The sequence below is a fragment of the Quercus robur genome, chromosome 9 (assembly GCF_932294415.1).
Source record: "Quercus robur chromosome 9, dhQueRobu3.1, whole genome shotgun sequence".
Lineage (NCBI taxonomy): Eukaryota > Viridiplantae > Streptophyta > Magnoliopsida > Fagales > Fagaceae > Quercus > Quercus robur.
The window spans coordinates 14,937,079-15,042,874 of record NC_065542.1 but is presented as its reverse complement, the minus strand read 5'-3'; the positions used below and the strand labels follow the sequence as shown (position 1 = coordinate 15,042,874).

The 105,796-nt window shown below is 36.3% G+C and overlaps 7 protein-coding genes and 1 long non-coding RNA gene across 8 annotated transcripts; 3 read left to right on the top strand and 5 right to left on the bottom strand.

Moving 5' to 3' along the window:
• Window positions 1–32,638: 32,638 nt before the first annotated feature.
• Window positions 32,639–33,931, top strand: LOC126700754 (receptor-like protein EIX1; the record flags this gene model as incomplete). Its single annotated transcript, XM_050398943.1, has 1 exon — window positions 32,639–33,931. A coding segment is annotated over exon 1 (1,269 nt), but the record flags the coding sequence as incomplete, so codon positions are not given.
• A 22-nt stretch (window positions 33,932–33,953) lies between these two features.
• On the top strand, window positions 33,954–37,220 carry LOC126699857 (receptor-like protein EIX2). The gene is made up of 2 exons (XM_050397831.1): window positions 33,954–35,997; window positions 36,816–37,220. The coding sequence occupies exons 1-2, from the start codon at window positions 34,118–34,120 to the stop codon at window positions 36,919–36,921; spliced, it is 1,986 nt and encodes a 661-aa protein (XP_050253788.1). The 5' UTR covers window positions 33,954–34,117; the 3' UTR covers window positions 36,922–37,220.
• A 3,034-nt stretch (window positions 37,221–40,254) lies between these two features.
• LOC126699635 (actin-depolymerizing factor 7) lies at window positions 40,255–42,457 on the bottom strand. The gene is made up of 3 exons (XM_050397577.1): window positions 42,217–42,457; window positions 41,010–41,269; window positions 40,255–40,679 (listed from the first exon to the last, which is right to left on the bottom strand). Exons 1-3 carry the CDS (start codon window positions 42,217–42,219, stop codon window positions 40,529–40,531), a joined length of 414 nt encoding a protein of 137 aa, XP_050253534.1. The 5' UTR covers window positions 42,220–42,457; the 3' UTR covers window positions 40,255–40,528.
• Window positions 42,458–43,567: 1,110 nt separating this feature from the next.
• LOC126699634 (uncharacterized) lies at window positions 43,568–47,701 on the bottom strand. Its single transcript, XM_050397576.1, has 5 exons — window positions 47,300–47,701; window positions 46,773–46,914; window positions 45,709–45,800; window positions 45,419–45,521; window positions 43,568–43,958 (listed from the first exon to the last, which is right to left on the bottom strand). Exons 1-5 carry the CDS (start codon window positions 47,603–47,605, stop codon window positions 43,753–43,755), a joined length of 849 nt encoding a protein of 282 aa, XP_050253533.1. The 5' UTR covers window positions 47,606–47,701; the 3' UTR covers window positions 43,568–43,752.
• Window positions 47,702–68,806: 21,105 nt separating this feature from the next.
• On the top strand, window positions 68,807–71,518 carry LOC126699480 (tubulin beta-1 chain). The gene is made up of 2 exons (XM_050397319.1): window positions 68,807–69,547; window positions 70,560–71,518. Exons 1-2 carry the CDS (start codon window positions 68,884–68,886, stop codon window positions 71,243–71,245), a joined length of 1,350 nt encoding a protein of 449 aa, XP_050253276.1. The 5' UTR covers window positions 68,807–68,883; the 3' UTR covers window positions 71,246–71,518.
• Window positions 71,519–72,122: 604 nt separating this feature from the next.
• LOC126699479 (probable CoA ligase CCL9) lies at window positions 72,123–77,262 on the bottom strand. Its single transcript, XM_050397318.1, has 4 exons — window positions 76,934–77,262; window positions 75,106–76,153; window positions 74,202–74,305; window positions 72,123–72,535 (listed from the first exon to the last, which is right to left on the bottom strand). The coding sequence occupies exons 1-4, from the start codon at window positions 77,132–77,134 to the stop codon at window positions 72,317–72,319; spliced, it is 1,572 nt and encodes a 523-aa protein (XP_050253275.1). The 5' UTR covers window positions 77,135–77,262; the 3' UTR covers window positions 72,123–72,316.
• Window positions 77,263–84,591: 7,329 nt separating this feature from the next.
• LOC126699739 (uncharacterized) lies at window positions 84,592–87,753 on the bottom strand. The gene is made up of 3 exons (XR_007646876.1): window positions 87,544–87,753; window positions 85,113–85,202; window positions 84,592–85,015 (listed from the first exon to the last, which is right to left on the bottom strand). It is a non-coding gene; the product is annotated as an uncharacterized LOC126699739 (long non-coding RNA).
• A 13,494-nt stretch (window positions 87,754–101,247) lies between these two features.
• On the bottom strand, window positions 101,248–103,303 carry LOC126698920 (uncharacterized). The gene is made up of 3 exons (XM_050396438.1): window positions 103,111–103,303; window positions 102,350–102,676; window positions 101,248–101,810 (listed from the first exon to the last, which is right to left on the bottom strand). Exons 1-3 carry the CDS (start codon window positions 103,184–103,186, stop codon window positions 101,626–101,628), a joined length of 588 nt encoding a protein of 195 aa, XP_050252395.1. The 5' UTR covers window positions 103,187–103,303; the 3' UTR covers window positions 101,248–101,625.
• Between the last annotated feature and the right edge of the window lie 2,493 nt (window positions 103,304–105,796).

Here is a 105,796-nt window from a genome sequence, read left to right as displayed (position 1 = left end):
TTAAAGCCATTGAAAAATAACAAAATACAATATAGCCTATCAATCTCCACCTATTGGTATTTTTTTAATCATAATATCTCACCTCGCAGATTCAAAGGTGTTTTTCTCGATCTCTTTATCCAGACTCCAGAGAAGTCACATTAAACTGATTTTAAGAAATTTCTTTGTTCTTAAAGGCCTAGAGTCACAAATATGATGTTGGAATTGGACCACAATATATGAGTTAGTAAAATTCAGGACTTAAGAGGTAGGCAGTTCCAAGCATCTAACCAAATTTTAGTTTTATTTCCCTACAGATCTCTGCATCTCAAAAATCATTCTCAAGCATCCCAGAAAAATTTCTGATGGTTTTCATGTCTCTAAATATTCATTTTATGGACACAATTCTTTTATGATTTGACATAGTTCATTGCCATTCTTGATTGAGTAGGAGTGCAAGAACGGTCAAATAACCCTTCAGCATTCATTTTTCCACTACTAAAAAAATCAACAATTGCTTTTGATTGCACTTAGACTTGCAAGTAGTGTTGCTAGTGGAATTATTTTTAGAGACACTGAAGGGACAATTGAAGAAAATAAGCTTTTGTTATGAGTGATAAGGTTGACATTTTACTTTGGATGCAGAAGACTATGTTCGAGTGTTGGTGAGCAAATTGCTTACTAAGTTGCTTCTGAGGGATAACAGCTCAACCACCCACCCAAACATTGAATCTGTAGCAATTGTTGAATGGATCTTCTTTGTGTTTTACAACCAACAGATTGTTGAAACTTGTTTCACATTTCTCAAATAGGTACTGGTTTCTATATTGAAAAGTTCTGACCTGTGTGAGAACACCTCAAAGACAATTGTTTTTTTATAGACTTTCAAAGTAAATCTTCCTAATTCTAGGATTAAGAAGATTTAACCTAAGCATTTCATCCCACTAAATTATAGAAACAACACTCATTTTCCAAACAAACTGGTTTTTCTCTTTTCCCTACGTTTATTTCACCGGAAAATGTTTTTTGGTGTTTGGTACTTTAGAAAACAAAGTTAAAAGAAATGGTTTTTGTAGTGAAAAACAAGAAATGGTTTCTTTAGTGAAAAACATTTTCCCCTATAAAGAGCTAATGAAAATGTTTTATTGAAACGTTAAGTACTCAACAAACTATCACAAATAAATTTCACACAATAAAAACTCTCCTAAAGTAAGCTCCACTATCTTTGCTCTCTCTCTCTGTCTCTCTCCACATGTGACCGTTGATTTGCCATTGCCTAACTGTTAATTAGAATATGTTATTGAATTCAAGGCACTTAAATTACTCCAAATAGAAATCCTCTCCTAGTTTGTTTTATTTAATAAAACTTTGTGAGTTTGTTCATAGAATTATTTAGTTTAATGATTTTGCTCCCAAATCCTCCTAATTTTTCAAGAAAACTTATTCATTGTTGTTGGATTTAGTTGAGCCCTTCTTGTTTTAAGAGATTACCTGCCAAGAGCTTTGTAACCCAATTCTTTGGCACCTCCGGGTACTTTTAATGTAACATTTAGAGTTCAAATCTACTCTTTTCTATTGTAACTATTAAATTATAAATAAATAAAATGATTAAGCAAATTAAAATCAATTTTAACCAAAAAAGCTGACGTAAATAAACATCAACAATACGTCAATACCTATGGGCTATGGTCCTATACTAGCTACTCCTTCACGTAACTGAACTTTCATACTCCACCATAAAATGATCCCATTATGAGCAAAGAAAACCTAGTGTATACGGTATGAATTCAAGGTGTGCAGTAAATGAAAATTGAATTCTTCACACAAATATTGTTTATTAGTCATAGATTATTGGGTACCTTTGCTTAACTCGATTGAATTTGAATGACTCTAGAAAAAACTAAACGGAGAAAAATGCTATTAAGGGTAAACATTAATGTGGAAGGGAGGAAAAAAAAAAAGGTACTAGAAAACAAAAAAAAAAAAAAAAAATTGTCTAAATTGAGAAGTTTTGCCCAACTTGAGGGAGACTTCAGAGACTTTGGCAGTTGGCACTCTATTTTGCATTGATGGAAATTGTTTTCTAAAAATCAATTTTAGAAAAATTAATTCATGTTCCTGTATTCCATTGCCGTCTTGAAAATGAGTCATTAATGTTTGTTGCAATTGAGTAATTCTAAATACTTATATGAACAAAATCTTTCATTCAAGGAAATAAACCCTAAATGGGAAAATAATTTTTTTTGGCAGCAATTTAGAGTCTCAAATTGGAAAATAGACCTCAAATTTGAAATTTACACTAAAAATTAAGTTGGAAAGTAATTAATTTGAGCAAAATAAATGTCATTTGGGAAAAATTAATTGTTAGCCAATGGTTGGTTAACTGACAAGCAACAACATTCAACAGTTGGTATCGAGAGGGAGAGCCAAAGAGAGGAGGCAAGAAGATAGAAATTACTATTGAAAGAGAGTTTTTAATAGTCTTGATTCACATATTGTAATAGTTTATTAACAAATGCCTTAAGAGCATTTGTTAACCGAATCATTTTAAATTACGTATAAAAAATGAGTTTATAAATCGAATAATAAATAACATTATAATAGTACGAAATTGACATGAGTTTTAAGAGCATAAAGAATATGTAATCTAACAAATAGATTTTTTTATGGGAAATACTATATTCACAACAAATCCTAAGTAGTACATCGTTATTGATTGTTATGGGTGGCTAAAAAGTAATTTAAGTTGTAGATGCAAATTAGAACTAATAACAACTTACCTCATATAATTTGTTGTGAAAATGTTGTGCACATAACACTTTTCTTTTTAAATTGTTAAATTATAAAAAGTTATTTGATAGTGTAACATTGCTTAAAAGTTAAAACAATATCAAACTGTTGCCCCTAGAGAAAATTTTGAATTTATACTTAGATTTCCCAAAATTCAGCTTTAATTTTTTTTTAGTTAAAAGATTCAGTTTTTTTTTTTTAAAGAAAAATTCAGTTTAAATTTGCATTATCAAATTATTTTTCATCTCACCAACTCCACTCACTTTGAAAAATTAGATGGGTTGTGTTCTGGCTGAGGCTGACTTTGCTGAAGAGTGATGCTCTTAACTTTGGAGGGGTTGTTATGCGTCTGAATCAGGGCCAAACTCAAAAGTCAAAATCCAAAACTCATTCATATTGGTTGCCAAATGTGAAAGAAAGCTTTAAAAAAGAACTCTGCTCTCTCCCCTATAAATTACCATGCAATTAGTATCATATATTGTCGTGAGCTAACCTTGCTGTTATTTACAACATAATCAGTTAGCATTATCATGAATACATTCATTGTGCTCTAACTTTACTCCAAATCTTGGATCTTTCACATAATAAGTTTTCTGGAAGCATACCAACATGTGTTAAAAATTTTAGTGCCATGGCCACTGAAAATAATTCAAATCACGACATGACTTTTAATCTCTCGGCAATTTTTTATGGTGAATATATCTCTCTTGAAATTGAATTGCTTGTGATAAAGGGGAAAGTTTCTGAGTATAGCACTATTCTCCAACTGGTAAAAAGTATGGATTTATCCAAGAACAATTTATCAAGAGAGATCCCCAAAGAAGTGACTAGTCTACAAAGATTACAATCATTGAATTTGTCATATAATCTCTTAAGCAGAAGTATTCCTGAGAACATAGGTTCTATGGGATCATTGGAGTCTATTGATTTTTCGGTGAATAAGCTTCAACAAATTTATTTTTCTCTAGTACTTTTATGAGTTTTCTATTATTCCATATTTGTAAGTATCATAAACCTTTCAAGTAACTTGTATGTATTAGTAGGTCTTACTGAATTGCATTTCTTTAACTTGTCTCAAATTCATTTGATGGGAAAGATACTAAAAAAAAAGGAGGGAACCTGATATTGTTGGAAGAGTCCTTAGTGCCACATAAAGTGGCACAAGACTTTTCCTTGTTGGAATTCTCTGATCTCTCAATAAAAAATCTTTTCAGTGAATGGCTCAAGTCCGCAGGTCTAGTTTGTCTTTTCTTGGTTACATGAACATTCATACAATATCAAGATCAGAGCAAGCAATTGGAGCAGAAGAAACACGGATCAACCTGCATAGCAGAAGTTCAAGAAGCCATATCTGAAGCTCTTGTCGTTTAGTAGTTGTATTAGTTTACATTAGCAATATACGACTTGTAGCTTAGTGTTTATTTTCATTCATTTGTAATCACACGTGAGTAGGTTAGTTACTTACACGTGAGATAGGTTGTTAGTTGGTTATTCTGTTTCTGTTCGCTTAGATCAGAGCTTATGCTCTGTTTCCGTTTCTAACTGATCTTGTAGATGTATATAAGGGCAGAAGGTAAGTTAATCAAATCAATTAGTTTTTCTCAATTCATTCTTTTCTCATATGGTATCAGAGCTCCTAGAAAGCCAGAAATTCTAGGGTTTTACAGATTTGGGAATTTCTCTTTCATCGTCCACCATTGTTGCTTTTCTCAAGCTTTCTCAAAGCTTTCTCAAAACCTTCTCAAGCTTCTTTTCTTCTCAAATTTTTTTTTCTTTCTTAATGGCTGCCACAACAGCTAACACTACCACTGAATCTTCATCTTCTTCACAAGATTCATATAATCCCAACGATCCTCTGTTCTTACATCCAGGAGAAAATCCAGGGGCTGCTCTTACTTCTCAGCCTCTGATTGGAGAAGAAAATTATTCTGCTTGGGCAAGATCAGTGAGGAAGTCTTTGATTGGTAAAAACAAGCTTGGTTTTATAGATGGTTCTATAACCATTTCTTCTCCACTCGTTAATTCACCAACTGCTGTTCAAGCATGGATTCGTGCTGATAATATAGTTGGTACTTGGATCATCAACTCAGTATCACCAAAACTTCAGGGTAGTATCATTTACAGAGATACTGCTTTTGAGATTTGGACTGAGCTTCGAGACACATTCAGTCAAGGAAATGGAACCAAGATTTTCAACATCCAGAAGCAAATTGCTGAGTTCCATCAGGGAGAACAGTCACTCACTGATTACTTCACTCAGCTTAAGGTTTTGTGGGATCAGCTTCAGAATCTTAGTCCATTCCCTCAGTGCACCTGTGGTAAATGCGTGTGCAATATTAATCAGAGGTTGAAGGATCTTCAAATCAAAGAAGCAACAATGAAGTTCCTCATGGGAGTCAATGATGTGTTTTCTCAAGTCAGAACACAGATTTTACTCATGGATCCATTGCCTTCTGCTAATAAGGCTCATTCCTTGTTCATCCAAGAGGAAATGCAAAGATCAGTTACTAATTCTGTTAGAGTTGAATCTACGGTTTTGGCTGCCAAAAGCTCAAGCACAAATCAAAGAGGAAAAGAAAGGCCATTGTGCACTCACTGTGGAAAGTTGGGACACACTGTGGAGAAATGTTATAAACTCCATGGTTTTCCACCTGGCTACAAATTCAAGAACAGAAATATGATGGCTAATCAGGTTTCAACTGTTGCAAATCAGTTTCAGGGACATAATCAGTTCCAGGGCCATCACTTAGCCTCTACTTCTGATCATAATCCTATTCCAAATCAGTTTCAAGGGCATGGCTTAGCTCCAACTACTGAGTATAATCAGTTTATCACTGCTCAAGCACCTGCATTCACTCCTGATCAATATCACCAGCTTTTGTCATTGATTGGAGCTCACCAAACTTCAACAGTTCAAGAGCCTCACAAGGTTAATGCTGTGTCATTACCATCCAATACAGTTGCAGGTATTGTTCCTTGCTCACCACATTCAGTATTTTCTGCTAAGGTTGTGAATAGAAAGGCCTTTGGTGTTGAAACTTGGGTTATAGATACTGGTGCTACAGATCACATAGTATGTTCCATGCATTTATTGACTTCTTTTACTGCAATTTCACATTCTGTGGTTGAATTACCCAATGGGGAGGCTGCACTTGTGACTCATGTTGGTACAATTAAGCTTTCATCTCACATTACCCTAACAAATGTCCTTTGTGTGCCTTCATTTTCTTTCAACTTGATATCTGTTAGTGCTTTAACTCAATCTCAACCCTTTTGTCTTGTATTTCTGTCCAACTATTGTTTTATACAGGCCCTTACCTGTTGGAACACGATTGGAATAGGCAGAATGCATGATGGTCTCTATCTGTTACAAGCTTCTAGTCTTTCTCAAGCCTCCAAGTCTCTTGATGCTTTCTTCTCAAGAATAAGTCTAGCTCTTTCACTGCTTTTTCTTCTTCTGTTTCTCATGCCAGCTTGTATTCTCTATGGCATTCTAGGCTAGGACATCCATCTGACATGAAAGTTCATGCTTTGAGTCATCTTTTTCCTTTCTTGCAACATTGTTGTACTAAAGACTGCATTGTATGCCCTTTGGCAAAGCAAAAGAGGCTACCCTTTCCTTTTGATAATAAAAGAGCTACTCATTCATTTGATCTTGTTCACATGGATGTTTGGGGACCCTTTTCTATTCCTACTACTGCTGGACATAAATACTTTCTTACTATTGTAGATGATGCATCAAGAGCCACTTGGGTTTTCCTCATGAAAAACAAATCTGAAGTTAGGCCTTTGATTGCTTCATTCTACAAAATGATCCATACTCAATTCCAAACCCCCATTAAGTCCATTAGAACTGATAATGCTCTAGAGTTTAACATGGTTGATTTTTACAACTCTAATGGCATTATTCATCAACAAAGCTGTGTATACACTCCACAACAGAATTCGGTTGTGGAGAGGAAACATCAGCACATCCTTGCAATTGCTAGGGCATTGCAAATTCAGTCCAACATTCCTCTTGTTTTCTGGGGAGATTGCATCCTCACAGCTGTCTATTTGATCAATAGACTTCCTACTCCTTTCCTGCAAAATAAGTCTCCTTATGAGGTCCTTTTCAATCATATCCCCTCTTACTCTCACCTCAGGACCTTTGGCTACCTTTGTTTTGCTACTAATGTCAATCCCCATAAACACAAGTTCACCCCTAGAGCTAGGAAGTCTGTCTTCTTAGGATACCCTTTCAATATCAAGGGTTACAAGCTGCTTGATCTTCAATCTCACTCTATTTTCATCTCTAGGGATGTCATTTTTCATGAAAAAGTGTTTCCTTTTACTTCACACACTCCCCTTCCTCCATCTGCCTTCATTCCTTTGCCTAGCCATCCTTCCATTCCTCATGCCTTACTTGATCCTAACCCACCTGTTACTGATTATTCCTTTGTTCAGATTCATCATGATCTTGATTCAGATGATCAAGTATTTCCTGATGTTTTTGATCATGTTGCTACTGATGTTCTTGATCATGATGCTTCTGTTACTCCAGCTGTGCTTCCTGATGCTCCTAGGAGGTCTACTAGGGTGCCTAAACCTCCTTCCTACCTTAAGGCTTATCATTGCAACCAAATTTCATCAACCATCATATCCAATCAATCCAACTCAGGCACTTCCCATCCTCTTTCTTCCTATCTTTCTTATGCCTCTTTATCTCCCACATACAAATCCTTTTGTTGCTCAATTTGTACCAACACAGAGCCTAAGTTTTTTTCACAAGCTGCATCTGATCCTAAGTGGCAAGATGCCATGGATGCTGAGATTGCTGCCTTGGAAGCCAATAATACTTGGACCATCACTCCTTTGCCTCATGGTAAACATCCTATAGGATGCAAATGGGTTTATAGGATTAAGTACAAGGCAGATGGGGCTATTGAAAGGTACAAAGCAAGGTTGGTTGCAAAGGGGTTTACTCAGAAAGAGGGCTTAGATTACCTTGAGACTTTCAGCCCTGTTGCCAAGATGGTTTCTGTGAAGTGTATTCTTGCAGTGGCTGCTGTGAAGGGCTGGTTCCTTAGCCAACTTGATGTAAATAATGCTTTTCTTCATGGTGACTTGCATGAAGAAGTCTACATGGCTCTTCCACCTGGTTTTCACAGCAAGGGGGAGCATGGAAACCAGCTTGTATGCAGATTAAATAAGTCACTTTATGGACTTAAACAGGCCTCCAGACAATGGTTTTCCAAGTTCTCTAACACATTGATTCAGCTTGGTTTTACTCAATCTAAAGCTGATTACTCACTCTTCACTAGGCAACAAGGAGATTCATTCATTGCTTTGTTAGTATATGTTGATGACATTCTCATAGCAAGCAATGATAAGGGGCAAGTTGATCAATTTAAGGTGATGTTGAATCAAAAATTCCAGCTGAAGGATTTGGGTGCTTTGAGATTTTTTCTTGGTTTGGAAGTAGCTAGGACAGACAAAGGCATTTCCCTATGTCAAAGGAAGTATGCTCTTGAGATTCTGGAGGATGCAGGGCTTCTTGGGTGCAAACCTGTAAAAGTTCCTATGGATCAAAGCTTGAGACTCAGCAAACATGATGGTTTGTTACTTGATGATCCAAGGCAATACAGAAGACTGGTTGGAAGGTTGCTGTACCTAACCATCACTAGACCTGACCTCACTTTTGCAGTCCACAAATTAAGCCAATTTATGGCTAAACCAAGAAAACCACATCTTGAAGCAGCACTTAAGGTTTTGCAGTACTTGAAGAATGAACCGGGTAAAGGCATTTTCTTCTCAGCAAATTCAGAGTTGCATGTAAAAGGTTTTACAGATTCTGACTGGGCTTCATGTCCAGATACCAGAAGATCTGTTACTGGATATTGCATATTCATTGGAGACTCATTAGTTTCCTGGAAATCAAAGAAACAATCCACTGTTTCCAGATCATCAGCAGAGGCAGAATATCGGGCTATGGCTGTTTCAACTTGTGAAATAGTCTGGATTCTTTATTTGCTAAAGGATCTTCAGGTTCATCACAGCAGAGAAGCCTTGTTATTCTGTGACAGTCAGGCAGCACTCCACATAGGTTCTAATCCTGTTTTCCATGAACGAACGAAGCACATAGAAATTGACTGCCATGTTGTAAGGAATAAAGTGTTGGAGAGAGTTATCAAACTTATCCATGTAAGAACTCAATCCCAATTAGCAGATTTGCTCACTAAGGCTTTAAGCCATAAACAGTTTTCAGAACTTTTATCCAAGATGGGACTCATCAACATTTATCAACCTACAGTCCATCTTGAGGGGGAGTATCAAGATCAGAGCAAGCAATTGGAGCAGAAGAAACACGGATCAACCTGCATAGCAGAAGTTCAAGAAGCCATATCTGAAGCTCTTGTCGTTTAGTAGTTGTATTAGTTTACATTAGCAATATACGACTTGTAGCTTAGTGTTTATTTTCATTCATTTGTAATCACACGTGAGTAGGTTAGTTACTTACACGTGAGATAGGTTGTTAGTGGGTTATTCTGTTTCTGTTAGCTTAGATCAGAGCTTATGCTCTGTTTCCGTTTCTAACTGATCTTGTAGATGTATATAAGGGCAGAAGGTAAGTTAATCAAATCAATTAGTTTTTCTCAATTCATTCTTTTCTCATATACAACAAGCTTTCTAAAACAATTCCATCAGGCACTCATTCATTTCTTCTTTTCAACTTCAGCGTGTCTCACACGCTTCTAGTCAGCCTTGCATTAAACCAAGAGCTGAGTTTGTGTGGCTTGAGAACTTTGACCAATCTGGACCCACGCGGTGTCATACACCCAACCCAACAGACACTCCACTGCAAATATGATTTAATTCATATTTAACTTTCTACCGAGAAGATTTTTTTTCAAAAATATGATATACTATACTAAAATGGAGCCATCCTTTTCAATTTTTTGTCTAGTTTCAGAAATATGATATAAGACTTCATTTTAAAAAGATTCGAGAACACAATGTTACTGAGGGAAACAGTGCACACTATGTGAACACAATTTTTTTTATACTGTACTAAAGTTCATTTTAACAGACTTTTTTATTTCTTTGACTTGGGAACTTACATCTAGACTTTCAGTACTTTCACCGAAACTTCACCACAACTGCAAAGAAAGAAAACCCAATGCATACGGTATTCCCATTAAAAATGAATGTTGATTTCTTTGCACAAACATTGAAGGTCAAGATTCTAGAGCCACACCGACATTAGCGTGGAAGGGAGAAACTGGTAATTTGAAACAATTTTTTTATTTTTATTTTTTTAAATCGGAAGGTTCTGCCCAGCTTATATAAGGGAGACTAAAGACTTTGGACCATAAAAAAAAAAAAAAATCAAAGTCTCCAAAACTTTCATTTTAATCTTTAGAGGTTGAAAGTCTTTGGATTATAAATTTGTAATTTTATTATTAAAAAAAGTAATAATTTGAATTAGCATCATTTGAACAATCCCAAATTCAGAATTATTATTTGGTATAATTGCAATTTGATTTTGATCACAATGGTGGCAGCGTAGCAACCCCATTATGATTAAGAGGTATTTGATCTAATTTGGGTTTTCAAATAAGAGACGCAAAATTTTGCTTATTTTTCTTTAAATTTTATGACTCTTTTACTTTAACTAAATATTATTAATATTTGAGTTTATAGGAGTTACATCCACTTTGTCAAATAATCTATCTATCTATATATATATATATATATATATATATATATATATATCCAAAGTTTAGAAAAAATTCAATTAAATTTTAATTGGATACTCAATTTTGCGCCACATGTCTCATTTAATTTTTAATTTTGTGTCAAGGTAATTATTGAGTGTAAAAAATGAAGAGTCCAAATCCAACTGGATTTCATTGGAGTCTAATTTTTTGCCATGTATCCATCTAAGTTTTTAATTTTTGTGGCAATTAAATTATTAGGTGCAAAAACTAAAGAGTTTAAAATCAATTAAATTCTAAATCATATATATATATATATATATAAAATGAGAAATTATTACATATTTTAGAAATATATGGTTTTAAAAAACTGTAAACTAATACCATTTTTAAATTTATAATTTGAACATCTTCTAAAAAATATGTATATATATAATTTAAACCATATAGTTGTGATTGTTTTTAATTGTACTTGTGCATATACACGAGGTTACATACTAGTTTAGGTAATTGAGAAGCATGAGAGAATTTGGTATGTTAAATTCCACAGAAATTTGGCATTGGTAGTGCCGAACTAGGGGCAAGAGAGAAGAAAGACTGACAGCAAATGCACTACTACCTTTCATATTATTATAACACCAATTGTCTCTGTTACATATTGCAAACCGAATGACTCCCTTTAAAAAATTATATATAGACAAGTTCTAAATCATCAATTAATCCGATCAAAATAAATAAACTATCAATTAAAGAATGCTCAAAGCGTCAAAATTTTGTTCAATTATTTTTAAGGACATTTCCCAAATAGCATGGAGGTGGCAATATAGAAAACAAGTCATCAAACAACTGTAAGGTTCCAAATAATGGCATTTGTTATAATTTTGACTAATCATAACAATAATTATAAATTATTTATATATATATTGTGGGGCCCGAGAATTTGTGGACCCGGCCCACTTCATAATAGGGCCAAAAATCCAAGCCAAGGAGAATAATTTCCGAGGACGCAAAGTAAAAATCCGGACAAGGCCCAAATATATGGCCGAGGACGATCTTATGCTCGGCACCTCACAAAACGCCTAAAGAAAAGGACAAACCCAGTACAGGGGCAGGACAAGGGAGAAAGCTGCCAACAACGTAGTACGGAACCCTGCATCTGACAGGCCCATACTCCAAACCATGCTATATAACTTTTCCAACCACCCCCAACCACTCTAAGTATGGATTGATAGGACAGGTCTATACCCTAGAAAGTGAAACTTACACGTGGACACTAAAAGGGAAGTGAACACTAGTATAAAAAGGAGAGAAAGCGAAGGGCAAAGGGATCCAGCACGAGGATAAAATCCTACAAAAGGGAGAAGGGGAAGAAGACTATGCTCATCGGATGCTATCCGAGGACTTAAATCTTACTACCCGCACCAATGGAAGGCTCAGCTAGTTAAGCCAAGTCCACCAATGTATAAACTTCCATAAAAACCACGACTAAACCGCTCACCTGTGACCAAGGTCTTGCCTTTCAAGCCTATTCTCTACAAATCATATAGTTAGGACCCTTTACTTACGAGCCCAATGTCTTTCTTGAGTCGTTTAATAATCGCGTCCCTACAATTGGCGCCGTCTGTGGGAAAGGCTTGCGCATTGGTACAGGTGGCGGTGGAGTCAAGCCTATGTCAAACAAGGGTCGGCGAAAGCTCCTTCATTCCCAGCAACACGCTGTTGTTGTTCCGACATAAATTTTCGCTAGGGGCTACGCCTCGCGGTGTCAATGGCACGCGCAGCTCTAGGGGCTTCCAACATCAAGCAAACGCCCCCCAACTTGGCCGAGGGGCTAATCTTCGAAAACAAGAAAAAATATAAGTTTTTGGACAGAACCAAGGCCTTATCTAGTCCTCAGACTCAAGCCTATGGGGAAACCAACTACTTAACAGAATAAATACAAGTTTTGGACAAAACCAAGGCCTTGTCTGGTCCTCGGAATCGAGACTATGGGGAAACCAACTACTTAAGAGAAAAAACACAAATTTTGGACAGAACCAAGGCCTTGTATGGTCCCCTATGGTCCTCGGACTCAAGCCTATGGGGAAACCAACTACATAACAAAATAAATACAAGTTTTGGACAGAACCAAGACCTTGTCTGGTCCTCGAACACGAGCCTATGGGGAAACCAACTACTTAAGAGAAAAAACACAAGTTTTGGATAGAACAAAGGCCTTGTATGGTCCTCGGACTCAAGCCTATGGGGAAACCAACTACTTAACAGAAAAAACACAAGTTCTGGACAGAACCAAGCCATTGTATGGTCCTCGGACTCAAGCCTATAGGGAAACCAACTACTTAAGAGAAAAAACACAAGTTTTAGACAGAACCAAGGCCTTGTATGGTTCTCGGACTCAAGCCTATGGGGAAACTAACTACTTAACAGAAAAAATACAAGTTTTGGACAGAACCAAGGCCTTGTATGGTCCTCAGACTCAAGCCTATGGGGAAACCAACTACTTAACAGAAAAAACACAAGTTTTGGACAGAACCAAGGCCTTGTATGGTCCTCGGACTCAAGCCTATGGGGAAACCAACTACTTAACAAAATAAATACAAGTTTTGGACAGAACCAAGGCCTTGTTTGGTCCTCGGACTTGAGCCTATGGGGAAACCAACTACTTAAGAGAAAAAACACAAGTTTTGGACAGAACTAATGCCATGTATGGTCCTCGGACTCGAGCCTATGGGGAAACCAACTACTTAACAGAAAAAACACAAGTTTTGGACAGAACCAAGGCCTGGTATGCTTCTCGAACTCAAGCCTATGGGGAAACCAATTACTTAACAGAAAAAATACAAGTTTTGGACAGAACCAATGCCTTGTCTGGTCCTCGGACTCGAGCCTATGGGGAAACCAACTACTTAACAGAATAAACACAAGTTTTGGACAGAACCAAGGCCTTGTCTGGTCCTTGGACTCAAGCCTATGGGGAAACCAACTACTTAACAGAATAAACACAAGTTTTGGACAGAACCAAGGCCTTGTCTGGTCATCGGACTCGAGCCTATGGGGAAACCAACTACTTAATAGAAAAAACACAAGTTTTGGATAGAACCAAGGCCTTGTATGATCTTCGGACTCAAGCCAATGGGGAAACCAACTACTTAACAGAAAAAACACAAGTTTTGGATAGAACCAAGGCCTTGTATGGTCCTCGGACATAAACCTATAGGGAAACCAACTACTTAACAGAAAAATATACAAGTTTTGGACAGAACCAAGGCCTTGTCTGGTCCTCGGACTCTAGCCTATGGGGAAACCAACTACTTAACAGAAAAAATACAAGTTTTGGACAGAACCAAGGCCTTGTCTGGTCCGAGTTTGGTCCTCGAACTTAAGCCTATGGGGAAACCAACTACTTAACAGAATAAATACAAGTTTTGGACAGAACCAAGGCCTTGTCTGGTCCTCGGACTCAAACCTATGGGGAAACCAACTACTTAACAGAATAAATACAAGTTTTGGACAGAACCAAGGCCTTGTCTGGTCCTCGAACTCGAGCCTATGGGGAAACCAAGGCCCATACCCCAGAAAGTGAAACTTACACGTGGACACTAAAAGGGAAGTGAACACTAGTATAAAAAGGAGAGAAAGCGAAGGGGAAAGGGATCCAGCAGGAGGATAAAATCCAACAAAAGGGAAAAGGGGAAGAAGACTATGCTCCTCGGATGCTGTCCGAGGACTTAAATCTTACTACCCGCACCAATGGAAGGCTTAGCTAGTTAAGCCAAGTCCACCAACGTATAAACTTCCATAAAAACCACGACTAAACCGCTCACCTGTGATCAAGGTCTTGCCTTTCAAGCCTACTCTCTACAAATCATATTGTTAGGGCCCTTTACTTACGACCCCAATGTCTTTCTTGGGTCGTTTAATAATCGCGTCCCTACATTTGGCGCTGTCTGTGGGAAAGGCTTGCGCGTTGGCATAGGTGGCGGTGGAGTCAAGCCTCTGTCAAACAAGGGTCGGCGAAAGCTCCTTCATTCCCAGCAGCACGCTGTTGTTGTTCTGACATAAATTTTCGCTAGGGGCTACGCCTCGCAGTGTCAATGGCACGCGCAGCTCTAGGGGCATCCAACATCAAGCTAACGCCCCCCACCTTGGTCGAGGGGTTAATCTTCGAAAGCAAGAAAAAATATAAGTTTTTGGACAGAACAAGGGCCTTGTATAGTCCTCAAACTCAAGCCTATGGGGAAGCCAACTACTTAACAGAATAAATACAAGTTTTGGACAAAACCAAGGCCTAGTCTGGTCCTCGGACTCAAGCCTATGGGGAAACCAACTACTTAACAGAATAAACACAAGTTTTGGACAGAACCAAGGCCTTGTCTGGTCCTCGGACTCTAGCCTATGGGGAAACCAACTACTTAACAGAAAAAATACAAGTTTTAGACAGAACCAAGGCCTTGTCTGGTCCGAGTTTGGTCCTCGAACTCAAGGCTATGGGCAAACCAACTACTTAACAGAATAAATACAAGTTTTGGACATAACCAAGGCTTTGTCCGGTCCTCGGACTCAAGCCTATGGGGAAATCAACTACTTAACAGAATAAATACAAGTTTTGGAAAGAACCAAGGCCTTGTCTGGTCCTCGGACTCGAGCCTATGGGGAAACCAACTACATAAGAGAAAAAACACAAATTTTGGACGGAACCAAGGCCTTGTATGGTCCTCGGGCTCAAGCCAATGGGGAAACCAACTACTTAACAGAAAAAACACAAGTTTTGGACAGAACCAAGGCCTTGTATGGTTCTTAGACTGAAGCCTATGGGGAAACCAACCACTTAACAGAAAAAATACAAGTTTTGGACAAAACCAAGGCCTCGTATTGTCCTCGGACTCAAGCCTATGGGGCAACCAACTACTTAACAGAAAGAACACAAGTTTTGGACAGAACCAAGGCCTTGTATGATTCTCAGACTTAAGCCTATTGGGAAACCAATTACTTAACAGAAAAAATACAAGTTTTCGACAGAACCAATGCCTTGTCTGGTCCTCGGACTCGAGCCTATGGGGAAACCAACTACTTAACAGAATAAACACAAGTTTTGGACAGAACCAAGGCCTTGTCTGGTCCTCGGACTCAAGCCTATGGGGCAACCAACTACTTAACAGAAAAAACACAAGTTTTAGACAGAACCAAGGCTTTGTATGGTCCTCGCACTCAAGCTTATGGGGAAACCAACTACTTAACAAAATAAATACAAGTTTTGGATAGAACCAAGGCCTTGTTTGGTCCTCGGACTCGAGCTTATGGGGAAACCAACTACTTAAGAGAAAAAACACAAGTTTTGGACAGAACCAAGGCCTTGTATGGTTCTTAGACTGAAGCCTATGGGGAAACCAACCACTTAACAGAAAAAATACAAGTTTTGGACAAAACCAAGGCCTCGTATGGTCCTCGGACTCAAGCCTATGGGGCAACCAACTACTTAACAGAAAAAACACAAGTTTTAGACAGAACCAAGGCTTTGTATGGTCCTCGCACTCAAGCTTATGGGGAAACCAACTACTTAACAAAATAAATACAAGTTTTGGATAGAACCAAGGCCTTGTTTGGTCCTCGGACTCGAGCTTATGGGGAAACCAACTACTTAAGAGAAAAAACACAAGTTTTGGACAGAACCAAGGCCTTGTATGGTTCTTAGACTGAAGCCTATGGGGAAACCAACCACTTAACAGAAAAAATACAAGTTTTGGACAAAACCAAGGCCTCGTATGGTCCTCGGACTCAAGCCTATGGGGCAACCAACTACTTAACAGAAAAAACACAAGTTTTAGACAGAACCAAGGCCTTGTATGGTTCTTAGACTGAAGCCTATGGGGAAACCAACCACTTAACAGAAAAAATACAAGTTTTGGACAAAACCAAGGCCTCGTATGGTCCTCGGACTCAAGCCTATGGGGCAACCAACTACTTAACAGAAAAAACACAAGTTTTGGACAGAACCAAGGCTTTGTATGGTCCTCGCACTCAAGCTTATGGGGAAACCAACTACTTAACAAAATAAATACAAGTTTTGGATAGAACCAAGGCCTTGTTTGGTCCTCGGACTCGAGCTTATGGGGAAACCGACTACTTAAGAGAAAAAACACAAGTTTTGGACAGAACTAAGGCCATGTATGGTCCTTGGACTCGAGCCTATGGGGAAACCAATTACTTAACAGAAAGAACACAAGTTTTGGACAGAACCAAGGCCTTGTATGATTCTCAGACTCAAGCCTATGGGGAAACCAATTACTTAACAGAAAAAATACAAGTTTTCGACAGAACCAATGCCTTGTCTGGTCCTCGGACTCGAGCCTATGGGGAAACCAACTACTTAACAGAATAAATACAAGTTTTGGACATAACCAAGGCTTTGTCCGGTCCTCGGACTCAAGCCTATGGGGAAATCAACTACTTAACAGAATAAATACAAGTTTTGGAAAGAACCAAGGCCTTGTCTGGTCCTCGGACTCGAGCCTATGGGGAAACCAACTACATAAGAGAAAAAAACACAAATTTTGGACGGAACCAAGGCCTTGTATGGTCCTCGGGCTCAAGCCAATGGGGAAACCAACTACTTAACAGAAAAAACACAAGTTTTGGGCAGAACCAAGGCCTTGTATGGTCCTCGGACTAAAGCCTATGGGGAAACCAACTACTTAAGAGAAAAAACACAAGTTTTGGACAGAACCAAGGCCTTGTATGGTTCTTAGACTGAAGCCTATGGGGAAACCAACCACTTAACAGAAAAAATACAAGTTTTGGACAAAACCAAGGCCTCGTATGGTCCTCGGACTCAAGCCTATGGGGCAACCAACTACTTAACAGAAAAAACACAAGTTTTAGACAGAACCAAGGCTTTGTATGGTCCTCGCACTCAAGCTTATGGGGAAACCAACTACTTAACAAAATAAATACAAGTTTTGGATAGAACCAAGGCCTTGTTTGGTCCTCGGACTCGAGCTTATGGGGAAACCAACTACTTAAGAGAAAAAACACAAGTTTTGGACAGAACTAAGGCCATGTATGGTCCTTGGACTCGAGCCTATGGGGAAACCAATTACTTAACAGAAAGAACACAAGTTTTGGACAGAACCAAGGCCTTGTATGATTCTCAGACTCAAGCCTATGGGGAAACCAATTACTTAACAGAAAAAATACAAGTTTTCGACAGAACCAATGCCTTGTCTGGTCCTCGGACTCGAGCCTATGGGGAAACCAACTACTTAACAAAATAAACACAAGTTTTGGACAGAACCAAGGCCTTGTCTGGTCCTCGGACTCAAGCCCATGGGGAAACGAACTACTTAACAGAATAAATACAAGTTTTGGACAGAACCAAGGCCTTGTCTGGTCCTCGGACTCAAGCCTATGGGGAAACCAACTACTTAACAGAATAAATACAAGTTTTGGACAGAACCAAGGCCTTGTATGGTCCTCGGACTCGAGCCTATGGGGAAACAAGGCCCATACCCCAGAAAGTGAAACTTACATGTGGACAGTAAAAGGGAAGTGAACACTAGTATATAAAGGAGAGAAAGCGAAGGGGAAAGGGATCCAGCAGGAGGATAAAATCCTACAAAAGGGAGAATGGGAAGAAGACTATGCTCTTCGGATGCTGTCCGAGGACTTAAATCTGACCACCCGCACCAATGGAAGGCTTAGCTAGTTAAGCCTAGTCCACCAATGTATAAACTTCCCTAAAAACCACGACTAAACCGCTCACCTGTGACCAATGTCTTGCCTTTCAAGCCTACTCTCTACAAATCATATTGTTAGGGCCCTTTACTTACGAGCCCAATGTCTTTCTTGGGTCGTTTAATAATCGCGTCCCTACAATTGGCGCCGTCTATGGGAAAGGCTTGCGCGTTGGCACAGGTCGCGGTGGGTCAAGCCTCTGTCAAACAAGGGTCGGCGAAAGCTCCTTCATTCCCAGCAGCACGCTGTTGTTGTTCCGACATAATTTTTCGCTAGGGGCTACGCCTCGCAGTGTCAATGGCACGCGCAGCTCTAGGGGCTTCCAACATCAAGCTAACGCCCCCCACCTTGGCCGAGGGGCTAATCTTCGAAAACAAGAAAAAATAATTTTTTGGAATGAACCAAGGCCTTGTCTAGTCCTCAGACTCAAGCCTATGGGGAAACCAACTACTTAACAGAATAAATACAAGTTTTGGACAAAACCAAGGCCTTGTCTGGTCATCGGACTCGAGCCTATGGGGAAACCAACTACTTAAGACAAAAAACACAAATTTCGGACAGAACCAAGGCCTTGTATGGTCCTCGAGCTCGAGCCTATGGGGAAACATACTAAACAACAGAAAAAACACAAGTTTTGGACAGAACTAAGGCCTTGTATGGTTCTCAGACTCCAGCCTATGGGGAAACCAACTACTTAAGAGAAAAAACACATGTTTTGGATAGAACCGAGGCCCTATATGGTCTTCGGACTCAAGCCTATGGGGAAACCAACTACTTAACAGAAAAGACACAAGTTTTGGACAGAACCAAGGTCTTGTATGGTCCTCGGACTCAAGCCTGTGGGAAAACCAACTACTTAACAGAAAAAATACAAGTTTTGGACAGAACCAAGGCCTTGTTTGGTCCGAGTTTGGTCCTCGAACTCAAGGCTATGGGCAAACCAACTACTTAACGGAATAAATACAAGTTTTGGACATAACCAAGGCTTTGTCCGGTCCTCGGACTCAAGCCTATGGGGAAATCAACTACTTAACAGAATAAATACAAGTTTTGGAAAGAACCAAGGCCTCGTCTGGTCCTCGGACTCGAGCCTATGGGGAAACCAACTACATAAGAGAAAAAACACAAATTTTGGACGGAACCAAGGCCTTGTATGGTCCTCGGGCTCAAGCCAATGGGGAAACCAACTACTTAACTGAAAAAACACAAGTTTTGGACAGAACCAAGGCCTTGTATGGTCCTCGGACTCAAGCCTATGAGGAAACCAACTACTTAAGAGAAAAAACACAAGTTTTGGACAGAACCAAGGCCTTGTATGGTTCTTAGACTGAAGCCTATGGGGAAACCAACCACTTAACAGAAAAAATACAGGTTTTGGACAAAACCAAGGCCTCGTATGGTCCTCGGACTCAAGCCTATGGGGCAACCAACTACTTAACAGAAAAAACACAAGTTTTGGACAGAACCAAGGCTTTGTATGGTCCTCGCACTCAAGCTTATGGGGAAACCAACTACTTAACAAAATAAATACAAGTTTTGGATAGAACCAAGGCCTTGTTTGGTCCTCGGACTCGAGCTTATGGGGAAACCAACTACTTAAGAGAAAAAACACAAGTTTTGGACAGAACTAAGGCCATGTATGGTCCTTGGACTCGAGCCTATGGGGAAACCAATTACTTAACAGAAAGAACACAAGTTTTGGACAGAACCAAGGCCTTGTATGATTCTCAGACTCAAGCCTATGGGGAAACCAATTACTTAACAGAAAAAATACAAGTTTTCGACAGAACCAATGCCTTGTCTGGTCCTCGGACTCGAGCCTATGGGGAAACCAACTACTTAACAGAATAAACACAAGTTTTGGACAGAACCAAGGCCTTGTCTGGTCCTCGGACTCAAGCCCATGGGGAAACGAACTACTTAACAGAATAAATACAAGTTTTGGACAGAACCAAGGCCTTGTCTGGTCCTCGGACTCAAGCCTATGGGGAAACCAACTACTTAACAGAATAAATACAAGTTTTGGACAGAACCAAGGCCTTGTATGGTCCTCGGACTCGAGCCTATGGGGAAACCAAGGCCCATACCCCAGAAAGTGAAACTTACATGTGGACAGTAAAAGGGAAGTGAACACTAGTATATAAAGGAGAGAAAGCGAAGGGGAAAGGGATCCAGCAGGAGGATAAAATCCTACAAAAGGGAGAATGGGAAGAAGACTATGCTCTTCGGATGCTATCCGTGGACTTAAATCTGACCACCCGCACCAATGGAAGGCTTAGCTAGTTAAGCCTAGTCCACCAATGTATAAACTTCCCTAAAAACCACGACTAAACCGCTCACCTGTGACCAATGTCTTGCCTTTCAAGCCTACTCTCTACAAATCATATTGTTAGGGCCCTTTACTTACGAGCCCAATGTCTTTCTTGGGTCGTTTAATAATCGCGTCCCTACAATTGGCGCCGTCTATGGGAAAGGCTTGCGCGTTGGCACAGGTCGCGGTGGAGTCAAGCCTCTGTCAAACAAGGGTCGGCGAAAGCTCCTTCATTCCCAGCAGCACGCTGTTGTTGTTCCGACATAATTTTTCGCTAGGGGCTACGCCTCGCAGTGTCAATGGCACGCGCAGCTCTAGGGGCTTCCAACATCAAGCTAACGCCCCCCACCTTGGCCGAGGGGCTAATCTTCGAAAACAAGAAAAAATAATTTTTTGGAATGAACCAAGGCCTTGTCTAGTCCTCAGACTCAAGCCTATGGGGAAACCAACTACTTAACAGAATAAATACAAGTTTTGGACAAAACTAAGGCCTTGTCTGGTCATCGGACTCGAGCCTATGGGGAAACCAACTACTTAAGACAAAAAACACAAATTTCGGACAGAACCAAGGCCTTGTATGGTCCTCGAGCTCGAGCCTATGGGGAAACAAACTAAACAACAGAAAAAACACAAGTTTTGGACAGAACTAAGGCCTTGTATGGTTCTCAGACTCCAGCCTATGGGGAAACCAACTACTTAAGAGAAAAAACACAAGTTTTGGATAGAACCGAGGCCCTATATGGTCTTCGGACTCAAGCCTATGGGGAAACCAACTACGTAACAGAAAAAACACAAGTTTTGGACAGAACCAAGGTCTTGTATGGTCCTCGGACTCAAGCCTCTGAGGAAACCAACTACTTAAGAGAAAAAACACAAGTTTTGGACAGAACCAAGGCCTTGTATGGTTCTTAGACTGAAGCCTATGGTGAAACCAACCACTTAACAGAAAAAATACAAGTTTTGGACATAACCAAGGCCCTGTCTGGTCCGAGTTTGGTCCTCGAACTCAAGGCTATGGGCAAACCAACTACTTAACAGAATAAATACAAGTTTTGGACATAACCAAGGCTTTGTCCGGTCCTCGGACTCAAGCCTATGGGGAAATCAACTACTTAACAGAATAAATACAAGTTTTGGAAAGAACCAAGGCCTTGTCTGGTCCTCGGACTCGAGCCTATGGGGAAACCAACTACATAAGAGAAAAAACACAAATTTTGGACGGAACCAAGGCCTTGTATGGTCCTCGGGCTCAAGCCAATGGGGAAACCAACTACTTAACAGAAAAAACCCAAGTTTTGGACAGAACCAAGGCCTTGTATGGTCCTCGGACTCAAGCCTATGGGGAAACCAACTACTTAAGAGAAAAAACACAAGTTTTGGACAGAACCAAGGCCTTGTATGGTTCTTAGACTGAAGCCTATGGGGAAACCAACCACTTAACAGAAAAAATACAAGTTTTGAATAGAACCAAGGCCTTGTTTGGTCCTCGGACTCGAGCTTATGGGGAAACCGACTACTTAAGAGAAAAAACACAAGTTTTGGACAGAACTAAGGCCATGTATGGTCCTTGGACTCGAGCCTATGGGGAAACCAATTACTTAACAGAAAGAACACAAGTTTTGGACAGAACCAAGGCCTTGTATGATTCTCAGACTCAAGCCTATGGGGAAACCAATTACTTAACAGAAAAAATACAAGTTTTCGACAGAACCAATGCCTTGTCTGGTCCTCGAACTCGAGCCTATGGGGAAACCAACTACTTAACAGAATAAACACAAGTTTTGGACAGAACCAAGGCCTTGTCTGGTCCTCGGACTCAAGCCTATGGGGAAACGAACTACTTAACAGAATAAATACAAGTTTTGGACAGAACCAAGGCCTTGTCTGGTCCTCGGACTCAAGCCTATGGGGAAACCAACTACTTAACAGAATAAATACAAGTTTTGGACAGAACCAAGGCCTTGTCTGGTCCTCGGACTCGAGCCTATGGGGAAACCAAGGCCCATACCCCAGAAAGTGAAACTTACATGTGGACACTAAAAGGGAAGTGAACACTAGTATATAAAGGAGAGAAAGCGAAGGGGAAAGGGATCCAGCAGGAGGATAAAATCCTACAAAAGGGAGAATGGGAAGAAGACTATGCTCTTCGGATGCTGTCCGAGGACTTAAATCTGACCACCCGCACCAATAGAAGGCTTAGCTAGTTAAGCCTAGTCCACCAATGTATAAACTTCCCTAAAAACCACGACTAAACCGCTCACCTGTGACCAATGTCTTGCCTTTCAAGCCTACTCTCTACAAATCATATTGTTAGGGCCCTTTACTTACGGGCCCAATGTCTTTCTTGGGTCGTTTAATAATCGCGTCCCTACAATTGGCGCCGTCTATGGGAAAGGCTTGCGCGTTGGCACAGGTCGCGGTGGAGTCAAGCCTCTGTCAAACAAGGGTCGGCGAAAGCTCCTTCATTCCCAGCAGCACGCTGTTGTTGTTCCGACATAAATTTTTGCTAGGGGCTACGCCACGCAGTGTCAATGGTATGCGCAGCTCTAAGGGCTTCCAATATCGAGATAACGCCCCCCACCTTGGCCGAGGGGCTAATCTTCGAAAACAAGAAAAAATATAAGTTTTTGGACAGAACCAAGGCCTTGTCTAGTCCTCAGACTCAAGCCTATGGGGAAACCAACTACTTAACAGAATAAATACAAGTTTTGGACAAAACCAAGGCCTTGTCTGGTCCTCGGACTCGAGCCTATGGGGAAACCAACTACTTAAGAGAAAAAACACAAATTTTGGACAAAACTAAGGCCTTGTATGGTCCTCAGACTCGAGCCTATGGGGAAACCAACTACTTAATAGAAAAAACACATGTTTTGGACAGAACCAAGGCCTTGTATGGTTCTCAAACTCAAGCCTATGGGGAAACCAACTACTTAAGAGAAAAAACACAAGTTTTGGATAGAACCAAGGTCTTGTATGTTCCTCGGACTCAAGCCTGTGGGGAAACCAACTACTTAACAGAAAAAACACAAGTTTTGGACAGAAACAAGGCCTTGTATGGTCCTCGGACTCAAGCCTATGGGGAAACCAACTACTTAAGCGAAAAAACACAAGTTTTGGACAGAATCAAGGCCTTGTATGGTTCTCAGACTGAAGCCTATGGGGAAACCAACCACTTAACAGAAAAAATACAAGTTTTGGACAGAACCAAGGCCTTGTATGGTCCTCGGACTCAAGCCTATGGGGAAACCAACTACTTAACAGAAAAAACACAAGTTTTGGACAGAACCAAGGCTTTGTATGGTCCTCGCACTCAAGCTTATGGGGAAACCAACTACTTAACAGAATAAATACAAGTTTTGGATAGAACCAAGGCCTTGTTTGGTCCTCGGACTCGAGCTTATGGGGAAACCAACTACTTAAGAGAAAAAACACAAGTTTTGGACAGAACTAAGGCCATGTATGGTCCTCGGACTCGAGCCTATGGGGAAACCAACTACTTAACAGAAAGAACACAAGTTTTGGACAGAACCAAGGCCTTGTATGATTCTCAGACTCAAGCCTATGGGGAAACCAATTACTTAACAGAAAAAATACAAGTTTTGGACAGAACCAATGCCTTGTCTGGTCCTCGGACTCGAGCCTATGGGGAAACCAACTACTTAACAGAATAAACACAAGTTTTGGACAGAACCAAGGCCTTGTCTGGTCCTCGGACTCAAGCCTATGGGGAAACCAACTACTTAACAGAATAAACACAAGTTTTAGACAGAACCAAGGCCTTGTCTGGTCCTCGGACTCGAGCCTATGGGGAACCAACTACTTAACAGAAAAAACACAAGTTTTGGACAGAACCAAGACCTTGTATGGTCTTCGGACTCAAGCCTATGGGGAAACCAACTACTTAACAGAAAAAACACAAGTTTTGGACAGAACCAAGACCTTGTATGGTCCTCGGACTCAAGCCTATGGGGAAACCAATTACTTAACAGAAAAAATACAAGTTTTGGACAGAACCAAGGCTTTGTCTAATCCTCGGACTCTGGCCTATGGGGAAACCAACTACTTAACAGAAAAAATACAAGTTCTGGATAGAACCAAGGCCTTGTCTGGTCCGAGTTTGGTCCTCGAACTCAAGCCTATGGGGAAACCAACTACTTAACAGAATAAGTACAAGTTTTGGACAGAACCAAGGCCTTGTCTGTTCCTCGGACTCAAGCCTATGGGGAAACCAATTACTTAACAGAATAAACTTGGACACAACCTTGACGTTATATGGCCCTTAGACTCTACCCCGGAGAGGAGTTACCCATTAATAGTTGGGTTAGTCCCTAGACTGAATGGAATCCCCAGTCTACCCTCGGATCCTCAATACCAGCGGAACTAATGCGATTGTGATAGGGCCAGGTGTTGTCAAAAACACGGCCAAAGTCCCTCATTACTCGGCATCCCTCTCGGATGGTTTATTTTGAGTTTATCATTCTCGGACGGTTGCCTCACACGCATTATTGAGCACTCAGATGTTATCTCGGTTAGTCTCATAAGTTTAATCTACTGTGAGTTAGCATTATTATACTTGATAATGTCGATAAGTTCAAATTAGTAGTTTTCTGTTTCAAGGTTTCCTGCTCTAAGTTTCATTAAAGGAAAATACACATGTAGTACCCCATTCACAAAGTAATTGCTGCAGAAAAGAAAAGTATTTAGAAGGAAACAGATTCATCTCTTATTAAGACAAAGAAATAGTACAACGCACAATTAAAGAGCTTGAATAAGCTTATACTGAAAACTGACTACATAAGCAAAAAGAAAAGATACAAGGAAATGAGGAAAAAACAGAAGAAGAGGCGCAGAGAAGAGAGATGTAGCAGTCCCAGAACGTTGTCTACGGAAACCATTCCTCAATACTTTTACATGCCCATAACTCAGGCAGCAAAAGAACCTAACATGGAGCTAGCACCTTTGAAGAAAAGGTGCGGGGAGTGGGGTGTTCGCCGGTGGCCACGTAAGAAGTTGGTAAGCCTTCATGTTAGCCACGCTTGCGATAGAGCAGATGGCGCTGATGGCGGAAAACCTTACTTCTGACGCACCAAGAATCTGATGCGACCAGTATCTGCTTCGGATTTTGACTGAAAGAGGTAGAGATATCATCCCCACCTTGTCAAAATGGGGGATTATCTTGAGCCTGTGTCTCCCCTGTCCAGATCGCACCACCTTGAGTCTTGGAAGGATCCAGTGCCTCTGGAGCAGGTGTAGTTCCTTCACCCCCACCCGTGCCTTAAACATATTGCTTTAAGGGTGGATTGCACTGGATATGGAGACTGTGAGTATGGCTGAAGGATTATGAATTTGAAAGGGGCCGAAGGGTTTTTATGTAAGGGGAGTAACCTCCTAACCTGCTTATATAAAGGGCAAATTGGTGGCATTTAATTTATGTAGGTTTCCAAGGAATGCTACAGACAAGACGGTTTTGGCTCAATTTCCAACACCACTTGCAGCCATAAGATTTGAATATCCTCGTGAAGGCGCGCCTCGAGCACTGAGACGTCAAGGACGCCGCGTGAGTAAATCTAGAGGGATGCCTCATGATTCGGCACACCTCCCATGCAAATGGAAAAACACCAACATCAATAAAGTACAGAATTTGAGCAAGCTATGGTTTGGGCCCGACATCACCAAAACCCTCCTCCCCAACCAGGAGGTCGGGCAGCAGAATTTTGAGGGGCTATTGTGGGGCCCGAGAATTTGCGGGCCCGGCCTACTTCATAATAGGGCCCAAGATCCAAGCCAAGGAGAATAATTTCCAAGGACGCAAAGTAAAAATCCAGACAAGGCCCAAATATATGGCCGAGGACGATCTTATGCTCGGCACCTCACAAAACGCCTGAAGAAAAGGACAAACCCAGTACAGGGGCAGGACAAGGGAGAAGGCTGCCAACAACGTAGTACGAAACCCTGCATCTGACAGGCCCATACTCCAAACCATGCTATATAACTTTTCCAACCACCCCCAACCACTCTAGGTATGGATTGATAGGACAGGTCTATACCCCAGAAAGTGAAACTTACACATGGACACTAAAAGGGAAGTGAACACTAGTATAAAAAGGAGAGAGAGCGAAGGGGAAAGGGATCCAGCAGGAGGATAAAATCCTACAAAAGGGAGAAGGGGAAGAAGACTATGCTCCTCGGATGCTGTCCGAGGACTTAAATCTTACTACCCGCACCAATGGAAGGCTTAGCTAGTTAAGCCAAGTCCACCAATGTATAAGCTTCCATAAAAACCACGACTAAACCGCTTACTTGTGACCAAGGTCCTGTCTTTCAAGCCCACTCTCTACAAATCATATTGTTAGGGCCCTTTACTTACGAGCCCATTGTTTTTCTTGGGTCGTTTAATAATCGCGTCCCTACATATATATATATATATATATATATATGAGTCCTAACTCCTAAATCGTCCATTAATTTGTTTAAAATAAATAAATCATCAATTAAAGAATGCTCAAAGTCTTAAGCTCTTTGTCCAATTTTTTTAAGGACATTTCCTCTATATATATATATATATATATATATACAAGGAAAGCTTTGTTTTACTATTTAAAGAGTTTTGGTTTAAGGGGAGGAAAAATAAGAAATTCAAACTAATGACTTTGGTTTTATGAAGCATTCTCTTCAATCACTTGTGTTACTCAAGAAGAATACAATTAAAAATTAAAAATAAGTCTAGAGTCACACACTAAAAAAAAATTACAACTATCGAGGAAACAAATCGTTCTTAATAATTTAATAGATAAAAATGTGATATTAGTAGTAAGCTTAGATAAAAATCGATAAAAAAATAATATTAATTAACAATTCAACTATTGTGAAAATTTCTATGTTCATAATATTACTCATGCAATTATTAGGTTTAAAAAAGAAAGACTTGTTTTTTATGGCAGAAGACTTTTAAAGTACGAGCTTTTTTTGTTATTAATAAACTTTTTTTTTTTTTTGCCCAAAAAAAAAGTATTGAACATTTTTTCAACTATAAATACTTTTTATAGTGGAAGACTTGGGAGACTACATTTTTTATTTTTTTTAACAAATACCACTTCATTGACTTGTTGACTTGTGGCCATCTACTAAGCCTTGACTCTATTCTCTTCACGGTAGGTGTGTGGGATTGGGAACTGAGAGAGACATTCAGCACGCAAAAGATCAGTCTTACTCTTTGGTTGATATGTTGCGGAGAAAATGCTTATTGCATGTTATGAAGTGTACTCTACGATCATGGAACAGGAATTTATTTCAATATTTGAATGTTTTTCACTTAACAAATTTTATATGCTAAGAGACAAGCTTTTATTTGCTAAGAATACAAAAAAACAAACAAAATGGACCAATTGATGTATACATTTGAGAAGAAATTATACATCAATTGGTAATAGTATTCCTTTAGAGCTCCAGAATTAGTTCAATCCAATCTAATTTTTGTAATTCCAGTAAGGATTATTTGCATACAAATAAAATATCATTAGAACTGTTATCATCTTTTCTTTTTTTTTTTTTTCAAAAATCTAATTAGACTTCACTCTATTATTTTATAAGAAACTTAAAATGTATTTTCTAGTATAAATCAATTAAAATTCTTCTTAAAAAAATCAATTAAAATCCATTGCTCCCACCAACAAAAAATTTTCCTTTAAAGTTATTATATAAAAGCCCAGAAAATGAAGATAATGTGTTGTAGAATCTAAGTGTAAAACAAAAAGCATTCAGATTAAAAACTGATCAAGCACAAGACTCTCATTAGTCTCCTATAAATTATCATCCAATTAGTATCATTTTTATTAGTAAAAACCTTACTGCTATTTACATAATAATAATCTGATGCTAAGTACTAACAAACAATTTTTCTAAACTGGAAAGTTGTGCCTAGTGTATACAAGAGCGACTCTAAAAGACATTGGCAAGAAAAAGCGAACTTTCTTTAACCAAAAAAAAAAAAAACGAACTTTCCGTAACTCTCTTTGAAGGCTTTAAAATTCAAAGTCTTTTAGATTATGAATTTGTAATTTTTTTTTATACTGTGCTAAAGTTCATTTTAACAGACTTTTTTATTTCTTTGACTTGGGAACTCACATATCATTCTAGTCTTTCAGTACCCCCACCGAAACTTCACCCCATCTGCAAAGAAAACCCAATGCATTCGGTATTCCCATTAAAAAATGAATGCTGATTTCTTCACACAAACATTGTTGGTCAAGATTCTAAAGCTGCACCGACATTAGCGTGGAAGGGAGAAACTGGTAATAAGAAACAATTTTTTTTTTAAATCGGAAGGTTCTGCCCAGCTTATATTCAGGGAGACTAAAGACTTTGGACCAAAAAAACCGAGACTTCACCCCATCTGCAAAGAAAACCCAATGCATACTGTATTCCCATTAAAAATGAATGTTGATTTCTTCACACAAACATTGATTCTAGAGCCACACTGACATTAAAGTGGAAGGGAGAAACCGGTAATAAGCAACAATTTTTTTTTTTTTTAATCGGAAGGTTCTGCCCAGCTTATAAGGGAGACTATAGACTTTGGACCAAAAAAAAAAAATCAAAGTCTTCGAAACTTTCTTTTTAATCTTTAGAGGTTGAAAGTCTTTGGATAATAAATTTGTAATTTTATTATTAAAAAAAGTAATAATTTGAATTAGCATTATTTGAACAATCACGAATTCATAATTATCATTTGGTATAATTGCAATTTGATTTTGATAACAATGGTGGTAGCGTAGCAACCTCATTATGTTTAAGAGGCATTTGGTCTAATTTGGGTTTTCAAATAAGAGACTCAAAGTTTTGCTTATTTTTCTTTAAATTTTAAGAGACTTTTATTTTAACTAAATATTATTAATATTTGAGTTTATAGGAGTTACGTCCACTGGGTCGAATAATCTATATATATATATATATATATATATATCCAAAGTTTAGAGAAAATTCAATTAAATTTTAATTAGAGACTCAATTTTTTGCCACGTGTCTCACTTAATTTTTTAATTTTGTGCCAAGTTAATTATTGAGTGTAAAAATTGAAGAATCCAAATCCACTTGGATTTCAATTGGAGTCTAATTTTCCGTCATGTGTCCATCTAAGTTTTTAATTTTTGTGGCAATTGAATTATTAAGTACAAAAACCGAAAAGTTTAAAATCCATTAAATTCTAATATATAAAATGAAAAACTATTACATATTTTAGAAATATATGGTTTAAAAAAAGTGTAAGCTAATACTATTTATAAATTTATAATTTGAACATCTTCTAAAAAAAAAAAAAAATATATATATATATATATATAATTTAAACCATATAGTTGTGATTGTTTTTAATTGTACATGTGCATATGTACAGGGTTACATGCTAGTTTAGGTAATTGAGAAGCAAGAGAGAATTTGGTATGTTGAATTCCATTGAAATTTGGCATTGGTAGTGTCGAACTACGGGCTAGAGAGAAGAAAGACTCTGACAGCAAATGCAGTACTACCTTTCATATTATTATAACACCAATTGTCTCTGTTACATTATGCAAACCGAATGACTCCCTTTAAAAAATTATATATATACAAGTTCTAAATCGTCAATTAATCCGTTCAAAATAAATACTATCAATTAAAGAATGCTCAAAGCATCAAAATTTTTGTTCAATTATTTTTAAGGACGTTTCCCAGAAAGCATGGAGATGGCAATATAGAAAACAAGTCATCAAACAACTGTAAGGCTCCAAATAATGGCATTTGGAATAATTTTGATTAATCATAACAATAATTATAAATTTTATATATATATATATATATATATGTATATATATTTAAATAAATCATCAATTAAAAAATGCTCAAAGCCTTAAGCTCTTTGTCCAATTATTTTTAAGGACATTTCCTAGAAAGCATTGAGATGGAAATATAGAAAACATGTCATCAACCAATGATATGCCTCATATTTTTTTTCCTTTTTTTTTTTTTTTTTTTTGGAAAGTTTCAACTTATGACGTCCACTCTTAATGATAGCTCTTTATCATTAGATCAAAGCACCAATTGGTTTTTGGTGTAGGCGGAGATTGAACCCCAGATCTCTTATTTAACCATCAGAGACTTTACCAATTGAACTAACTGGAACCCACTCATATTTTTTTTTTTTTTCTAGTTGTGAAAATTTAATGAGCACTTCAATAACAAACATAAATTAGAAGATATCTACAAAAATCCATAAATAAGGTGCTAATTTTCTTACATGGAAAACTCATTAACGAGAAGAGTAAAAGAACTTCTAATATAAAATAATGAGTTTATATATATATATATATATATATATATATATGTGGGGAGGGGCGGGGGAAGGAAAGCTTTGTTTTACTATTTAAAGAGTTTTGGTTTAAGGGGAGGAAAAATAAGAAATTCAAACTAATGACTTTGGTTTTATGAAGCGTTCTCTTCAATCACTTGTGTTACTCAAGAAGAATACAATTAAAAATTTAAAATAAGTCTAGAGTCCCACACTAAAAAAAAATTACAACTATCGAGAAAACAAATTGTTATTAATAATTTAATAGATAAAAATATGATATTAATAGTAAGGTTAGATAAAAATCAATAAAATAATAATAATAATTAACAATTCAACCATTGTGAAAATTACTGTGTTAATATTACTCATGCAATTATTAGGTCTAAAAAAGAAATACTTGTTTTTTATGGCAGAAAACTTTTAAAGTACAAGCTTTTTTTGTTATTAATAAACCTTTTTTTCCCCAAAAAAAAATATTAAACATTTTTTCAACTATAAACAAATAAACACAACTTTTTAGTGGAAGACTTGGGAGACTAGCTTTTTTTTTTCTTTTTCTTTTTTTCCCAGAACAAATACCACTTCATTGACTTGTTGACTTGTTGGCCATCTACTAAGCCTTGACTCTATTCTCTTCATGGTAGGTGTGTGGGAATTGAGAGGGACATACAGCACGCAAAAGATCGGTCTTACTCTTTGGTTGATGTGTTGCGGAGAAAATGCTTATTGCATGTTATGAAGTATACTCTACGATCATGGAACAGGAATTTATTGCAATATTTGAATGTTTTTCACTTAACAAATTTTATATGCAAAGAGACAAGCTTTTACTTGCTAAGAATACAAAAAACAAACAAAATGGACCAATTGATATATACATTTGAGAAGAAATTATACATCAATTGGTAATAGTATTCCTTTAGAACTTCAGAATTAGTTCAATCCAACCTAATTTTTGTAATTCCAGTAAGGATTATTTGCATACAAATAAAATATCATTAGAACTGTTATCATCTTTCTTTTTTTTCCTTTTCAAAAATCTAATTAAACTTCACTCTATTATTATTAATAAGAAACTTAAAATGCTTTTTTTATTTATTTTATTTTATAGGAATTGTATATTAATATAGGTTTCTCAATGTATTTTCTAGTATAAATCAATTAAAATTCTTCTTAAAAAAAAATCAATTAAAATCCATTGCTCCCACCAACAAAAAATTTTCCTTTAAAGTTATTATATAAAAGCCCAGAAAATGAAGATAATGTGTTGTAGAATCTTAAGGGTAAAACAAAAAGCATTCAGATTAAAAACTGATCAAACACAAGACTCTCATTAGTCTCCTATAAATTATCATCCAATTAGTATCATTTTCATTAGTAAAGACCTTACTGCTATTTACATAATAATAATCCGATACTAAGTACTAACAAACAATTTTTCTAAATTGGAAAGTTGTGCCTAGTGTATAAAAGAGCGACTCTAAAAGACTTTAGCAAGAAAAAACGAACTTTCCGTAACTCTCTTTAGAAGTTCAAAGTCTTTTAGATTATGAATTTGTAATTTTTTTTATTTAAAAAGGTATTAAATTGAATATCATTATTTTAAGCAAGAGCCTCTTATTGGCACTTTTTTTTATTGAAGAAAAAATGGAAGGTCCTACTTACAAGACTTCAGTCAATGCTTAAAGCATAGACCGGTTGCAGATAGAGTGTAGAATTTTTTAGTGTAAAACAAAACAAAATCAAACAGAGGTGCTCCTATAAATTACCATCCAATTAGTATCGTCTTCACAAAAAACCCTTACTTCTCATAATAATCTGAATCTGATAATGGAGGGTTCCTTAGGATTCCTTTTCCTGGTTTTTCTAATTATTCCTCTTCCTAATTTCTTCATTTTCTGCACCGGACACTCTCACTCTCAGCTTCGTTGCATTGATACCGAGCGACACGCCCTTCTCACCTTCAAGCAAGACCTTATCGATCCATTAAATCGACTCTCCTCTTGGACTGTTGATGGGGATTGCTGTCACTGGCTTGGTGTTGTCTGCCACAAGCTCACTGCTCACGTCCATCAACTCAATCTTTCAACCTTTTATCCGGGTGATTATGCAACTATAGAACAAATGGATGCCTATTCGCAGTCAAAGTTTGGTGGTAAGCTAAATCCTTCTCTGCTTGATTTGAAGCATTTGAATTACTTTGACCTTAGCTTCAATAATTTCTTTGCTTCTCCTATTCCCTCATTTCTCGGTTCAATGAAGAGTTTAACATCTCTTAATCTCTCTCATGCGAGATTTGTGGGACTCATTCCTCATCAACTTGGAAATCTCTCCAATTTGCACTATCTCAATCTCGATCAAGGTTATAGTTCTGCTGGTTTATATGTGAATAACCTTGAATGGCTTTCCGGTCTTCCTTTGCTACAACATCTCGATATGAGTTATGTTAATCTTAGCAAAGCCTCTGATTGGCTACAACTCACAAACACACTCCCTTCCTTGTTTGACTTGAGGTTGTCATATTGCCAACTCTCTTTCATTCCACCGACACCCAGTGTTAACTTTTCATCTCTCCTCACCCTCGATCTTTCAATGAACCAATTTGAAAACACTTTGATCCTATCTTGGATCTTTGGTCTTCGTAATCTTGTTTCTCTTGATCTATCTTACAATAACTTTCAAAGTCCAATCCCTATTGATCTCCACAACATGACTTCTCTTAGGCACCTCGACCTATCTGGAAACTATTTCAACCATACAATTCCCAATTGGTTATATAGTTTTAGTCGTCTTGAGTTTCTCAACCTTCGCAACAGTAATTTGCAGGGTACAATCTCCAGTGCCATTGGAAACCTAACATTTGCCATTAGTATTGACTTGTCAAAAAATGAACTTGGAGGAAAGTTGCCAAGATCATTGGGTAATCTCTGTAACTTAAGGGAAATCAGATTGTCAAACAACAAATGGAGTCAAGAGATATCTGAAATCTTAGAAAGTTTATCAGGGTGTCTTTCAGATAGACTAGAGATCTTAGACTTAAGTTTTTCTCAACTTCATGGTCATTTGCCGGATGAACTTGGGCTATTTAAAAATCTAGTCATACTTTCTTTTCTGTATAATTCAATTTCAGGTCCAATTCCAGTGTCTTTTGGAAATCTTTCATCTTTGACAAACCTAGATTTTTCAAATAATCAATTCAGCGGAACTCTCCCTCAAAATTTGGGGCAATTAAAAAATCTAGTCGATCTTTCTTTTTCAAAGAATTCAATTTCAGGTCCAATTCCGATGTCTTTAGGAAATCTTTCATCTTTGGCAAACCTGGACTTTTCACATAATCTGTTTAATGGAACTCTCCCTCAAAATTTTGGACAATTGAAAAATCTAGTGAGACTTGATTTTTGGAATAATTCAATTTCGGGTCCACTTTCAGTGTCTTTTGGAAATCTTTCAACTTTGACATACCTGGATCTTTCCTATAATGAATTTAGTGGAACTCTCCCTCAAAATTTTGGGCAACTTTCCAAACTAAACACTTTATATATTGAATCAAATATGCTTGAAGGTGTTGTGACTGAAGTTCATTTTTCCAATTTAACAAGTTTGATCAAACTTTATGCATTTGGAAACCATTTGACTTTGGAAGTAAGTAACAATTGGAATCCTCCTTTTCAGCTTGAGTCTTTAAGCTTTCAATCATGGAATTTAGGGCCAAATTTTCCTGCATGGCTTTGTTCACAAAGACATCTTCAGAATTTGGATATATCAAATACAGGGATTTCCGGTGTTGTTCCCCCTTCATTTTGGAACTTGTCTTCTCAGTTTGTCTCTCTAAATCTGTCCCAGAATCTACTCTATGGAGAGATAGTAAACAGTCTCATGAATTGGTCTTCTGATTCCGTGATTGATCTAAGTTCAAATCATTTCAATGGGTTGTTACCTTTTATATCCTCTAAGGTAATTGTGCTAGATCTTTCTAAAAACTCGTTCTCAAAATCTATTTCTCACTTTCTGTGTTTCAAGATAAATGAGCCCAAACAAATAGAAGTTCTTAATCTTGAAAGAAATCTTTTATCTGGAAAAATACCTAATTGTTGGATGAAGTGGAATAGCTTGGTGGCCCTGAACTTGGGAAACAACAATTTCATTGGCAGCATTCCAACATCCATTGGATCTTTGACCCTTCTTAAGTCTTTGCACCTATACAACAACAAATTCTCTGGAAAACTACCATTTTCATTGAAAAATTGTGAGAAGTTAGTGACTATTGATGTTGCTGAAAATGAGTTTGTTGGGCGCTTACCTTCCTGGATAGGACATAGATTTTCAAGCTTGATGATTCTCAACTTCCGCTCAAATAATTTCCATGGTCACATACCAGATCAACTTTGTGCTTTAACTTCACTTCAGATTTTGGACCTTTCTTATAATAATCTATCTGGAAGCATACCTAGATGTGTTAAAAATTTTAGTGCCATGGCCACAAAAAATAATTCTAATCACATCATGTGGCTTATTTCCTTGACATTTTATTATGGTGAAACTCTCCCACTTGAAAGTGCTTTGCTTGTGATAAAGGGGAAAATTTTTGAGTATAGCACCATTCTCCAACTGGTAAAAAGTATAGACTTTTCCAAGAATAGTTTATCAGGAGAGATCCCCAAAGAAGTTACCTATCTTCAAGGATTAGAATTTTTAAATTTGTCATATAATCTCTTCAGTGGAAGTATTCCTGAGAATATAGGTAGTATGGGATCACTGGAATCCATTGATTTCTCTTTGAACCAACTTTCAGGCCACATTCCCTCAAGCATGTCAAGTTTGACATTTTTAAATCATTTGAATTTGTCAAACAACAATTTGACTGGGAAAATCCCTTTAAGTACTCAACTACAAAGCCTAAATCCTTCTGGTTTTATTGGAAACAAACTCTGCGGACTACCACTTACTGAAAATTGTACAAATGGTGTAAAACCCAACAATGAAAACATAGGGAGTAAAACAACTGGTGGACTTGAAGTGGATTGGTTCTATGTGAGCATGGCACTCGGCATTGTGATTGGTTTTTGGAGCGTATGTGGTCCTTTACTATTGAACAAGCAATGGAGAATTATCTACTTTCAATTCCTAGATCAAATGGGGTACAAGCTTAAGGGTGTTATTTCATTGTAAGTAAATGTTGTAAGATTCCTAATATTTAGTGCAAGCTTCATGTGATCATCATAATCAATATTTTGATGATGTCTATAACATCTTTGTGTTAGTTAATTGATTCCATTGGCTAATATGAATATTGTGTGTTTTTCCTATGAATGTCAAAATTTGTAGTTTAATTTGATACCTGAAGATTAACTTTGTGAAAATCAAATTTTAGTTCATACAGCAATGGATTCATTAAAAGTAGTTTACTACACCTTGAATAACACCTAGTCTTTGCTTGTATTACTTAAAAAAAAAAAAGTTGGTCTATTCCCATAGGCAAGCTAAGTGTTCATCCAGGATCTAGCTATCCTGATAGCTCTCTTTAGAATCTCTTAGTCCTCGCTTTGTAGAGTTTCAATGAAAAACAACAATATTGTGCATAACTGGGAAAACTAAATGTGTTGTTTCTGAAAAATATCTAGGCTATCAATTTGATCCCTTCCAATCAGTTTCTAAGAAGGAAGCCTAGGCTACAAAATAGTGCCTCTCTAAAGTTTACTTTTCCTCCCCTGCCAAATCCTGCCTTCGATGTTTGTGGAGAACATTCTCAGACTTTTTTTCCAATAATCTCAAAGAAATAAATAAAACTAACTTGGATCTTGAATTTAAGGTTTTCAGCTTTTTGGTTTTTCTTAAAATGTTAATTAAATGTACCCAATAATTTGACACAGTAGTAAGTGTAGTGCTATGCTTCTATTCTCTCTGGTCTCCCAAATGACAGTTAATTTACTATTCCTTTCTTCTAAATAACATGTATCTCAGCTGTGCTTACCCTGAGTTTCAGGATATTTAAAACTAGATGGTTCATTTTTAAAGAGTCATGGTTATGCTTGGAAAGGACCAACACTGAAAGGTACTGTAAGGGGATTTGGCAACTTAATTGGGATTAGCCATATGCAAGATTTACCCATTTTTGGTTCCCTACTTAGGTGGACAATTTCTCAAACATCATATTGAAGACGAACATGAAGCTTGCAACTTGCAACTTGCAACTTGCATGTCAAGCTCAATAGTGTCCAATGGAATACTTTATCCCACTTGCAAGAAAGTTTGTAGTGTATGTGAAGGTCCTATTTACAAGTCTTCAGAGAACCATAACCCTAGCATACATGAAAATTTACTTATTAATAAAGCATACATGAAAATTCTCATGTGTCGAGATAATCAAACCATAAACAGTACTATAGTAGTCCACTTCTTTCTAAGGTGATATTTAAATGACCACTTTGGTTAATTACTAAAGAAAATGAATAAAGGCATAAACATTATTTGTGAGCTAACCATCAATGGCTGGTTTTGGCTAAAAACCTATTTAAACACGCGCTTGTGTTGTTGCCTGCTATTAAACATGTAAAGGTTCCTTTGAATTCAATTATTGCATCATCAGATTTGTGTCTTTCATAATTGTTGCACTTCTCTTGCTATAGTTTTCTTTGTAATACCCTACAATTCAAGCCTATGCAAAGGAGTTCCAATCTAACTTGCAATGAGAAAGAAAAACAAGCCCTTCTAAGTTTCAAATCTATTACAAGTCCTTCAAGTAGGCTCTTGTCTTTGTATGTTCAAGATTTCTGAAGATGGATTGGAATCTGACTTGACAACGTTGGTTCAAATCAAGTTGAACTCCACATAGGAATTAATATTCTGCTGATGAATATAGATTACCATTGGGTGGCAAGATTAATCCTTTTTTTACAGGATCTAGAACTACTAAATAAATTGAGTTAATTATTCTACTGGTGAGGGCATTCCTAGCTATTTTGGTTACTTGGAGTTTAGAAATCTATCACAGCTTTACTTTGTTAATCTATAGGAAAATGATCTTTATTTGAATAGTCTAATTTTGGTTTCTCATCTTTCTTTTCTGCTATATTTTTATGCAAGTGGTGTCAACTTTCAAAGGGAAAAAGAAAAAACCTTCATGTAAATTAGCTCCCTTTTATTTTAACATTATGGTCATCTCAATGCCAAATTCATAGCATGCATTGGTCCCTAAAAATGTCAATTTTCTATCCCTTGAAGAGCTTAATCTTTCTACGAATTTTTTTTTTTTTCCTTAATAGTTATGACAATGGGAGAGGAGGATTTGAACCCTGGATGTTTCTGTTGGAAACACCACAAGGTGTCAATTGAGCCACAAAGCTCTTGGCCAATCATTTCAGTGGCACAATAGCAATTAGTAATAAACTTTCATACCTATCCTTAGACTTTAGTAATCTACAATGCCAAGTACCGAGTACCAAACTAAATCTTTGCAACCTTAAACACGTTTTTGTACAGTAGTCAACTATCTGAGAAAATCCCAGATTCCTTAGGCCATTTTAGGCATCTTGCATATCTTTCTAAATTTGATAAGTTCTTCTGTGGTCCCATCCTGAATATTTTGGAAAATTGTTAACCTTGTGGAAATTACATCTTCACACTCTGTTGTCATGAATGTAAGCCCCAATGGGGCACCTACTTTTGAACTCAACGCCATCATAGTGAGTCCACACTTCATGCATGGTTACCAACACAGAAATCTTATGTAGTTAGACATCTCACAAATAAGAATTTCAGACAGTTCTAAACTAGTTCTGGAATTTGGCTATGTACATTAAATTGATCAATCTCCCTGAGAACAAACTTGATGGAAAATTGGCAATGTATCCAAGGTATTGCTAAATTATGAACTTGTTCATTGAGTTCCAAATGTTTCAAAGGTCAGCTACAACAATCATCTCCAAATGTTACAATTTTGAATATTGCATTTCTAGACCAAGATCCTCATTTTGTGCCAAAACATTATTAGAAATTTGCCTGATAGTTTTTGACATATCAGATAAATGTCAATCAAGAGAACTTTATCATTGCCAAATGCATTGGCTATTTTTGACCCAATTAAATTAGGAACAATAACCTTTCAGGTGTGATTCACAATCACGAATCATTGGCTCCTTTATATAAGCTTGAACCCTTGTGCTTGAACAACAATAGCTTCTTCATAATTGTACCTTTTTTATTGCAGAATTATACACATTGTGGGCTCCTCGATCTAGACTGGAATAGGTTCACAGGGGATTATACCATGCTAGATGGTTGAAATGATAGTTGTCCAAAAATATGGCAACTTGCTTCTCTTTTGGTATTGGATTTTTGCCAATTATAGCCTCAAGATATTTACCAAGGTGTTCCAATGAATTTGAACCTTACATTTACTTCTTTTCTCTAGAACTTTTTAAGTCTTTTATTATTCCATGTTTGTAAGGAGCATATATGGTATACCTTTCAAGTAACTCCTGTATTAGTTTCCAATGAGGTTTCCAATGAGGTCTTATTGGATTTTGTTTCTTGAAATCATCTCAAAGTCATTTGATGCGAAAGATACCAAAAAAAGTTGAGAACATGATATTGTTGGAATTCCCTGATTAAAAGTGAACTAGTTCCTTGAAATTTTCAGTGAGCTAGTATTTAAGTGAAAGTCATTATCTTCTACACTTTAGACTTCAAAGATATGTCCTCAATGATAGTAAATCTTCTATGAGATATACTCCCAAACATTATTTCCTTAACAATTTTTTGGTGTTGTTGATGTTGTAGGCACTACATTGAAAATGTGATTGAATTCGTATCTAACTTTCTACCCAATGGATTTTTATTTCAGATATATTCTGATACTAAAATGGGGGCAATATTTTCAATTTTCAGTCTAGTTTTGTTGACCGTTGCCATATGAAATATGGTTCATTTTGAAATGCGACCTTCATTTAAAAATGATTTGAGAACACTATGCTTTAGAAGGAAACAGACTAGCTAGGCACTATAAGGAGTTATTCCTCACATTTGTATTGTACAATTTTGTACTATACCACACATGTAACAAGCTAAAAGCTTACGCTGTGGCAATACTATTGATGATTGTAGGTCCTTGGGTCCTTGTTATGCATATGCTTTGGAAGGTAGCTCCAGTTCATGCTTTCCAAGAGGCCACAAAGATTACTTTAAAATTGTAGTAGGCCTCATTACCTCCAGAATTTGTTCTAAATTGTGCGTGAATAAATTGCTAAGGATTTTGATTTTTGCATATGTACAAACTATTTATATACTTAGTGGAAAGTCATATCACTTTGCACCAAAAAGAGTAAAACATAAGGTTATTTGTTTATATCTTTCCAATTTTAAGCAAGTCTGGAAACAACTAGATTTACTTGTCTATTCCTCAAAATGGACTGCTGCTGCTTTTTTCCAGTCAAGGGATGGCTAAATTCCTGGTAAGGGGGGTGGGGGGTGTGAAGTTTTTGATGTGCTAGCAAACATGACTTTTTTGACAAACAACCTAAAAAGTACTAATCAGTATAGGTGAATACATAGTGTGACATCATACTACTGGTTTAGTATAACCCCATACAACACTACAGAATAAACAATTCAAGGGACAAAAACAATGCTCACAGAATGTAATTGTTTTTTGCAGTTGATAGGAAGGGCTAAACATCAAAAGGGTGAAATGACAAACAATTAAAGTGCTCGCCCTTTTATAATGTCAAGGCTCATTTCACTAGGATCTGTTGCTTGCAACTCGACTTGAATGCCATCTAGTTCCCTCTTGAATCTATCCTTGGAGCTAGCATAGACCATCTTACTTCTCACCTTTGATGTATCAGGTGACCTGAAAAACAAGAGAAGTGAACTTTCTTAGGCACCATTACATATTAAATTGTTTATTGTTTTGACCTTCAATATAATCGCATGCCTCCAAAGATATGGCTCAAGCCAAATATAAATTGGAATCCAGTTTCTAGTTTCATTGTGTCATTAGCATTTTGAGTACTTTCATTATTACATGGGAAGCAAATTTGCCTTGAGTGTTCTTTGAGTGCTAATCAAGATTTAATACCCATGGTACCTTTATTCTTTATTTCAACATGCTACTATGTACACCAAAGGAGAAAAAATAATCTTTATGCATATAGACTTCTTTGAGGAAAAGTAGAATTACCATGCAATGAAAAAAATCTTGCTTTTCTGGCAATTCTCATCAGTGATGAAGTCAAAATCATAGACAGCATAGCGGCACTCATTGGCAGGCAAAGATTCAGTAAAGTCCTCATAGGTTTCATCTGGGCTTCCCAGTTTCTCCACCACCACTTCTTGATCCTCAATCTTGAAAATAATGAACCGGTAATTCCTCTTCGCTTTTAACTCCACGAACTTCAGTTTACATTCATCATGCACAGCCATTCCAGATACTGCATTCGCCTAACCCAAAGATTTTATTTTGGAAGAAGGAAAGAAAGATATGTATCAATGACAGAAGGCCTAACAGAAATCATCATGCATATTATACGGTAAAGATAATAGGAATTATTTGTTTCAGATGAAAAAAATATCAAGAAATGCATAACAGCACTTGGTTTAGTATACTGTGTCATAATTTATTGGACATAGCATATTGTCATTACTAGATTGCATCACAAACAAGTGGACTTGTTTTGATTGTGGCATTAAGAGATGATAGAAATAGCTACTTTCTGTCCATTTTGTAAAAATGTTGGCACCATGGAATGCAAATAATTTTATTCTCCCATGCAGTTTGTGCAGGATGCTATCAATAAAGTTTACATGTCTAGAATACTTCCAAAATTAAAATAACAGGAAGCAGCATGCAATGTTCATTTTGGAGAATTAGAGTACATTACAATAATGATAAATAGTGCGCTAGATCTGCTTTGCCTAATTTCTAACGGTGACCTCTACAATGATGACAGGCATATATATACATGATAACAGAGAGAGAATGTTTTTGGATTGATAAATTACAGAGAAAAATACATGTAATCCATCATGAGGATCTATACTGACTCCAAAGATTTTGGATTAAAACTTTGTGGCTGTTGCATATATTGAAGAAGAAAAAATAATAGTGTTGAAATTAAAGAAAAATATAATATAAAATAATGTAAAGATATTACAGTGGAAATTTTTTTTATTATCTGATTCAAAAGTTCAAGGTGCCTTACTATCAATGTAATGGAATATAACCATTCATATGTAACCAATGTTTAAATGTTAATAAAATTGTTATACCATTCTTGCTTTTCTTTTGATAGTTTAAGTACTTTCTAATTTTATTCTCACATATTATAAATAAATAAATAAAAAGCCATTGAAAATGAAGACTCTGGTGAGAGAGATAAGGGACGTACCATGTTGTCCTCCAATAAGAGACACAAAGCTTTGTCAGAAATGAAGAAAGAAAAAAGAACAAGAAGAAAGGAGGAGAAAGAAACAGAGAGATGGGAAGCAGAGGGACAGAGAGAGAGATCTATTTTTTGGTGAGACAAATAAAAGGTGAGAAAAATGCGGGAGGAAGAGAAATTTGAGGGACAAAACAGAGGCCGAGAATTTTCAATGCTTCAATGGCTGATCATGTCTACAACTAACAGTTCATATCGCCACGATATGATTGCATGGGCAAACCATAGTTGGTTTCTTTATTCCTATTAAAAAAAAAAAAAAGTAGCTGGTTTCTTTTTTTTGTTATTAAAACCCAAATGCTCTTGGACTTATATTTGTTGGGGCCCTGAGTTTTTGTTTATTGGTTAAATGATGGAGTTTTTATTAGTTACGACTTACAAGTGCTTTTCACACTTATTTCAAAATCATCCTTATACTTTAAATTTTAAAATGTTTCAAAATTTTCACTATCGTCATGTGATTGATGAAAAATATAAACATAGTAAACAGAATTCTTCAAGTCAATGTCATTTTGTTTACATGTAACCTATGACTTGACATGAATTTCATTTATGAAATCAGTATTTTCTATCCATTATATGACGATAATGATTTTTTTGAAACAAAAAGTAGGAGAACTAAAAATAGAGTCACATGACATGAATTTCTTACAAAACCCGAACCATGCATAATAACCTTTTTGAAACAATTTTGAAAGTATGCTACTAAAGTATTTTAAAGATGATTTTAAAGGTGAAAGGTTGAGCACTAAATCGTTCAACTTCTTAAACAATTCAACTTTTTACTTCTTTAGGATTTTAATGATTTTGTTTAGAGTCATTACTAAACCATGATCTTTTTCTTTTTTAGGCTGGCAGTTTCTCATACCGCCATCCCCTCGCCCTATTAACTAATCTTAAGTGGGGTCAACAAATCCTAACCAAGTGTAATACTATTGGTACTTGTGTATGAATAAACAATTTTTACCAAAAAATTTGGCACTACAATCATGTTCTTCAAGCAACAAAATATATAAAGAGAAACATAATTAATTTCATTTCTTGCAATTCCAAAATATCATATACATTAATGAATGAATCTAAAGTTCAGGCAACAATGACAGTATTGCATTAAATTCCAATGTTAATTATATTCAAACATATAATGAAACTAATAATGAGCTGCTTCCTTTATAATCAGTCAAAGAAAATAAATACACAGAAAACTAGTACAATTTTTTTTTAGTTGTGGTATGGCATGTGTCTATGAGTGGACAGAAATATACTGAAAATAAAACAATACTCAGGATTTTACAACTAATGAGTTACAAACAACTTCGAATTTATGTTGATAAAAGTTAGGTCATCATAAAGGGTCACCCCCCAACCCCAAAAAAAAGAAACCCTCAGCTAAAAAAGAATTTTGGGAAATTTTTGCAAGACTCTCCAATATAATCTGGAATGTTGCAATTTTCCCGCCAAAATTTCATGATACAACAAAATTTATCAATCCACAAAATTCACAATACTGGGCCCCTGTTTCTTCTTTGGTTTTACACAACTTTCTTTCACATTAGAAGCCGAACCAACTTTTGACTCAGATCCATCTTTGTTACCACCATGTTTGTCATCAGTAAAGAAATCATCCTCAAGATCATCACCGCTAGCAAATTTGATCACTTGCCCTCTTGGCCTCTCTTCATTAACATATGCTGAACACAAGCAAAATAAATATATCAGAACACAGAGAGAATGCTTTTAACAAAAAAAGAAAAAGAAAATAATAGTAATAATAATAAATAAAATTTCTGAAGTCTCAATATTACATATTTCAAAACAGATACATAAAACAGAGTAAAGGAAAAAGAGGGTATGTATTTGCATATCTACTGATAAGTTTTATGAAATGTATTTAAAAAATCCCAAACTTTCCTGATTCATTTAACTGTATTAGATTTAGATCCAAACATCTTTTGCAGATCCAACTTGATTATCTACATTAAGTAATTCTTCACCAAATTTAACCCTACTTTAAATCAGTTTCCCTAGCAGAAGTACTTAGCCATACAAAGCTCAGGGTGCCTCAATTTAGTTTATCTCTTTTTTTAAAGAAGGTATAATGTTAACAATGTACCAGGAGTCACCTTCAAGATGCCTTGGTGGTGAAATGGTAGACAAGCGAGACTCAAACTCTCGTGCTAAAGAGCATGGAGGTTCAAGTCCTCTTCAAGGCATAATATTGAGAAATGAGAATACTCACTGAATGAGCAATTCAATTAGAGGCGCCTGTTATTTTACATTGGATCAGAGAGCTGACCTCAGTGGTACAGAAACGGTTCAAATTTCCAGAGAAGCATGTGGAGCTTTACACTGAAAAGGTCAACAACAAAGTGTTTTGCTCTATTTCTCAAGCCAAGTCTCTCTGATACAAGCTTCTAGGAGGGCTTGCTAAGGAGTACTGAGATTTATAATGGAAAGCAGGGCAAAGGGATGTGATTGTGAGGTGATTGTCAGTGGAAAACTTAGGGCACTACATGAGAAGACCCTGAAATTCAAGGACGGATATATGATTTCTTCCGGTCAGCCAGTCAATGAATTTATCGACTTTGTGTTAGACATGTTCTTCTTGGTATCAAGGCCAAGATAATGCTTGATTGGGATCCGAACAGGAAGACAGCCCCTAAAACTCCCTTACCTGATCTGGTTCACCCCACATTCCCAAGGAGGAAGAACGCTTCTGATTGCCAGAAGTGGCAACAAATATTGAGGTCCTCCCAGTGGCATAAAGCTTCATGGTTGTTACTCTAATGAACCAATCACGCACGTTACACTTTTATCTTGAATATCTGAGTTCTATATTGTTGTTGTTTATTGCCAATATTGGTACAGGGAGTTGTAATAGGTCTTTTTTCTTTTTTCCTTTTTTGGGAAGATTTCAAAGTTTGAATTATAGTTAATTAATCATTAATTCTGTTTCTTACTTATCCAATAATAATAATAATAATAAGTTAATAACAATAAGTAAGATTGAGTCATGGAAGTAATGTGGATAGTATTAAATGGTTGACCACCATATCTACTTTTGGATATGAGTAACGACACAATTCTATAATCCAATACTAAAAACTCCAAGAAAAGAAACAATGTAGGAATTTGTGATCTTAAAACTTACATGTGTAACCAGCTCCAGCAGCAGCTACAGAACCTCTGTATCCTTTGTTAGGACAATCTTTTGCCAAATGTGTTACACCACCACATATTTTACAACAACCACCCTGAGGAATTAGGGGAGGAAAATATATAGAGAAATGTCAGATTAAACATAAAAGGGAAGTGCAAGGCCAGCTCAAAACATCATCTAAATTTTTGAAAACATCTAATTTTTGAAAGTTAGTCCCCCTCACATGAATATGGTATTCTATGCTTTGAAAACTTAAACATAAGGATGGTAAATTAGTAAACCTTTGGATAGATTCCACGAGTATTTTGAGGACAATCCTTGCTCAAGTGTCCACGTTCATTACATATAAAGCAATTGGCAAACTTAGTTCCTCCTGAAATGCCAAAGAAAGCAATTATGGTTCATAAAAAAGAACAAATGATCGAAAGTACAGACTCAGAGGACTTCGACTTTTGGCAATCAGATTGACACAACTGTACATGTGATTGTGCCATCACAGGAGCAGAAAACCAGCCAATTTGTTGAACATCTAGCACACACCCAAATTACATAATCGATCACTTTATTCACATATCCAATTGATGATTATCCAAATCATGCATGCTATCCAACTGTTTTAAATAAAGTATTTATATGATTGACAGGCCACACACAGATGAAAAATTATTCCAATAAGGTTTGTCTTTGTTTTTTGTTAATTGATGTCCATTACTCAAGCTGTACTGCACTAAAGCACCAATATTATATGAAGTAGCGTTTTAAATTGCTTGTGTAGAAAAGTCTGTTGTAAATTGTAATACTTTCTGACCCCCAAAGAACTGACCCCAAAGAATCAAGAAGATACTATGAAAATTGGCATGAAGATTTCTGATGCAATCGTCATCAGCCTGTAACTTTTCGATCCAAAAACTTATTTCAAATGTCTCTTTCTTCATGACATCTCTTCCAAAAAGCCCCATGCAACCAACTCCAAAGTCCAAACATAAAAGGAGTTTCATCCATAACATAGTCAATTACTCAATTCCAAAACACAAACAATTCTTATTATTTTTATAAGAGGATTACCTATCAAAAAAAAAAATTTTATAAGAGGATGAATAAAATGATTTAAAAGTGAAAATTTTCACTGTTACTAATAATTGCCAAATGAAAAGCTATCAATTTGACTACGTTGCACCTCATGAAGTTATAAACTGATCTCTTGCCATATTTATTCATATAAAAAAAAACAATTTCATTTTAACTTGAACTGAATTCTGTGTACATTAAGACAATGCAATGTGAACACATAATCCAAAGCATGATTAACTTGAAACGGTATAAAGTAACCCAAAAGGTAGTTCACCTTCTTGAAGAGGTTGGGAGCACTGAGCAAGCGAATGCCCAGATTCCCCACAATTATAGCAGAACTTCTTGTCCATTGTCTCATCATTCTTGTTAGGGCAATTCTTGACACTATGTCCTCGATGCCGACAAAGCAAGCATATCTGCAAGCATCATAAAATACAGAAAACCACCACCATAAGCTAACTCTACACCATAAAAGGAAATTTCCCATTTCCATTGAAACTTTCATTCCATAAATCCTATCAAAGAACAAAGCATAGCCCACTTATATTTTTTATTATTCAATCACACACTCCATGCCTTAATGCCATCAAACTGAAACCCCATATAAAATCCAAACACTGTAATCATTCCTAATTTACTGCCTGGAAATACAAACAAAACAGAACCCACAATAAATTTAACCTCTCTACAACTTCCACTACAATTTGAAACCATAAAATAAACATCTTTTTTTTCCAAAATAGTGAAACACCCAGATGAAGAAACCTCAAAATGAAACAGAATTGGTGCAAAAAAACAGACCTTGTTCTTTTCCCATTGAGCTTTCTCAGGGCAATGCTTGGCAATATGTTCTTTAGCTTTGCAAATATAACAGCTTTCACCAGGCTTCATCCCAGGGACTCTTAGTGGGTGTTTTGTAAACCCTTTTCTGAAGGGTTTGTTTGGGTCATTGGATGCATTGGATTCAGACTTTTTGCGCTTGAACTTGCTCATTTTTTTCTTCTTCTTGTCTGGGTCTTTGGGGGGCGTTGGCTCAGGCTTTGGGAACTGGTCTGGGTGTTCTTCTCTGTACCTCTTCTTAGCTAGTCTCTGTCTTTTGCTCACCATTTTTGGATGAGACTGTGTATTCGTATGAAGGGTTTAGCAAAGATTTGGTGAGGTTTTGGGAGGAGGAGGCTGTGACTCTGAATTGTGAATTTTGTGATAGAACGAAAGGGTTTAAGCTGGAGTAGTAATCGGCTATGGTTGTGATCATTGTAAGTTTTTGGTTTTGACGGTTTATTGGCTGAAGAGGAGAAAGTCAAAGATGTTTGGTGTTATAAATGTTAAACTTTCTACCTTCAACTTTAAAAAGGTTTTATTTATCCCTAGACTATTTTAAATAAAATAAATAAATAAAATTCTTTATAAAAGCAAAAAATAATAATAATAATAACTTTTTAAAATTTAATGATGAAAATACGAAATTCATGCAAAATTTAGGAATGAAAAAAAAAATTAAGTTTCTGTTTTGGTCTTTTCAAATATTACGTTAAATTGTATAAAATTTATATTGTGGGGCCCAATAATTTATGGGTCAGGTCCCTTTGCTCGTGGGAAGTCCAAGGGCCCAAGCCAAAGATAGCTACGGCCCAAGCTCAATAATATAAAGCCCAAATGGCCCGGAGATGTTGCCGAGGACAGTTCGGTCCTCGGCAGACCCAAAATTCCACCAAAAAAGAGGGGCAAAAACGGTATAGGACCAGACTGGATAGGAGATCTAAAATATCTCGGGAAAGTTGCCCTCATTACCCTTCCCAGATAAGACTCAGCATCCAGTAGAGCCGGATTCTTCGGCTTTATCAACCATCCCCAACAATTCTGGGATTAGACTGACGGGACAAATATCAGTCTCGTAAAAGTTGACCCTACACGTGGACGAAGGATAGCAAACGTAGGCTAGTATAAAAGAGAAAGTAAGTAATCTGGATAAGGGGGGGGAAACATTGGACAAAAAACCAAGGACTCCCATCCTATCTCAAGGAGAAAGACTCCATGGGTGTAAACTACTTAAAGAAGTATGCATACTGCAAAAAATCACCGCCGGACAACCGAAGGAAGACCTTAATGATCCCCGGACAAAGTCCGAGGAGTCCAACCCCTCAGGGTGTAATGCTAGAAGGCTTAAATGTTCAAGTCCAACTCTTATTTTTTACATGAATTCCTCTAAAAATAGGACCGGACCATCGCCCTGTGATCAAAGGCAAGCCTTTCAAGCCCACTCTCTACAAATCATATTGTGAGGGATCTTTCATGTATGAGTCCAATATCATTATTGGGCCGTTAAAGAAATCGTGTCCTTACAATTGGCACCGTCTATGGGAAAGGCTAGCGTGTTGGCGCGGCTGGCGGTGGAGTCAAGGCTATATCTAGCAGAGGTCCACGAAGTTTCCTCCATCTCCGGCGATATGCAGTTATTGCTTCGACATAAACTTCCGTTAGGGGCTACGCCCTGCAGTGCCGATGGCGCGGGCAACTCTAGGGGCTTCCGGTCTCAAGCCGACTCTCCCCGCCCTGGTCTAGGGGCTAACCTTTGAAAAATAAATAAATACAGAGAAAAAACTACTTAAAATTACAAGTTTTGGACAGAACCAAGGCCTTGCATGGTCCTCGGACTCAAGCCTATGGGGAAACCAAGTACTCAAAAGTTTTGGACAGAACCAAGGCCTTGCATGGTCCTCGGACTCAAGCCTATGGGGAAACCCAGTACTCAAAAGTTTTGGACAGAATCAAGGCCTTGCATGGTTCTCGGACTCAGGCCTCTGGGAAAACCAAGTACTTATAACGAAAAACTACATTACAAAGACCGATGCAATATAGAGCAATATGTCGCCTGAAAAGTGATCGGGGTTCCCAACTGCTCAGCCAACTCCTCGGATGGGTTATTTCGAGATTATCATTCTCGGACAATATTTTCGCACTTATTACAGAACCGTTCAACCGTTATCTCGGTTAGTTTCCTAAGTTTAACTTACTATGAATTGTTATTATTATGCCTGGTAGTGTCGGTAAATTAGAATTAGTTGGATTGTGTTTCAAGGGTTTTTGCTCTAAATATTGCTGAGGAGAAACACACACATGAAGCACACCCATTCACAAAGTGGTGTTGCCAAAAGAACAGTATTCAAAACAAGTAAATAAATTTCCATTTTTACTAAAACAAAGAAATAGTACAGCGTACAATGAAAAGCTGGAATCAGCTTATGTTAAAGCTCACTGTATAATTGAAAGGAAAGATACAAGAGAATAAGATAAAGCCGAGGAAGTGGATCAGAGGAGAGGTTGGCTACTGCTCCAAGACCTTGTTCTTCCTCAATGCTTTTACATGCCCATAACTCAGGCAGCAAAAGAAACCCAACTTGAGCCTTACACCGCTGAAGGAAAGGTGCAGGGAGCCGGAAGTTGAGAAGCTTTCACCAAAAATTTGCCTGCGACAAGGCAGAGGCGCTGATGGCGGAGAATCTTTCTTCTGACACGCCAAAATTCTGGCATGAACAGAACCTGCTTCGGATTTTGACTAAAAGGGGGAGAAACACCCTTTCCCCTCTGTCGAAGCGGAGTATTCTCTTGAATTTATGCTTCTTTTGCCTGTACCTCACTACTTTGAGTCTCAGGAGGACACGGTGCCTCTGTGGCGGAAAGAGTTCCTTTTCCTCAACCCTCGCCTCAGACATGATATACTAAGGGAGGAAACTGAAGGACTTGTGCGAAGGTAAAACATCTTTCTCTCCTATTTATTTAAAAAGGTAAGGTGGTGGCATTTAATTCTTGCAGCGTCCCAAGGAACGCTACAGACAAAATGACTCTGGCTCAACTTCCAACACCACCTGCAACCATGGGATTAAAGGAGCCTCGTAAAGGCACACCTCGAACACTGGGACGCCAAAAAGTACCGCGTGACCAAAGACTACAGAAATATCTCTTAACTTGTGGGCCTAGTGAATTCGCGGCCCAGGCCCGTTCTGCATGGGGGGCCCAGGGACTATGGCCCACGCCGAGGAATAGCCGTTTCCAAGGACAATCTCCTGCTCGGCACCTCTTGAAATACCTGAGGAAAGGAAAAAAGTTTTGGACAGAACCAAGGCCTTGCATGGTCTTCGGACTCAAGCCTATGGGGAAACCAAGTACTCGAAAATTTTTGGACAGAACCAAGGCCTTGCATGGTCCTTGGACTCAGCCTACGGGGAAACCAAGTACTCAAAATTTTTTGGACAGAACCAAGGCCTTGCATGATCCTCGGACTCAAGCCTATGGGGAAACCAAGTACACAAAAACCTTTTGGACAGAACCAAGGCCTTGCATGGTCCTCGAACTCAAGCCTATGGGGAAACCAAGTACACAAAAACCTTTCGGACAGAACTAAGGCTTTGCATGGTCCTCGGACTCAGCCTATGGGGAAACCAAGTACTCAAAAATTTTTGGACGGAACCAAGGCCTTGCATGGTCCTCGGACTCAAGCCTACTGAGATGCTAATTACTCGGATGGGGAAAGTCCTCGGCTCAAATACTGTAAAATGTTAAGGCCAATGAAAGCGTTAGGACGATAGCGAGACGCCCCACTATTTGGTAGCCTAAGGAGGCTGTTCATTTTTGCGGGTGATATGTCCTCGGATGACTACTTACTACACCGCATAAAGCATCCAGTTCTAATCTTGGCGTTGTTTTGGGTAAATATCGTTATTCACAGGTAAGCATCGTTGTGTCAAACAATTCTATTAAAGTTATAGTGATATCTTTTCGTTATCAAGCATTTTGGCCTTAGTTATCATTGGTTCAAATGCTATATTATTATGCCGAGCAGTGCTTGCAAATTTGTAAAAACATAGAAACAAAACATGCGAAGTAAAATAATAACAATTTTTATTAATATAAAAAATTATTACAACGTACAAAGAGGGGCTTAAACAAGCCTATACAAAAAGTGAACTGCCGAAGCAGAGATAACATCCGCAATACAGATAAGTAAACAGCCAGGTGTCTTTTAAACTCGTCTTCAAAGTCTCCTTAATCTCTGCCTCAGTATTGCTCATATTGAGAGAAGAACATTTTTTAGGAAAAGTTGAAGGAGAAGGAAGAAGAGGATGAAGGACAAGGAAGAAGAGGATGGAGGAGATGAATGAGGAAGATGGAGGACATGAGTAAAAGAAGGAGGAGAAGAAGAGAGAAGAGATGAAAAGAAAGAGAAATGAGCAAAAGAGGGAGAAGGAAAAGCACCAGGATGGATCTGGTGGTGGAAAGAAGAAGAAAAAGAGGCAAAGGGGGGCGCCAGTGAACGAAGAGAGGAAGAAGCAGGGGCACTTGGTCCCTGCCCCAGTCCTGACTCCTAACACGCTGGCGCCATGTTAGATATGCTCGTGAAAGAGCGGGTGGTACTGATGATGTGCTTTCTCGGCTCAGTCACACTGAAAGTGTGACGTGACGAGTCCCTGCTTCGGATTTTGGCTAAAAGGAAGGCGAGACAAATCTTGAGTCTCCGCCATCCTTGCCCTGACCGAGCCATTTCGAGCTTCGCTAGAACATAGTGTTTCTGGGAGGGGAATGGTTTTTTCATTGCTTATTACTACGGTAAGTGTATTTCAGGCTAAGGTATAGCCGGAGAGTAAAAGTGAACTCCGGAAAGAATCTAAGGATTTCAAATTTTGGTGGGGTTAAAGGGATTCGTTTGTGAGGGAAACAACTCTTATTTCTTCTCTTTATATAGGGGACGAAGAGGAGAGTACTTAATGTGTCCAGATCTCCAAGGAAATCTATAAACATGAATACGCCCGTTTCGTCCCCCCATGCCATCAAAAACTATTGAATCTGGGAGGTCTCGTAAAGGGAAGACATTAAAGACGCGCTTCGGATAACCAAACGGCATAAACGTATCGTGCGCAATTTAAGGGGAATATCTTGTAGACCGGTACATTCCCTGGGCAGGTGAAGAGTCGCCAGCGTCAGTCAAGGGCTGAATTAAATGAGCCATAATAAAGGCTCGGTATTACCAAAACCCCCCTCTCCAACCAAGAAGTCGGACAGCAGAGTTTTGAGGGACTATTGTGGGGCCCAATAATTTATGGGTTAGGTCCCTTTGCTCGTGGGAAGTCTAAGGGCCCAAGCCAAAGACAGCTACGACCCAAGCTCAATAACATAAAGCCCAAATGGCTCGGAGATGTTGCCGAGGACAGTTCGGTCCTTGGCAGACCCAAAATTCCACCAAAAAAGAGGGGCAAAAACGGTATAGGACCAAACTGGATAGGAGATCTAAAATATCTCGGGAAAGTTGCCCTCATTACCCTTCCCAGATAAGACTCAGCATCCAGCAAAGCCCGATTCTTCGGCTTTATCAATCATCCCCAACAATTCTGGGATTAGACTGACGGGACAAATATCAGTCTCGTAAAAGTTGACCCTACACGTGGACGAAGGATAGCAAACGTAGGCTAGTATAAAAGAGAAAGTAAGTAATCTGGATAAGGGGAGGTGGGGGAAACATTGGACAAAAAACCAAGGACTCCCATCCTACCTCAAGGAGAAAGACTCCATGGGTGTAAACTACTTAAAGAAGTATGCATACCGCAAAAAATCACCGCCGGACAACCGGAGGAAGACCTTAATGATCCCCGAACAAAGTCCGAGGAGTCCAACCCCTCAGGGTGTAATGCTAGAAGGCTTAAATGTTCAAGTCCAACTCTTATTTTTTACATGAATTCCTCTAAAAATAGGACCAGACCATCGCACTATGATCAAAGGCAAACCTTTCAAGCCCACTCTCTACAAATCATATTGTGAGGGATCTTTCATGTATGAGTCCAACATCATTATTGGGCCGTTAAAGAAATCGTGTCCTTACATATATGTTTTAAAATGTATTTTTCATTGATAAACTAGTTTTAACTTTGATATTTTCAGAAGGGGTATGTTTACAAAAATTAATTTTTAGATTTGCTTTATGATTATTTTCAAAAATACTTTAAACGGTTTCTCTACTATTTTTTTTTCTTGTAATTGGCTTATATTACCAATAAGTTTTGTTATCTTCAAAATATTAATTTTGGGTATATTGCAAATTGCACCCCTAAAGTTCGAGGGTGTTTAGATTTTACACCTTAAAGTTTCAGAATTTGGATTTTACCCTCTGAAGTTTAGGGTGTTTGGATTTTACACCTTAGCATTTCAAATTTTGGATTTTACCCTCTAAAGTTTAAGAGTGCTTGAATTTTACACCCCCAAATTATGAAACTTTAAGATATAAAATCCAAACACCCCCAAATTTTAAGGAGTAAAATCCAAACACCCCTAAAATATAGGGGGTAAATTCCAAATTTTGAAACATCAGAGTATAAAATCCAAACACTCCCAAACGTTAGAAGGTAAAATCCAAATTCTGAAACTTCTATAAAATTCAATCACCCCCAAACTTTAGGGATGTAATTTGCAATTTACCCTATTAATTTTTCTTGTTAAGTTTTGTTTTCTAAAAATATGAAATATTAGAATTCATGGTTAAGTGCCCACACACACAAGTTGTGTGTGTGTGTGTGTGTTTTGAATTTTAGATAAATTGTATGGTCTACATCCTAAACATAAATGGACAAAGTTTAACTATAAAATTGGTTATAGTCTGAGACTACAACCTTACTCAATAAAATAAACATAGATAAATTACAAATTATACCCATAAAGTTTGGGGTTAATTGGATTTTACACCCTGAAATTTCAAAATTTGGATTTTACCTCTTAAAGTTTAGGGTGTTTGGATTTTACATCATTATATTTCAAAACTTGGATTTTACCCCCTCAAGTTTAGAGTTGTTTGGATTTTACATCCCCAAATTCTGAAATTTTAGGGTGTGAAATCCAAACTCTCCAAAACTTTAGAGAGTAAAATCCAAACACTCCTAAAATATAGGGGGTAAAATTTAAATTTTGAAATGTCAAGGTGTAAAATTCAAACATCACCAAACTTCAGGGGGGTAAAATCCAAATTCTAAAACTTTAGGGTGTAAAATCTAATCACCCCCAAGCTTTAGATGTGTAATTTGCAATTTACTCCAATAAATATTATTACATATTTTGAAAATATAGCAATTGAATTATATATTCTTTATGCTTATAATACACATATCAATTTTAGGTTAATTGAATATTATTTACTGTATAATCTATAAGTTTATATTTTATGCATAATTTTAAACTATAAAAACTTGCAATTTAATCAATTTATTGATGACATAACTATTGATTTTTAATTTCTTAGAAATTTTGCAAGCATAGAAGATATAAAAATAAGATATAATATAATGGTAGATTTGTCAAAATTTACCTCTAATAAAAAAATATTAAGTAAGGTTGTAGGTTTAAGCTACAACCAATTTTATAGTTAAATTTTGTCTAACACAAATTATACAAATTTGTGACAAAGCTAAAAAAAATATTAGATTTATTTGGAATTCGCTTAATTTGCTGAAACTGAAAACTTTTTGTTGAAAGTACTATAGATAAAGGTAAAAGTTAGCTGAAATAGTACAGTGAAACACATGAATAGTATCAAAAAGTGCAGTGAGCCCTATGAGTAGTAGCAAAAATAAGTTGAATAGTAAAATAAGTGGACAAAAATAATTTTTGCCAAACACACACAATCATCTTAATTAAAACATGTTCTAACAATGAAAAGTTTTTTTTTTTTCTCCCTAAATAACATAGCATGAGTTTAATTGGATTAAGTCAACAAGTTAAATTATATTTTGACCCAAACAACTTATTGATTCCAGGGACGAACGGAACTGACGGAACTGCTTTTACACAAAATTTTTTTTAAAAAAAAAATTTACTTTTTAGTTCTAAAATTTATTTACTTGCCCCCTTCCACCAGAAAATTGACAAGCTGACCCACAAATCTCAAAAGTAGATAACAAGAAAAATCTTTAAAAAAAAAAAAACACATATCTAGATGATAAAAAAAATCTTTGGATAAATTATAAATCTAGTCTTAGCAAATCAATTACAAATCCTAGCAAAACAAATCACAAAAACCCAATAACTTTTACCCAATCTCTCCCTCTCATTTGAGAGCTTTATGCCCCTCTCAAATGACTCCAACTCATAGCCACAGAGACAACTCTTATATCGCTAATTGCTCCATTCACATACCAGTTAATCACCAACAGCTTGGATTAGTTGGTGTCTTTAACTCAACCAGTGGAAAAAATTTATCTATTTTTTGAATGGTAGAATTATTTTAATTTTTAATGTTTTATTAACTTTGGGACACACTTGGCATGCATGCATAAATGGTAATACATGTGTGAAGCAACAACAATCTATTGTTTTGTGCCTTACCTAAACTGCTACCAAAGCATATGTGAGATAGATTGAGATCCTCTAAAGTAGGAACTCTACCATGTAGAGTTCTTTTAATCTGAACCTTTCATTTATAATAAATGGTATAAATTTTACCATATCATTAATCCACTAACAAATCTACAAAAATAATTATTTTAAAAAATAACTGCTCATAAATGATAGTTATTACCTTAAATGTAAATAGTGGCTATTACATTGCAGCATTAAATGCAAAAGAAATTTGCTTATTTATAAAATTGATTATTATGCACATAGAGCAAGAAGTATATATATATATATATATATATATATATGATATATGAATAGCAGAGGCACCTGGGTTTTCATTCCAATTTTTTTAATCTTCTATTAATTTTATTAAAATTAAGCATATACATGGCTTTTTCTTTTTCTTTTCAAGTACATGATTGACACTTAGGATCATAAAATATGATTTTTCTATGTCCCATTTCAGTTGAACCTATGCTTTGAAATTAACAACCAAAACTATTTGTGGAACAAATTGAAAAATGAAGAGGGAAAGGAAAAGATGACTTCACGTTTTCTTATAGACTTGATTTAGGTAAAAGAGGTAAGACAATAATTATCATTTATGAGCAGTTATTTTTTAAACCATTATTTTAGGGGATTTGTTAATGGATTAATGATATGGAAAAATCTGGACCTTTTATTATAAATGAATGGTTAAGATTAATAGAACTTTATACAGTAGAGTACCCTAGGAACTCTAGAAGATCTCAATTCGTGAGATTAGTTTATTGGTAATAAATTTTGTGACTTAACTAAATTAATGTAATGACGGGAAGAACTTTATTATTTACGTAGTTAAAGACTCAAAGTTATCATTCATTATCATGTGATTGTTTAATAGATCTCTTTTTAATTTTTTTTTTTTTACTATTTTTTCAAACTTGCAATTTTTAAAAGGAAAAAATCTCAACCTTTCCAAGACACAAATAATTGTCTTACCCTTTTTTTCTCTGAATATTAATGCATGATATTTATTAACCATTATTTTGGCTGTATTATTAATATAATGCTTGACATAGATTTGAACTTTTAAATATAGTTTTTTTGTATTTTTTTTAAAGAATCTTTTAACTATATATATATATATATAGTGTGGGGTCAGAAAATTTGGCAATCCCGGCCCACTTTACACTAAGCCCAAGGCCCACGCCGAGGAGGAAGAAATGCCCGAGGACGAACTAAGAAAGCCCAAATTGCCTTGAAACATTGCCGAGGACAATCCTATTCTCGGCCAACCCAGATCCTAGAAGGGAAGAACGGCATGCCATCAAGGGCAGCCTCCCAGAGTATCCTAAGAAAAAGAACAAGTACAGTAGGACAGCCATGGGAGCATGGTATAGGAGCAATTCAAAGAGGAACTGTCACCTCCACATTAAATGCCCACAACTAACGTTCTGGCCGCATTTATGAGGAAATGACCTCTGAATAGTGCTGTCTTGGTTGTTGCAACACACAAGAGATTTGGGAAGGTGGCTGATGGGACAAGCACTCGAATAGTGATCTGCATAATCAACAGATGAAGGGCCAAGATCAACCGGAAATGGGGTATATAATGTGAGAAGTCCTCCTGTAAAGGGGGATTGGGAATTGGAAAGAGAGAAGAGAGAAGCAATTGGCACGATCTTGGAAACCTTTGTAACCAAGCACTGAAGAAAGAATAAGAACACTAAGTTCCTTGGAAGAAATGCCCAAGGACAAAATTTCATACTTTAATCCACGACCTTGTTATTCAATCCATTCCTAACCATGTCTGGTTGTTGTAATCCTCACTAAGACCTCGTTCTTAAACCCATTCTCTATAAATTTATTGTATTTGGCTAGTTGGGCCTAAGTCCACTCATCTAGTAGGAAAAGTGCTCAATTCCAGTCCCTACATATAGCATTATAAAATTATTAGTTATAGAATTATGTGAAAAGAATACATAATTTTTTATAATTTATAATGTTGATAGAATAAAGAATCGGACTAATCTTAGTTAGATCTTGAAAATATTAGGACATGCTAATTGACTTACAAAATTCTTGATTATAAATTGTTATTTGTGATTTTTTTTTTCAAAATAAAAAATACAAATAATTAAAATATTAATGCTAATAATGCATTGTTGTCAACTTCTAATATTGATATTTCAATATTTTAAAATCTTTGAACAATGAAGGCAAAAATGCAAAACTGACTCTCTAACTTTCACATTTTTTCATTTCAGTTCTCTAACTTTCAGTTTTGTCAATTCAGTCCTCTAACTTTCAATTTTTGTCAATTCAAGGTTCTGTTATAGCTGCCGTTAAATCCACTAAAACGACGCCGTTTTGCATGTGGGTTTTTTTTTTTTTTTTTTTTTTTTTTAATTCAGAATTAAAAGAAAATTCTGAAAAAAAAAAAAAAAAAAAAAAAAAAAAAAAAAAAAAAAAAAGGGAACGACAACTCCCCTGAATAAAAAAAAAACAAAGGGGGAGGGGAAGAGCAAGAAAGAGCTTCCCCTTCTCTTGTAGTCTTGTGGACACTATCATTGCTGCATCGCATGAAGCTTCTGAAAATGGTCTCTAAATTTATTTCTCTTTTGCTTAATATGGTCTAATCAATCTTCATAGACTTCCATTTATATCTTGCTATATTCTCTTTTTTTTTTTTTTTTTTTTTTTTTTTTTTCATTTGTTGGTTTTGCATTTAATAAGGGTCCATATGAGCCAGGACGTTTACAGGCACTCTCACACCCATACCAAACCAAAGGGCCTGTAGAATCATTTGGAGCTACAAAGGTGAAGGCTGGCTTTTATGTTAGGGTGGACATGCCTGGAGTCACTAAGGAAACGATGACTGTTCGCGTGAAAGATGGTCGTGTTTTGTTCGTTGGGGAAGGGGAACAACAACGTCGTTCCCCTTACTTTTTTTTTCTTTTTTTTTTTTTTTTCAGATTTTTCTTTTAATTCCGAATATAAAAAAAATAAAAATAAAAATAAAAACCACATGCAAAACGGTGTCGTTTTAGTGGGTTTAACGGCAGCAGTAACGGAGCCTTGAATTGACAAAAATTGAAAGTTAGAGAACTAAATTTATAAAACTAAAAGTTAGAGGACTGAAATGAAAAAAAGTGAAAGTTAGAGGATCAGTTTTGCATTTTTGCCAACAAAGAACTTTGGCCCCCACTAAGTTTGAATCCTAGTTCCTTCCCTAATTGATTCAACAAGGTATGAGTATTCCAAATAGGGTAATCGAACAAGTAATTCACCGCAATAATCAATCATCAAATCATTAGCAAAGTAAAAGACACCGAATATAAACCAATAAAGAACCTTTTTAAAGGACACCTATCTCCGGGATGCAATCTCAAAGAAAATTAATTATAAAGGAACAATTATAATAGTCTAAACTCTATACCCACCTCAGGGAACCAATCTCAATAAGAACACACTTTGTTTTCTTATTTTTGCCCAAGGTACAAGGAAGAATTTTCTTTGTTTAGGCTTAGGAAGAAGGCTTTAACTTTGGTGTAGCACTCTTTCTTCTCTGTAAAAGGCATGCATGATGTGCTTTTTATATAAGAAAACAAAGTACGATTCGATATGAGCAAAAATCCTTTTTCTAGCTAAATTTGTAATGCAAATCCGGTAATTTAGCTCGAGTGAACGTTAGACGGATTACAGGAACAAGTTTTCCTTCGATTGATTTAACATTTTGTTCTTTACTGATTTGCTCGAGTGTGTTTGGTTTTGCTCAAGCGAGTTTGAGTTGGCTGAGCGAGATTAATGTCTTCAGTTTTCATCCGCAATTCTTGATGGACCCATGACCAAACTGTATTGCAAAAAATTAGAACCCCTAAAAAATATGTTTGTCACATTGAATAAACCGACATCTAAACCCTAACAAACATTACTATAGATAATTTTTTTTTAATGGAAAGACTATGAAATTACTTTAGAAATAGATATATCATGAAGAACAGCTTATTCTAAGAAATAAGGACTCTCTTCAATCCACACAGAAAAAGTTTTGCTAACAAATAAGCATGCCTATTGCCTTACTAAAGGACATGAGAAAATCCAACACTATGGAACTCATGAGTAACTCTAGTTGAAATTTGATATCAAACAATCCAATTTAGTTTTTTTGTCTTTATTTTTTATTTAACTTGTATCAGAACTAAACTAGTTTTAAGTTTTCCAAACAGCCAAACTATTATGTAAAAAGTTACCTAAAAAGCCAAAAATGCAGAACACATGGACTCCAAACATTTTGCATTAGGTAACTTACACATCCAGGTAGGTAAAAATGACAAATTTTTTGTTTTAAATTATGTAAACTCATTAAGTGCTTTATGCTTTAGGATGAGCCTATCAAATCATCTCTACAAACAAGCATATATTTTTTAGCATTAAAGTACTTGTAAACAAATTGTTAGAGCATTTCATTAGACATGGGAGGTTAAGGTTGTCTTGTTTTATTTACTTTTTTTTTAATAATATTTTCTTATTTAATATCATGTAAGCTTACATGAATGATGACGAACCTTATAACTCTTGCCATTCCAATCATACAATTATGAGCGCGTAAATGCTACTCCAATAGATAGTTGGTTGGCCTTTGGCCAGAACCAGTACTATGAAAAAGGCTGCCCTCACTGCAGTGTCAAACTTTATGCAGGGTTGCTTGGTATGGCAGCATTGTTTTAGAGCTATAGACGCTTCTACTGATAGCATTGTTTTAGATTCGTTTACGATAGTTGCCACCAGTTTAATCCTTAATCAAATGATAGATTATAATTTGGGTAACAATAACGTAACTAAAAATGTAGTTTGAAATCATATTATTAATTAGTTTTGACATGATGTTCCTACAGTTGCTAGCGGACCCATCAAAAGGACTCACTATATCTTAGCTTTGACATGAAGGATTCAGTGATCACTACATCTTCTCTCACTTGATGCTATGTATTTGATGACAACATTGCTTCTATTTTTGTCCATATGAATGTTTAATTGGTTTGGTTTATCCTTGGGGCCACTCTTTATCAGTGTAAGATTGAGTGAGAGGTACGTTTGGTATGGACCATGGTCTCATTTTTAGTCTTAAGAGAAAGTCTAGGGAAGGCTTTTGTGGGCCATGCCCATGCTGCGTTTGGGGGCTTGGACCCACACCAAATATTAACAAAGTTACGGCACATATCAACTGTCACGACCAAAAGAGAAAATTTTGCCAAATAAAGAACAACTGTTGCATCTGCTCTGCCGTTAGCATAAAATAATATATTTAAAAATTTTACAAAGGGAAAAAGAATAATTGTTAAGTCTTAATAACAATTTTATTGTTTAAAGAAAAAAGAAAGTCAATCTATTAACTTCTAACTAGAACCAGAATATTCTAACTAAATGTACTGGTTGAACGTTTAGGGGTTTAATATGAAAACCTATGGATATACCTGCAAACTAAATAAAAAAACCAAGCAATTGGGTTGCCTGGAGGAACTCCAAAGCTCAAGCTAGAAAGCAAATGATGAATTTATGCTGGAACAATGTTACAATGGCAAGGCAACTGTGTGAGTGAATGCATACCTTCTCCGTTAATTTTGAGGTAGTGTCTATAGGATTTTGTGTGTCAGGTTAGTGCAAAAAAAAAAACAAAAAAAAAAAAGTCAAGACTTGACTGCATGTCATCCACCCAAGCCAATCGAGGGGATGTGATCTAAGGATGACACTCTATTGTTAATGAAAGGGACTCTTTTTCATTACATTTAATGTAATTGACGGTAGGTGAGCCATAATAAATGCGAGATGTAACTAATAAGATCTTATAAATATTCATTTTTAAGTGAAAGTGTCGACGACCAATCTCTAAGGCTTCGTTTGGGAGTTCATAAGGGAATGAAAATGAATAGAATGGAATGAAATGTATTTAAGGGAAATGAATGGAATTAAGTAATCTTGATTGGATGTTTTAAAATAAAAGAATGAAAATGAATGGAATGTAAGTAATCTTGTTTGGGAGTAACATGAAAGGAATATAATGAAATGAAATCATTTTATGACAATATTACTATTAAACCCTTATCTTGAAATAAAGAGTTGAATATATAGGGGTATTTTGGGAGTTTCAGTAAAAAAATCATTAAATTTAATTCCATTTCCTCTCATTCCTCCAAATTTCGAGGGGAATGAAAATTTGAGGTTTTAAGATAATAGAGAGGAATGAGTGTTCCCTTCTACTTATTCCATTTCCTCTCATTTAAACTCCCAAACAAGGGAAGGGAATAATATTCTAAAATTATTCTTTTCATTCATTTCCATTTCCTTTTCCTAAACGAGACCTAAGGCTCTGTTTGAGAGTTCATAAGGGAATGAAATAGAATGGAATGAAATGATCATAAGGGAATGAAATGTATTTAAGTAAGGGAAAAGAATGGAATGAAATGAAATTAAATAACCTTGATTGGATGTTTTAAAATAAAGGAATGAAAATGAATGGAATATAAGTAATCTTGTTTGGGAGCAACATGGAGGGAATAGAATAGAATCATTTTATGACAATATTATTATTAAACCCCTATTTTAAAATAAAGAATTGAATATATAAGGGTATTTTGGGAGTTTTGGTAAAAAAATTATTAAATCTAATTCCCTTCTCTCCCATTCTTCCCAATTTTGGGAGGAATGAAAATTTAAAATTTTAAAAGAATAGAGAGGAATGAGTGTTCCCTCCTACCCATTCTATTCCCTCCATTAAAACTCCCAAACAAGGGAATGGAAGAATATTTTAAAATGATTCTTTTCATTTCTTTCTATTCCATTCCATTCCATCCTCCCAAACGAGGCCTAAGTGAGTTTTATTAAAATTGGTCCAAGGTAGATTATCCGCCCTCATAGTTTCAATTGTTAGGGTGACTCTAAACTACTAGGCTATTTTGATCAAAGGGTCATGTTTAAAGACATGATAGGCTAACTAACCTTGAGCTCAACAAAAGACTTTCAAGTTAGATTCAATCCTACTATAGATCATGTTTAAGGATATGATAGGCCAACTAGCCTTGAGCGTAACAGTAGACTTTCAAGTCTACGAAGGATCGTAGTTTTCGATCATGTCAATTGGGTTGGGTTTGCTTGCTTGCTTAGATTTAACTCTCTAAAAACTTGTATATAGGTTTGTCAATATGTATGACTAAAAATAATTGTAAGGACTCAATTTGTAACGACCCCAAAATGGTATTGAGTTCGCACGTTAAGGGCTCAAACAATAAAATTTGTAGAGTGTGGGTTTGAAAGGCTAGGCCTTGGTCGTCGGACGTTGGTCAGTCATGGTTCTTGTGGTGTTTGCACAGTGATGAACCGTGCTTGCCCGATAAGACCTTTTCCTCGGGACGGTCTAGGAGGCTCTAGTTTTTGGCCCTGGTCCCAGCCGCCTCTTTTTGGTGCATAGAGCTTACATTATATAGCCCTTCTCGATTGATCTTGACCCTTCACTTGTTGATCAGGCAGGTACCTACTCGAGTACCTATCCTATCAACTGCCTCTACCCATTTTCTGTTAGTTGCAATAACCGAAGCCACACTGTTCAGGAGTCTTTTCCCATCAATATGTCTTGGACGTTTGTTGGCGCATTCAATGCGGAGGTGACATCTTTTCCTTGAACCACCCCCACTCTGTACCCCCATGTGAGTCTCATTCTACTCGCCTTTTCTTCTGGGAGTGCTTGGGAGGCTACCTTCGATGGCATGTCATTCTTCCCTTTTAAGCCTCGGGATGCCGAGGACATAGTTATCGTCGGTTGCATCTCTAGGCTATTTGGTCTTTCATTACTTGTCCTCGGCAACTACTCTCCTCGGCACGGGCCCTGGGGCCCTACTGGGAAGTGGGCCGGGATCACAAATTCTCTGGCCCCACAATAGCCCCCTCAAAATCCTGCTGTCCGGCTCCTCGGACGGAGATGAGGGTTTTGATGACGTCGGGCCTATGTGACGGTTTGCCAAGACTTGTCTTTTATCAATGCCGGAGCTTCATTGTTCGCCTGGGACACGCTCCTAGTTGTGAGACATTCTTTTGGTTTACCCATGCCGTGCTCCTGCCGTTTCGGTACACGAAGCGCGTCTTTAATAAGTTCCCCTTACGAGGCAACGCCAATCCAACGGTTGTAGACGGTGTTGGGAGTTGAGTGGAAATTATCTCGTTTTGTAGCTTTTCTTGGAAATCTGTACAGATTAAATGCCACCAGACTTGCCTTCCATATAAGAAGCAAGGTAGGAGGTCATTTCCTTGGCGTACAAACCCCTCAATCTTTTTAAATTCCTAAACCATTTGCTGTGCTCACAGTCCTCACTGCCAGTGGGATTAAGCTTTAGGGAGTGATATGGTTGGGGTGAAGATGGGGGTGAAAGGACCACACCCTCTCCAGAAGCACTAGGTCTCTCCGAGACTCAAGATGGCCCTATCAAGGCAAGGGAGACAGAGACTCAAAGCATTTCTCCCCCTTGACAAGGCGGGAAAGAAGCCTCTTCTTCCTTTAGCCAAAATCCGAAGCAGGTGCTGGTCGCATCAGATTTTTGGTGCGATACCACTGGGGTTGCTCATCGTCGGTACCATCCGCTCTCTCTCGAGCGCTGCTAACATGGCACTGGCCTGATGGGGGTTAGAGCTGGCACGGGGACTAGGCATCCCCGCTTCCTCTTCTCCTCCTTTTCTGGTGCCTGCTTTTGCCTCCGCTTCTTCTTCTCATCCATCACTAGAGGCATCCTGGTGTTTTTTCTTCTTCTTCTGCTTCTTCTCCCCTTCCATCAATGGGGTCATCCCGACACGCTTAGTCGCCATAAGAGCAGAATTGAAGGATTTATCATTTCCCTGTATCTTTTCCTTTTTGTTTTTCTTTTTTGCTTCTATAGTTAGCTTCTGGTATAGGCATGTTTAAGCCTTTTAATGTACGCTGTACTACTTCTTTGTTTAATAAAAGATGACTTTATCCCATTTTGCGTGTTCTTTCTTCTCTGCAATAATTATTCTGTGAATGGATGCGCTGGTGTCCTTTTCTTTTGAACAGCACTTAGGGCCGAAACCCTTGTTTAACAAAGAGCTATTATGTTGAACTTATAAAAATTGATGGGCACAATAATGCCGATTTGTAGTGGGTTAACCATATAAGACTAACCGAGATAATGGCTGAATGCTCTGTATTGCATATGGGATGATCACCTGAGGATGGATAACCTAAAACGAACTATCCGAGAGGGTCACCGGGCACTAGGGTGCTTTGTCACGTTCCTGGTAACATTCATAGCCTTAACTTGTTTTTGGCCTCCGGTCCGAGGACCGAGATACGTTCGTACCGGGTCTAAACACTTGGTTGTGTTAGTTTCCTTAGAGCCGGGGATCCGAGGACAGGACGGGACTTCCATTCTGTCTACGACTTAGAAGTAGTTGGTTTCCCTATAGGTTTGAGTCCGAGGACCATGCAATACCTTGGTTCTGTCCAAAACTTAGAATTTTCTTTAAGTAGTTGGTTTCTCCATAGGTTTGAGTCCGAGGACCATGCAATACCTTGATTCTGTCCAAAACTTAGAATTTTCTTTAAGTAGTTGGTTTCCCTATTGGTTTGAGTCCGAGGACCATGCAATACCTTGGTTCTGTCCAAAACTTATCTTTTCTTAGAAGTAGTTGGTTTCCCCATAGGTTTGAGTCCGAGGACCATGCAATACTTTGGTTCTGTCCAAAACTTATCTTTTGTTGGAAGTAGTTGGTTTCCCCATAAGTTTGAGTCCGAGGACCATGCAATACCTTAGTTCTGTCAAAAACTTAGATTTTAGGAAGTAGTTGGTTTCCCCATAGGTTTGAGTCCGAGGACCATGCAATACCTTGGTTCTATCCAAAACTTATCTTTTGTTGGAAGTAGTTGGTTTCCCTATAGGTTTGAGTCCAAGGACCATGCAATACCTTGGTTCTGTTAAAAACTTATCTTTTGTTGGAAGTAGTTGGTTTCCCCATAGGTTTGAGTCCAAGGACCATGCAATACCTTGGTTCTGTCCAAAACTTAGATTTTAGGAAGTAGTTGGTTTCCCCATAGGTTTGAGTCCGAGGACCGTACAAGATCTTGGTTCTGTCCAAAACTTATCTTTTGTTGGAAGTAGTTGGTTTTCCCATAGGTTTGAGTCCGAGGACCATGCAATACCTTGGTTCTGTTCAAAACTTAGATTTTAGGAAGTAGTTGGTTTCCCCATAGATTTGAGTCCGAGAATCATACAAGACCTTGGTTCTGTCCAAAACTTATCTTTTGTTGGAAGTAGTTGGTTTCCCCATAGGTTTGAGTCCGAGGACCATGCAATACATTGGTTCTGTCCAAAACTTAGATTTTAGGAAGTAGTTGGTTTCTCCATAGATTTGAGTCCGAGAATCATACAAGACCTTGGTTCTGTCCAAAACTTATCTTTTGTTGGAAGTAGTTGGTTTCCCCACAGGTTTGAGTCCGAGGACCATGCAATACCTTGGTTCTGTCCAAAACTTATCTTTTGTTGGAAGTAGTTGGTTTCCCCATAGGTTTGAGTCCGAGGACCATGCAATACATTGGTTCTGTCCAAAACTTAGATTTTAGGAAGTAGTTAGTTTCCCTATAGGTTTGAGTCCGAGGACCATACAAGACCTTGGTTCTGTCCAAAACTTATCTTTTGTTAGAAGTAGTTGGTTTCCTCATAGGTTTGAGTCCGAGGACCATGCAATACCTTGGTTCTGTCCAAAACTTAGATTTTAGGAAGTAGTTGGTTTCCCCATAGGTTTGAGTCCGAGGACCATACAAGACCTTGGTTCTGTCCAAAACTTATCTTTTGTTGGAAGTAGTTGGTTTCCCCATAGGTTTGAGTCCGAGGACCATGCAATACCTTGGTTCTGTTCAAAATTTATCTTTTATTGGAAGTAGTTGGTTTCCCCATAGGTTTGAGTTTGAGGACCATGCAATACCTTGGTTCTGTCCAAAACTTAGATTTTAGGAAGTAGTTGGTTTCCCCATAAGTTTGAGTCCGAGGACCATATAAGACCTTGATTCTGTCCAAAACTTATCTTTTGTTGGAAGTAGTTGGTTTCCCCATAGGTTTGAGTCCGAGAACTATGCAATACCTTGGTTCTGTCAAAAACTTAGATTTTATGAAGTAGTTGGTTTCCCCATAGGTTTGAGTCCGAGGACCATGTAATATTTTGGTTCTGTCCAAAACTTATCTTTTGTTGGAAGTAGTTGGTTTCCCCATAGGTTTGAGTCCGAGAACCAAGCAATACCTTGGTTCTGTCAAAAACTTAGATTTTAAGAAGTAGTTGGTTTCCCCATAGGTTTGAGTCCGAGGACCATACAAGACCTTGGTTCTGTCCAAAACTTATCTTTTCTTTAAGTTTGAGGGGATTAGCCCCTCGGCCTAAGTGTGGGACGTTGGTTTGGAGGGATTAGCCCCTTGGCCAAGCCCCTAGAACCATCCGCGTCACTGATGCTTCGAAGCGTAGCCCCAGTGGAACTTTATGTTAGGGCACTACAACGGGCTACTGGAAGTGATGGAGGGACTTTCTCGATCCACCGCCTGTGCCAACGCACAAGCCCTCCCCACAGACGGCGCCAATTGTTAGGACTCAATTTGTAACGACCCCAAAATGGTATTGGGTTTGCACGTTATGAGCCCAAACAATAAAATTTGTAGAGCTTGAGTTTGAAAAGCTAGGCCTTGGTCGCCGGACGGTGGTCAGTTATCGTTCTTGTGGTGTTTGCACAGTGATGAACCGTGCTTGCCCGATAAGACCTTCTTCTCGGGACGGTCTGGGAGGCTCTGGTTTTTGGCCCTGGTCCCAGCCGCCTCTTTTTGGCGCATAGAGCTTACATTATATAGCCCTTCTCGATTGATCCTGACCTTCCACCTGTTGATCAGGCAGGTACCTACTCGAGTACCTGTCCCATCAACTGCCTCTACCCACTTTCTGTTAGTTGTAATAACCGAAACCACACTGTTCAGGAGTCTTTTCCCATCAATATGGCTTGGATGTTTGTTAGCGCATTCAATGCGGAGGTGACGTCTTTTCCTTGAACCACCCCCACTTCGTACTCCCATGTGAGTCCCATTCTACTCGCCTTTTCTTCTGGGAGTGTTTGGGAGGCTGCCTTCAATGACATGTCGTTCTTCCCTTTTAAGCCTCGGGATGCCGAGGACATGGTTATCCTCGGCTGCATCTCTAGGCTATTTGGTCTTTCATTACTTGTCCTCGGCAACTACTCTCCTCGACACGGACCCTAGGCCCTACTGGGAAGTGGGTCGGGACCACAAATTCTCTGGCCCCACAATAATATTTTAAACATATTACTAAAAAATTATGCTAGCTCACAAAAATAGACAAGAAAAAAAATTAATTCTAACCTTTAGCATTTAATGGTTTACAAATTCTATAGTCACAATATTTTTTACAATAATTGAGTTTGCAATGTTTTTTATATACATATTTTTTCTTATTTAAGCCTATTACTAACAAAAATGGAAAAGTGGATAGTTTGAAAATTTATTTGTAAAATTTTATATATGCAAAAATGGAAAGGAGTCAAAAGATGAAGTGCCACTCACATGACTCCCCCTTCCAATCACGTGCAACCGCTGCCAATTTCCTTTTACACACACTACTGACCGCCTCATCCAAAGCAACCCCCACAAGCCACGAGCGCGTTATGCCCACATCACATCACCCATCACAAACAACTCCCCCCAAAATCCTAGCCGTCCGTTCACCATACCTTCTTCACCTCAATAAAAAAGTCAAATCCTCTCCTTAATCAAATTCAAAAATCACAATTTTCCGCTTTTTCCAAAATTCAAAATTCAAATCCCCTAATCCCTTAACGCCGTTAACCCCTCCGTCATCTCCCTCCTATATAAACACACCCCACAAATCCCTCTCTCCTCATTTCCAAACCCAAACCCAAACCCAAACCCACAGTCACAGAGAGAGAGAGAGAGAGTGAGTTTTTTAGAGTGAGAAAAATGAGAGAAATCCTTCACATTCAAGGAGGCCAATGCGGTAACCAAATCGGAGCGAAGTTCTGGGAAGTGGTCTGCGCCGAACACGGCATCGACTCCACCGGCCGGTACCAAGGCGACAACGAGCTCCAGCTCGAGCGCGTCAATGTCTACTACAACGAAGCGAGCTGCGGCCGCTTCGTCCCGCGCGCGGTCCTCATGGATCTCGAGCCCGGAACCATGGACAGCGTCAGATCCGGCCCGTACGGCCAGATCTTCCGACCCGACAACTTCGTGTTCGGCCAGTCCGGCGCCGGGAACAACTGGGCCAAGGGCCACTACACCGAGGGCGCCGAGCTCATCGACTCGGTGCTCGACGTGGTCCGGAAGGAGGCGGAGAACTGCGACTGCTTGCAAGGGTTTCAGGTCTGCCATTCGCTCGGCGGTGGAACCGGGTCGGGTATGGGTACGCTCCTGATTTCGAAGATCCGAGAGGAGTACCCGGATCGGATGATGCTGACTTTCTCGGTGTTTCCGTCTCCGAAGGTTTCCGACACGGTGGTTGAGCCGTACAATGCGACGCTCTCGGTTCATCAGCTTGTGGAGAATGCGGATGAGTGTATGGTTTTGGATAATGAAGCGCTTTACGATATTTGCTTCCGTACACTCAAGCTCACTACTCCTAGCTGTGAGTTCTTCTTTTCTCTCTCTTTTTGATTTTGTGGTATATAGTTGCTTAGTTTTATTGTTACATTTTTGTCTTAGTGTGCTTAATTCTATGCCTATTTGCTCTTATTTTCGAATTGATTGTGTTTGGCTTGATGGGGTTTAAGAATTGTTTCAGAAACAAGACAATTATGTTTGAATAATTAAATGACTAACCTAAGAGTATTTGATGTATAATATTACTGGGAATATTTCAGTTGGGTTAAATCTTGGAAATTAAGTACCTATCTGTTTGGCTATTGCGATTTTCTATAGTTTGAATATAATTGAATGGTTGGGCATCTTTTTTTTTTCTTCAGGGTTTGATGATGTATAAATTTTTTAATTTAAACATTTATAGGGTTGGTATTAAGTTATACCTTGTATTGGTCTCTTAATTGTTTATTATTGGATTAAATTTTGAAAAAAAGTAATGCTACAGGCATAAATTATTTTACAACATTTTTGCTAACTTTTGTTGTGGCCAATTTCTTATTAGTTTTTATCTAGGCCTATCAATAATATTACTATTTTATTTATCAATAATCACTTACTACATCAGCAATTTGTAAAAGTTTACTGTAAAAAAAATTGAATCTCTAGTATTTTCCTTTTGAAAATCCAACCATTGGTATATATGTTATTATTGTTCTTAATATGCACACCAACTTTTTCTTTAATTGGGGTGTTATTTATTATTTAATTCATTAACTCATGTTTTTTGTATAATTTTAAAGTTATTAAAGCTTGAAATTTAAACATTGTATGATGAGATAGTTATTGATTGTCCAATTATCCTGATATTTTCCAAGCATGGAAGGTTTAAAGAGGAGATATAATATTATTTCGATGACATGATATCAAGTGGTGTAACATGCCATAGATTCATATTCGTTGTAACTTGAATTTGATGACAGATATATAGGCCTCATTGGCTCTAATAAAAATTTATGGAAATTTCTATGCAGCTGGCTAATAATCTTTGTTTGTTGCAGTTGGAGACTTGAATCACTTGATTTCTGCAACTATGAGTGGGGTTACTTGCTGTTTGCGATTCCCTGGTCAACTCAACTCAGATCTCCGCAAGCTTGCAGTTAATCTAATCCCATTCCCTCGTTTGCACTTTTTCATGGTTGGGTTTGCTCCACTTACTTCCCGTGGTTCCCAGCAGTACCGTGCCCTTACTGTTCCTGAGCTCACTCAACAGATGTGGGATTCCAAGAACATGATGTGTGCTGCTGATCCTCGCCATGGCCGATATCTAACTGCCTCTGCCATGTTCCGTGGCAAGATGAGCACTAAGGAAGTCGATGAGCAGATGATTAATGTGCAGAACAAGAACTCATCCTACTTCGTTGAGTGGATCCCCAACAATGTTAAGTCCACCGTTTGTGATATCCCTCCTACTGGGTTGAAAATGGCTTCAACATTCATTGGCAATTCAACATCAATTCAGGAGATGTTCAGGAGAGTCAGTGAACAGTTTACAGCTATGTTCCGCAGAAAGGCTTTCTTGCATTGGTACACAGGAGAAGGTATGGATGAAATGGAGTTTACAGAGGCAGAGAGCAACATGAATGATCTTGTTTCTGAGTATCAGCAATACCAAGATGCTACAGCCGATGAGGATGGTTATGATTATGAAGATGAGGAAGAAGTCCAGGAAGAGGAAGAGGCCTAAGTAGTGTTTGATATCTGTTTCTCTCTGTGCTTGTTACAAATGTGTTTTGTGTTAAAGTTTCCTTTTTGTTCCTGAATACCTTGTTTGGGGGTTTGGATTGTGGGAATGTGGTTGGACTTATAGCTCTATTGTCTCTCGTTTGCTTTTGGTGTAGTTGTCTAGGGAGTTTTGTGCATCAGACATGGTACCATGAAATGTTAAGCGTTTAAATCGCAATTGCATGCTATTGTGTAATTGATTTTGTGTAAACACCAGCTGAATCTGTTCTGTTTCCGCTTGTATTCTGCTAGAAAATTTGATTTCTTGAGCTTTTTGAGAACCAAAGAAATTGGCAGAGGTTAGCATAATGCACATTGTCATTACTATATGGATTGTGCTAGGTCGACTTGGGGATGTCATTCAGAACAAAGCAGGTTGTGCAAATATTTGAGGCCGAAGCATTTGTATCAAGCAACAGCAAAACTCATGCTTTGCAACCCACATAATTGAGCAATTATGGCTGGTTCCTTTTGCAAACAAACTCATGCTTTTCAATCCGCAAAATTGAGCAATTATGACTGGTTCCTTTTGCAAATACACTCGGGTTGATTCATTGGAAAGTCAACTTATCATTACAAAATTGCACTGTTATGGGGAATTTATCTTATACATAGTACAGTCTACATGTTTTGAGATATTGATTGTAGTAATTCTTGTGGTAACAATTGTTTTTTCAAGCTTCAAAATCGATTGATGAGACAACTTAGGTTGGATCTTAACTTGTGTCAACCTCAGAATTACAGCAGCAATCGCAGCCACAATCATCGCACCACCACCATGATAAAAAAAACACACGCACAGATTCTCTCTATCAGGGCTTAACAAGTTCAAAATGAAATTAAATAAACAATAATCTATGATGCTATTATAGAAACCACCGAGTTTTATCCCCAGGTGAATAAAAAAACAAGAACTTTCCAATCCGTTGTGCTCGATTGGCAAGAATAACTGATTTATGTTGGTTCATATGAATCTAAAATATAGAAACTTTCGGCCGGGATACGACTGATATGCCAGATAGATTATCCTTGTCTAGGCTCCAAACTTGGGGACTTTAGCAGTTGAGATTTGAGCAAGGAAGTGCTCTGCTACAAAACGTCGTTGGATTTTCCCAGTAGCAGTTTTTGGTAGAGAATCGGTTAGAAAAACCTTTTTGGGGACTTTGAAGGCTGCAAGATTTTTCTTGCAAAACCTCAGTACCTCTGCCTCGTCAATGTCTGATCCTTCTCTTGGAATGATTGCACAATTAATCTGTTGGCGAAAGAAATACATTATCAAAACTATGTTAGCATTTTCTTTAGCAAACCAACAATGGGAACATGCTTGCATTCTATGTGCTTGTGAATCTTTGCTCAAACATGCCCCTATGCCTAAGGTGCACAGAGTGGCTAAATGGGGAAGTTCAAGTGGCAGATATAAGAGAAGAGAACCACTGTTTCAACTCATCTAGGCACAATAAAGTAGGAAAAGGTTTTTCATACATAGGATATATACACCTCATTACTACCTTTTACAACATGTTGGGTAACGTATCTTCACCGACTCATGTATATTTAAAGGCATTTTATAGTACTCATGAATCTTTTTAATTTGTATTTCTAGGTGTGGTTTATGCATATCTATTATATATAACTGCAGAAGACAATTCCACAATTCCCTCAGTTTAAAACAAGTGTACAGTTTAAAAAAAAAAAAAAAACTCCAAATATTACAGTTAACACTTTCTTATAATTCAACTAACACTTTCTGATATCTCCAGTTAACATATCTAAAGTTCAAATCTCTCCTCTCCATCTATCAAATTATCAAAAAAAAATATGTAATAGTGGAAGAACCATTAACCATACCTCATACTTCTAGTGATTTAAGAAATCTTATAATTCTGAACAAATACCTTTCATTCTAATAACACCTCCACCTCAGTCTATGGTAGTTCAACAATTGGGGTTTTTGTCCCTAGTAATTGAGAAAATTTACTGTATCCCAGTGGTATATCACTTTGGAGCACCATGGTTCACAATCCTTTAAAAAGTTTGATGTTATGAAAATTCTAAATATTTCTCAAATTTGACTTAGATAAAAGTGTAGAAGGCATGAGCCGCGTGACTAAAGTGCACTACTTTAGCAAGGAGGAGGCTGAACATGGGTGATAAATAGGCTGCTAATTCTTGATAATGAACCATAGCAAACTCAAGATTGTCATTTCAAAACCACCAAAATTTAAATTAAAAAAAAAAAAAAAAAAAAAAAAAAAAAAAAAAAAAAAAAACTAAGATATGTAGGAGCAAGCATTCCATGGGGCAGAGCTCCTTGTGGCAAATTCGTTGGTGTAAAATTGAAGAAAAGATTGCCACAACTATAACCTAAGATCTCAGCATGTGATGGATCTTGTGAGTAATTGTGCACCAAACACTTTATTTTCTCAATAAAAATAAAAGCCTTTTCTAGCCTATTATTATTATTATTATCATCATATAGGACATATGTGGTCATAAAGAGCTTACGAATTTACATGAATCCAGAAACATACAAACAAATTTTTTAGATTTAGTTCTTTCTGGTATAGGTTTGCATCAAGCTGGGGCCATTTCACCAAACAGTGCCAATATTACATCTCACTGTCTGTGACAAGGCTTATTATGGTTTCGTGGGTTCACGGGATTTGGTTGGAATGTTCAATATAATAACTACCAAAAAAGATTATTAATAAAGTTATTATCAATTTTACTTAGTAAATATGATTAGTTTCACTTTAACAATATGATAAATAAGAGTTTGAATTATAATTTTGTAACAAGTGACACCTTAGTTTATAATATTTGTATAGTAATAAGTATCTCTAACATCGCTCTAAATTGCTTTCAAAAAAAAAAAAAAAACATCGCTCTAAATAAAATCGAAATGAAATTATTCTTACCTCTTCACCGTATTTGTCATCAGGGACTCCGAAAGCAACTGCTTGAGCAATCTCAGGATGGGACAAAAGGACTGCATCCACCTCAATTGGTGAAATTTTCTCCCCTGAAAAGTTTTAACTTGAATAAGAGGTGTTGAAATAATGATATTAGAATATTCTAAAGACAATTCAGGAAGTTGAAACAGGTTATTTGTTTTCAAATTTAACGAACTTGTGGTGTGGTTTGCTTTTGTACGTCTTGTGCAATTATACAATATGTCTTTGTCAAGCATGACACTAATATTGTCTCTAATAATAGCATTAAGTTGGCCAATTTAAAATGATAGGACCAGAATTTTTTAGGCCTAATTCATCTGCAATTTGTTTTGTTAGGCCTAATTTTATGTGCATATGAAAAACATTGCAGTTTTGCTACCCAAATAAAAATAAATAAATAAAATTGTAACAAGGCTTTTAGTGAACATTTGAAGAAGATTTATTCAAAATCTAACTCTTCTTGATTGTATAATTTTCTCCTTCCACATACACTAAACCAGATAATATGTCAAACAAAAATAAATAAGGGACACACAAGTTGGCCAGTCTATCTCAAAAACAATTTGCAAGGCGGCCGAAAAGTGGTCAATAAAAACAACATAGGGTTGGTAAACCAAAAAAGAGCCCAGCTTCACAAGAACTACCATTGAAGCCACAAAAAGGGAGACAAAAATGACTTTGATAACCATGACCTTTTCAAATTCCCAAAAGTGGCCCATGACAAAATGACTTTGATAACCATGTAAATAACATAAAATGAACATGTTACATAGTTCAACAAGTAATTTAAATTCCCATAAAAAAAAAAAAAAAAAAAACATGTAATTTAAATCACAATCATATTCCCAAAAATAAAAATTTTTCTTACCTCCACGATTGATGAGCTCCTTGATCCGACCAACTAGGTGCAAATACCCATCCGAATCAAAATACCCGAGATCACCCGTATGAAACCACCCAAATTGATAAGCAGCCTTATTAGCCTCAGGATTATTTTTATAACCCTTTGTCACATTTGGTCCCCTAATACACACCTCCCCATTAATTTGAGGCTCTTGAACCAAACCATTCTCATCCAATATCACCATTTCTTGACCCACGGGTTTCCCTACCGACCCAGGTTTATGCGGGCCATCTTCGGGTAATGGGTTCGACGCCATGAGATGGGCCGCCTCAGTCATTGCATAGGCCTCCAATACCGGGGCCTCGAACGCCTCCTCGAGTCGGGCCATAATGGCAGGTGCAAGCGACGCGCTACAGCTTCGAATGAATCGGAGCTTTGGGTAAACGGGTTCCGGGTTACCCAAGTGGCGATCCAATATAATTTGGTGGATAGTAGGAACTGCAGTGTACCACGTGGCATTATAGTTGAGCATGTCTGACCAAAATGTTGAAGCTGAGAATCTACCAGCAGCTGGGAGAGCCACAGCGGCTCCAGCTCCGAGTGAACTCAGTAACCCGGCCAATAACCCGTGAACATGAAACAGTGGGAGGACTATCACTGTTGAGTCTGACTCAGTGAGTTTGTACACCGATTTGATGTTTTGCACTGAGGCAGCTAAGTTGAGCTGAGTTAAAGGGACACCCTTTGGTCGGCTCGTGGTGCCTGAGGTGTGGAGGAAGAGTGACACGTCAGTGGGCTCATTGGTGAGTTTGGTAACCGAGTTGGGGTTTGATTCGGACTGAGTTGGTGATAGAGTCAGCTCCGCGTTGGCTTCAGAGAGTGTGGCTGTGGTGTGTGGGATTTTGAGCTTTGAAGCCGCGGCTTGAGCTGAGGCATTTCCTTCTTTTGAGGTTAATAAGAGCTTGGACTCCGAGTCCCCTAAGTAGAACTCAAACTCCTCTGATGTGTAGGCTTGGTTGAGTGGTGCAGCCGTGGCTCTGGCTCGAATTACAGCCAAAAACATTATAACAAACTGTAATCACAAATAAATAAATAAATCATTCTCTAAATATATATATATATATATATAAATATTTTTTTTTTTACACTTTTTAAGCACCTCATGAAATACCATTTTTCTTCTCAAAAAAGAAAAGAAAAAAAAGAATACTATTGTTATTGAAAAATATAAATATAACAAAATCAGGACCTAATTAATTAGTGTCTAAGTGCATTGGTTAAAATTGGATTTTTTTATTATAATCTGCATAACATTAATTTAAAAGGTTTTGTTTATTTGTTTATACTACGTACTTCCCAATAAAGTAAAATCCGTTCAATTCCATGAAAATAAAAATTAATTAATTTTTTAAGAAACCAATTTTAATTTGATAGCCAGAAGAAACTCTTTGAAACATGGGTCGTTTTCAAAAGAAACGTATCAAAATGCATTATTTTGCGTTTTTAATTATAGTGGTACACAAAATAACTCAAGAACGGATCGACGTGCTCGATTTTAAAAAGTTTCTAACCAAAAAAAAAAAAAAAACTGTTTTGAAAAACAAGAAAAGCACAATCTTAAAAAAACAGCAACAACTTATAACACTTTTCAATATGGGTTCTCTCAAAGCCGAAGATGTTGCCAAAATTTAACGTAACAACTTATCACATACCTCTTGTTTTTATTGTGCTGTGCATAGGATTCTCCGAAAACTTCGAAAAACCCAGGTCTTTATTTATTTTTTGTATCGAACAACCAAACACGTAAAAAAAGGAAAACAAATAGCGATAAGTATTAGAAAGAACGGAAAACCTCGACGGTGTTTGGGAAGACAAGGGCCACGACATCGCCGACGTGAACACCGGCGGAGACAAGGCGAGAGGCGGCAGTTTCAACGAGTTCATGAAGCCGAGCGTACGTCAAGTCGAATTTGCCGGAGACTGAGATTGCTCGCAGTGATGGGAATTCTCCGGCGATACTTGTCAGCAATCCGGTGAGCGTTTGATTCTCCATCTCAGAGAGAGAGAGAGAGAGATTGGTTTTGTGTGCTAGTATTACAGAATACAGAGAGATCGATATATTTTTTGACTATTTGACAGAGAGGTAAATAGCTCAGAGTATACGCGGAAATATACCTACATTACATATTTATATATGGTGAGTATATATATAGGAGAGAGTTTGATTGGTCCAGGTATTACTTTGGGGACGTTAGCCACGTGTCATGATCATGGAGGTTGGGTTTGTGAGAGTGAGACTGTATCCTCTGTGATGCACTTATTTGGGATTCTTAGTGGTAGGCTCAAGCTCAAATTTATTAGTCAAGAATAAGGTTAAATAATAATAATAATAATAAAATAGAACAAAGGAGGAAGAATAAGGTTCGATTACATAGCCAGTGATATGATAGTTTGAAATTTGAATTTTAATACCGACAATGCTTAAAATACTCAAGAAAACCTTTGTAGCCCTCTTTCTTTTTCTTTTTTATTTTTATTTTTCTTTTTTATTTTTTAATAATTTCAACATATGGCATCCTTTTAATGATTGATCTTTTAACATCAAATCAAAATACCAATTAATTTTTGGTATAGGCGGAAATTGAACTTCAAGTCTCTTGCTTGACTACAATAGATTTTACCAATTTAGCTAATTGGAAGTTAGAATCTACCTTTGTAGTCGAACCAATCCTTTCTAGGTATTTGATGTTAGCCTGACTCAATCATATCAAATTATTTTTATTTATTTATATATACAAGATACAAATTCTACTATAGTTTAATTTAAGTATATATGTGTGAAATTTTTTCTTGTAGACTTAAATGTCGGCCATTGCCATATCAAATTCTAATAAGTGAGTCTCTCAAAAAAAAAAAAAAAAATTCTAATAAGTGAGATGTCAACAAAAAAATAACTACTCCACTGACAAATGAAAGCATTTATTAGTGGGTAGTTATTTTTGCACACATGTTTTTCGTTTATTGAATTTTGATATGAATGACGTGGTATTATTTAATAAAAAATATTTTTTCCTAGTTTCTATTATTTACAATAGAGACTTGCCTTTTGATTTTCCACAAAAAAAAAAATCTCCCAATTAACCGGACATACAACATATGCCATATATTTGACTTTAAGTGTGTATTTGGGTTAGGATGAAAAATGAAAATTATTTCACTATTTAGCTTATTTTTACTACTATTCATAGGCTCCATTACACTTTTGGCATTATTTATGGGCCCCACTGTATTATTTCAATTAATTTTTACTTTTATCTATAGTACTTTCATTAATAATTTTTCAGTTTCAACAAAATAAGCGGTATCCAAACACACCATAAATGTCAAATGTCTAACATAATAAAGATTAGAAGAAATTAGAGGATTTAGTCAAGGAGATTTTATCCCAAACTTCATATCATTCGTTGTAACCACTGAATTAAAACAACAAAAATAATAAACTTGATATAAAACAAATTTACATTATCTACTTTAATTGGCTGTAAATTTAGTTGTTTATTTGTAATGGTAGTAAGTATGTGATACTCATTAAATTAGCACTTTGCCTAAAATTTACTTGAAGTAAATTTTTGTGATATTTTTGTGCTATTTCAGAGAGAGAGAGAGAGAGAGAGAGAGATTAATGATTTATAACCATATATAATCGTCCCACTTGCCAAAAAGTCAATACATGAATCTATAACGAAAAAGTTTAGATCAATATTGTAAGGACTCAATTTGTAACGACCCAAAATGATATTGGGTTCGCACGTAAAAAGGCCCAAATAATATTACTTATAGAGCGTGGATTTGAAAGGCTAGGCCTTGGTCACCGGATGGGGGTTAGTTGTGGTGTTCATACAGAATTAAACCGTGTTCGCTCGAGGAGTCTTTCTCCTTGAGGTGGTCTAGGAGGCTCTGGTTCTTGGCCTTTTTTCCCAGTCTCCTTTTTTGGCGCATCAACCTCCACATTATATAGCCCTTCTTGGTTGATCTTAACCCTCCACTTGTTGATCAGGCAGGTGCCTATTTCAATACCCGTCCCATCAACTGCCTCCCCTTACTTTTTGTTAGTTACGATGACCGAAGTCACCCTGTTCAGACGTCTTTTCTCATTAATATGGTTAGGACGTTGGCGGGCGCATTTAATGCGGAGGGGACGTATTTACCTTGAACCAGCTTCGCACCGTACCCCCACGTGGGTCCCATTCTACTCGCCTTTTCTTCAGGGGGCTTTTTGGGGGTAGCCTTCAACGAGATGTTGCTCTTCCCTTTGAAGTCTTGGAATGCCGAGGACAGGGTCATCCTCGGCTGTGCCCTCGGCATTTCGGCCTTTCCCTATTCGTCCTCGGCAAATAACCTCCTCAGCACGGGCCCTGGGCCCTAGTAGAGCGTGGGCCGGATCATAAGTTCTCTGGCCCCACAAATATTAATGATTTTGTTTTCTTGACTATTATATGCTTAAACTCTAGGATTGAAAAATATTTACTTTCTTTTGCTTTTCTTTATCTTTTACCAGTTATTTTACTAATTTAGTTATAAATTTTAAAAATAAAAGATGGAGAGTCTATACTTTGTATGTTTGATGAGTAAAATAGATTGCGGAGTAATTTTGATAAAATTAAATTTAAGGTATTATTTTCGTGGCAAATTAATTTGCAGAGTAATTTTTTTCTCTCACAATCGTAGTCATCAATTCATCATTTGTTTCTCCAAAGCCATATATATTATTTTGTTCTTAAGAGTTTTAATTTTGTCTTTTTTGGTTTGGAATTAGGTGGTAGATAGGATATGAAACGTAAATTTTGTTTATACATGATTATTTAGGGCCATAATGAAGAGACTTCTATTATTTAGTCTTGAATCTTTATTTAATTCTAATTATTAAATGATGATTTAAAAAAAAAATCTTTTTGGTCTCAAAGATGAAATTTTAATTCTAACCCTTATTATAACTGATATATCTATTAAAATTAAAAAATATATATATATAATTGAATAATATAATCATCATGAAAAAATCTATTTGTCAAGAGTTTTATAATTATAATTCAACCCACTCGGGTAATTCTAGCGTACCCCCCCTTTTTTTTTTGGGGTACGGTAACCACTAGTAGGCAACCTGCTATACCAGGTTACCAAAACATCACATTTGATGGTATCATTATCACATTGTGTAGTACTAATATCACATATAACTGTATTTTTGACACATTCGGTAGTTCCCTTATTTTTTCTCACATTTGATGGTACCATCCTCATATTGTGCAGTACCAACATCACATGTGATTGTACTTTTGTCACATTCGGTGGTTCCTTTATTTTTTTCTCACATTTAATGGTACCATTCTCACATTGCGCAGTACCAACATCACATGTGATTGTACTTTTGTCACATTTAGTGGTTCATTTTTTTTTTCTCACATTTGATGGTACCATTCTCACATTGTGCAGTACCAACATCACATGTGACTGTATTTTTGTCACATTCGGTAGTTTCCTTATTTTTTTTCTCACATTTGATGGTACCATCTTCACATTGCGCAGTACTAACATCACATGTGACTGTATTTTTGTCACATTCGGTGGTTCCTTTATTTTCTCTCACATTTGATAGTACAATCCTCACATTGTGCAGTACTAACATCACATGTGACTGTATTTTTGTCACATTCAGTGGTTCATTTATTTTTTTCTCACATTTGATGGTACTATCCTCACATTGCGCAGTACCAACATCACTTATGACTACACTTTAGTCACATTCGATGGTTCCCTTATTTTTTTTTTCACATTTTATGGTATCATCTTCACATTATGTAGTACGAAGATCATATGTGACTGTATTTTTGTCACATTCGGTAATTCATTTATTTTTTTTCTCACATTTGATGATACTATCCTCACATTGTGCAGTACCAACATCACATGTGGCTGTACTTTTGTCACATTCGATGGTTCCCATATTTTTTTCTCACATTTTATGGTACCATCCTTACATTACGTAGTACCAATATTACATATGATTGTACTTTTGTCATATTTGGTGATTTCCTTATTTTTTTTCTCACATTTTATGATATCATCCTCACATTGCGCAATATCAACATCATATGTGACTGTACTTTTGTCACATTCGGTGGTTCTCTTATTTTTTCTCACATTTTATGATACCAGTCTCACATTGCGCAGTACCAACATTACATGTGACTGTACTTTTGTCGCATTCGATGGTTCCTTTATTTTTTTTTCACATTTTATGGTACCATCCTCATATTGAGCAGTACTAACATCATATGTAACTGTACTTTTGTCACATTTAATAATTTCCTTATTTTTTTCTTACATTTAATGGTACTATCTTCACATTATGTAGCACCTACATCACATGTCACTGCACTTTTATCACATTCCCTGATTGCCTTATTTTCTCTCACATTTAATGGTACTATCTTTACATTGAGTAGTACCACCGTGCTGCACTTTCCTATAATAAAAAATGGATTCACATCCCATAGGTATTGCAATACCCCACAAATCTCAGCCATCTATTTAATTTAAAGACTCATTTACTTGAAACCTCATCATACCAGGCTGGCAATCCGTGTGCTCGGCTCTTTGCCAATTCAATTTGCTCTCTCCTCACTGCTTCTTGCCTAAGCTTCTCATCAGATCCAAAAAAATTCAAAATATTTGTATCTTCCACCAAACCTTTGTCTATGGCTGAATCTCCATGGCTATAGCTAGCAGCCACCAAATCCCTCACCACAACCGGTGATGCTTGCCGCTATGGCATTCGCCTCGTCTCACTATTTCTCTCTCTCTCTCTCTCTCTCTCTCTCACATCTGGGTTTCTCTGTTTTCTCCTTCTCTCAAGCCCAGCCGTGGTCGAGCTTCTGCTTCCACTCACACCTATCGCCGTTGGTGGTGCTTCTCATCGACGTCACAACCACTGGTGGCCGCTGGTCCAGCTCTCTTATTCTTTATTTTCATTCTCTTTTATTTTTTTTCAATTTTTTTTTTGCCTTTTAGACAAGACTGAAACCCCTTTGACACTCATTTTCTCACATTTGGTAGTTCCCTTACTTTTTTTTTTTTCACATTTGACGATTCCATCCTCACATTGTGTGGTTCCAACATCACATGTGGCAGTTCTTTTGTCACATTGGGTGGTTCCCTTATTTTTTTTCTCACATTTGACGGTTCCATCCTCACATTGTGCAGTTCCAACATCACATGTGACTTTTTTTCTCACATTTGATGGTTCCTTTACTTTTTTTATTCACATTTGACGGTTTCATCCTCACATTGTGTGATTCTAATATCACATGTGACAGTTCTTTTGTCACATTGGATGGTTTCCTTACTTTTTTCTCACACTTGACGGTTCCATCTTCACATTTTGCAGTTCCAACATCACATGTGACAGTTCTTTTCTCACATTTGGTAGTTCCCTTACTTTTTTCTCACATTTGATGGTTCCATCCTCACATTGTGCAGCTCCAACATTACATGTGACAGTTTTTTCTCACATTTGGTAGTTCCCTTACTTTTTTTCTCACATTTGACGGATCCATCCTCACATTGTGTGGTTCCAACATTACATGTGATAGTTCTTTTGTCACATTTTGTGGTTCCCTTACTTTTTTTCTCACATTTGACGGTTCTATCCTCACATTGTGCAGTTCCAACATCACATGTAGCAGTTCTTTTGTCACATTTGGTAGCTCCCTTACTTTTTTATCACATTTGACGGTTTCATCCTCACATGTGATATTGGAATTACACAATATAACAGTTCTTTTGTCACATTTGACAGTCTCATAATCACATTAAGCCATACCAACATTAAATATGGGCGTAGCCAACCCAAACTAACCCTACCAAATTACCTAATAATAGAAGAATATATATAACAAAAATACTCCTAAAGTCTCTAAAATTCCAAAATACCCTTAAATATACAAAAATTACCAAAACCCATTCTAACAATTAAAAATTACCAAAAGTAACCCTAAAACTCTAAAAAATTATTGGGATATCCTTAAAACCTAAAAAATGATTGCGATGACCCTAAAATCTAAAAATGACTGAAATACCCTCTAAACCTAAAAAATAATCAAAATACCCTTAGATACAAAAAAAATTACCTAAATGACCATGAAACCTAAAAAATGATTGAAATGATCTTGTAACTTAAAAAGTGATAATAATGCCCTTAAAACCTAAAAAATGACCGTAATGCACCTTAAACCTAAAAAATTACCGAAATGACCCTAAAACCTTAAAAAATTTTGAAATACTCTTGAAACCTATAAAATGACTAAAATACCTCATTAAACTTTAGAATGGCAAAAATACACCCAAAAATTTTAACAATTACCGAAATACACTTAGAACCTAAAAAATGACCGAATGACCCTAAAACCTAAAAAAATGTCCAAAATTACTCTAAAACATAAAAAAAATGATCAAAATAACCAAAAAACCTAAAACAATGACCAAAAATACCCCATAACAATTAAAAATGATCAAAATACTTTTGAAACTCTTTAAAATTACTAAAAGACCCTTAGAACCTAAAAAATAACTTAATGACATTGAAACCTAAAAAATGGCCGAAATGACCTCGTAAACTAAAAATTTACTTAAATACGCTTAGAACCTAATGACCATACTTTTGTCACATTCGGTAGTACCCTTACTTTTTTCTCACATTTGACAGTTTCATTGTTACATTAGGCAATACCAACTTCACATTTGATTATACTTTTGTTACATTTGGTGGTACCATTATTCTTTTCTCACATTTGATAGTTCTAATGTCACATTGGACAGTACCAAATCACATATGATCATACTTTTGTTATATTCAATAGTTCTATTTATTTTTTCTAAAAAAAAAAAAAATAGTTCTATTATTTTTTAGTCACATTAGGCAATACCAATTTCATATATACTTTTATTGATTCATAAGGTAATAATTAAAATGTTAACAATGAATTTTCCCAAAATAGTTACAAACTTGAAAATTAACAGAAATACCTGAAAATTAAGGATTTCAAAAAATAGTCCTAAAAATATATAAAATGACTAAAATACATTTTTAAACTTTCAAAATTAATAAAAAAAAAATCATTAAAAATGAACAAAGTAGCGCTAAAAATACCTAGAATGATTACAATACTAAATATTTTGAAAATGACCATAATAGTATCAAAACCTAAAACAATTTAGGCCTCAGTGTGTTTTCTTGAAGAACTTGAAATTGAAACTTAAAACAAATTTAAGCCTTAAAGCATGTTCTTGAAAAACTTGATATCCCAGATATGAAGGGAAAGAGTATAAAATTTAGAAGCAAATAAATTATGCATTCTAATTAAAATAGCTAATGATATTCTTGTTAGGAAATAACAAAATGAAGCAACCAAGCAAAAGCGAAAACACACCTAAGCAGCAGCAAGCTATAACTACATTTCAAAATAATTTTAGATTTCAAAGTCTACCAAAATGCAATGTTATCAATAGTTAACAATTACATTCAATTGTTTTCAGTAAACACGAGCACTCCTAGCCAACCTCACACGGGCAACATCACAAATCTAATTGTCAACTACATTGCATGTGTGCATACAACACATACATTTGTAATCATGATTCATGAATGATACAAATTCAATCTCCCTTTCAATAAAAGAGAAAATTCACTAAATTGCAGCATTTTCCAAAAAATTCAGTCATCAATTTATACAAATCACTGTCATTTGAGTGACCGAAAATAATCATGTAGTGGAATATTTCTAGCATTTTCTATTATTTTGGAAAATTGTTCATTTTCTTTTGAAAGCACTAGATTTGATGCCAACTTGTATCGCAAACGTTCCGACCAGTTCTCCTACAAAAAGTAGACACTGTTGATAAAGAAGCAATTAAAGCAAATTATGTGAAAATTGTAAAACAAGTGAATATATAATGAATTGCATGAATCTTACTAATAAATAAAAAATGATCCAAGTGGTCTTTTCGGAGGGCTAACTTGGAGAGCATCTTGCTCTTCAATGTTCTTCACTCTCCCCATACTCCTATCGCAATATAGCATGAAATAAAAACAAGGTAAGCAATAACATACATTAAAAAGTAAATAAATTTCACAGTTGAAAGATCCTAGAAATGTTTATTATTTGTCGAACAATGAGGCGGGGGGGGGGGGGGGGGGGAAGTTAACAACAAAAAAAAATTCAAGTTCCGGACAGCAATAGGAACATTCAATCAAATTAAACAAAGGAGGAACATAAGGGCAAAAGAAGAAGAAAAAATATAAAGGAGGAAGTTAATTAATAAAGCGATTCAAATATCCCTTGAATTAGAGTAACACTTAAGAAAGTGTGTCTGCTTTTTAAATTAAAGAAAAGGCCAATATGGCCCGCAGAAGCTTTCTTAAAATCTCAGTTATGAGTAGAAATATGGGTGTCTTTTTGTCCACCTCTTTAATCAAGTCTCTCAAAGACCAAGCCAGTAGCAGCCTGACCTTGGAACTCATATATTTACACGCTATGCAAATTTTCACTACAACAACACACATGGGATGGAGGGACTATGTTATGATTAGAGGTAAAGCAAGCAAAGCAGGCACCATAATAGAAATCCACAGAAGTATAGTATAGAACTACCTAGCTATAGCTTTAGCTTTAGCTTTTGACCTCCTCTCAGTCTATTGGTCTAAATTGGGATAGAAAAAGTCCTAGGATCTGGTGAGTAAAGAAGAATAAGAAGTGCAATGGTTTAAGGCGTGAGGGAATCTGTTGGTGGGGTTGTTGGCTATTTTGCCTATTTGCTTGCCTTGGGAGGTTTCAAAAATTAATGCAATTCAATCTTTGCAACTTATTATGAGAGACTCATTTCAGGATATGGAGGACAGTGATTCTAAGGCATTGAAGTTCATTCAGTAGAATGATACTGAGATGCAGGGGACAGATGAACTCAGTTCAGTGGCATGTGAAATGGTCAGATTGATTGAAACAGTAACAGTTCCAATTGTAAGGGTTGATTCAGCCGGTCTCATCAATGGATGGAATGTAAAAATCGTGCTATTTGCTTAGTAAATAGGATTGTGCTAATTTAAGTTAAAACCCTATAAAACAAGTACTTCCATAGGCTGGTGAAGAAAAGAAGAGTAAATAATATGGGCAATTTTTATTTCATACTAACACATAACAATTGTAGCACATAACTGTCATGATTTCAGTGCAAGAAGTGTGTGCATAGTTGTATGCAATAACCGGTTTGCACTAACATTTACCCAAATAACAGAATATCAAGACTCAAGCAAGCATATGGGCAATGCATTGAAGTGACTAGGAACAAGTTGCTGCAAAAGTCCTAGTGAATCGACTTAAGCCTGGTCTCAAGTTGATAATCACATCACTTCAAAGTGCTATATGGCAGTGAGGTTTTTTCTTTTATCAAGAAAAAAAAAGGGAGAGAGGTAATGTGTGCCTTGAAATTGGACATGAGCAGGTCTATGACATGAGCAACTAAATTTACCTAGTGAGACAGTCATAAAAAAAAAAAAAAAAAAAAAAAAAAAGACCTTGCCATTGGGTAAGCACTAGCATAAAAAGTAGTAGTCCGTTTCATTCTAGTTGGCCATCCAAAAATGCTATTGACTGATTCAACATGTCAATATAAAATAACATGATGTTTCTAAAAATTTCATTATTTTGATCTACAATCTCTTTAATTTTTTTTTTTTTTTTGATAAATCAGAAAATTTTATTAGCACAGACACCAGAAACAACCTGAGATGCAAATAGCAACCAAAAGTACAAAAAACCCAATTCTGTACTAGCCTAAATGCAACACAACAGCTCTCAAACTCTAAAACTCTAAAACTAGAAAACACTCAAAACAAAATTCAAAATTTGAGTCCGAGATGCTGCAACAGCTACAGAATTACAACTTAGTTGTACACCACATAGAAAAGAAATGAAATAGAAACAAAGAAATAGCAACTCTATACCCGTGTCCTCCCTAGGACATAAAAGAAAAAATTTATTTCTTTATAAAAACCCTTCCCCCTTAAATACATAGTTGTTGCCTTTTTCCTCTGCTAACCAATAAAATAAAATAAAATAAATACAAATAAAATTTCAACACCACACTAACAAGAACCCACACCCCCTGATGAGCAGAACACAAAGCCACAAGTTTTGGAAAAATTGAATCCCTAAAAAGCATTTCAACAAGCACCTTCTGTGCCACTTATATGAAAGAACAAAATTGGAACCTCACCAGCATAGAAATTTGCCAACGTTACAGTGAAATGAAATTTAAGAGCGAAATTCCAAAATTTTCTCAAAAATCAAAAAAGAAAAAGGTGCACAAAACAATGATAGAGAAATTAGGGTTTTGTTTGATTCTTACCTTAAACAAAATCAAAACGAGTTGATCCCTTAAAAAACCCTCAGCGGTGAGTAAATGAGGACGTTGATGGGATGAAGTGAAGTTGACGGACATGGGATAAGAAGCAATTTGAGGTTTTTTAAGAGAAGGAAAAAGAGGGAGCACACGAGAGAGAGAGAGAGGATATGAAGTTAAGAGAGAATCACCTGTTTTTCGTTTTTTTTTTTTTTTTTTTTGGCTTTTATATACTAACCTAGTCTCTCGGTAACAGGTTTCGCACTAAACTTAAATCAACGGTCACAATTAAAATAACACTAATTAACGGTATAGATTTGGGTGGGTACCGTACCCCCTAAAAAAAATAGGGGGTACAGTAGAATGACCCCAACCCACTCCTCCTAATGTTGCTGACAAAAACATACAAATTTAAATATTCCGATACTCAATAAAAAAATTTAAAAAGAAAATGTGATGGTGGATTGCCTAGGGGATTGCATTTTTGCTACCACTTGGGGAATGCAAACGCGTGTCTAAACGGTTTTATTGTCGTTTTATACATGACTTATGTCGTTTATTCTTTAATAGTTTAATGAACATGACAATGAAGGGTTTTCGGTGCATTCATGGCATACGTGGCTGCTATTTGCTCCTTACAAAAAGCACAACCTGCCACGCATTTTGTTTATTTTTATTTTTCAAGTTTCAACAACCAAACTTACCGTAGGAGCTAAGAATATAAGAGCATCAGTATCCAGTTTTGTATTTGCTATAATATGCTATATTTTAGCATTAAAGTACAAAAAAGCCCATTACCTAGTCTTGCAATTATTAAAAAAATTTGTAATTGTGCTATAATACCATCCGAAATTTATGATAGTACTGTAACTCACTTGCAAAATTAAAATAATATTTTTTATTCATTCACCCCAAAAGCATCTTTCACTTTCTCTTTCTTCCTGACTCACCACAAAATTAAAATACTGTTTTTTTTATATTTTATTTATAATTTTGGAATATATATTTGATTGTATAGATATATTATTTTAATGTGTTGCATTAGAATATAAAAATGGTGACACATGTCCAAAAGTGGACAGATATCATCATCTCAACAAGCCCAATACTACTGGGCACTGGACCTAAACCTGACTATATTGTAAAATAATATAATATAATATATATAAAATAGTTTTTGAGATGGTAAAATGAGATATTTTATAGAAACTGAATAATATGCATATGCCAAGAATATTATTAGGTGCTTGTTTGATAATTCAATAGTTAAGTGCCAAGAATATTATTAGGTGATTGTTTCATAGAATTTTCAATTTCAATGCATTTGTCACAGTTTTTGACTATGTTCAAGTTTGTAATATGTTCTAGATATTTAGACTTTTTTTTTTTTTTTTTCCTGAAAATAGAACGTTATTATATCATGGAGTTGAATTTGAAGTCCGTTCAGTTCAGATTTAATGCTTTTTTTTCGGTCTCTAATTTTCGCTGAAACTTCTATAGTTGAGACCTGAGACAGCTTGAAAATTCTAAAATTCAAATGGATCTACCAAATTTGACCATGGGAGGACCAAATTAAGCAATCCCACTGACCAACCAACCACTCTACAAAATTCGTTAATTACATCAACACTAAATGGAATATAATACAAATTTTCTGTTGTTATATCCATTTATATAAAGTATCAATTGAAGATACATATTATTATTGTTATTATTTTATATTTGAGGGCGGGAATTTAAGCCTTAGATATGGGTGCTGGAAATTGAACATACATAATTAAAACATAATGACGATGACTAAGTTAGACATAAAAAGTATAACAATAGTAATTAAGTAACGTAGAAGAAGAAAAGAATGATAAAAATTTACTATTTGAAACCAATTATTGTACTGACTGTAAAAATTTCCTACTACATGTTGCCGGTACGTAAGTGGTAATTATGAGTAGTCTCAAGACATCAAATTGCTCATCGTCAACATTTTTGACCCTGGCAAAGAAATTTGCAAGAACTAGTAAAATTCAAATTTTACTAGAGAGTTTCTTTACATGCCTGTTTAATGGTTGCTGATTAAGCAGAAAATAATTACGAAGGGGCAAATGGCCTTTCTGTTTTTTTGATAAAAAGGGGCAAGTGACCTTTGGTTCATCTGTCTAATTATAAAACTAGCTCTTTAAGTCCAATTTGGTGACTCCTTTTGGAAAGTATAGCAAAGCTCCAATCAAAAGATAAAATAAAATCAAACCAAGTTTAGCTACTCTATTAAAGCATGGACGAGAACAAAACTTTTTATATCAAAGTAGAAAGTCATAAATCATAATGCCTAAAAAATATTTGGGCTAATGGAAGATTACAATGATTATACCTATTTTATACATGATGCTCTTTCAACTTTTACATGATGGAGAGCAAAAAATAAGGAAAGAAAGAGTATGTTGTAGTTGATATTTTATTCAACAAATTGGAAAAGACAAAGAAGTTTAAAAATGGAGTAAGGTATCGATGCCTTTGGTGGGTAAAATACTTTATGATTACGAAATTCTATAAATCATAAACTAGAATAGCTACCAATCAAGTGATTAATAAAATAGAAAACTAACCAATAAATGTCTTCATGTCAAAGTATATTGCACATTTCATCACTTTAGACATTGGAATATTCCAAAGTTCCTTATTAGGTTTATGCCCTTTTCAAATACAATGAACTGATGAAGTCACTTTAAAGGAAAACTTGGTAAAGGGAATACCCTGCAGTCATATCAATGACATTTCAACTTCACTGTAAGATAGTTGAAATGAAATTGAGCTCAAGTTTTAAAGACAGGTTTGTTGGAAGTATAGTTTGGAAAATTGTCCAAATTGATTAACAAAGTTACAAAGCAATATCAATAATATATCAATAAAACAAGATATGCTCAAATTAACTTATAAGTAAAATAGACAAGTACAAAAACGTATAAAATTAAGGATTAAGTAAAACTTATCGCCAAGGCACAGAACTAAATCCGCTGTCCTTAAGAAGCAATTTCACCTCCACTGGAATGAATCCGTTAGTGCAAATGGCTCAGGTAGTTGCTCTTCAAGATACAACGACAACTCTGTTAATGTGCACTCACAAACAGTGTTTTGAACTCATCACAAATGCCCAAAAGAAATTTTTTAGCAAAAAACAAAGTAGCTAGAGTATCAAAAGTAATATATGTTTTATTGTTTTTAACTAATATCTTATATGCAGAATTTGATAGTCTTAGAGCTCTAAAAGAGGAAGTAGCTAAAGATGATTAGAGTGAAAAGGGAAAGGTAAAAACAAATGAATTTTCTTTCCCATTGATGTCACAAGCCACTATGTATTTTCTGCAAAACATGGGAAGGTGCGGCTGACTATTTTATAAGGAAATATGAGAAGATTGAGGGTTTTGTTTGCTGCCAAAAATTCTCACGCCAACCAAGGAAAATTCTAGAGCATGGGCTTGGGCTTTACAACAAAATATCATGGGCTTAAATTTTAAAACATACCCAACAAGGTTTTGGACACAATCTGATTTATCACACCTAGTTGTCTATTCAGTTCTAGTACATATTCTTAATTTCTTATATTGGGTTTGACATCAATTTTGAGATGTTAGAACTTAGAAGTATTTGCTAAATGTTTAAATTTACCATATTTTAATTGCTTAAACTTTTTGAATAATCAATAATATTTAACATGAGACGTATAATAAGAAGTTGATTTTAAAAGCTCATAATATTTTAACATGAGAGTTGAGACGCATAATAAGAGGTTGATTTTCCGCTAATCCAATTTTTGAGCAGAGTACTTTGCATGCACTTCCTCCATCCCCTAGATCCCCATCTTTGTTTTCACATTCCTAAATCAGTTGGGTCCTGTTAGTGTCAAAGAGATATGAAATGTTTACCATACTCAAGCTTAGTTTGTCAGAACAATTTCCCATAAGTCCATAACAAAAAATTCCAGGTAAATGAATATTGGACACCGGTCAATATATGAGTTACTAATTTCGTCTAATGGGTTGCCTTGATGTTGGATGTGTCTAATTTTTCTATCCAATCTCACTAGTGAGTACCCATTTATCCTTTTATTGAGGGCTAGGAGTTCAAGTTCAAGATAATGAGTGAAACAATGCTTGCGATGAGGCAAGAGATAAGATAACGTTTGGGGTGGCCACACAGGACTGTCTTTTTTGATGAACTAAAGAACTATCTTGGAGTATTGTTTCATGAGGATTGGCATGTGTTATGGCGCAATACCTCTTGCTTCACACATACCAAAGTCATTGAATTTGGCTTAAACTATGTAGCCTTTCCACGATAATATCTAGCAGTCACTTATGCGTTGTTTGGTTACAAATGAGGGAAGAGAAGAGAAAAGAAATGAATAGTAGTAAGGAAATGAGAAAGAAAAGAAAAGAAAAGAAATCAATTCTCTTGTTTATGTTTGGAAATAGGTAGAAAAGGGGAAAAGAAAAAAGAAGAATGTATTTCTTTTTCTTTTGTTTGGTTTGCCATATAGAAGGAAATGAAAAGGAAAAAAAAAAAAATATATATATATATATATATATATTTTTTTTATGCCCATATAAATGTACGAGATGCATAAAAGTTATAGGCAAATATATAACTTCATGTCATACTATATTATTTATGTGAACCCTATTTTTTAAAAACCATTTTCTCCTTTCAAATCCTCCCAATTTGGACGGATTACAAATATGTGAGCCCAAGGGAAATGGTTTCTTCCATTTTATTTATTCTATGATAACCAATCAGAGGAAATGATTGCATTTCTTCTCATATCTCTTCTTTTCCTCTCTCCTCCAGCCTTTCCAAATGCACTGTTACAGTAGACGCACAAGTGGCATATAGTTTTTTTTGTCACAGACTTCTCATATATATAAATGTACAAGTGGCATATAGTTGACTAGTTATGAATTCGCATATTATATTTTTCATTACATAGTGATAACATTGATAAGTATTACAATCAAGCTCACAAATTGTCACAGACTTTAACCTGAATCTCACATAACATAGTCTTTCTAACTCTCTCATTAGATACTATTGTTTGCTAATTCTTTCACTAGACGAAGACCAAATTTTATTTTAGGTATGTTAACAAATTTCATTGGGCATTTGTTAAGGGGAATTCTATAATGTAGTTGGTTTGCTTTTTATGGGAAATCAAGCAACTTTTAGTTTAACGGGCATTTTTCTATCAACTTTTACTACTATTCAATACAAGTGGAATCTGTTTGAAGTCTCCTTAATGAGTGCACAAGAACACCCATTAACAAAAGTCTTTTTATTAACTAACATTTGGGATTGTTTTCATTTTGATCCATTATGTTCTAAAAGTTTCATTTGAACCTTTCATGTTTAATTAGTTTTCATATTGGCCTTTTGCATTTCAAAATGTTTAATTTTAGCTCTATAAGTTTGACTCCATTTTCTATTTGGCCCTTTGCATTTTAAGAGCGTAAAAGTTCAAAAATAAAACAATTCCAAACTTTAAGAGCCAAAAATATACTTTATTTTTTTATTTTTAACTCTTTCAAACACAATAAGGTTACACCACACCATTATATTATTATATACATAAGGGATTATAACCTCTTTACATCTTTTTTTCCCTTATACATCAATGTGGACTAACAATACTACTAATAGGAATTAATGTACCTTCTTATCATTATTCTTCTAGTTGATCATATAGGATTCCAAACTGATTAGAAACCCTCAAAACTTATTTAGACTTAACAATATCTTATATTTGGATCATCGTCAAGGAACAAAAATTCTAGATTATGTTTCCAGTTTCCTTTCCTCTCTGTTTTTTAGCAGCATTACTTTCACCTTTCTTGACTTGTACAACCTATTATTGTATTTTCAGGACTTGTACAATGTGTTATTGTTAAGATTTAGAAAGGCCGTTTAACTCTTATCAAGGATCACTGCTAAGATTTTGCACTAGAAAAGGTTCTGATCCTAACTTGAATAACATATGCTACTAGCTAGAGCTTTTGTCCAAAGTCAAAAAGAATGTGGACAAGGGTACAAATAACTGTAGCTTAAAAGCAATAGGATTTATGGTACAATAGTGAAAAATATTTACTCCAATAAATATTAGGATTTTTTTTAGAAGAAAAACAGTGAATTTTATTAATGAAGGCTGATGATATCGGCCTCTAATAAAGTAATGATATTTGGTGTTACATTTTTCATCTAAACTTGGAATTGTAAGGTGGAAATTGCCCATCTCATAAGCGAGTGAACTACAATATTACAATGCTTGTAAACATGTGAATAATCTAACATTGAAAAGTGGGGGGCAAGATACTATTAGGATCTGGATCATCATATTCTTCTCAATCCAATTAGGTTACTTGGTTGTCTGCTATATAAGCTGTAGTGTTTGGACAAACCCATGCCAAGAAACTAAAAATTAGGTGATGCCACCTTGACCTAATTATCACCTCTGTCATTAAAACATTTTTCCTTTTTAGGTCAGACGATTGGGACACACTTCCACTAATTTGTAACTAGAGTTTGAGATTTAGAGAGAATATTTCTTGTAAAGTTGAAGTACAAAATCAAGAGCTAGCTAGCATATTCTAGCTATTCAACGTTTTTTATTTATTTATTTATTTAATTTTATTTTTTTTATATATTTTTATTTTTATTTGTAGGCAAGAAGGAAGCGATATTTGCGTACTCGATCTGAACTAGAATTGTTGAACAATAACAATGGCTACCTAATCAGAATAGACCACTACTGGTATGGCTATAAAACTTCATGACACAATAATAATAATTCTTATTATTGTCGGTGAGATCATAATCACTAACAAGCAAAAGAGAAGTGCTGGGCCTGCGGCACATCCATAATGCAGCAACCAAGCTAGCATTATTGGTTGAGGAAATTATGGCGTGTTTGGTAATGTTGTTCTAATAATGTTATTTGTATTTTTTGAAAATATGTGTGGGAGAAAAAATGTGCGGAAATAAGTGTAATGTTGTTTAAATTATCTTACCAAACACCCCCTAGATATGAACCACACACACATTATATTCCTCAATACTTATAATTAAATCCGGTATTATAGAGATATTTATGTTGATTGTTATGCCGCACATTTTTATGTTTATTTATTTATTTTTTGAGAAGAAATTACGATGTTTAATTTAAAAACGTAAAAAAAGTTATTTTATTTTACTATAAGATGTTTATACATTGATATGTTAATAAATGTGATTTTTGTCACATTATACGATGTTTATACATTGACATGTGTGTTCTCTCCATCTTTTGACAATGGAACATTTGGCACTGACATCTTGTGAATATGTTTAGTTGGTTTTTTTTTTTTTTTTTTCGGAAGAATAAAGATTTTTTTTCTTATTACAAAAAAAGAAAAAAGAAAAAAAAAAGAGGACACCAAGCATGGGCCTGAGCTTGAGTGAGATTGTAGGGCCAATATCGAACTGCAAAGTTGGGCCCCAAGTCTTGTGAGTATAAATTTTGTCTTAAATGTCTGCAAGGAGTTTGGAGTGGGCCACGAGATATGAACATCTTTATTTGAAATGGGTCAAAGTATTGACTGTTGAGCATACCGTAGGGGCCAAAATGGCCCATTAGCATTAATTTTTGAAATATTTAGCAACAGAGCACTGTTTCGGAAATAATTAGGGAAATACCACTTTTTCTGGTACTCGAGCATGGTGAGCTCGAGTACCATCTTTTCATTGGTCAAACATCTTCTCAAAAAAAAAAAAACGCCGCTATAGGGTCCTAAAACGTCACTATAGGGCTTAAAAACGCCACTATAGGGCTCCTTGAACCTGTTATGGGGACTTATAAAAATTTTTTGCAGGAAAACGCCGCTATAGGGCCCAAAAACGTCACTATAGGGCTTAAAAACGCCACTATAGGGCCCCTTAACCTGTTATGGGGACTTATAAATTTTTTTTTTGCAGGAAAACGCCACTATAGGGCCCGAAAACGTCACTATAGGGCCCCTTAATTGGTATGGGGGCTTAAAAACGCCGCTATAGGCCCCGAAAACGTCACTATAGGGCTTAAAAACGCCACTATAGGGCTCCTTGAATATGGGGCGACAGTGGATTAAAAAAACATGGTACTCGAGCTCACCAAGCTCGAGTACCAGAAAAAGTGGTATTTCCCTAATTATTTCCGAAACAGTGCTCTGTTGCTAAATATTTCAAAAAGTAATGCTAATGGGCCATTTTGGCCTACCGTAGGTGTTACGTAGCTCCAATGGGTTTTCAGTGTGGGCCGAAGAAGAAGAAGAAAACGAAAGTATAGAAGACGTGGGAATATTAAATTTGACAAATTTGAGTTTATTTGGTAATAATATTGTGGACAACAAAATCAGGTTATTTGAAAATTGAAAGTATGACTAATAAACCATCTAGAAAAATAGTAAAGTTAAAGATCTAGCTTCAAAAATTAAAGCAGCAATAATCCAATGGCCCGGGTTGGGATGAGTGGTTCTGAAGTGGGGTGATCCAATATTTGGTATTGCTAGTAAGGCTTCACAAGCTTCATCTTTTAAGGGGTTCTACTCCACAATCAAATCCATCCAAACAAAAATAACTTTCTTCATGTGTTTCTACCCCACAATTGCTATGCATGTCTTTTCTTCTTTAATGGCTGCATCAAAATTAACCTTCACGCAAGCAAGGAGAGAGGATCCCATTCCCTGATTTTATAATCGAAATATGACATGACATTATTTGGAGGGTTACTTCTAGTAAAAAAGAAAAAGAAATATAAGATAAATTAATCAAAATTTTATGGCATTTCTTTTTCTGTTACTATATTTTCACAACAATAGAAGAAGAGGATTTCAAAAAGATGTTAATTTAGAGCATAGCTTCAATTAAAGCACAAGAAATATTGCACCAAATTCAATATTAACTAAGACTCTAATAAGTGAGTTCTAGTTAGCTTTATTGGTAAGGTCTTTAATGGTTGAATAAGAGATCTGGGGTTTAGTCCTCACATACAAGGATGGCAATGGGGCGGGGCGGGTTCGAAGGACGGGGTCTTCACTCCTGCCCCGCATGGTTTTGTGTTGCCCCATCCCCGCCCCGCATAATGGGGAAATTTTTTTTGCCCCATCCTCGTCCCTTGGGGCCCTGCGAAGTCCCGTCTCATCCTATAAAACTCTATTTCTTGTTAATTTGCCCACAATTATTACAATTTTTTTTTTAATAAAACCTGTTTTGTTAATAAAAATATACTTGAAATTATAAATAAATTTATCCCATTGTAGGGGCTTTTTTTGCGTGTTGTGCGTTGGGTTGGGCTGCCTTCCGCGGTAATGGGCCCGAATGTTTCTGAGTAAGAGAGTTGAGATCGGTCCAATTGTAACTCAACTTGGGTTGGCTTGTGCACAAACTATGCCTCGTCTGCCAGGAGTGTGCTTACGGCAGACAGAACTGTTTCAGATGAGTTACGGTAGGCAGATATAATAATAATAACAAAACAGAGTAGTCTGACTATTTAATGGAAAATGGCCAAGTAATCCCTACTTATAAAACATAATTACAATGATAACAATGTCATTTACAAAGAAAGTAAAGGAGAAAGAAGGTAACATGAATTAATCAAGAATGAGCATAAAGTCAAGTTTAAGTTTGGTCCGCAAAAGCAAAACCAAAGAGGGGAGAACGCCTCCTCTCAATGCAAATAATCTCTCAAGAAAGATCCCGCCGTGGGGATTAATGGCTTTGAGGGAATCGGACCTGAATGGTTAATGCCCAAAAAGAATTCTTGTTATGTTTTGGAAGAGAGCAGGATTTAAAGGGGGGGGGGGGGAAAGAGAGAAATCGACCTACTGGTGCATGCCCATTGTATTATCTCTCTTTTTTCCTTCTGTTTTCTCTCTTATCTTTTTTCCTTTCTCTTGTTTTCTTTTTATTCTTTTCTTTTACTCCGCGATACTCTCTGTTTTTTGATCCCTGTTCAGGGCACGGCAAGGGTCCTTTTATAGTGCCTGCCGTGACCAGATTTTACCACTTTGCCCTTTAACTGTTTTTGTCTGGTCTGGGCGTACTTGCCAACCACCAAAGGGTTCGTCTGTGTGCCACTTACCCTTGCCCGACAAAGGCAGGTTTGTTTCATTCGTTAGCCCACCGTAGCACTCTTACTTGCCACGGCGTAAATGCTTTCTCTCTCTTTCCCTCAAGGCATGCACCTAACGGTTCCCCCCCTCAACCTTGCCTCTTTTGGGTGGTCTGTTATCCTAGCAGGACGTACCTCCCAAAAAGGGCTTGGGCAGGAGCTGCAAAATAGGTCTTTTCTCCTCTCCCCACCACCAAACCATACCCCCTTTCTCTCTTACCTCTGATCCATGACTGCACCACGTCCCATATTGGCTGGGTACAGGCTGGTGGTGCCTGGGTTTTGTGCGTGCTTTCCTTTCATATATGTTCAAGAATCTGCCTACTGCTCATATGTTTGCCGCAGTCTGGAGCTTTGTTTGCACAATCTGCCTTCTTCATTCTTTTACGTGGGCCGTTCTTTGTTTCCCTGCTCCACCCACGAGCTAGGCTTTATTTGATGATGGGTCTTACATTTCTTTAGCCCACTCCTTGGTTTCCGTTATTTCTTGTAATGTCGTTCTGTTATTCCTGCCGTAACAACTTAATCTTGCTGGGCCTCTTTTAGGCCGGCCGTTTGTTCCTTCTCTCAGTGGCTTGGCATGACCACTGTTTTGCTTTTACTTATGAGCTCCTATGTCTCTTTGGGCGTCCTTGGCCCGTTTGCTTTTTTTGGGTTTTTTCGGCCCTTTTGCTAATTCCACACTCCCATGGGTTTTTTACTAACTTCATTGGGCTTCCCTGACCCAATAACCTTATTTTCATCCTTGGGGTTTATGGCAGGCCATAAACCCCTTACTTTCTTAGTTTGCATTGCCTTAAGCCTGCGGCGGCCCTTTCTCGCTTTTCTACCTCATACACTGCCCATGGAATGTTATTTCTTTCTTTCCGGGCTTCTTTGAGCCCACTTGCCTCTTCAAGACCCATTTGTTTATTTCTTGGGCTTGTGATCCATTATTCCTGTCGCTTGGGCCTAATGATTTTGCTGTCTACTTTGTCAATTCTTTGTTGCCCTTGTTATTGGGTTTTCTTTCTCACAAATGGCCCTCAACACCCATCAAATCAAACTAGTTTTTAGCAAAAATTGAATAATATTATCAAAGTGTTTAACAAGATAATATCACAAAAAAAAAAAAAATCTCATAATATAAAATCAATGATTTAATAGTATATAAATTTGTTTCTAATAAGGACAAAATAAAATGTTAAAATTTGTACATTATTTCCAACTTTGCTAGAGGAAAAAAGAAAAAAAGAAAAAAAAAGGAGGCAGAGGGCCATGTTGGGTAGAATAAAATAAACTGATAATATGTTTGTTTAAATATTAGGGTTTTAAAGTATGAAAAATTTACAATTTAACCCTTATTAACGTGGAGCAGGGATGGGATGGGGCGGGGCAGGTCTAAAAAATCTAAACCCATCCCCGTCCTGCCTTGTGGTGTAGGGTTAAAATCTTGCCCCATCCCCGCCCTACCACCTTTGCGGGGTGGGGAAAACCCGCGTAGGGTAGAGTGAGGAGGGGTGGGTCAAGCGGGGTAGGTCAAAATTGCCATTTCTACCTACATACACTAAAAATCGATTGATATTTTGATCTAATGATAAAAAATTGTTATTAGAAGCAGACGTCATAAGTTGAAACTCTTTTAAAAAACAAAAAAAACAAAAAACAAAAAACAAAACTAAGACTCTAATAGCGCTAGCTTGGTCCTTCTCATGAGAAGAGTCTTCATTTGGATTCCTTCTCCAAATAGTGTTTTTTCTTTTAAAATATACTAATTTGGAAGTCATCTAGAGATTTGGTACATGCTATGACATATATTTAACCATCCTCACATTGGATAAGAGTTGGATAGGAGTAATTCTATGTTTGTGGGTCCACCCTTGTGGCCTTATTTGAGGGGCAGTTGTAAGATAGTCCCTATGCATTGCTTGAGAGTTTAGACTACCTTAACTTTTTTCCTTATTTGAGACTATTTAATACACAATATCATTTTTTCCTAAATGAGGCAATTTCTCTTCTTTTGCACTAATTGGCGGACGTTATTACTTAACTCAAGTCTTGAGCTCAATGGCGTGTAATTTAAGGAAAAGAGAATTCATTTTCCACAATTAAAAAACTATATAGACTTCAACATAACTCTACGCCTCACCCCATCCTCTGCCTTTGCCCCCATACAGAACGCAATTCCTAAGCCCCGCCCATGCACTAATTGTTTTAGACCCCTTATTTACAAAAGTCAGACTCAGAGGTCATAACATAACAATATCCCCAACCTATTTAATATCAATTTTGTTATGGACACATTTTGTTATGGGCACAGTTTGTTGAGATATCGTGAATGTATATACCTACCATTTACCTCTCTCTCCTTTTTTTTTTTTTCACTACTCTAACTTGTCATTTTAACAAATTGTGGAACTTGTTTCTAAACTTATTCATTTAATATGTATAACAACTCTTAGCCTCTAATTATCCATGTACACCTTTTTTTTTTTAATACATATTATCCACTGATCTCTATGCATTAGCAAAACGTTAATATAAGATTTTTGATACGAGAATATCAAAGGGGGAAAAATGCACTCTTGAATGTTTATCTGTCTTATTGAACCACAAAAAGATTCATAATTAAGTGTCATGTCTGCTAAAGTATCGTGGGGGCACAAAAAAGAGGAATAGAGGAGCACTTAAAGTTAAGTTGGTCAATTTTGACTGTATAAAGTATAAACCATTGAGTCTCAACTCCCAAGTCATTCCAATCAAGGCATGAGTTTTGGTAAGATGGGCCATTTCTTCAATTCTTCCTCTTCACTTTGGCCTAGTATTCGGCTTCAAGGGACATTCAGTATTTTTCTTTCTATCGTACACGTCGGTGAGGCAATACTTTGGCACATGCTTCAACTCGAAGAACGAGACTTTCTTTTTCTATTTTAGTTTGAATGAAGTCTGTTCCTCTTGATATTTACAAGTACTATGTTTCTGAGTTCTTAACAATTAAATAAACTAGTGTATAATCTATGCATATACAAGGTACAATTAAAAACAACACAATTACACGTCTATATAGATTCAAATTATACCTTGTTTAAGTCATAGATATATACATGAATTTTACTCTTTTCTTTCTTCTTTATTATTTTATTTTATTTTTTGGATATATACATGAGTTTACTCTTTTTTATTGGTTTTTTTTTTTAAATTTTTTATGGTTTATTTATATTAGACTCTTCATCTTTTGCAAAACATTAACACACTTAAAAATTAAAAATATATATAGATAAAATTAGACAACAATTAGAATTCAATTTGAAATTTAATTGAATTTTCTCTCAACTTTACCTATTAATTTATATATAAATTGGCTTGATTGGCCTGTGATCTCTCAAAAAAAAAAAAAAAAAAAGAAGGAACATTCAACCTCTCTTTATTCAGTATTCACCAAATAACAGAATTTGATTTGGATTGCTTGACTTGGTTGGAAAGAAAGACCGTTAGAAAATGTATCAAATTGTCTATATGCGTGTCCCATTTCATTCCACAAGCTAAGATACATAGAAAAGCAAAAATAGAAGAATAACTGTATATATATCGGCTTGATATTGACTTCAAATTTCTTTCGTTTACATTCATCGACAATCACGGAGGACACTATTGCTAAATAATCCTTTTCTCTTTCTAATTTCCAAACCATACAATAAAAGAACATAAAAATGACCATCATACCGCACAAGACACACACAACCTTCTACAACTATAACATACTATCTCTAATGCACATGGTGACTTTAAAGGTACACCTTATTCAATACAACACACCGGAGTCATAATCAACGTGATTGCACAGACCAAATCAATGAGATTACTGACCCTGGTGTGACTTATTATTGTAACCTAATTAATACACACTAATTAAGCTTCGTATACAATTCTTTTTTACTGTGAATTTAGTATGGTGCTGGGGCAACTATTGGTGCAATAGTGTATTCCACAGGCAACATGGGTCCTGGTGCACCCGTCAACTTCCCAGGCTGCACAGGTCCTGGAGCAACATGACCAGAGCTTTTGATCTCAGACATTGCTCGTCGCGTATTTGCTCCTTGTGCTTCACATAATTTGGGTAGAAATACACCTAAATCGACAACCAAAAAAAGAAAAAAAAAAGTTGAATTGAGTACCTAAATAATAAATATCAACATTAAATATAGCAATATAAAATGTCTCATAACTTTTTTCTAAAACCATTGAATTGACTTTCATTTTTGTACCATAAATTTGGGGTCATAACTCATAAGTAAACCCATAAATTAATGTTATAGTAATTACAATTTATTAAAAAGGTTGTGAAATTTGTTAACATGAGCATTCCTCAAACATAGAGGTAGCAATGGCTTGCATGCACTAAACTTCTAGAGTAAATAATTGGAATAAATATTCTTTACCAGCGCTTTTAGCATTTTACTTTATATATTATTACCAATTGTAATATGTCATGTGTCTTTTTATTTTTTTCTCTTTTCTTTAAAATTTTAATTATTTTATAAGAAAAAAAAATGGCATGGGATATTCTTTAATTGGTTGACTATAAAATGATCAATATACTCATGGTGAGAAGGTATTTTTTATTCAAATGGTTGATCTTTAATAATTTATAATGATATATGTTTATACCTTCACCAGCGGCAAGATTGAAGTATAGGTCAATAATGTTGGGGCAGCTTCCATAGCACTGAGTTGAGCAAAGCTTTTCTGTGAAACGAGGCTCAAGGAGAGAGTCAGATGAGATTCCAAGTGTTTTACGGTCAAGCCCACATCCTTTGATGCACTGGTCAGTCTCGATCAAGTCTTGTATTTTGTCTGCCTCAATTTCTGATGTACGGCATGTGTATGCTTCCTCTCCGCTCCTTTTTACGTGCTTCTCAAGCACACAGCGTTTGCCGGAGGATGACACTGCGAATGCGCATGTGTTCTCGTCCAGATTCTCACATGTTATTGCTCCTGCAACCACCAACAAAGAAAACTAGATAAGGTGCTATGGTTTGGAAGTATATGAAAAGTTTAGTTTTTAGAGTTTACGGCGTATAGATTATCATGTTATTTAAAACTTTAAGGCACTAAATACATCTTAAGATTTGACACGAAACACATTTATTTCAAATGGTAGATAAAGTTGTAGTGTAACTTTATATATTACACTCCAAATGAGAGAAAAAAGAATCTCAAATGGTTCATTTTCAAGAAAAAAATGCACGTAAATTTTTTGGATTTATGAATATAATGATAAATTCTACCCTTGAATTGTAAGATTGCTAAAAAAAACTAATTAAATTTTTGTATCATCAAGAAATAGGTGATGAGTGAATGTAAGGGAAGAAAAAAAAAAATGAAGGTTTACTAATTGGTTTTGGTGTTGGAAATAATTATGTTCATACCTAGAGTGCCTTGCACACAGAGGGCAATTGCAAGAACCAAGACTGCCAGGGTCTTCAAGCTAATATGAGAGGCCATTGCACTGTTTTAAATGTAAAGAGAAGAGCTGGTGCTGAGGCCAAATTAGCTAAAGGGCTTTCGTAAAGCTAGTAAAACTTTGTGTTTCTACTTGGAGGAATGCTGTGAAGTTTCATGGGTCGTTAGGACCATTTTATAGCAGCTTCAATGCACTGTAGATTTCAAAAACTACCACCACGTAGAATGTAATTTCAATGTTAAGAAATGCGAAAAGTCTTGGTGAACCTTACTTTAGAAACGTGTGAAGCTATGGTCCATTTTGTGTGACCCCACCATGAGGAAATTGAGTATGTCAGGGTCTTTTTTTATTTTTTATGTGGCGCCAGAAGATTGGTAATTACTAGTCAATGACTGCCGCTATCAAAGGCGGAGGCATGGCTGTAACATATATGCCACCGGCATGTAAAAACAAAAATATGGTTTTCAATAATTATATATAATTTGGTCGGCACTGTACATTAGAGGCTGCTTATTTGAAAATTGTTTACATGATCGATGCCGATTTTTGTTCTCGCATGTACCTTGCAAGAATAAATATAAAGATAAATTTGGTTACAAACTTTGTTGTAATTTAAAGCTATAACTTCATTCGATATTATCAAAGGCGGAGGCATGGTTGTAACATATATGCCACTAACATGTAAGAACAAAAATATGGTTTTCAATAATTATATATAATTTGGTCAGCACTGTACATTAGAGGTTGCTTATTTGAAAATTGTTTACATGATTGATGCCGATTTTTGTTCTCGCATGTGCCTTGCAAGAATAAATATAAAGATAAAATTTGGTTACAAACTTTATTGTAACTTAAAGCTACAATTTCACTCGATATCTTTTTAATAGATTTGAATTTTAACAAATCCACTAATAGATCACATTATCTTCTTATATCCACCTTACTTGTAAAATTTTTAGGAGATTAAAGATCAATAGTTATGCCATCAATTAATTGTTTAAATTGAAAGTTTTTGTAGTCTAAAATTATACTTAAAAAATAAGTTTATGGATCATATAGTAAATAACATCCGATTAACACAAAATTTGACATGTGTATTAAGAATGTAAATGACAGACAATCCAACAGTTAAATTTTCAAAATATGTAGCATGCTAATTTGTTTTTAAAAACATTTGTAGTTTTAGGCTATAATTAAGTTTGCAACCAAATTTTGTCCATAAAATAATAAGAATGTAAACTCCTCAACTGATTTGACTTCCCCCTTACAAAATGAGAATGAAAAGAATGCAGTGCCTAATGTCTCTGGAAATTTGGTACCTTACCATTAACTTGACAAATGTGTTCCTTGTTAGGAGCAACTTTTCAATCAATTAAGTACTTTTCTTTTAAGTTATCTTAGGAGTACAATAAATATTTACAATATTTTCAAATTAATCTACCACTTTATTAAAAAAAAAAAAATTAAATTACAAATTGTAGTGAACACATATATGAAGTAATAGGCAATTTAAGAATGTTATGAAACTATTGTAAATTTTTATTGTGTTTCAAATTTTTTAATTATTATTTTTCTTCTTCTCCTTTATTATAATAGCATGTAACTCATGCATATGCATAAATATATTTAGAAATAAACGGATTTTATTAATCATAAAAATTGTAAGGGCTCAATTAGTAACGATCCCAAACTTGTATTGGGTTCGATCGTTAAAGGCCCAAACAATAAATTTGTAGAGCGTGGATATAAAAAAACTAGATTAACTTTAAAAGAAAAACGATTAAACTTAACGTTTCTAGATGGATTAATACAAATATTACGATCAATTTCTCCTTGAAACAAGCTGAGTTCTTTATCTCATCAGATTTTCCTCTAGGCATTCCTTATTTAGAAGTTCTCCTCTTTCCTTTCAATGCATTCTTCCATGTTATATACTGCTCTCTTGGTGTTATCTTCACCACACATATGTAGGTTGGATTCGGGGGATCCCTTCCTGTCCCATCCAACACTTCCTAGAACCTTCAACCAGCAGCTGTAAGGTTGTTTCATCACTATTCAGGCATCACCTCCACATTAAGCCAACCAGAGAGTTGGTTGAGAGACAATTAATGCGGAGGCAGTAGTTGTTAAAGATATTTGTGTATCTTTTCTTTCTTACCCTTAGTCCCATGTCCCACCTTTAGCGGTAATGTAGCTTTGAAGTGTGTTTGTAACAATATGGCGTTCAGGTCGTTCTCGGACACATATTGCCTAGAAGGATTTTGTCCTCGGACGAATACTAGACCCATCTCATGTGATATCTACTCATCTTTTCATTTGGTTCCCCTTATAACCTTATATGGGCCTCTTCGGATGGTTTAACGTCCTCGGATGGTTTAACGTCCTCGGATGGGCCACAGGTCTAGTTAACACGGTTTGAATAATTATTGATTAACCGACCCCCACAAAAATATACATAGTTGATTGAATCATTAGAAAAAATAAACTTAATTAGATGCATATTAAAATTCTTACATAAGTTTCTATTTATGATCATTTTATTCTAATTTTTAATACTATATATTATAGGGTGAGTTGCAGCTTGCCCTTAGCCCCTTGCCGTAAGAAGTTCTCTAAGATTCATTATGCTTGCTTTAATAAGATTATCACAT

What these genes read in the sequence shown, in the direction of transcription:
- LOC126699857 (XM_050397831.1), top strand. Translation starts at nt 34,118, where the DNA reads ATGTCTTTAGGAAATCTTTCATCTTTGGCAAACCTGGACTTTTCACAT. An exon ending in CTTAAGGGTGTTATTTCATT is followed by an intron (nt 35,998 to 36,815) that starts GTAAGTAAATGT and finishes CCTGAGTTTCAG; the next exon opens with GATATTTAAAACTAGATGGT.
- LOC126699635 (XM_050397577.1), bottom strand. An exon ending in AAGATTTTTTTCATTGCATG is followed by an intron (nt 40,680 to 41,009) that starts GTAATTCTACTT and finishes CTTGTTTTTCAG; the next exon opens with GTCACCTGATACATCAAAGG.
- LOC126699479 (XM_050397318.1), bottom strand. Translation starts at nt 77,134, where the DNA reads ATGGAGAATCAAACGCTCACCGGATTGCTGACAAGTATCGCCGGAGAA. An exon ending in GGAGCTCATCAATCGTGGAG is followed by an intron (nt 74,306 to 75,105) that starts GTAAGAAAAATT and finishes AAAACTTTTCAG; the next exon opens with GGGAGAAAATTTCACCAATT. An exon ending in ATGACAAATACGGTGAAGAG is followed by an intron (nt 72,536 to 74,201) that starts GTAAGAATAATT and finishes TTTCGCCAACAG; the next exon opens with ATTAATTGTGCAATCATTCC.
- LOC126698920 (XM_050396438.1), bottom strand. Translation starts at nt 103,186, where the DNA reads ATGGCCTCTCATATTAGCTTGAAGACCCTGGCAGTCTTGGTTCTTGCA. An exon ending in CTGTGTGCAAGGCACTCTAG is followed by an intron (nt 102,677 to 103,110) that starts GTATGAACATAA and finishes TGGTGGTTGCAG; the next exon opens with GAGCAATAACATGTGAGAAT. An exon ending in CAATCTTGCCGCTGGTGAAG is followed by an intron (nt 101,811 to 102,349) that starts GTATAAACATAT and finishes TTGTCGATTTAG; the next exon opens with GTGTATTTCTACCCAAATTA.
- LOC126699634 (XM_050397576.1), bottom strand. Translation starts at nt 47,605, where the DNA reads ATGGTGAGCAAAAGACAGAGACTAGCTAAGAAGAGGTACAGAGAAGAA. An exon ending in CTCCCAACCTCTTCAAGAAG is followed by an intron (nt 45,801 to 46,772) that starts GTGAACTACCTT and finishes TTGGCATTTCAG; the next exon opens with GAGGAACTAAGTTTGCCAAT. An exon ending in CTCGTGGAATCTATCCAAAG is followed by an intron (nt 45,522 to 45,708) that starts GTTTACTAATTT and finishes CTAATTCCTCAG; the next exon opens with GGTGGTTGTTGTAAAATATG.
- LOC126699480 (XM_050397319.1), top strand. Translation starts at nt 68,884, where the DNA reads ATGAGAGAAATCCTTCACATTCAAGGAGGCCAATGCGGTAACCAAATC. An exon ending in CAAGCTCACTACTCCTAGCT is followed by an intron (nt 69,548 to 70,559) that starts GTGAGTTCTTCT and finishes TGTTTGTTGCAG; the next exon opens with TTGGAGACTTGAATCACTTG.